Below are 144,179 nucleotides of genomic sequence, written 5' to 3' on the forward strand. Positions count from 1 at the left end.
AATATCCTCAGTCTTGCATGCCTTTTTTTCTTCCTTTTAGCCTTCCATTTCTTTTTCCATGCATCTTTTCCATTTAGCCTTTTAAAACATACTTTCAAACAGTTTTACTGTTTTTAATATTCTTGCTTTTATGGTTGTGACATTTTCTTGTTTTAAATTGCTGCATACCCTCTATATGATTCTTAGCAGGGGAGTTGATATAAACCTTGGTAAAAGATATAATTAAGAAACAGGTTTGGCAGCATATGGTAAACCAAAACACTCCTGACTCTCCCATCTGTGCCATTAGGAACCTGCACAGCAAATCTTCGGGACTGGAAACTTGATAATATTAAAGCAGAAGCAGGTGCTATGGGGGCTTTACAAAGCTCTTTGTGGCCTCCAGAGAAACTCCATTTGGAAAGAGGAAATCCAAGGCATCCCCATTCTTACATAGGAAATGGGCAATGCCTTCAGTAAATGTTTTTGTACAAAACAGATACTAACTCATTGTTCTTTCTTCACAGCTCCTAGAAAAACTTTTCAGTACATGTCCACTTGTTAAAAAAGTTTTTAGTTCTTTGCCCTTATTATGTGACAGCTGACCTGTGTTTTTGCTCTTCTCATACACATGTTACTACAGTGTGAGATATGGATAAGCAATGCATGCCAAATCCGTTTTTCCCTCCCTCTCTTCCTCTGTCTTGTAGTCATTAGAACCACCAATAGAGAAAGGTGTCTTCTGGTCTTCCTTTGTTTAATTTTTTATTGGGGTTGTATCTTGCCCTATTAGCCAGGAAGGTTCCCTTCCATGCTTTCTGCAAAGTTAACAGGAAAAAAAGAACCGGTTTCACTATCAACAGAATATTCCAGCCATTGTACCGATTACTATTAAAACATTCATCTCTACCTCTCTTTCACTTAGGAGAGATGGTTGTGCAAAGCTGTCTTACCAACTGAGTTCTTGGAGTACTTTGGAACATTTTTCCTACCAACTTGGTCTTTGGAATGACTATCCATTCCCTGCTTTTCCTGGCCTGGACTTTTGCCTAAACCCAAGTTAAAGACATCTATCCGTGATACAAAACCCCAAAAGGGGAACAAGGACCACAGTACTCAAAAGCTGCTTGGGCAGAGTGCCCAATAAACATATGGCTATGAAGAGCACCTCAAAATGAGCCGCTCCCTACCCAAAACAGGAGAAAATCCCAACTGGAAAATGCAACTTTCAAAACATGGAGTGACGAAAAGAAGTGCTGTGCTGAATATTTCTTTCACATTATTTTCCTGACTCTTTTCCTTTCCTAACTTGATGGGAAAGGAAATGGCTTTCAGCAAGAATTTCAGAGCTGAAGAAAATTTCAGAGCTGAAGAAAATTTCAGAGCAATCTTTGTGGGTCGCATTCAGCACCCTTGTGCTTCCTTCCTTATGAGAGGGCTGCGGATCTTGCGTCAGTGTCCAATCTTTCGTTGTACATCAGGAAGCCAGGATCATCTCCAGCGTCTTGCACTTCCATTCAAGCCTGGATGAAACCTCCTTAGGCAATTCATCCCAGGGGGGTTTTTTCCAGGTAGGAGAGGCTACAGGACTAACGAGAGAGACGTAATGGAGAGAAAGAAGAACACACGGCGCTAGGGTTGGCATGAAACTCGCTGGAATTTGTTCCTCTAGCCCTGGAGGGCTTCCTCTCATCTCAGCCTGGTCTCGGGGAGTTTGCTGAGCCTTGAGGAGGCCTGTGAACCCTCGCAGAATGAAGGCTGTGCAACCCAGAGCCTCCGTGCGTGGCAGGTGCATCGGCACGAGCAAAGCCACACACGGCCCCCTGTGGGGGACCAGCCAGAGTTTCCTCCACACCACACTGCTGCTGTCGGCAGCCTGGCAGAGCCAGTCTGGCTGGATCGGGATGCATTAGGAGACTTGTCCTTCTGCATCCGGCTTTCAGAAGCATCAGCGCTTGGCAGCCCACCGAGCAGCTGCTTTTGGAGCTGATGAGAGCTTGATTCTGCAGGCCAATATGGCATGCGAGGAGGCAGGCTAGCCTCTCTCCATATAAACCTTCCTGTCCACTTAGATCTTCCCCCGAAGTCCTTCAAATACTCCTCCCCCCCCCCCGCAGGGCTAGGAGGTGGGCATTTTCCATAGTGGCACCCAATCTCTGGAATTTGCACCCCGGGGACATACAACTGGTGTCAACTTTACTCTTTTAGACACCGAGAAAAAAAAAAAAGCTTGTTTTTTTGTTCCAACAAGTTTTTGCTCAATTTAAATTGCATGATGTTTTTATTTATTTAATTTTGGTTGTTAATTTATCTGGTTGTATTTAGTCCTGCTGTGCATGGTTTTATATAATTTCTATTATGAGTTTTTTGCCACAATTTACTAATGTTATTGATTTTATCTGTTTTCTTGATTGTATTGATTTGTTGGTTTCAGCATTTGTAAGCTGTGTGGAGAACTCGGGTTATGGGGTGGCACAGAAGTAGAATGAGATGATGATGAGGAGGAGGAGGAGGAGGAGGATGGATGATGATGACGATGGAGGAGGAGGTTTGGTTTTAGGTGGACTTAGGGCAGAGAGACAGTGGGCTGGAGTCTGGAGAACAGCGGGGGAAATTCTGTAGATTTCACCTCCCCAACGGGATTCCTCACTCCCTCCCCACCGTGCGCTGGCTGCGCCTTCTGCCCCAGGCCCAGGGTGGCCCCGTGCAGAGCACATCACAGCCGTCTCACGGTGAGGTTCGGCGTCTCCTCCTGCTTCACCCTGACCGGCCCGTGGTCCTCCGGAGAGATCACTTCCTCGGGCAGCCCGTGTGTGTGCCACCTGCCCATCTGCATCGCTCCGTCAGCTTTGGGGCCCCGGAGATGCATTTCCGCTTGGCCGAGTCCCCAGGACAGACGGAAGCAGGCCGGGCGTGCAAAGGGGCCGCCGAGCAGCCCTTCGGAGCGAGGCGACTGTGTGCATTGTCTGGGGCGCACTGGCAGCCAACCCTAGGAGAGTTCTGACATACAACTGCTGCTTATCAACTCCATTCCGGCTCGTAAAACCCTGGAGCAGAGTTTCCTGAAATTTACTGACTTGTTCTTCACACCCTCGGAATATATCCCTTAAAACCGTTGGAATGAGTGCTGATGTCAGCAGGCAGGGCCTCTGGCTGCTAATGAGACGCCAGTCAGAGGAGAAATCCGCGAGTGACACAGACAAGCAGGGCCAGGGGACCTTGTGCGGTGCCGGCACCATCGCTGTGGGGATGCGGACACTGGCAGGCATGTGCTAGGGTACCCTTGGCATTAGCACACCCCAGCCAGAGCATCTCTTCCGGCACCGAACCAGCCACTCCTGAGTCTTTCCCACCTTGAAGATTCTCTGCCTGCTCTGTTGACCCTCCCCGGAGTTCTATAAGTCCACATTTTGGGAAAAGCAGCATGTCCCACTGGTTAATGTGAACTGGAAGGCTCACGCCGTGAGTGCGAGAATGCTTTGGCTCGCTTTGAAGCAGCTTGAGATAGATGCAAACAGTTGCAGGTTGCAGCACCGAGGACTAGGGCTAATAAGTTTTGCTTCCTTTTCCCTGGCCTATAACCTGACCCCAGCTTTGTCCAGAATTTATGCTGATTGCAGGATCGGAGTTTTCTGGCCTTAATCCAACTGGAGGAGCAGCTGCTATCACTCAAAACTGCACACGGTCTTACACGCTTATGCACATGGAACGAAACTTTGTGATTTTGTCTCTTGACCTAAAGATAAGTGTGCACAGCTGAACTCAACGTAGGCTCTTACCTGTACGGTCAGCAGAATCACATGATGCAGCCCTTTTTGGGCTGTATAGCTTCAGACTTCACAAATTTAAAAGCTGCACTGTGTGTGTGTGTGTAAACTCTCCAGACAGAAAGCCAACCCAAAGGAAGAATTCTAGCCTAGCCTTTCCTTGACATACTGACTTTCATGTGCAGGGGTTTGCCTTCCCTCCACAAAGAGCAGCGCTCAAACAAGAGATTCCCCCACCTGCAATCGAGGTGGTACAGCAAGAGCTGAACCGCATGATTCCCCTGAACACAGTGTGGCCCGTGATCGCTGAATATCTTGCAGCTCCGTCCAAGGTAGCTTTGGACTTTGGGGTCTTCCTGGAGTCACAACGGTTAATGAAGGCGAATGCACAGACAACTCTGGACTGGGGACTGGGCTGTTCTTTTCTTCTGGAGGGGGGTGCTCTCCCTCTGAAGGAGCCTGGGGTGTGGGTGCTCCTGGAGACTGTGGTGGCTTGGGACACCTCCTACCTGCCTCGGCTGGCGTGACAACTGCGCCCATTCCTGGATAGGTACAACCACAGTTCGACCACTGCAGTGGGCTCTTTATAGGGCTGTCGGAGCAAGATGTTCCCTCCCCAGCAGGACAGGCTCTCCGGCACTTCTTGTAAGGGTCTTTATTCTACACAGAAGTTGCTACGCATAAACAAGTCTCTGAGAACACACAAAACGAGGTGTTGAGCCCTCTCTGCCCCCTTTACCCAAAGCTTTGCTTATGAGCCCTTCAGGGCCTGTTTCCGGGCGGAGGGGCACTCTGGAACTGGGTGGGCCTGCGATCTGCACTCTGAGCCCCCAGCTGGGCTACCCTGTGGCTGTGACAATGGGCCTTTGGGCCCACCTCCTTGGGAGGCTGGAGTTCTCCCTCTGAGAGGCTGCCCATCTCCAAATCCGCCCCCTCAGGGTCTTCTTCTGCTTTCCCACTGGGGGCAGGACCGGGCCCCGTGGCTTTCCTTGAAAGCATCTCATCTTGAGCAGGCACAGACGGGCACTGAGAAACTGCAGGTGGAGGCAGCAATTCTGTGATCGGAGTTTGGGCTCCCGGGCCTGTCTAGGTCAGCCAACTCCCCATCATCCTCAGACTCGGGGCTAGCAGTCCCACCAAAACAGGGAGCTTCTATGCGTGCCTGGAAATCTTGCCAGGACGAGCGCACTCGGCAAGGGCTGCTCTTCTGCCTGGCGGAGAAGCTGCAGCGAGAGCAAAATGCAGCCGTTCGGATTTCAGTGGAGCACTGAGTGCCTGGATATTATCCAGGCGTTCAGGAAGTGCACTGGCTGCCTATTAGCTGCTGAGCCCCATTGAAGGCTTTGCTGCTGACATTCAGAGCCCCAAGCGAGCCAGGGCCAAGATACCTCGGTCCCCGGTCAGCCCCTGAGGACTTAAGAGGAGGCTGAACTGGTCATTCCACAACCAAAAGTGCATTCTCGGGTAATCGAAGTCTCATATCTGTGTAACTGGAGAGGAATGTGGGCTCTTTTCCCCTGCTAAACTATGAGAAAGTGAAAAGAAATATTTGGTGCTTAAACCTACCTTTCCAAAATGTTGCGGTTCTCGGATCTGCTGCCCCTGGTAACTCCCAAGCCTTACCTGGTGCACCTTCCTAGTCTACTCTGTTTGAACCATCCATCTTTGCCTTGAAATAATGTCAAGAGCCTTTGGAAGCCAAAGTTTGGGACTGTAAAGCAACCCCAACCTCAGAGAGCTCAGCACCAGACTGCCTGAGGATGATGCGGCTGGTGCACTCAGAGTTGCTTGGCAAAAGCTGTTCCTTTTCCACTTTCTGAATGAGCCTAGCATCTTTTCTGCGCAAAGGCAACAGACAACACGGGGACCCCTTTGGAAGCTGCATCTGACCGTGTGTTTGCGGCTGAGAGGGGCCCTTTGCAGCAGTTCAGCACCAGCAGGAAGCATCGCAACAAGCCATGCTTCTGGAGGCCCTGTTGGAATTTGACCTCGTATTGGACAGCAAATCAACCCGAAACACACTTGCCTTCCAATATAAATTGGCACCATTACCACAAAAGGGTCAATGGAAAGTATCAACACTGTGCAAAATATAATGGATACCAAACAGCTTCTGGCTACAGAACGCAAATGTCAAAATGTGCTTAGCTAGTTGGTCCCAAAAGAAGAGCTTGCTTGCTTGCTTGTGTGTTTGTTTGCTAAAGGACTTCCAGAGCACCTGAAAGGTCACAATAGGCCTTACAGGGTACAGTACAAATTTCCAAATCAAGCATGATTTTCAAAAAGCATTTGCATCTCTTAAAAATGAGCAGAACAAATTAGTCCTAAGCAGAGCATTTGTTAATTCAGTGTCACTTGAAAACTCTCTCTCACTTTCCCTCTTGCCATTTTTAACAAATAAACACATGCCTTCCGAGAGAGGCAACAAACATATGCAATAAAATTTAGAAAGTGTGGGACCTTGGGTTTTTCAGAAAGCCCTTTAGGCCCAAGAAAAAAATCACTTTTGTGTCATAATAAGCACATTATGAATATCAGTGCAACTCATCTCTTTATCCTTTATCTGCTTCCCTTATTTCTCTTTCCTTCTTGATGTCTGTGCTCCGATTATGCTCTTTCCTTCTCAGATCTGCTTCACTTTCAGTCCTGTTTTCCCCCTGTTTATGGAACTTGCTTCCCCCCCTGCCAAAAAATAAACTAAAATTAAAAAAAAAATCACATGTCTCTTCCCGCAAGTGTTTAAAGACCTTTGCTGACACCATTCTTCTTCAGTGCCTTCAGTTTCTGATCTGCATGTGCTTTGCTCTTTTCCTCTTTCCTAATGGTTGCCTTAAAAGAGAAAGCGGGGAAGGGAAGAGGCGGGCCGCTGCTAAGGCACTCTCTTTCTAATTATTGTACAGCACCTTCTGTCTGAGGCACAATCATCGTCATCGTCATGACTTCATTTCCCAGAGAAATTTGTTCTTGTTTCTCCTATCTTTGCAAAAATGTAATGAAATGGAAAGTCCGTATTCCCTCTCGCCCACTGCTGGAATTTTGTTTTTACATTATAAGCCACTCTGAGGCTTCTGGGATAAGGCAGGATAAGAATCTGAATAAAATAAAGGAGGAGGCAGACGTGGAGTTAAAAAAAACAAACCAAACCAAATCAAAAGGAATTATGGTTTCTTCTTTCAAGACCTGCATTCTCCTGCTTCTTGACAGACAGACATTTTGGCAAATTGAATTTGAGGCCTTGCTCTATCCTTCAGGTGGTTGGGTGAGGGCGTTGTGGGGGGGGGGCGGGGTACTCACTTAAAAAGCAATAGAGCACTGTCTGTGTGTGTTTATTCATAAATATGTTCATTCATGAAAGCTTGCTTGCTTGCTTTTAACATAGACATTTTAAAATGCCCAGCAAATGGCTTTGGGGATTGGTGTGCAGATAAAGGTGTGAAGGAACTTGTAAGCCATCCAGAGATGACAGTGATGGACGGCCTATAAATTTCCTAAATAAATAAATACCTGCATGACATCACAGGGCACCAGCCAGTTACATCGCATGACATCAGCCAACGGGTGCTCAGCGGGGGCGTATCTTTCTTGTTCAAATCCTGCCCTGCCCAGCTGCTTTTAGCACTCCCCTCAGATGGAGCTGCACCACATGGAGGTGCCCAGAGTTCGTGCGCGTGGGTGACCTCATGTGCGTGCTGGCATTAAAGGCTTCGGCTGCAGCCAACTGGAAGCCCTGAGGACTCCGGCCAGGGCCAGCTTCACCGTCCATGGACCACTTCCAGGATGCCAACAATCCAGCAGGGGCTGCTCCCCGCTCTTCCTCCCCCTCCCCCTCTTACATTTATATCTCCCTTTTTCTTCTTGTGTGGAACCCAGGATAGCTTACACGGTTCTCCTCCACTCCATTTTATCCTCATACCAACAACCCTGCAAGGTAGGTTAGGCTGAGAGCGAGGGGCCTGCACGGCCAAGTGGGGACTAGAACCTGGGTCACCTGGCTGGGATGTTGAGGAACCTGTTTCAGACGGTAGGGATCCATTGGGTTTCCTAGGCTTGGCTCCCTGGACTCCTGAATGCTTTTTCACAGCCAAGGATCCATGGACAGCTTTTCTACGTCATGCGCAGCAGCCTTCAATTGCACTGCACATGACGTGGAAGCGGGTCGCCTGTGCATCTTTGCCATGCACGTTTGAGGGCTTCCTCTCAGCTCGGCTCACTTTCTAAGGCAGGGCTGAGCAGGGGAGGGGTGGATTCTGCGGAGCCCTGAGCAACCCTCTCTCCCAGGCCCCCAGCCCAGCGCTTGGGCCCCTGCCCTGTTTCCACCTGCCCTGTTTGATGGCAGCACCCCCACTAAAGGGAACCCCAGGCTTACCCTCTGGGCACCTCTGCGTGCATCTCTCGCATGGCTCCTGTGATAAGATAACCTGGCAGCATTGCGAGATGATACGGGTGCAGCTGAGGGCAGGCCCAGGTGACCACTGAGCTGAATGTTGATGGAGTCACCTGCAGCACTGAGATTTTGTCTGGGCCCTGCTTGCCAGTGACCCCTGATTCCAGGAAGGTTGTGAGAGAGAATCCATTCCACAGAGTGAATGAACTTGGAAGATGGATTTGTTTGGAGTTTGTTGACAGCTTTGCAAAAACCTCACAGCCCTTCAGTGAGAGAAGACACCCAGCCATTCAGAGCCGTAGCCAAGAATACAGTATCCGAGGAAGAACGGGTGGAAAGAATCACCCAGCCCAGAGTGTTGCCAATGTCATCAAAGAGCAAATGATTTAGGGAGTGTCTTTCTTGAAGCTGCGCTGTGTGACATTCTGGGATCTCCAGAAAGCCAGCCTTTGCCAGAGGGGGTCGGGGGACAGATTGGTTCTCCATGACCTCATGAAAAGCTTTATGGTCCTGAAAGAACTCTCTGAGGATTGGGTTGGATGGCTGTGTTTTAGCTATGATATCCATTAAAAAAAATATTTTTAAGGCACTATAAAAGAATTCAGTGACATCATGCCCTAGTTCTTCAGAAGGCCCAGAAAGCATAGCCAAGGTTCTCAGACCAAGCTGTTCCAGGGAGATAGGACGGCGCAAAGAGGCAAGCTATTCAAAAAGAAGCTATTTCTTTACTTTGAGTTCCATATCTCAAATAAGTCTTCTCGTCCAATTAGTCCCTCTGAAATGTAAGCAGTAAAGCACGTATGTCTGACCATTTTGGGGTGGGGGTGGATGATAAGGGTGGTTTATAAAAACAGGCATTTCGTGGAAAGTCTTTTTGTGGTTTGAAGACTGGAGGCCAAATGATGGTGCTTCTTCAGGTTACATAGGCTGGATGGATTTGTAAGAGAGATTTTGCAGTTAATTCTGCTTTTGCTCAAAACTTCTCTGATATGCATTTTTTTAAAGGGAAGGTTCATTGAGTAGCCCATTGGAGGCTATTTTAGTGTTCCAAGAAGACAGGAAAAGACAATACATTTTGACTTCAGCTGAACCAGTAATGATTGTTGGATGATGTTTCTTTCATATTTGGAAATCACACCCCTTTCTGATGATACACATAACTGTTTTTATGAGGATCATGTGACATAATAACCATAATATCATACTATTTTGAGGATGAAGATAGGGAAGAAATTTGTCTGGTTCTCATTTTAATTCTAACTTATCTCATTTCACACTTTCAGAACAATGCATGGACCAAAGCTTACTTATCCTTCAAAGTTCAGACTTTTTATAATTTTGCAATGGAGCATGGAGCTCTACAATTAAAAATGTGCATATATCAATGCATATATTAGGAGAAGGTACAAATAAATATGAATGCATTCATGAATGCAGCATTAAAATGCATTAGATTAGAAAAATTGTTTGCAAAATATGTATATGATGCAAAATTGCCTTTAAAAGTATGCACTAGGAAAAATACACACAAAACCACATATGGATTTGCATACAGTTAAAATTTTAGAATGAACTGCACTTAATATTGGAAGAATGGGAAGCTGTGAGAAACGGGCATATTTGTCCATTCCTCCTTAAGGATCACCTACTCTCACATCAGCTTGCTCAGGCATTAAAATTGATCCCAAAGGCTGTACTGTGAATTCTTCCACCCGCAGAAGTAAGTTGGGCAGTAACCAGAGACAGGTTCTTTCCTGTTGTGGCATCCTATATCTGGAATTTCCAACCTGGCACATTTTGCTTGGTACCATTTTTGCTTTCTTTTCAAAGCAACACACACACACACTGAGACAGAGGAAGACACAGGTGCCTCATGCATTGCCGTGCAAATGGCATCCTTCTTCCATGCACCTTGGTTTGCGCTGCATCTGCTGCAGAAAAAGGTTCCAGGTTGGGCAGTGGAGTTCCGTGAGCATTTCTCTTGGCTAAGCAAAATTCTAAGGCAGGTCTGAGCATGACAGGAAGTCTGCAAACCGAAGAGGGATGGATTCCACAGAGCTTTGTCACAACCCTGTTTGATCCTTCTGTAAACTCCCCTGAGAGGCACATAATTACCACCAAAAATAGAATGCTCTGCTGGACCATTGAAAATCCACCTCATGCAGGTTTTCCCCCTAGCAGCTGCTCTGGAGAAGGCCTCTAGCTGAGATTGTTCAGATTTCCTCTTGATTTGATTGGAGTCATAGGCCATCTTTCAACCTCCAAAATGTCCCTTTCTAATTTCCTTTAGGCAGAAGGTAAAGATGGATTTTGTCCAGTGTACCTTCAGTGTTTACTAATTATGCCACTGCCTTTGCTTTTAGTATTTATCCAAACTTCTATTGAGCTTTTGAAGACTTACTGATGTTCTAAAGTTTATCTGTCATCATGTTTATTTTAAAGGTATGTTTTCTGGTAAGTAGGGATAGCTGTCAGGAGATGGAACGGAACACCAAATATGAGATGGATGAACTCCATAAAGAAATCCTTCGCTTCTAACTCAATGGAGCTGTCATGGACCTTTTGTAGGTCTTTCGTTCACACAGTTGACATAGGTGGACTTGATGGCACGTAACAACATGAATAATGGACTCTGTCAGCTTTGCGTTCTCCCCTCTTCATTTAAACATCTCAAGTTCTTTCCTCACTGGTTATGAAGAAATTTGTGAAATTTGGTAAGGATTTTTAACAAACCCAACTGCGTGACCCTTCCAAACTGGTCACGTTTGATAGGTCTAGCTGCTTTCCTGGGGAGGAATCTGTGGGACCTGCCTGGCATGCAATAAAAGGAGACCCTTGGAGAAAAGATGGCAATGCTGCATTGCACTCATAGCAGAATACCCAAGGTTTCCAAGTCAGACTTAAAAACGAAGCACTCAAAGTTCACGGTCAAATCTGTCCATTTCCGCTTTTCTCACACTTGGTTTTTTTTTTTTTTAACATCTCAAGTTCTTTCTTTCTTGCTTATGGGAATTTTGCAAGTGTGAGCATGTTGCTTTTCAACACTGAAGCAAACGAAATTCTGCCCCTTCTCAAATTGTAAGCTGGTCTGGTTTTGACAGTAGACAGTGGCATATAATTTAGTATTGTTAATAACAGCTTGCTTGCTTTTGGAAATCTCTCCTTGCTGAAGCACGATGGGATGGGACTTTGGTGCCAGCTAAAAAGTCATCCAAAGAGTTACCCAGGCTGATTTCAGTGCAGAGCTTACTCAATGTTTTTGTTTTGTCTTCGTATTTTGTTGCAATGGTTCTTTTAATAAATGTCTTACGCTGCCTTGGGATCTGCTAATAAAGGCGGCAGGTGAATATTTTAAATAAGTAAATCCCAGAGCAATTATGTTCTATTTAACTAGGACGGGTAATAGCAAGGATCACTAGATCAACAGAAGACACCTTGGAGAACTTTTCCCTCCAAGTGAGGTCTGGATCTTAAAAGATTAGCAACTTTGATGCCCTGCAAGAGGCCAAGGAAAGCCACACAATATCAGATCTAAGGGTCCATGTAATCCAGTGAACTGTCTCCATGCATGGTGTCAATTATTTTGGCAATATTCTCCTTCTGCACATGGTCTGGGTTTCATTTTTTTAATTGTAAGCCTGCTAACCAAGGATCCATTGAAATGGGCTTTAGTCCAGAAAAGTTTAGGCCTTTGTTAATCCTTAAGCTGCTGTGAGAAGTTTTGCTGTTTTCAGGGCTCCAAAGGTTAAGACCTGCACTTTGAATCTAGAACCTATTAAGCACAGTAACTTCTTGTTCAGGCCAGCCTTCACCGACATTATGTGATGGATTACAACTCCCATCATCAACCAGTTAGTATGGTCCTTTCCCAACTCAGGGCTGGAGTACAACTCCCATCTTTGACCATAGTAACTGGTTGGTGATGGGAGTTGTAGTCCAGCCCTGAGTTGGCAAAGGCTGGGGTGGGCGTTCTAGCAGATCTCTGGCTGGTTCAACCCAACTCCCTGCAGTTCCTGAACACTTTTAGATACAGGAGTCTAGAGGGAGGCAAGATTGGGAGACTCATCAAAGCCATATTAAGCAAGAGAACTGTAGAGTTCCAATTAATGCAATCCTCTCTCGGCCAGTCCCAGTCATAGGGGAGTGAGCTTCATCGAGCGTTTTAATCAACTCAGAAGGCAATTTGTTCAGCCCTCTGTTTATAACCTTGACAAATGGGCAGGTTATTTTTAAGCTCTGCCTGCCGAACTGGCGCTCGCTCCTGTAAACACGATTCCCCGGCTGCATCTAAGGGAGCTGCCACGCATCATGTGAGGTGAGCATTCTTCATACCGAACCGGGTAGCCAGTCACTCGGAAACCCACGAGCCAGGAAGGCCGTAGCGAACGTTGGAACAAGGTTATGCCTTCTCTTCCCAGGCAAGGCTCTGTGTGTGCATGTGTGTGTCTGGGAACAAAGGCTTCTTATCCACGCTGAAGCTTAATCCTGGGTATTTGACAAACCAAGAGAGAAAAGACACGTCTTATTTGATCGCAGCCTTTTGCCTGGGATTCATCAGTCCAGAATCTCATTCTTGAGAGCGAGCAAGGATCGGGATACCTGTTGTATCCGGTGACGAGTGCTGGATCACAGGCCCCTGCACTAGTCTAGCTGACAATGAAGCGCTTTAAAGTACCACGCATGGACCTGCTGCCCCCCAACTGGGCACAGAGCTATGCAAGTAATTGAATCATGTGGTGCAGCTCTTGCTGGACTGTGAGTGGGCCATTGCGAGACAGTGCAGGGAAAACTTATGTCAGGAGGAGGCTGGGCACCTGGGCCTTTTCACTTTGCTGTGACACAGGACTGGGACAAGGGTGGACTAGATGGATCAAATGATGATCAGGACATGTGGCCTGGGATGGTAGGACATCTCCCTGGTCTCTAAGGTTTGCAGCTTTGGGAGGTTACTGGATTCAGCACTGTGCTGTTGCGTTTGGCCTCGGGCTCAGCAAGGGCTTGGCCATTTAGGGGGCTTGTTCCCCCAGGGTGCAAGGCAGCAATGTGTGAGAAATCTGCATTGGGGTGGGAATGCTGGCTTCCCACAGCTTGGCTGCCTGGACTCTGTCCCACTTTCTGGCAGCCCTGAGTCCAACTTGGTGCCAAGCGTGCCAAACCCTTGTGCAGGTATCTGCCAGGAACTGAGGTGGTGTGAATGCTGCATGAGTGGCATCCTTCTTCCACACACAGGACTTGGACGGCTTGTTTGTCCTGCACATGCTGCAGGGGAAGGTTGTTGGATTGCGCAACAGGCGTTCCGTGATCATTTGTGGATTTAATCTCAGTTTGCTTCTTAAGCCAGGGCCAACCATGAGAAAGATGTCTGATGGATGGAAGAGAGACAGGTTCCATGGCATCATCACAAAATAATTGTAAAGTTCCACTATGGGTCGGAGGTTTCCCAAGGTTTTGGGAAAGTCAAGTTAGTCAGGGAGGCAGGCAAGGATGGGAGCACCACGGAGAGCTCCAAGTTTTTAACAGCCTCCCGTGGGGCTGGCATGCGAGTTTCCTCACAGCTAGCATCCTCCGACTCTACGGTCATAATGTTAGGGATGTGGAAGAATCTGTGTTGAGGCTGGGAACCCATCCGTTCTCCTGAGCTGGGCTCCTCAGACTTCATTCCACTTCGTCATAGCCATGAGGGTCCATGCAGCTCTCATCAGGAATAGAGCCCTGGGTGACCACGGAGCAAGTGGCATCCCTGGTCCGCATCACATGCAGCAGCCTTTGTTCGTGATATACCTGCTGTGGAAGAAGGTTGCCTTGTATGAGCACCCATTGAATCCCTCTCTGTTTTGCTTGCTCTCTAAGTGAGGGCTGAGCACAGGAGTAAGTTTGGAACTCTAAAGGGATGGGTTTCTCAAAGCTTTATTGTTGTTTAGTCGCAAAGTCATGCCCACCCCATCACAACCCCATGGACAACATTCCTCCAGGGTCTCCTGTCCTCCACCGTCCCTCGGAGTCCACCCAAGCCCACACCCACTGCCCCAGTGGCTCCATCCAGCCACCTCATCCTCTGCCGTCCCCTTCTTCTTTTGCCGTCAATTGTTCCCAGCATCAGGGTCTTCTCCATCAGAGCTTTGAGGCATCCTGAAATAATCATGGCATTCTCTGGATGCATGGGGGCAGGCCATCTTCCTGAGGAATTTGATCCCGGCATGGTGGAAACCTCACAATGCCGTTCTGCAATCAAGTCCTTCCCCTTTGAGCGCATGGTGGGACTACTCTCAATCAAAGCCACATGCTTATGCTAGAGTAAAGAGCAAGCTAACCCCCAGCTATGTGGCTCATGTAACATGCAGTTCGGCTCTCAGGATGGCAGATGCGTTGTGACTGCTTCATAATCTGTGCAATAGAAAATTGTGAAGAAGATGGAACCGAGCTGTCTCATGGAGTGTGACTGGAAGGTTGACTTTGCTCTGTCCCTAGCAGGAAGAGGAGGAAGAAGAGGAAGAGGAGAAGGGAGAGTTGGAAATGTGTGGGAAGGTTCCATTTCTGATATAAATCTTCAACAGTCAAGTGTGCTTTTCCATGTTGCACTGCAGATCTGATAAGGTTTTAGCTTTTGTTAGCTGGAATCTCCTTAACCAAGTGAAAAGGGGGCTGAACCTGAGCAATACGGCTGGAAAGGAGTGACCTGGAAACCTGAGAGGAGGCCAGCTGTCTTCTAAAGTGCTTTCCATCAACCGGGTCCCAGGGTAATGTTTGCTTTGGCCCACTGCTGCTCTGGGCTGCAAGAACAGCTGCTCAGATTTGCTGATGATATCACAATTAGCGGCAAATTGTTTAATACTTTCCCAGAGAGGAACGTTCATCCAGCCCTTTGTGAAGGGAAGGCCCTTTCCCAACCGCCCACACCCCATCCAGGCCAATTAACAAAGCTCAGACGGAGCCATCTCTGTCCCCGAGATCTTCGGGTTGGTAATTTATGATGGCTCTTTTACTGCTACCCTCCCAAACAGCACTGCAGCAGCGAGGTTTGCGGCTTCCTGAGAGATGGTTAGGTCTGATTCAGTGACTGCTAGATGATCCAGAGGTAATTCCCAGGTTCCCACAGAAGACAGTTCATTTGCTTCATATGGTTTGGGAAGTCAAGGCAGTTACCTAATTCCTCCTGGAACACAACCATGCTCAAGGCCGTCCTTTCGTAATGTGCAGATGCACTGCAGCAACAGACTTTGGATCACTCTCTTCACTGGACGCTCCTGCCTGTATGATCTCCGCAACACCTTTTGTTTCCTGATTGTGGGCCAGATGACAGGATCACTGGGCAGGCATCGCTCCTACATCCAAGCTGGAATCAATCCTAGGGAAACAGGAAGAAAATGAAGAAAGAAAGAAAGAAATTTTTAGTCATCTACTGAACACGCAGAATCCAGTTGACGGAGTTTTGGAGCATGTTAACACTTTCTGTGCATATTCTTATGCTAGGCTGTTTGATGGACTCTGCCCATGGTCACACAGCTGGCATGTTCTAAAAGAAGGGTGAAGAACTATTGTCAGATGTGTCTGTGCGGGGGGCTAAATTGCCGTACAATTTGCCTTTCCATGTGATGAGAGATGCAGGTCTTCCATGCCTGCGACAGCTCAGCACAGAGGAAGAAACTAACTGGATTCACATGACATGATAACCCATACTCAGGAGTCAAGTACAGGTTGTCACTGAGCCATGGGCTGAGTGGCTTCTGGTGTACTCTGAATCTGGCAATGTTGTTGGGCTGTGAACTGTGGGCTGATTGTAGGTAACAAACCATGCTTTGTTATCATGGCTGAATTCAGACAACATGATAACCCATGTTTTAAGAACAACCCATGGTTCAACAACAACCCACACTCAGCCCATACTCAGCTGTTGTGGGTGGGCTATAGAATCATAGAACCACAGAATAGTAGAGTTGGAAGGGGCTGAGAGGGCCTTTGGGATCAACCTCCAGCTCAGTGCAGGACTCCCAGTTAAACCATTCCTCTCAGATGGCTGTCCAGTTGCATCCTGGATGCCTCTAGTGTGGGAGGTCAGGGTTTGCATCGCTGTACTGCTCGAACTTCCTGGTGTTCAGCCAGAATCTGACTTCCTGTCACTTGAGCCCCTCATTCCATGTCTGTACTCTGGGATGATTGAGAAGAGATCCTGGCCTTTTCATGTTGTCTGAACCCAGTCATTGAGTTATTACTGGGAAGAGCACCTGTCGTCCCCCCACTCCAGCCCTCCAAGTTTCCTGCCACCTGCACCTTTGCTGCATTTTAATCTCTTGCATGTCTTTCCCCCCATAACAATGGGGATCTTTGGGTTGCTCCACTCAGTGGAGGAACCCAAAGAGATTCCATTGGTCTTATGCAGATTTGGCCTGTGGATTTGGGGGGGGGGGTCCACATCCCTAAACGAGAGTACAGATAAAAGGAAGGACCATGCATAGTTGCGTTATGGAATTCACCGCTATGGGAAGTGGCGACGGCCACCCATTTGGCTGGCTTTAAAAGGGGACTGGAAAAGTGCATGGAAGAGCAGGCTATCCCTGGCTACCAGCCTCGCTGGCCAGATGTGACCTCCGTTATCAGAGCCGGCTTGCCTGCGTACACCAGTCGCTGAGGAGCTTGGGCAAGCGGAGGCCCTGTGCCCATCCTGCTGGGGGGATCCTGTGGACAGTCGGTTTGCTGCTGTAGGAACTGAGGCTGGACTAGAGGAACCAACGGTCCATTCCACCATGACGTTTCGTACATTCTTATGGCCGCATAATCATGCCAATGTGTTTAGGAAGGACGACATAGCTCATAATGCAGTGCCACTGTGCGTGGTGTAAAGGCAAACACTGAACTGCGGTTCCCCAGGTGACCCACCATGCCCAAGAGAGACCACAATCAGAGGCAGCTGCACTGGTGCACCTCAGCGAGCCGTTTCCCACCTCTGCCAAGAGCAGGCCTTTGGCAAGGCAGGTGGGTTTTCACTGGCCATTCATCACTCTGAATTGCGGGTGGGAAGATTCATCACCCCTCCGGCTCCTGGGAGCACTGCAGCCAGGCTCAGGGGGGCAGGCACCACTGCAGGTAGCGTGTGTCGCGGAAGACACCTGTGCCTCTGCTAGTAAAAGTGTGTCAGTGCTGTCCCTCCACAAGTCCTACCAGCCCCGAAAATTCACCACCGGAGAGCGACGGTAAAATAGGCATGTGTGAGATTAATGTTTTAAGGAAGACCCAAGATTACAATTCCCAGGACAAATTATGTCCAGGAGTGAATTTTTAAGTGCAAAAACATCCTGGGCCTCTAATTGAAGTGGGCAAATAACAGCATTGAAGAAATGTCACTGGAAACGGAGATAAGACTGAATAGATGGATTTTCCATGAACTCGGAAAACTGAATTGCAAAAGGAATTCTTCCTACAAGTTTTATACATCCCTGGCCCCATCTAGAGATGTTTGATGCTAGCCCAGCCTTCTCCAGCTTGGTGAACACCTCCAGATGTTTTGGACTGCGGTTCCTAGCATTCTTGACCATCCGGCCCCAGGCTGATGGGAACTGAAGGCCAAAACATCTGGAGGGAATCAGGTGGTGCAGTCCCTGTTGTGCCTCGCAGTTCTGTTCCTGGACCGCAAAAGCAGTGAAGGGCTGGCTTCCAGAACTACGTTTGGGGGCTGCCCATTCATGAGAGAGGAATCCTGTGGGGCAGGGGAAAGGGACCCTTTTCAGCTGCAAGCAAAGCCAGTGTGGCCTAGTGGTTAGAGTACTGGATGGGGACTCAGAAGATCTGGGTTTTAGTCCCCACTAAGCCATGAAGCTCCCTGATGTCTGTGGGATGGTCAGGCACTCTCAGCCTAACCTACCTAGCAGGATTGTTGTGAAGGCAAAATGGGGAGGAAGAGGGAGACTATGTGTAGTCAGGTTAGAGTCAGGGCAGCGCAGGGCCACAAGGTTGGTGGCTGGTTTGCAGGGGATGCCGTATGAGGCGAGACTGAGGGAACTGGGCCTCTTCAGCCTGGAGAAGAGGAGACTCGGAGGGGATCTGTTGGTGACATACAGGTATGTGAGGGGGTGTCACACGGAGGTGGGTAGAGGCCTGTTCTCCCCTGCAGAGGAAGGCAGGAAGCGCTCCAACGGGGCAAAGCTCAGGGAGCCAAGGCTCCATTTGGATGCCAGGAAGCACTTCCTGACAGTCAGGACCCCGAGAGTGTGGAATGGGCTTCCCCGGGAGGTGGTTGAGGCCCCATCGGTGCAGGTGTTCAAGGATAGGCTGGACATGCACATGGTGGGCATGTCGTGAGCAGAGCCGGCTGGTGCTGGAAGTCAGACTAGATGGCCCGGGAGGCCCCTTCTGACTCGCTCTGTTTCTATGTTTCTAACATGGCACCTTGACAGTGCCAGATAAGGTTGGGACAAACCCTTTCGGAATCCACCCCTCCAGAATCTGCGGTCTTCCTCTTATGCTCAGCCCAGTCCTGCAAAGCAAGCGGAGCCACGGGGAAGTCTGCGAAGGTCCACAGACCCCCAGTTATGCAAACAGTAACTCTCCCCAGCCGCCACTCTCAGTGGCTGAATTTCTTCCGCATTTGCAAAGCAACGGCCCTGCTTGAAACACGTGGTGATCGATTCCCAGGGAATACCCCACCAATCCTAGGTGCTGTCTCCAGAAACTCAGAGCCGGGGTCAGACTAGATGGCCTGGGAGACCCCTTCTGACTCGCTCTGTTTCTAAGTTTCTATGAATTTCAGTGGCAACTCTGTGTGGGATCAACAAGATGTGCCATTTCCCCTAATCTGTATAGCTTAGTTCTTGATAATGTAGCCAATATGAGTATAGAAGCAGAATTTTGCGACCGCTGCCTTCTCCCACCCCACCCAGGAATTCATTGAGAAATTAAAGTATAATTAACAATGTAGGTTTCATGGATGGGATTCTTTCCACAGGCTACAATTTCCTACCCCTTTCATCAGGTAAACGGTTGCCCAGTCCTGATGAAACATGAATCAATCAGGGCTTCGGAAAGGTGACAGGGAACGGAGCTCTCTGTTCATAATCCAACTCCTCCTCTCCATTCTACCTTCACAACAGCCCTGCGAGGTAGACTAGGCTGAGATTCTGTGACTGGCTCCAAGTCACCCAGAGAGCTTCACAGCTGCTTGAGGACCAGAATCTGATCTAAGTCTGCAGCACACTGGCTCTCACGCTGTGCATGCAGTTCTTCTTTCCAGTAACGCAGATCCAGTCTCTCTTTGGCATATACTGGTGTTGTTGGTGTTCGCATCCCCTTGTCCCCTGCTTGTCTTTTGGTCCTCCAGTGGACACAGACTCAGCACCCCTGAGAGCTGCACAGTAAGGAAAAGGTGACCATGGTCTGCTCAGGGGACCATGCTGTAGCCAACAGGTTTGCCTGCAGAATTTCCCCCTTTGGTGCTAATTTGTAAGGGATGGTGTTCTTACATCTTTAAAATCCATAGCTTCTCCTCTGCCAGCACAGCTCTGCTGAAAATGCAGTCTGTCTGAGGTCATCTCAGAGAAACCGCCTTTTTGCAGCCCCTGCTCTGCAAAACAGAGAGGATACGTGCAGTTTTATCATGGGAATACTGAGAAAGTGAGATAAACTGTGGAACTCCTTGCCCTTGGAGAGCTAGAGCTAATTTACACATGGTGCAGTCGGGGACGTTTCCTGAACTGGACGGCAAGCAGGGGATTAAGGCTTTGCAAGCCCTTCCAAGTGTGGGTGTGTGGATTTCTCTGCACAGGGAGGGCTCCAGCCTAGGCCTCTTCTTTTTGATTTGTTGGTTGCATGTGCAGATACTTTTTCCCCAGAGGAAAAGCGCTGAATAGGATCCTCCACCTCTAATTTGAAGTGGGGAAGCCCGAAGAAAGCTGGACCACTTGATTCTGTGCGTGTACAGAGGGATTGCAGGCCAGACCTGAGCATCTTCTTGAAACCTTGCAAGACATGTGCTGGCTTTTGGAGATGAAGGTTGAGCTGGAGATGCGATTCTGTCATCTGTTAATAATTAAGCCAGTAATTCCTCGGCTGTGCTTCAGCCTGCTAAAGGCTTACTGCGTTGAGTTCTTGTAGTGGGGTAGCCCTTGAATTCAATAAATATAATCCACTACACTTGGTTCAGTGCATCCCTTGGGCTCCAAGACAGTTTTGAGGTGCCCCACAGGAGTGGAGGTTCCACCTGAGGCCAGAATCCTGACGTCTGGGTTGGAAACTGTTCATAACAGCTGAGCAAGCACGTGGGAGTAAATGCGGAATTGCGTTTTGCAACTTCCCAAGCACAACGTGAGACTGGTGGAGGCTGTGAAGAGATCCGGACTGCTGGGATTCTCCTTGAGGCCAGAGGCTCACACAAACTGTGGGAAGAGCCACACGAGAGCCCCTTCCTTGCGCAAGGGAGCACAGCCTTGGCACTGGGGCAAGGAAAGCAGCATAGTTTGCACCGTGTTAAACACGCGATCTTGTGTCACACACAAATGCGACTGTGGCAGTAAGGGGAATGGGAGGGGAGATCCTTGCAGGTAAATGGCTCCTTTTAAAGGGGGGTTCTCTTTAAATCTGTTAGCTGGCCACAAGCCCAGAGGAGTGGTCACTGAAAGGGGGAGATGACAGCTCCTTTTGCTCCCTCACCAAAAAAGAAAGAAAAAGAAACGGAGATGTGAAAGGGGAGAGGTGCGGGGGAGACTATAATGCGCTTCCTCTCGCTGCCCCATGCGTGAAGACAGCTAGGTGGAGTCCTCCTAGGATTGCAGACTTCCTCCGATGCTCGGCCCGTTTTTGCAAAGGGAGCAAGCTGTGAATCAGCCTACAAATGCAAGCAGAGCGAGGCAGTGGGGCGCTGCTTGGGCAGTGGGGCTCTGTTCACGACAAGACTCGTGGCGCTCCCGCTCAGGTTCTTCCACATCACCCCTTCCAACCTTTTCCGCCTTTGTGCAGTTACACTCAGAGGAGCAGGTGGCCGTCATCTCCTGGCAGGCGCCCCACCAAACCTGGTTGCCAGGAACTTAGACGGAGGGCCACTGCAGGACAGACCCGGGTCTGGGGAGCTGAGCGAGGGAGTCCGACAGATTCCTAGCCCCAGTTCAGATTCCTCCGCCTCCAGTCAGACTGAAACCCTGCTCCCCTTCACCCAGATTCAAGCAAATGCAGCCTTTGCCCCCTGCTGACCTGTCCACAGGTAAGCTCCCTTGAAGTCAGTGTGTTTGACTTCTGAGAAAGGCTGTTAAAGAGAGTGCAATTTACTTCAGAGCACAAATGAGTTTCAGTTGGTTTTTCCCTGAGACACAAGGAGAAAGGAAACAATTTGGGAAGGCTTGAAAAGTTGCTGCAAACTTTATCTTTTCAAAGAACAAAGGAAGGGAAGAGGGAAGCAGCCCTGCATCGACTCTCCAGTTCACCGAGCAAATTGAAGAGGAAGTGAGGGAGGTGGAGAGCAGGAGCCTTCTGATTGATTCTCGCGTAGCTCTGCTCCCGTTGAAACTTCTCCTCTCCCCATTCAGAACAGTACCGCAAGTTTAGCACACATGGGAAGATACTCCATGAGAAAACGACAATGCATTAAGGAGTGGTGCTGGAACTGGTACGAAGCATTCTGGAGTGTAAAGGCAGAAATAGCATGAGAAAGATGCTTTGATCGTCTGGTGACACACCCATCGGTCAGCCGTCGCATTGCCAGGAGAAATGCCGAGCATAGATTCACCCGCATGTCCGGAGTCACGATTTCTGCCTCAGCTTTGTGCATTTCAGCTCAAAACGATGGCAGTGCAAAGTGGCAAAACTCAAGTTCACTGAGGTTCCCTGAATTCCACCTCAAAGCTGGTTCCATACATGTCTGTATCAGCTCATGAGTTCTGTGTTTTCTTCTTTGCATGAAAGTTCATATTTTCAGGCCCAGCTTTTCAACAGTATATATTAATTTTGCAGATAGTCCTCCCTCTAATTAAAGCATGCCCGTGCACCATTAAGAAAGGGAATGCATTTTCATGTGCATATTTCAAATGTGCACGCACTGGATGCTTTTTCTTTGCTTTCCTTTTTCTTATTCTGCAAATTACATGCATCACAGGTTTGGAAATCCGCAGACTTCAGCCACGGATTATGTTCAGGTCTGCGTGTAGTTCCGGGAGGTGAAAACTGGGTCAACGCTGCTCAAAAATGTACTGTAAATTATTTCTCATATAGCCCAACTTGGTGCCTGGGGCCTTTAGGTGCGTGGGACTACAGCCCCCATCACCCCCACCAGGAGATGAGGGATGATAGGTACTGTCATCCAGACTCTCTGCTGGGTGCCAGGTCAGGCAAAACTGCTGTAAACAGTAGAAGCTTCTGCCGTCTCCATTCACTTGTGTGTGTGTGTGTGGGGGGGGTCAGTCTGTGGGGTGGACTGGAGAAGGGAGAGGTGTATACCATGGTCCACCGGCCTTTCAACGTTGCAACTTCCAGAATAACTCAATAACAAAGGCATTTATTTGCACACAAACTGCACACCACTGTGTGTGTGTGTGTGGGGGGGGGTTATTTTGCCGCTTCCCCATGGGCTTGCTGCTTCCCCATGGGCTTTTCCCCAGCGCAAATACGAACAGAATTGCTCTTATTTTTAGGGTTGGCCTTTATCCCCGGAGTTCCCGCTCCTTCCCCAACGCCACCTCTCCACCCGTCCCTCACCCACAGCAGCCACGTTGTCTTCTGTGTTTGCCTTGGCAAGGCACCAAGCCCAGGGCTCATAAGTTATGATTATGAAAGCCCAATCGCTTTGAGTTGGAGGGGTGACAGGAGGTAGGCCGGAGGTGGGGGGGGGGTGGAATGGGAAAGCTGGACATTCTCCAACTCGGCAGGGCTGTGCATTGCGCGACTTTGGATCCGTCTTCTGCCCATCTCCTTCGGGAGACTTTGCCTTTGGCTCCTTCTCAGCGGGTAATGCAAGGATCGGAATCAGATCCAGGGAAGAAGGAAATGTTCTCTGCGGAACTGACAGTTCATGACAGGAGCAGGATGCCTCAAAGCGCTTCCCAGATTCGCCAGGGGCTTCTGATGGAGACAGGATGCTGACGGCCAACAGAGTCCTCACTACTGGATTGACGCCCAAGTGGCTTTGAAGTTAATAGCTCTTGTCCAGATTCTGCATAGATGTTGATCGCGATAATGGCAATCGCATGCATCTTAACACTTCTATGACAAGAAGGACAATGCGATCCTTTTCATACTGGGAACAGCTGTACCGATGAATTCAGCCACTGCCGCTGGGTGAGTGCCTGCTTTTGGTGCATGTTTGATCGGAATTTACCAACCTTTACCAAGTTCTTCATATTGGGGAGAAATATAATTTGAGATTCTAAAAACATTGAGTGTGGGAGGTAGGAAGATAAAGAGATTTGCCCATCTCTGTGTCTGACAGTTCGGCCACCCAACTACTGCTTAAAGTCTTCTAACAAAGGACTGCATTTATGGGTTATTTAAAATATTTCTTGGCTGCCTTTCCGGGCAGAGGCCCTCCCCAGACAGCGTCCAACAATCAGATGCATAAAGCAGACAGAAGAGCAGCCCTGTGCCATCTGGACAATGTCAAGGGTGCCATAAGATTTTGGATTCCCAGGTTGTTGTCTGGAAGCCGTGCTCCAACCTCGGAGCTGGGGATTTGCTCTCTCCTTCACAGCCAATGTGCAAGAGCTGCAGTGTCGGCTCTTCCGAGGTTGGGAAATCGAACTTGGAGAGGGGAAAGGGGGCAGGGCAGGGAGACTGGGCTGGCAGGGGCTCTCCGGGTTAGGGATGTGTGAGGACTCTGCTTGCAGGTGGGAATACGTTGGATTCCCTGGGCTCGGTTCCTCAGACCTTGCCGCAGCCCCGAGTCCAGGTTCTTGGTGAGCATGTCCGACATTCACAGCGCCCTTGCCAGGATTAAGCCCCATGCACGGTGCAAGCAGCAGCCTGCTTCCGCTTGGGCCGCTGTCCCCGCCACCAGTTGTGGGCAGTGAAGAGGCTTGGTTGCTGGGAAGGGAGGCCAGCACGCCCGCTCACAGTGCCCCTCTTCTGCACAGTGCAGCCGCTGACAGGGAAGAAGGCCAGCTGTCCACCCCATGAGCCTCTGCAAACATCTTCAGCCTGTTTTTCAGACTGGGCCGAGCATGAGTGGAATTCCGCAGGTGCCCGTAGAGGGACGGATTCCGAACAGGTCAGTCCCAGCACTAATCCTGGTGGTGGTCCAGCCTCTTTACTTTCTCCATCACTTAGTGAAAATGCCGAGCAGGAGCTTTCAGGGATTCCAGAGCAGCTGCCTCCTCCTCCTCCTCTCCTCCTGCTTTGCACCAGGTGCTTGCTGGAAGCTGATGTGCACCGAGGGTGCAGTCAATAGCCGTGTGCTCTAAAAGTGATAAAAGAGAATAAACTAGTAGGACGTAGCAGAAACAGCAATAAAAACCACCAGCAGCAGCAAAAGCCAAAAACAAAATATGTTGTGGTGCGCCCACAACTGGAGTATTGTGCTCAGTTTTGGGCCCCTCATTATGGGAAGGATATAGCCGTGTTGGAGTCAGTGCAGTGTAGGGCCACAAGGTTGGTGGCCGGTTTGCAGGGGATGCCGTATGAGACCAGACTGAGGGAACTGGGTCTTTTCAGCCTGGAGAAGAGGAGACTCAGAGGGGATATGCTGGCGACATACAGGTATGTGAGGGGGTGTCACATGGAGATGGGTAGAGACCTGTTCTCCCCTGCAGAGGAAGGCAGGACACGCTCCAATGGAGCAAAGGTCAGGGAGCCACGGTTCCATTTGGATGCCAGGAAGCACTTCCTGACAATCAGGACCCCGAGGGTGTGGAATGGGCTTTCCCAGGAGCTCGTTGAGGCCCCATCGGTGCGGGTATTCAAGGATAGGCTGGACATCCACATGGTGGGCATGTCGTGAGCGGAGCCGGCTGGTGCCGGAGGTCAGACTAGACGGCCCGGGAGACCCCTTCTGACTCGCTCTGTTTCTATGTTTCTATGTCTTCAAGGCATTCATTTTGCAGGCATGTAAGGAAGACGGCAGGCCCCTGGCGGCAACTTATTCCAGGGGGGTGGAGCTGCCCTTTCCTGTGTGGTCACACACCTGACTCTTGTAAGAGGTGGGTAAGTGAAAATAAACTCTTTTGCTGATCTTTAAAGTGCAGGCGGACTGATGAAGTTGGTGAAAGCGGGCCTTCAAGTACTTGGGTACCAAATCCAGCACTTTCATTTGGGCTCAGAAGCATCCAGTAGCTGGTGCAGGGGTGCAATTTAGCCATTAGATATTCAATTCACCACTTGGCTGGCCATGTTTTGCAGGGGTTAAAGTTTCTGAACCATCTTCAAGAGCAGCCCCACGGACAGCAAATTGCAGTAGTCCAGCCTGGATGGACTACTTCCAGGGTATGGAAAACTGAGGCAAGTTATCACTTTTCAATGTTTAGTTACGTTTCATTGAAATCCCATTTAAATAAGTTACACAGAGAGCAGTTCTCTCCGAGGAATACTCAGAGGCCAAGAAGATTCCACATTTTTTTTCAATTATGTGAATATAACTGTAAAATAAAACATAAAATGAACAAATAAATAAAATGGCTCGCACTTGTTGGAAAAATCAAGAGGAGCTATTTGATCATTCTCGCTCCCACCTGACTATTTTCCTTCCTGCTGCATCAGTCTACAAATTTCCCATCAAGAAAAAGACCTCACTGTTCATGGAAATAGACAAAGCCCAACCAGTGGACTCACACAGGGGTTCAACATTTCTTTATTTCGACTTTTTGTATCCCGCCCTTTACAGTGTATCCGGGTATTGATAACATAAATAAATAAATAAGGCACAGCATCCCAGTAATATATAAAATCAACATTAAAAACAATACTAACTTTTCAAATGCTGGGAAAATAAAAAGGTTTTGGCCTGGTTCCAAAATGAAAAAAGCGTCAGTGCCAGGTACACCTCTCTCAGGATCCCATTCCTTGGCCAGGGTGCCACCACAGAGAAGGCCCTTCTCCGGGTGGCCACTCCTATGATCTCCTTCAAAGAGGAAGGACCTCTGCGCCAGAGTGCAGAGGCTGGGCAGGTATAGGTGGAAGAAGACACTCAAAGATAAGTCATCAAGGATAATTCGTTCTCCTGCATCCTTGCAATGGAAATGTTTGGATGTTCCGCTTGCTCCCTAAATGCAGAGACATGGCAGGGCTGCCAGGCCCCTGTGGGGCCTGACTGGAAAGAAGCATGTCCGGAGCAGTGACCTTTGTGCAGATGTGGCACCTCTGGGTTGGTGGCAGTGATGCTCCGGCGAATGAAGCCTCATCCCCTGGCAGAGGAGGACTGGCTGCAGATCCGGAGCATTTTATGCTGGGATTTCTCATGGCGCTGCCAGTTCTCCCACGCGGCAGCTCATTTGGGAACTTGTGGCTTCGACGAAAGCCTTTCCACCGCCCTGCTGATAGTGCAGAGTAACGTGGAGTGTTGCATTCTTCAGTGGGAGCTCCGTTCGCCTAGTAGGTGGATATTTTAATTTCCTCTTTTCAGCTCCAAACGTATCCAAAACTAATATCTTCACTAAAATGCAATAATAATGTCTCATATATAACTAATTTTCATTACTCATTAAATCATGACTAATGGAAAATTTGGGTGGTGGAAGGCGTGAGGTGCAACGGCCGTGTGAATGTCTGGATTGGGAAGCTGGTGCGTCAGTGCCTAATTTCTCAGTGCCAGACAATTCCTGGTCGAAGACATCCAACGTATGTTAAGGAGCTGGTGAGAAGGAGTGATTTGCCTCCAGATTCATTGCACTGATGCAGTAATTTGAGAAAAGACTGTTTTGCCAATTCCTTCTTGCAAAAGAAAAAAATCTTTCCTGCAAAAGAAACCAAATCCATTTCTTTGATTCATTTAGCTGAGTGATCTGCATGTTCACTTGGGTAAGTTCCATTTCTGAGTAGACCTGGATAAGATTGCACTGCTCATCTCTGGTTCTCGTTCACCTCAAAACACACAAATACACAGGGGGGTGAGAGAGAGGTGAATAAAAATATGGCACAAGGACGGCCTTTCACCTTTGGGTTTGCTTCTGAATAAATCATTTCTCCAAATTTTGCAAGATCCTTGCGGTGTGATGTTTGCAGTGTTGGGAGGAGGACGTAGGTCCTAGGAGATAGTCCCTGCTTGGCCAGAGACTCACTGGCTAACTTTCGGTCAGTCACTTTCAGCCTGTTCTATATCACAGGGCTGTTGTGAGGATAAAATAGAATGGAAGGCCAGGTAAGCTACCTTCAGTTCATTACTAGAGGGGAAAAGGCAAGGTGTAAATGCAATGCAATAATATTTCACCATGTCACTGGCAAATTGAGATCACTCATTTTGGAGTGAATAAAGTGGCCTGCAGATTAGCATTGTCATTTGGAGTCAGCCATGGAGATTATTAAAGCTACAGTGCTGATGAAATGGCACTGATGCATTACCGATCTGTCATCCTTCCTTTTTTAGTGTGTATTCCAGACTTTGCTCTGATCACTGTGCAGGAGAAATTTGGACCCTCTCTCCCTTCCTCCCTCCCTCCCTCCCTCTCTCCCTTCCTTCCTTCCTGTTCTGCTCCACAACTCACACATATGGATGCGACTGCATGACTTTGCAACAGGGCTCGTTCTGTTCCCACCCCTGCCTTGTGGCCTTCTCAGTGCCCAGGTCTGTGCATCCCTGGGCAGGAGAATCTGATAGATCCTGGGCAGCCTTCAAGAAATGCAGTGGAACATTTGGGATGAAAAAATGAACTTCTGCCAAATGGGAACCTCCCCTGGATCAAAGAGCCTCCTGGGACCAAAGGGGTGCAGTGCATTGAATGCAAAGCCTCTTGCTTGTACGCAGCCACCCTGCGCACAGTTACCTGGGAACAAGCCCTAACAAGTCCAGTGGCTCAGTTCATAACCCTCGGCATCTTGCGGTGGGAGGACTATGAGGTGATCCTCACCTGCCTGCTCCCCGCATCCTGCACCTCAGCCAGGCAGCCTGCGTTGGCCAGCTTGCCGCACACTTTGGATGGAGAGGGCAGCCAGTTGGAGTGCCGCCAGGATCTGCTGCATCCCGGCAGCGCTGGTCTCGCTTCCTCCCTGCCTCCTGGAGCACTTTGCTCCTTCCCCTAGGTTGGTGTGACAGCTTCAGAGAAACAGCCAGCGTGGATCTTTCTGTGCTGGGTGCAAGAAAGGACGGCGCATAGATCACGGAGGTCTTTTCTGGCCATGCAGCTGGGAATCTCGGCATGCTGTCTGCTTCCGGATGCTCTCCGGGGGCTAAAGGATCACTTTGCCCGTGGCATTTACCACGGCTGGAGGTGGAGGGAATGCTCCGTCATCAGTTTTTTGCAGCTATTTTTGGCTGGCTTTCTGGCATCCTTGTTCACCTCTTTAAGCATGTTGCTCCTTTCAGTTGCACCATCAAATCTGACTGGCTGTGTTGATGTTTCGTTGGGCCACCGCCCCATTCCTCATGTGCTTCCTGATGGTTTAGGATTGCCACTCAGCCAGGAAGGAGGGGAGGGGGCAGAGGCAATGGAAGGGGAGATGGTGCACAAGCACAGGTCCAGGGGAGCAAGCAGGACACACACACACACCCACACACCAGTTCTCTGCTTTTCAGAGAAACATTGCAGTGCCATCAAAAGCACTGCTTTTGCCCTAGAAATTGGCAGTGGAGAATATTCAGCCCCAGTTTTTTACTATTGGCTATAAAACTCCCCAGTGCAGCAATGCTTTGCATATTTCCCATTGGGATCATCCCAGCGGAGTCCCTGAGATCCCACATGGTGGGCATGTCGTGAGTGGAGCCGGCTGGAGCCGGGGGTCAGACTAGATGGCCCGGGAGACCCCTTCTGACTCGCTCTGTTTCTATGTTCTGTGTGGAAGATCAGGCTGAGTGAGTGGGGCAGCCCACGGCTTCTTGGCCCTCTTTGGTCTCCTGTGAAGATACTCTGGGAACGATCCAACACTCCACTGCAGCCAAAGGGATGTGCCTCCCTGCTCCTTGCCGCCCTGGAGGGACCTGCTGCAGAGGTGCTGACCCGGCACAAGACCATGGGAAGCGACAAGGGGGTGGTGCCAAAGGGAGTGTCTCGTGTTGGTGTGAAGGCTGCAATTTCTCTGTGCAGCTTTGCCCTTTGCGGCCCCTCCCCACCATTCTTCTGTTGCTCAGCTTCCCTCCCAGCATTTTGGAACCCTTCCTAGGTTGCTTTCCGTTTTTCGTCCCCATGCTACAGTGTGTGGTTCCCGGGACTGGCCAGGGTTTCCCTGCTCTCATCTCTTAGCACTTCCTCCCTCTCTCTGCATTTTATTAGATTCTTTTGAAAACCACACTCTTTAGAGGTTCTTTATTCTGGGGGTGGGGGATGTAACATTTCTGCATCCAGAAGAAAAATGTGGGAAGCTTAGAGAAGGGAGGGTCCAGTTTGGAAGGGTCCCTGCATGTGGGATCTTCTAATCAGAGAAGCTGTGAGACTCTATCCATGCAAAGCTTTTGCCAAGAGAAGGATACCTGCACACCAGGTGGGTGCTTCTAAAGTTTTGCAAGGCTGGAAAAAGTCTACCTAGTTTTTAGCACCTCCTCTCTGGGTCCATCCAAACTCATTTTTATTTATTTTATTTAGGAGACTTCTATACCACCCCATTCGCCGAAGCCTCTGGGTGGCTCACAACCATAAATAAACTTCAAGATAGAATAATATAAATTAACAATATAAATTAAGTCGCCCTGGCCAAAGAATAAAATGAATAAATAATATTAACAATTAAAATAACATTTGAATAAAAAGGTCTTCGCCTGGCGCCGAAAAACAAATAACGATGGCGCCAGGCGGACCTCTCTGGGGAGCGCATTCCATAGATTGGGATGCCCTCCTCCAAGCACCTACCCTCCTAATTTCCTTCACGGAGGGTTCCCGGAGAAGGGCCTCTCCCGCAGCTCTCAAGGGGCCTGGATGCAAGATCTTAAGCCTGGATGCAACACAGCAATCACTTTCCTCCTGTTGTTGCTATTATTGCTGTTGTTGCTGGAGAGCCAGTGTGGGGTAGTGGTTAAGAGCATGGGACTGGGACTCAGGCGATCTGGGTTCTAGTCCCCGCTCAGCCATGGAGCCAACTGGGTGGCTTTGGGCCAGTCACAGACTCTCAGCCCAAACTCACAGGTTGTTGTTGTGGGGATAAGATGGAGGAGGAGATGTAAGCTGCCTTGAGCCCTTTGTAGGAAAAAGGCAGGATATAAATTGAAAAATAAATAAAATAAATAAATAAATTATTTTTTATTAGAGTTATATCCCACTTTTTCCTTACAATGAGCCCAAAGCAGCTCACGTCATTCTCCTCCTGCTGCTCTCCATTGTAGCCCCAAAGTCACCCAGGTGGCTCCATGGCCAAGTGGCAACTGGAACCCCAATAGCCTGAGTCCTGGTCCCGCACTCTTAACCGCAACACCAACCAGCAATCCTACTACCTCACCAGCTCTGTCTCTGCCTCAGATAGCGAATGATGTTTCCTTGGGTACCTACAAGCGATTCATTTATTGACATGATCCTAATCCCCTAAATCCCTTTATCTTTCCCCATCCTCTCCACCATTCAAGCTACTTTCCAATATTTTGCCTGTTCCTGTAAGCTCTTCTTGCTCTGCTTCCCATCCTCAACCTTGCCTTTTGGGGTGGGGGGGTTGCATTTCTACACTTTTGAAAAGACAAGTAGCAGGAAGATTTAGCCTTGTCTGTAGTGATCTGGGCCTAGTCTAAGTCTTAGATGACAAGAGGACCGCAGGAAGCCCAGCAGCCCTCTCATTATTTGTGATGGCTGTTTCTTTGGAGAAAGTCATGGGCAGACCGGATCTGACCAAAGTGGGTGAAGTCCGAGGACCGGCCTGTGGATTTCATGTTGCCGCTGCTCCGTGGTGACAAATTGTCGGCGGCTTTTGGTGGCCCTGTGCATGAAACTCACCCAGAATGCCCTGTCCATGAGAGCCCTGCTCAGTTCTTCCAAGTTCAAGGCTGTGCCTTCCTTTGCTGAGTCCATCCATCTCAAGTTTGGTCCTCCTCCTTCCACCTCCAACTTTCCCTAGCATGACTGTCTTAGAAACATGGAACAGAGAAACAGAGAAAGCGTCAGAAGGGACCTGGTGTTCTCCAGATGTGTGGGACTGCCACCACCATCATTCCCTTTACAGCAATGGCCATGCTGGCTGGGGATGATAGAATTAGCTGTACAACCCATTGGAAAGGCACCAGGTTGGGGAGGATTCCTTAGAAAATAAACAGGATGTGACACTATGGAGTCCAAGACACCCAAGTGGACCATGCAATTGTTACCAGTCGCATGAGTGTGGACATCACATTATAATTCTCAAAGTCCGGGCTCAATTCAAGGTGCTGGTTATCACCTACACAGCCCTTAATGGCTTGGGACCTGGATACCTGAAGGAACGCCTTCTTTCGTATTTGCCCTCCTCCGGGAACCCGGGAATTAGGAGGCAAAGTACCCGGAGGAGGGCTTTCTCTGTGGAGCGCCCCACCTATGGAATGTGCTCCCCAGAGAGGTCCGCCTGGTGCTGTCACTATCTGTTTTTCGGCACCAGGCCAAGACCTTTTTATTTCAACAATATTTTAATAAGTTTCCTGGCTGGAGAAATGGGACTTGGCTTAGATTTAAAGATTTCTTTAAATTTTTATAAATCGATTTGAATATGATTATAGAATGTTAAAAAGATATGTTATAGGGGGCTGACCCAGTATGTCCGATGTATTTGATGACTGATCATTTTTTAGTTTTTTAGTTTAAAATCTTAATAAAAATGTGCAAAAATATTTTAATAAGTTTTAATATCATGACTTATATGTTTTTCTTGCAGCCAGTGTGGGTCGTTAATTTATCTATGTTATATTTTATTGTATTTTATCTATGTGAGCCATCCTGAGGCTTCCGTGACAGGACGGCATATAAATACTTTAAATAAATAAACAAATGTGCATGTGCATGAGAATGGCGTTTGACTATTCCATTGTGGGCCAGGGGATCCTCACTACTTGGTGTGTGTATCTTGTTTTCCTTTGTTTGCACATGTAACTTGCTGGGTGGCCGGAGAGCAGAGTTAGTCTACCTTTATGACGTACGAGAATGAAGCTCCTTCAGGTCTGGTGGGTGGAAACTTTGTCAGAGTGAAGGGAGAGGATAGGATGGAGGCTGAGGTCTGACAGGAGCAAATTTTCTCCTCTGAGGAGAGCCCTGCGCCTTTTGACCGGTCCTCACACAGGGGCAAAAGGTAATCATACAAGACATTCTGGTACACCTGTTAAAATTTGTACATTCTGACACACCCACTCAGATCCTATTTTCACCTTGTTTAAGGTGGCCAGCCTAAGAAACCTGGCATGTTCCCACCATCTTGCTGCCATTTTGCAGGGCACCTCTTACATGGATTGGTTCCTCGGCCAGTTTTCTGATTAGCTGGTAGTCTTATAAGACCTTCTGAGTCACAGAAGAATATGGCCCAAAAATTCTGCTCAGGAGCACTAAGAGTGGATACATCTACCATTTTTGCTGCCACCTCTTTCCAAGTTTTTAGATTTCAAGTTCTTTCCATCCCATATAGGAAGAAAATTCTGGATTTTGGTGAATGTTTATTTTAAAAATGAACAAAAATGAAATTTGGACCAAATGCATTTTGAAAAACTCAATTCCCCCAGGATTTTCCAAAACAAATGAAGGGAAAATTGCTTAAAATTGATTAAAACAATCTGTTTTTGGGGGTCAGTATCAGTTTTTCAGATTCTTACATCTCTTAAGGTGCACTCTTATAAGGGTGTTCATTCATATATGGCAATGCAATTCTAACAGCTTTGAGGTCATGTTTCCCCAACTCCAGTTGTGTTATTTCTTTGCATATTGCAAAATGTTATGTCCTTTTGCATTTGAACATGAAGTGCCAAATACCAAACAGTTTGATTACTTTTCTAACATTTGATTATGCATTTTGTGTGTGTAAATATGTGTATAACTTCACTAGGCATGAAAGCCTCCCTCTCTACCACCAGCAGGCTGGGACCAAATCCTCTTGCAAGGAGGGGCAGGTACCCAACATCAGCCAGGCTTCCTGGGCTAAGAAGAGACTTCTGGAGGTTCGAAATACATCTCACCCCAGTTCCTGTGGCTGCGGCAGCTTGGACCTTTGCCATTATCATTAGCCTTTGCAGATGGCATTTCCAGCCAACTCTCCATCCATCCATTTTGAATTAATTTTTCAATTATGATTTAGCAAGATGCTTTGCTAGAGTCCAAATGTGTAGCATCTGCTGCGATGCCCTTTCTGCCTTGGTGTTTCATTTCATTTCCTTATTCCAGAAAGAGATGCTGGTGGGGAGGGGGGGTGTTTTCTGGAGGGTTTGGGACTCTGACAAGTTGGCCCTGTTTCTGTCTTGCCCAAAGCCATCAGAACCAGGACTGACACAAACAGAAGAACCCGTGTAAGCAGGATTTTTTTGTATTGGATCCACATTTAGTAGCTTAGGCACCATTGAATCCAATAGGTACGGCTTAAACTTCATCCTATCAGTGTGTTTATTTGCAGCATTTATTTGCTGTCCTTGAAGAAAAAATTCTCAGGGAAGGGAATATGCAAATTGGCAAGATGTGAGCTCACCCAGATGGTCTGAATTCTATCCTGTAACTTATTCTGACTTCAGACCTTATCAAATAATGAGATTTGTTTTCTTTTTTCATGAAAATCTGTGCATATTTTCACGTGTATTTTCTTCCAAATGTACTGAAACAAAATACTTTACACAAGTGGCTCAAGCAACTCAGCATTCTTCTGAAATGTTCTGAAACAATGAGAAACGCAAGGAAGACGAAGGGGTGCTCACAGCAATGCAACGTTCAATCCTCAAATGCCTGGGAAATATAGAAAGGCAACTATGTAGGGGCCCGGTGGGCCTCCTGAGGGAGGGCATTCCATGGATGCGGAGCCACAACCAAGAAGACCATCTCCTGGGGCAAAGAGGCCATTCATGGCCTTTCCTGAACTGGCAGTTTCTTTCACGCCTGGCTTCAGGTCACCTCAGAGGCAACTGGCTGCCATGTCTGGAAACCTTATGCTGCTCTAGATGGGATACAGGATCATTTTACCATCCAGTGCCAACTATTAATTAATATTTTAATTAATATTAATTAATATTTACATACTAAGGACAGATGGATTTCCTCTCCATATCACTTCTCTGGGTGTTCATTCACAAATTTCTTCCATTCTGTTTCTTCCTCAGCTTGTAATAATACAACACAACACGAGTTCACAAGCATGTGCATTATTTTTAATGCATCTTTTCAGCACAATTTGTATTTTGAGGTAGTTTGTGCTAACATGCACATCTGAATGTCTTTTTTCCCATTCATTCACAAGTTTCTTCCATCCTGTTTCTACATAAGCTTGTAATAACACAGCACAACATGAGTTCACAAGCATGTGCATTATTTTTAATGCATCTTTTTAGCACAACTTATATTTTGAGGTATTTTGTGCTAATATGCACATCTGAATGTCTTTTTTCCCACAAAATTCTGCTGTTTAAAGCATTCTACTTTAACATGCACATTTTAATGCATTTTAACTTAACATGTGCATTTTGGTATGTATTTTGGTTCTTCTTTGACATATGATTTGTAGCAAACATTCATAAATGCCTCCAAAGTAGGGTGTTCGGATCCACACATTAGTCCAAGAACTAAAATTCAAGGAAGTTCTCTTAAAACACAGACTCTATGAAATCCTCATGCAGTCTTCACATATACATGTGGAATGCCTCTTGAAATTAATTCCTGCCACCACACTGTACATGGGGAGTGATAAAATCATCGGGACAAAATTTAAGAAAGAAGTTTAATTCCCTTCTTCACGACAGAAGAAGAGAAACAATACACAGAGCAGGTGTTAATTCCTGCAGTCTGGGTAATGACCAATTAAGCCTGAGGCTGTCCTGGGATGATGCTCTGCTGGAGTGTCCGGAACAGGTTTTTCAACCTTCTGTTTTTCAGAAGGGGGCAAAGCAAATGTATAATGCATGGACAGAAAAATCGCACATCAACGAGAGGAAATGGATGGAGGCAAAATCCCCACACTCCTTCCTTCTACCTGGCTGCCTCCATTAGGTGAGCTTTAAAAAGAAAACAAAGCCCAGGAGGGCAGCCAAAACTGTGAGGTCGTCGGAGTTCAGAGACAAGTTCAGAGACAACACCCTGGAAAAGACAGCTGGCAAAAGAAGCGATGGAGGTCTAGTCTGCCTATTATGCCACACAAGAGTCATTGAGTCCGATGGGAACCCTTGCCCTTCGTGGCAAAGCAAATGCCATGGCAGATAAAGAAAGGCTGCAAAGTCACTGCATTTTTCATTATTTTACCCATATCCCTTTATACTGTCTTGTCTCCACTGGTGTTGCTGGGCGGGGGGGGGGGGGGCACGAACCTTTCTCCCATGGCAGCTACAGGAGCTTTAATTCAGGGGTATGGAATGCTTCTGGCCTCAGCCGGTGCTTTATTCGCTTCCAGGTGACTTTATTAATTTATTAACTTATTTATTTAAAATTTGTATACCACTCACTCAGCCAACTGCTCTCTGAATGGTTTGCACTCAATAAAATCCAAACCTTAATACAATATATTCAAATAGAGTAACAGTCAATAAAACATTCCAGTAAAACAATCAGTAAAACTAAGCAGAATCATTTACAACATAATTAAACAAAACGATAAATACAGAATCTTAATAAAATGAATAAAAACAGGGGCCAGAACAAAAGTAAAATGAAGACCTGATGGTAGATATTGATAAAATATTGTTTAAACATTAAAATGCATGTACAGTGTCAGTGCCTAGACGTACTTCTCTGGGGAGCGAATTCCATAAATGAGGTGCCACTACCGAAAAGACCCTTCCCTGAGTAGCTGCACTTTCACAGCCTTTAAAGGCGGCTCCCGGAGAAGCACCTCTGGAGATGATTTTATGGTGTGGGTAGGTACATATGGGTGGAGATGTTCCTTCAGATAATGAGGCCCTAAGCTGTTTAGGGCTTTATATGTTATCTCTTCCACTTACCCCGAACGTCATTGGGAACCTCTGTTGTGGGTTTCCCACCTCTGCAGAAGCAGGTAATCCTGTTATCCGAATAACCCAGGATGTTGCACCTGTCCAGTGAAAGGGATGGGGAGGGACAGCTCTGCAGGGTGAATATCCCTGGAACCTCTTCAAAGGACGGAGTTGATGAATAAGGCCTGAGATGCTAAGGAGTCACTGGCAAAGCAATCAGTGCCGGAAAAGGCAGCCTGCTTCACACCGCAGGTATCCAATGGCGGCTGCGGACAAGGGCTGGACATTAAAGGAGCTAGTCAAGGTGAGTGAGGCTCAGCACCATGGGCAGCTCCTTAAAGTTCAGGCTGAGGCCTGGAGTGGATAAAGAGCCAAATCTCTCCCGCATTCTGCTGAAGCCATCAAGGCCTGACAGGCCAGGCTTCCTGCCTTAGAACGTCTTGTGGTGCCTGGCGAGGGAGAGAAATCTCATGAAATTGTTGCAGATTAATTGCAGCGAGTGGGGGGGGAGCAATTCTGCATCTTTCATGAGCCTTTGCATCTTTCATGAAGCAGTGGTGTATGATTAGCTTTTGTGTTGAAAACCGCCAGGAAGTGGCATGTCTGAGGGGAGCCATGGGTGACGGATCATGGGCTGGGTTAAGGTATGAGGTGTTTCTTTGACAGAATCCTGTTATCTTAGAGATTCATCCCCTAGGCCAGAGGAAGATGGCCCGATCCCCTTGGCCAGAAGAGGGCTCGCCTTCTTTCGCACCCCTCTAAAAGACTTGTTCTGTACAGTCACCAGGTTTCTTTATTCACTCTCTTTCAGTGATGAATTATGAACAGTTTGCTTTGCTAGAAAGTGTGTGTTTAATTAGACCTTTATTATACAAGCATTCTGAATTGCTTTTTGTAGGGAGAGGTGCAGAGAATAACAGCATCACTGACATTTTTTGGTTTGCTGTTTCCATGCACTGCTGGGTTACAAAAAGTTCCCTCCCAGGAATCCCCAGGATGTGTTAAATTACAGTCCCCTCATGGGTCAAGGCTATGGTTTTCCCAGTTGCAATGTATGGCTGTGAAAGCTGGGCCATAAGGAAGGCTGAGCGCCGAAGGATTGAGGCCTTTGAATTGTGGTGCTGGAGGAGACTCTGCGAGTCCCTTGGACCACAAGGTGATCAAACCGGTCAGTCCTAGAGGAGATCAACCCTGACTGCTCTTTAGAAGGCCAGATACTGAAGATGAAACTCACATACTTTGGTCACCTAATGAGAAGGAAGGACTCCCTGGTGAAGAGCCTGATGCTGGGAACAATAGACGGCAAAAGAAGAAGGGGATGGCAGAGGATGAGGTGGCTGGATGGAGTCACTGAGGCAGTTGGTGTGAGCTTGAGTGGACTCCGAGGATGGTGGAGGACAGGAAGGCCTGGAGGAGTGTTGTCCATGGGGTCACGATGGGTCGGACATGACTTTGCGACTAACAACAACAACAACTTGGGCAGGGATGATGGGAGTTCTAATCCAATGATCTTGCAGGGCACCAGGTTGAGGAAGGCTGCTGTAGTGCTCAGCGAAACACAATACAAGCAATGTGCAGATAGTTTCTTCCAGGGTAACAGTGTAGGGTAGTGGTTAGAGTGGGACTTGGGAGCTCTGAGTTCCAGTTCCCACTTGGCCATGAAGCTCACTGGATGACTCTGGGTGAGCCATTCAGTCTCAGATCGACCTATCTCCCAGGGTTGTTGTTAGAAAGTACGGAGAGGGGAAAAGCCTTGTAAACTGCCTTGAGTTCCTTGCGAAAGGAAAAGGGGAGGGTTTAATTGTGCTGTCATCGTAGCAAAAGGAAGGCAGAGTGAGCAGAGGCAGAATAGTTTCTATTTCTGAAGAGAATGGCTTGTTCGCTGACAGCCCAATCCATGCATCCCATTGATTCTGGTATTTCACGCTTCCTCCTGGCTGTCTGAAACGGCCACAGATGGTTAACTGGAACTGGAGTGGCTGCGAAGGTCATGAAAGACAGAAGACAGTCAGCTGAGGGTGGTGGGGCGGCGGGGGGGGGTGTGCATTTGGAACCGGCTTTCTTCTTCCTCTTCTCCTGCAGTGTGCTGGGTTGGGAGGCAGGTGTGACCTGCCCAGTGCACCAGGGGAAGGAGATGGCTTCCCTACCAGGCTTCCGTCCTGCTTTTCAGCTGCAGTCCTCAGCATGGGAGACGGCAATTCTACACTGCAGTGGATGCTCCCGTAACTTGCAGCTCCAAAGCAAAAGCAAATGACCAGCCCGCCTGGAACTGTGCATGCACCTGAGGCATCTCCCCGGGGCTGGAGGAGAGGGCAGGATTTTGCCTCGGCCCCTTCCCCCAAGAGGCCGAACAAAGGGCAGTGCTGGAGACTACCATGTGCCTCTAAGCCTGAGCCAGGTTTCTTTGACGCCTGCCACCCATTCACTGGTGATGCTCCCCTTCCAGTGAGCTTGGATCACAGCCTTCCACATTTGCTATTAATTTTGAAATCGATTGTCAGCTCCGACACTTGCACAGTCTCAGCTAGGGAGTATGGAGGCAATTTAGTCTTTGGGACCACATATGCAGCTTGTAAGGCTGGGGAAGAAGGCCCACAAACGCAGTGCGATCGCCTTCTAGATCAACCTCTCGAGGAGGGGGCTATTAGTCTGAAATGGTGCCCCATTCATCACTGTGGGACCTACTTCTGTGCGAGTGTGACGAATGCTGGCAAGGCATCCCAGTCAGCCCCTCTGTCAGGGAGACTGCCTTCTCCTCAGCTCTCTCCCCAGCTGCTCTTGCCCCTCAAGCCCTTCCCCATCAGGGCTCCCGGTTGCTTGCTTGGCAGGCCAAGTCATGGGCCCTACCATCTGCGGCTGTTTCATCTCACGCCCGTGCGAGAACGAGCAGCAGGAGAGCACGCCGGCTGCAAAGTGAAGAGGAGAAGCCGGTCCCCGGAGCTCTTGCCAGTGACCTGCTGCAGGGTGGACTCTTGGCCAGTGGCCAGCCCTGCCTACCCCTGGCCCTGCCCTTACCCGGAGAATTGGGCATTTGTTGCCGGAGGGAGCCATCGTGGCTTGCAAGGGCTCACTCGTAATTGTTTTCCTGCCTTCGCATTCTCCAACTCTGGTAAGCATCCAAGAGGATAAAGTTCTATCTGGGCCTGTAAAATCTGGCATTTGGCAGCCCTGCACAGAGTGGGACAGTGGAGCGCACTGTGCGCTGGTAACCTAAGCCGAATTCCACGGCATCTCTCCCCACACAGAACCGCTGTGCCTTGGGATGCCTCTGTCTCATACCCCTTTTAAACTCGCATCCAGGACAGCCATAAAAAGCACAATGGAGTTTATTTTGTCAAGGAAACAATAAAGATTTGAGTAGGGGAAAGTGCAAAGCAGAGAATCCAACCTGTTATGAGGAAATTATAGTGTAACGAGCAGTTCTAAACATATGTTGAACAAATATGTATCTCCATAAAAAAATCTCTTCTCCAGATGCCCAGTTCATTTGGAGAGGCAGTCTGTTCAGGGGAACAGGCAGGCCAGAAGTTTACCAGGCCAAAGCAAGCATTTTATATTTTCTTTCTGTGCAAGTAAACAATGATGCATATGAGATTAAAGGCGCAGCAATGCTTCCAGGCTCCAAAATGGCTCACCCTTGGCACACTGCCACAGAAGAGGCCAAAACGGGGCACACGTGCACATGATATTTGCATATGCAAATACCTATGCACAAGTGCAAATTTAGAAATAGCAAGTATAATTAAATTAAAATAGAAGACACCTGGCCAAAATGGGAAGGCAGTAACCAGGGGAGTCTGCCGCCCCGTTGCTGAAAGGTAAATTAACTCCCCATCCTTGCTCTCCTCCCTGAGGAGAGGATTTGGACTGGGCACTTGTTCAAATCGAAGGCATCTTCAAATAGAGGCTTGTCCTCTGTAAAGTAGGACACTTGGCCATCCACAGCCGTCCTCTAGACACAGCAGGATGTCCAGATGCTGTTGTAACAGTCACACAATACAAGCAAAAGCTCAGGGACAGATTTTAGGCTCAAACTTTTCTCTACTTTTCCAAAATGTAGTTTAATGAAGAACGGAGGCTGTTGGAGAGCCTGAACTGCAGAGTCAGGATGACAGTGTTAGAGTCTCTTAGGATTTACCCACAGACTCCATCAGACATTGTGAACCCACAGGTAGGTGGAGGAATGCATTAAAAAGCTGTTGCTTACAAAACATGCAGGAATGTCCCGATAGATGCTCCAAATGCAAACGTGAGCGCAAGCATGCTTCTGCCAGAAAGAGTTGCAAATTGCCAGACATGTGCTCACATTCATCTCATTGCCTATTCCCAGTTCAATTTGAGCAAATTACCTCCGTGGACTGAATCAGCTGTTAGTCCAAGGAAGAGAGCCGTTCAAAATTGGAAACATGGGCAAATTTGGCGAAACTTGTACAAATGTCTTGCGCAACAGCTGCTTGGTTCGTACAAGTTTCATGCAGAGTAAGCCAGGCGCGAAAGGAGAACCCCAGTCATCCTGGGCATTGCTCTTCCGAGCATCCCTCGCCTCAGCCCGTTTTCAAGAGGGGCTCCATGGCACAGAACACCTGGCACCTCTTGGCTGGACAGCCCCGCACCTGGGTTGAGCCAAGTGCCCTGCCTAGGCAAGGTGTGGCGGAAGGAGGTGCCCAGAAAGCAGGACAAGAGCAATTTTTAACAGCCAGAGATAAAGAGGAAAGGGATGAAGAAGGAAAGCTGTTACAGGGAAGTGTTAGCACAAAAGCAGGAGGAAGAAGGGATGAAAAAATGGCAGTTGGGGCGAAGTTTGATGTGAAAGAAACAAGGGAGAAGAAATGACAGGAGATCGGTATGAATATTTTATGGCAGCTGGAGGAAAACAGCGTACAGTGGAAAGTCTCCCTGCTTAACGTCCCTGGCCTTGCCAATTCTCCCTGGTGCAGGAAGGCAGAGAAATGGTAACCCCAGAGCCAAAGTCTGCACTGCACTTGTGAAGAACTCAACTGCAGAACTCCCTGCTACAAGGGGGAAATGGTGGTGCAGAATGTAGCTGCTTCCAGAGAGGGTTTCGTCAACGGGATAAAATTTTATCAGGAACGGCCAGCACTTTCGTGCCCCGCCACCGTCTTGCAACTGGCTCCAACCTTCCAGCACTGCCTGCGGACAGATGGGCTTCTGTCATTTTCAACTCCCACAGGAGGAGTAAACAATTTGAGGACCCCAGCCATATATCCATCTTCTCTTCATGTAAGCCTTTTAAGTGTCCGTCGCTGCTTCCCTGCCCCCTTAGATGCTTAACGGATGGATCTGACGGCCACAGTGCTGAATTAAGGGGGTCCTCTTCCCGTCCCCTTTCCCTCCACAGTGAGCTTATGTCTCCTTCTGTAGTCTGCTGCAACCCCCACGGCCCGTCAGCCTTATAAACGCGAGATGCAGACGCCCAGCTTCCATTCCCCGCTGGCAACTGGTCCTTCGGAGGACGGAGCTCCCACTCCGCTTGGAGACTCCGGGACGCCTGGCCTATAACTTCGCAGCGCGAAGGCCCATAAAGACCAGAAAAGCACTGGAAGCCGTGCCACAGCGATGGATGCGAGGAGGGGGTCGAAGGAAATAGGGTAACGGGAATCAGATTATAAGCTAAGTCAATAACATTACAAGAGTAAATGCCTGTCGGGTATTGTCCTCGGGGGCCATTTCAACCCATGAAAGCTACAATTAATTTTACAAAGTAAATCACTTGGCTTTGGAACTTCCCTCTGGGTAAACTCTGTAACCATGTGCGGTAAAAGAAAGCAAAAACACGCACAGAGTATTATTTTCTAATTTAAAACCAATTGCGTCTTTGGGGTTTGAGCGGCATTGAGATCAGAGACGTTCTGCCCAGGCTGGGGGGGGGGGGGGGGGGGGAGGGAGTGCACGGGAAAAATAAGGGGGCATGGGAAGTGGTAACGGGCAGGGGGTGGGGAGATATTTTGAAGCCGAGGTAGCCGAAATTAACCTTGGAAAGCATTCAAATGAGGCTCTGTAATAAGAGAACCACTTCTCCGGGCAAATTTGTTAGGATTAGGTCTAACCGAGCTGTTGAAGAGAATTCAGGGTGGCTCGCGGCCAAGGCAAAATGAAGCTCCTGGCTTTGACTGATGCAGGGAAGTTTCGGCTAATGGCTTTGGTTCAAGCTCTGATAGGAAAAAAATCCAGGAACAAAGACACTAATTCTTCCCAAAGCCCCCCAAATCTCAGTTTATACATTTCTGTTTATGTTCATTCATAATGGATACACACAGCTGCTCTTATCATTCATATTCAAATTCCATATGCATTTTTATTATTTATTACCTCGTCTTCAAACACACTCGAGGGAAGGAGGAGGGAAGAGAGGAAGGGACAGGAAAAAAAGAAAAAGAAAGGAAAGGAAAGACAGGAAGCAAGCAAGCAAGCAAGCAAGCAAGCACGACGGGAAATTCTTTTCCAAGAAGGAACCTTGGGAAATCAGCCTCATTTCCTGGAATGGTGTGGCTGCCGCCGCCCCGCATGTGCTCCCACTTCATCCCAGCAGCGTCGGCTCACCTGTGCAGGGAACTGTGCCACGTGCCATGGCAGGGCCGGTGGCCTCCTGTTGCTACCCACCTGGGCAGGAGACTGCGGCCACCCCTGGGACCTTGGGCGGGTGGGCAGCTAGCGGGGCAGTGGAGGTGAACCCTGTGCTCGGGACGGCGGAGCCAAAGGCAAAAGCAAAGACGCTCTCGGGTGGGTGGAGCCAGAGCCACGGGGTGGTGCCAAGGCACACGGCGCTGGCCCAAGAGCAACGAATGCGCCATGTTGCAGCTTGAAGCTCCTCCGGACAATCCCAAGGGAGCGCTGCACAAAAGCTGGGAAGCCACGCAGCAGTGGGTGTTTGAGGGCGAGGGGGTTACGCCAGGGGAGGCGGCCATCTAGAGAACACCACAGGGCTAAACTTAGCCCCACATCTGAGGTTCCCATGCTGGCTCAGCTTTACTTCGGGCTTGTCAGGAAGGCCAGCTAGGTGTGGCAAGGCAGCCACGCTGTTCGTGGACGGAGCAGGCAAGACTGGGCCTCGTGCAGACAGAGGCAGCATGGACTGTGACTCCCAGAATCTGTGGGCATTGGCCATGCTGGTGAGGCTGATGGGACCTGTAATCCAAAACAAGGGACTGGGTTGCCCATCCTGGTATAGCATTTTTTTTTCACCAAGAGGCATACAGGTGAGAGGACTGATTCCTGCCCACTGCCCCTCATCCAAGAAGAGGGTCGACCCACTTCTGTTGCTCCTGTTATAGTGTTGGGCTGAGAGAAAAGTGCCCCGAAGGGTTGTGTACAGGCGGGGAGAGGGGGAAAGAGGCAGCTCCTGACCTGCCACACACCTGTTGTAAAAGCGTTCTCCACCATGCCAATGGGCCGGGCACACGAGGCTGTTCCCATCCCTTTTAGTTAGCCCTGCAACGTAAGGATGGACATCTGAGTGCAGAAATGGAGCACCGTGTCAAATTTTCTTTGGTGGGCTTTGCGGAGCCCCTTTCAGGGGCCTGTGGCTAGGAGGGGTCGAGTCCATCTTGCTGGCCCTTCAGCAGCCCTGCCCGGTGCAGGATCTGCCCGCTCTTGAAATGCATTGCTGGTGAAAGAATCTCCCTTTTGGATTGGTGCTCAGGTGGGCGCAGATGCTCACCATGCCTGCAACTTGAGAAAGGCTCTGCTTAGGATGCGCTTCAAGGGAACCATGGGTGGACTGTGGATGAAGGTGAAATGCCACACAGATGGCTGGCTCAGGATGGGGCTGCCTTCTCAGAGGGATGGGAGAACCTTTCTGCACTCCCCTTGGATCCCCTCAGCAATGACCCAAGTGCTTGAAGAAGGAATGAAGCAAGCCAACACCCAAGCATTCTTTCAGCCAGTCTAAGCACTTGGAAAAATGCTCCCCACCGCAGGTAAACATCCCCTCCCCCAAAGCCCTCCCCGAAGGTCCCCATCTCCCACAACATACTCGCTCCCTTCCTTCCAGCCAGAGGAGGCAGCAAGAATGGAAGAACAGCAGGGGTGGCGAGCCGGAGAAGATAAAAAGAGAGAGCTCTTTCAGCCCAAGGCCCCAAGTCCAGTTTTGCAGAAGCTCTCTGGACCTGCATTCAGCAGTGACTGGGGGCAACATGCCCCAAATCCTGGCATATTTTAGCGGAAAGCGACTCCTGCCAGTCATGGAGAAACATGTCAGTCTCTTAGAATGGGGGGGGGGGGTGGCACCAAACCCAGTAAAGCATCAAAGGATCGGTGTTTAGGGCAAAGAGGGTGGGGCCATATGGGGAACAATGCCAGGGAGCAAGTTCTGGCTCAGACGTTGGCTGCAATGGGACCCCTGCGGTGCTGGCACCCCAGATTCGCCAAGGGGTCCCCACCCTGCCATTCTTACTTGCGCAAACTCTGAAACAGGATCTTTGGAGGAGTCAGAACAGATCGGGGCTCCAGCAGCAACTCAGGAGGAGCGAGCAGAAGGGAGGCGCAGCTCTCGGGGCTCAGGTGTCGACGCAGAGGAGCTTGAGCAGTGGGGGGAGCCCAAACTCTGGATCCCGTGCTGGGGCAATCCCAGCTCCGCGATTCCTCCCTTCCCCTCTGCCTTTTTAAGCACTTACGTGCTGCATTAAGCCATAAAGCAATGACAGGCATGACAGATGAGAGCAGTTTGCAAGTCGAGGAGAGGACTGCAGGCCCCCGCCAGGAGGGCAGCTCTCTGCTGATCGGCCAGAGGAGGTCTGGAATATCTCCGCTGCTCCTCGGGCACAAGGACTGGCAAAGAGACAATGGCGCATCGCCTTACAGGGCCTCCGCTCGGCAAATGGTCTTCCCTGGGTGAGGCCCACGCGATTGAATAACCCTGAACTCTCCGTGAGGCTCACAAAGGGAAGCGCGTTTGGGGAGGAGCGCGCGGCGTCTGGACGGAGGACGGCGGCAGAGACCAAGCCGGCCGGTTCCCAAGGTCTCCAGTGACGCTTGGCAGGCGCCACCTTCTTCAGCTGGGCAGGGGACAAGGCCTGCGCTGGCAGCCTTCAGCCACGTCGCTGCGAGAGATGCCCAGCGCGGCTCGGCCTCGTGCGAGGTCTCCGGTTTCCACCGCGGAGCCCGGTTTGCCTTGCTCCCTTTCCCCAGTGTGAAATCGTGTTGTCTGAATAGGAAAAGTGCACGTTGGGTGCCCAGGTTTTAATGCATGCTTTTCTCCACCCCTGCCTAAAACATAAAACTTTTTCCCCCCCAGAAAGCACACTTTTTAAAAATCGAACCCTGTTTGCAAACACGATTGCAAGCTCAGGGAGCGGATATGCAGGCTTGGCCCGAAAAATGCTCTCGCATTCGTGCTCAGCACGTTTGGGGGTTTAACCAACTGAAATGAACGCTCGCACTCCCTACTTGCCGCTGCTGCTACTTCTGCTGCACGCTTAACTTACTACTCTTCTTATTTCCACTGGGAGCAGTTACTAGCAGCGTGCTACCACCGCTCTTTAACAGTCTATTATTGCTGAGAAGTGCGATATCAAACCGCTGGAACGTCAAAGCTGCAAGGAGCAGCAGCCGCCCCCAGGCCACGTTCCAAGGCTGCGTTTCTTAACCTGATCCAGAACCTGGACTCTTTACCTGCATGCCCTTCTGGAATTAAAGCGGCTCAAATTCTCTGCTTTAGGATGCGATTCTGTGGCCTCCCACAATTGTCCAGAAGCCGTTAGATTCTTTGGAGTTCCAGGATCCTTTGATCACACTCACGTCTGGCATGGAGGAAACATTTCAGGTGCCCTTTGCAAGGGTGCAACAGTGATTCAGAGGGGGGAGCAGGGGTGCCAGGTGTGTGGAGAACGCTGGGACTGAGGACTTAACACCAATTCATAGCAATTCCCCTTCCTCTCCCTGGTGCTTTCTCTAGATCAGTGATTCTCAACCTGGGGCATACTTCTTGCGGGCTGAGAATCCATCAGATCCCCTGAGCTCGGCTGCCCGGACACCGTTCTGCTTCGTCGCAGTCGTGAGCCCATGTCCCTGATGAGCGGGGCTGGCGGTCACACGGCGCTCACCAGGAATTGAGCCCCGTGCAAACTCGGCACAAAGGGCATCCCAGGCTTCATTGGTGCTGCACGTGATGTGGAGGAAGGTTGGCGGTGTCGTCTGTGGGCCAGGCACTCTTTGCTGACTTTCCAAGGCCCTGAATCTTTTGATTCGGAAGAAGGCAGAGAAGAGGAGGTGATGAGGAGGCAGAAGGAGCAAAGAGTGGCAGAAGTCTTTGAAGCGCCATCCAGGTCTCTGCCACAGTTTCTCAGGCTGACCACGAGCTCAGGCCTGCTTTGGAAGAGAAGGGAGCCCAGGTGCCCGCTCTCGCCCCAACCCCGGCTGAGACATCGGGAGAGATGAGCTACCCAGTTGGAGGGCTTGCGTAGGTGGTCTTGGCTGGCTTTCCACCAGCGGGAGTCACAGCATGGCTAAAGCGAAGGGACTTGGGAGACATGCCTGTTTGGGTTCATCTCTCTTCACATGAGCAGAGGTTGTTCATTCAGTTTTCTAGCAGTCTCTTTGCATTGGTAGCTGTGATGTGTCAATAAAGCATTGGTTGGCGCTTCGCCAAGCATTGATTGGCGCTTTGGAGCCCAAAGGCAAGGAGGGGAGGTTTGGCTCAGGCAGCTGGTTGCACAACCTTTGTTCCACGAGCGTTTGTTGACTTCCTCTTGCCTTGGCTCGCCGATGGGCGCGAGAGGAACGGATTCCACAGAGGTTCCTCACAACCCTCGTGTGAAGGTGCCAGTCCTGTCAGAGCAGAGCGGGAAAATGCATGAGCAGAGCTCTGAAAACAAGCTTCTCTCTCTCTCTCCCAGCAAAGTTCCCATCACCGTTCACGCCAGATGGCTCTTTGACCCTCTCTATAGATCCTAATCACTGTTTCTGTTTGCAAAATCTCTTGCTGGCACCACATGTCTATGCAACAACAGCTGCTAGTGGGCACGTCAGAGAAATCTGCAAGGGATTCTAATATGTTCGGCTTTCTATCAATCCACCCTGAGGATTTCACAGTGGAGCTGCTTTTCCCAAGTCGTGCAGATGCCGCAGACTTCCAGACTGGTCTTCACCTGGAGTGGGGGGACTTTGGAATAATTTGCATTAGCACTAGAGCACACTACTCAAGTGTGCATTACTTCGGTTGGAATGCCATTCCAGGAAAAGGCAACCCTTTTCCATCAGTGAGCTGATGACAGAATAAAAGATGCCAACGGAAGTATCGTGGGAGCAGAGTTAACTAAATCTGTACACTTCTAGCTTGTCAACACTTTGGGTAAAATCAAACATATGGCCCACTTAGAGTAGACCCATCGAAAGGAATCGGGCTTCCATTAGTCATGCATAGCTTAAATTGCATTCAGTTTAATAGGTCTACCTTAAATAGGATTGGACTTTAGCCATTGACTTTGCTGTAAGGGAGGGTTGGACAACTAAACCTCACACACACACACACACACACACACACACCACAGTGCTTTTGTCTGCAACTTCCATCATCTCTGAACACTGGCCATGCTGTCTGAGATTTTGGGAGCTGCAGTCCAAAACACCAGTGGGCAACTGTTGCTTCTTTCGCTGCGGCTCCTAAGATATTAGTTTGTGGGATATATTTGCTGTCCCTGCACCTCTCACAGCAGAGCTATTGAAAAGTTTCCCTTCGTATTTGTTAGCTTAAAGGGATCTTCTTGCAAGTTTCAGAACTGTTGCCCATCCTGAGGAACAAATGGGGAGCTGCTCTCCCATCTCTTTGCAGGAACCTTTAAATATTTGAACACCGTTGTCATGTCATCCTTCTGGTGTCACCCTTCCTGCTCTTTTCCCTTGGCTAAACAATTCCTAGTTCCTCCAAACTTTCTGTCATAGTCACACACACAAAAGCCTTTTATCATCACATTGCTATCCATGCATTCAGTTCCATTTTGTCAACATATTTTTTAATAGGTGGTCTCCTGGCTCGGTGCCCCAGGCTTCATTTTTTATTTACGAAAACACTCCTTTGCAATCTTAGTCTGTCACCAGAAACATTTCGACAGAGGGAGGGCACAGTGACAACAAAATACTCAATGGGGAGCAGCTTCATATAGAAAAGAGGTTTGTGCAGAACATCCGTGTTTGCATCAATAATGCATTGGCTGCTGATTGTCAGAACGGAAAGTATTGCGAGAAATAATGGGAGACTTCACACATGTGTGTGTGAGTGCAGAGTGATCCCAAACTGTGTCAAGTGGTTGCAAGAGCCATGAACACACTGCATGAATGTAGGGAATATTATTATTATTATTATTAGAACATTTCTATGCCGCCCCTTGCCGAAGCCTCGGGGCGGCTTACAACACAATAAAATGCAATACAATATAAAAATAACAATATAAAATTAAAATTAATAATATAAAATAAATAAAGACCGGACCTGGAAGTTCAAGTCATAGCAGGCACTGGTGGTACATGCAATTCAAGAAGGTCAGCTCAGGTGCATGCTGATTCCATGCGCTGGGTCTGGGCACTTCTGGAACGGCTTCCAAGCCCCTCTTAAGAACTCTTTGTCCAGCCCAGGGGGCCAAGGAGCGCCAGGGCCTGCCTGCCATTTTGATTTCCCACAATGAATGGCAGCACATGTATTCAGAAGCCAATGTGCCTGATGCTCCACAAACTGGGGGGCGGGAGGGGGATTCTCCAATGTCGGCATATCCCTAGTGACCACATGCTTTTGGAACTAAATTATTGTCGGGAGCTGGTTTTAGCACTCCCCCACAAAACTGGGGAGGGCCCTCCTCATTTGAGATCTTGAATTAACCTGACCTCATGCCCCCTTCTCCCTCCCTCCCTCCCTCCCTCCCACACACACACACACACACACACACACACACACACACAATTCCCTTCCCCATCTTTCCTACAGGATATGTGGAAGCTCGCTTCCTCTGGGCCAGAGAGAAATGGGGTCCGGATAAGTGAGCGAGTCAGTAGGTGGCATGAGTGGCGAACCCCCTTCTCCCTCCCCCCACAATAAGCCCTGGGCTTGGCAAATGTCCAACTATAACAATCTTCATTCTTTAAAACAGCAGACAAGCGAAAAATTCTTCACCAAACGATTAGGGTTTTTTAATCATTATCCGAGATAATGCTCATTAAAATCAACACCATCAACTCTATTGTGGTTGTTGTTCTTTTATAATCTTTTTCCCCTTAGTAAGAATATCTTCCCATCACACTTAGAAACTTGCAGTTCACAGTATCTTTCTTCATAAACTCACATCGCAAAGAAACAATAGAGAAATACATTAAAGCGGCAAGCGAGCGTCAGATTGCACATTTGCATCTTTTAGCATTTCCAGCCACATCTTAGGGGGACTGTCCTTTCAAATTAATCTTTTCTCATTAGGCAGTGCTTATAAATTGGGCCATCTCTGCTTAAGATGATCAGTAATAGCATTGTAATGTTTCTGGGTCCACAGAGGCCTCCACACACAGCAGTTGTGCCTTGCACACCACAACTGCTCTGCAGAATCTTTTCGACACACCAGAACCTCCCAAGGCAGCGAGAGGCCAAACCAGCTGCAACTAGTCTGCATTGCACCACCAGAGGCAGGAGGTCTTCCCGGGACCACCCCTCGCATTTCTCTTCTGACAACCACTCTGAAAAATACAGACCTCTAAAAGCAAGAAGGCAATAAACTAGATTGGCTACTAAGAGCGAGGAAGAAAAATAAGAGATGGATGGACTCCATAAAGGAAGTCAAAATCATGGGGAGGACAATTTCGAGGATGCTCAAAGGTCACCATCAGTCTGAGATGGGTTGAAGGCACAGAACGATCACAAACTAGCAAGGAATTGATGTCCCATTTTACAGGATGAGTGTCCATCTGAAAAGGGTCTCACTGCATTTAACCTAAACACCACTTACCCCTCTGAAAACACTAATTCCACACAGGTGCTGCACGGGAGCTACATGGAGCAATGTGGGAAAGCTGTCTTGGTCCCTCCAGCCCAGTTTTGTCGACACAGACTGCAGCTCTCCGGGGTTTCTGCAGTTTTTCCAACCCCAACTGGAGAAGCTGTGATTGAACTTTGGCCACTGAGCGACTGTTCCAGATGGAAACGATCAGTTGGCACCCAGGAACATGAAAAGCTACCTTATACTCCCTAGTTCCGCATTGTCCGCCTAGCTCAGTATTGCCTTTATTGACCTTCCTCAACCTGGCAGCCTGCAAAGGTCTTGAACTACAGCTCTGCGCATCCCTGAAGATTCAGCATATTGGCCAGGGCTGATGGGAGCTGAAGTCCAAAGCAACACGAGTGAAGGTTGGTCTACACCAGGGGCCCACAACCTTTTTAGACCCATGGACACATATGGGCATTAGACAGGTTGCTGTGGGCACTGCCCAAAATGCCTAATCCTGGATCAAAGCTTCAGCATCTACCTGCCACCTCTGTGGCTCTTAAGCCATGTGGATCTCAGACCAAATACTCTTATTTTCTCTGCAACATTTTGAAACAGGGATTATCCAGTTGAGCTCTTTACTCTGTTATTGGGCTTCGCAGTACAGCTCATCCGTCATTCCTGCTTCTTTCAGTGGGGAGGTTTTTACACAGATGATTTTGTACTGGAATAGTCTTTAACTTTCCCTGATTTACACATGCTTTGAAATTATTAACCTACTTCATGGAAATTAATATATGGTGAGTATAAATGCATCTTCTATGCTCTTTCAGCAGCTAAAAGACTGACATATCAGCACTGGAAGGAGCAATTACCTCCTCTAATGGCATGGACCAATGGCCCTACAATTAGGGGTGTGTGAAGAGTCTGTTTGGGGGGTGTTAATCTGTCAGGTTCCCTGGGCTCAGCAACCCAGACGCCACTGCAAGCAGGAGCTCCGTTTCCCCCTTTGCATTTCCAAAACAGGAGGCTCTTCTTTGACAAAAGTTCTTTGTTGTCCAAAGTGCAACCAACCAAGAAAGAGTCTCTGAGCATACACAAAGCACTTTGTTGAACCCAATCTAGCTACTGTGCCAGAGAGCCCTCCTTTTGAGTAGCCCCGAGAACTCTTCCTCTGGGAGAGTCCTTTCGGAGGTGGGCACCCCTCCTGTCTATCCGCTGAGAAGTTGGATGGCCTTCTCTCCTGATGCCACTTCATGGGGTCAAGAGTGGTACCAGGTCGGCTGGCTGCAGGGGTTCTCCCACACCCTCTCCCTGCTACTATAAATCCCGATTATTTGCAGTGCCCCACCCCCCCGCATGCCTGGGGAGGCTGCCCGTGAGATAAGCCCCTCCCTCCACTTCTTCCATTTCGGCACCTGGGGATGCTGGTTCCCAAGGTCCCTCCTCATCCGACAAGTCTGAATCCACCTGACCTTGGAACACTCGCCAGGAATAACCACCCCTTTCATTCCCAACACATCCACTTGGCTGCAGCCCTGGGCCCGAGTCCCCGGCAAGCAGCCCAGCCCCACGCGACTCTGTGCAAGGGGTGCCCCTCTCCCACGTCACACGTGGCAGCCTTTGCTTGCATTGCACGCGATGTGGAAGGAGGGTTCTAGTTGCACGGCCTTTGCTCTGCAAGCGCCTGCAGGCTTCCTCTCTGCTCAGCTTGCTTTCTAAGACATGGCCAAGCATGAGAGTTAGTCCATGAACAGCAGAGGGATGGATTTTGTGCCACTGCATTACCACTCTGCTTTGGATGCCTTCAGCATTTGAATGGGTGACTTGCAGATGCCCCCTTCAAATGGATACTTATGTAGAAATGTGGCCTATCTTGGTTGGAACCTGTGGATCATTGCTAAAAGGTTCTATCTCATTTGCATGCATTTCTATGGATATTTTCAAATGCATGGCTTTCTCTGTGGTGGGGCCCAATCTATGGAATGCGCTCCCCAGAGAGGTCCGCCTGGCGCCAAAAAACAAATAACGATGGCCAGGCGGACCTTTTTATTTAAGCGTCATTTTAATTGTTAATATTATTTGCTTATTTTATCTGGCCAGGGCGACTTATTTTATATTGTTATTTCTTGTATTTTAATTTTATGTTGTGAGCCGCCCTGAGGCTTCGGCGAATGGGGCGGCATAGAAATGTTTTAATAAATAAAAATAAAATAAATAAATATTAAAAAGGTGGATGGGAGTGTTTACTTGGGGACTTCTGGTCTACACTCACTGGCTGCTGCTCTCCAAGCTTTTGGGGAAGAGATTGTTCCCAGTCCTGCCTGGCCGCTTCTGCATGTAAGGCCTGATATACCAATGAGTTCTACCCCATGACTTCATTTTGCTGGCCTTTCTCATCCTTGAGCAATTTCGCGACTATTTTAATGCACACCTTTTTTTAAAGCATTTGATTCATGTTCCTTCATTCCAACATTCATGTAGTACTTCAAAACAAGCAGTGGAGAAGGAAGAAGATTGATGGGGCAAGCAGCATTTGATTCACGGGAATGCTTAACTGGCTTTTCAAGCCAGGAAGAAGCTGGTCTTACAACACATCTCCAAGTACCTATTGTGACTCCTTCTTCTGGGTTGTGGTTGTCTGCCTTCACTCCCAGGTATCAGTGTTCTGGGAGCTGCAGCCCATCCTGGCTCTCCAGTGATGCACATGAGTCCTATTCACACATTGTGTTGCTTAGGTGAACACTTACAAAGCCATGTGTGAAAGAGTCCTAGCCTTCTTTGTTAGAGTCAGTGCAGCGTGGGGCCACAAGGTTGGTGGCCAGTTTGCAGGGGATGCCGCATGAGGCGAGACTGAGGGAACTGGGTCTTTTCAGCCTGGAGAAGAGGAGACCCAGAGGGGGTCTGTTGGTGACATACGGGTACATGAAGGGGTGTCACACGGAGATGGGTAGAGGCCTGTTCTCCCCTGCAGAGGAGGGCAGGATGTGCTCCAACGGAGCAAAGCTCAGGGAGCCAAGGTTGCATTTGGATGCCAGGAAGCACTTCCTGACAGTCAGGACCCCGAGGGTGTGGAATGGGCTTCCACGAGAGGTCGTTGAGGCCCCATCGGTGCAGGTGTTCAAAGAGAGGCTAGACATGCACATGGGAAGCATGTCGTGAGCGGAGCTGGCTGGAGCTGGGTCAGACTAGATGGGCCAGGAGGCCCCTTCTGACTCGCTCTGTTTCTGTTTCTTTACACTGCTGAATTCTTCTGTGTGACTTTGGCTACACTTCCTTCAGCATCTGCTCAACTGGTGGATCCCCTGCCTTTGCTGCTTTTTTTGGGAGGGGGCTCAAAAGGAAACAACATGTGCATTCAGAGTAAAAGCAACACCATCGCTCGGAATCAGCTTACTTCCCTCGTCACTGAGCCAAACCAGGTTTGGCTTTGCTGTGATGCCAGTTTAGTGCAGAAAAAGAGTGATGTTTGTCTGGAAAGGGGTGGGAAGCAGCTGCCCATCAGAATGGCAAACGGGTACTCCCTTCAGAGGGAAGGAATGTCTTAGGGAAATGTTGCTTCCGCTCTGCATCAGTGCTGTTTGTTCATCTTCTAGCTGAATCAGAGTGCCTGACGTAGCTGGGCCTGAATCTGTGCTAGGCAATCACAGGGAGGAATCTGAGAGGCACATCAAGCGAGTTGGCCAGTGCTCAAGCACTAGAGTTTCCGGCCAATATGGGATCAGTCCAAGGCAGTGCTGGTCAAGATACAGCCATGGTCAAAGGGCAATATTACCTAGCAAGTCGGTGGTTCCTGGGAGCGGGATTTGAGGCCAAACCATGGGAGAGTAGTTGAGCAGAAATGCAGTCCAAAACACAGTCAGGCGGGACTCCAGGCTTCAGTTGCATGGACTAGAAGCTACCGGCGAAAGGTCCGTAGCATAGCAACTGGAAGAAGGCCAGAGCACAGACACAGAGCACTGGCGTGGAAAATAAGCCACTGTTCTAGCAAAGGCCAACCTGAAACTGAGGATTTAAATAGGAAGAGCAACCCACCCCCTGCGTGCCTTACCAGTCCTCCAGCAAAAGTCTTACTCATGAGGAGGGCCTTGCTCATGAGGAATCTGGTTACACGTCTCAAAGAGCATGCTGCACCTCTGCGTGTCAGCCCCCGCCTCCACTCCCCAGCGATGTCCTCCGCAGCGGAGTGGGCACTCCGTTCCCTCCTCTGTCACCCCAAGTGAGTGGCGTCCTGCCAGGTTCTCCTCAGAAAGCTTCTCGGGGTCTGGTGCTGTAGAAGGGCCCGGTGCATTTTCTCCCCTCATGCCAGAGGTAGCTGTGATCCCACTAACAGCCGATACTCCGCAGGAAGCATTTGATCTGCCACGTTGGACTCTTTGCCCAGGCTCCTCCTGGCTGCTCCCAGGGCCAGACAGAACGCAGGAGAACTTGAGGAGTTTGGGATGTGCACACCGTTCCATAAAGGATAACAGAAGGTGCATGTCCGCCAGTTCTCCCACAACATGCTCTTCCAAACGCCTTGATCCTGTCCCCACACTGGCCCTCTGCATGGATTTGGCCCATGTGTGGACTCCATACCTGAAGAGGTGGAACAGGGATTGCTGCAACAACTCAGCCCATTCGTCCATTGCCTTCTCATGGCCCTCCATGTATGCAGGGCATCTATATGTCTGTTGTGGAGAGCGATTGCTCAGTGGAACCTCTGAGAGCACTGATTTCCCAGGGCTTTCCACCTCACAGATCCTCGGATCGAGGCATCTCACTGCTTCGCACAGCCGCCCTCTACAAGTGGAAGGCGAGGCGAAGGGGACAGAGCTGCTGCCCTCGTGCCGGCTTCCCCTCCGCACGCGCAGAGCCCATGTGCACACTTTGAACACCTGCACGGGGCTCCAGTCCTCAGCGGAAAGGCAGCCAAAGCCTCGTGCCAGTGAAGTCTCCACAATTCCTTAACAGGCCTTTTGCAAAAGGCCCCGGGGAGAGGAGCCACTGCCTGGACGGGGATGCACGTCCTTGCATGACGGGGCTTCTGCTGAGCACTGTGCTCCGAGGGCTTGACGGACGGTTGCCCTTCCTCCCCCGAAGGCCCTTGCGTGGCCATCCCCTTGGATGCTCCAGTTCTTGACTCCTTTTGTGGCTTGACAAATATCTGACGCAAGTGGGAGAGGTTTCTGTTTAAATCTCCCATCCGTTGCTCTGGGCACGCCTGAGGTAATTAGAAACAGACCTGATCATAAATACGGTGAAAATACTAGCAGTAATAATAATAAATTAGACCTACCCATTCATCACTGACAGTAGATACCTGTTCCCATTCTGTCTCAACTCCTCAGACAGTTCCGGGGAAGAAAGAGAAGCAAATTCGGCCAGGATCCCGAGCGGAGCCATGCCGGCCTGCACGGAAAAGACTTTTCTCCAGCTCCACCGGCAGAGCTCTTTGCTCATGCTCACATACAAACAAATCATGTCACAGTGGAATCCGGGCTCACAGGGATGGAGTCCCAGGACATTTTTATGAAAAGGGATCATGACAGCATGGCCTGGGGTCAAGTGTGGACCAGGCTCAGCCAGCTGAAGGAGTTCCATGGAAGGGGGCCCACGAGATAAGCCCTCCTGCTTCTCCATTTCTGTGCCTGAGAATTCCAGTTCCCAGGGCCTCTCTTCATCTGAAGAGTCCAAATCTGCTTGACCTTGGAACCCAAGCCAAGAATAATTTCCCCTTTAGTTCCCAACACCTCTATCATCTAGAACTCGTCTCTCCTCTGAGCTGAATAGTTACCACAGAGGAGTTGCTCCGGTCTGCTGACCACAGTGGATCATCAGGGGGAAGGGTGACCCGGAGTGGTGGCATCGCCATGTCTCTTGTGATGTCAAGTGAAGCCCTCTGAGATACAGCATGGAGTTTGCTTCCACTTGCAAACTCTGCAGCCTCAGAGGACCCCAGCCCAGTCCAAGCCCCACTCCACAGAGAGTCTTCTTTGAGGGGAGGACTCAATGCATTGCTGGCTCTCGGTTTCTATGCTTGACATCACCATTCATCAGCTTTTTCGGAAAAAGGAGGAGAAAGGGATCCCTGCAACCGCTGAGCTTCCCATGAAGGACGTCTTTCCTTTATTCCACCATATCATCAAGGACGCCTTGCAATTTTCTTTGGAACTACTGAATGACCTTTTTCCTTTTGGGGTTGGTTTTCTTGGAGATTCCCATTTCTGGTCCGCCGTGGTGGTTGCCCATCTGGTAACATTCACACTGGAATGCTTCTGCCTGAGCCAGGTTTCTCCATGTGGACTCCAGAGTTTTTGCACTTCAACTCCCATAAGCCCCAGCCAGCATGGCCAGCGGTCAGGATAGCTGCAATCCAAAACATCTGGAGAGCACCATGATGGAAGGCTGGCCTAGGCAGCTTGGTACCTTCAGGCCAGGGAATAGGCTGCCTATTGGATCCTCTTGGACAGGAAGGACAGCCCCAGAGCTTCCTGTCCCAGTTGAGACTCGCTTGGGCAGTAGAATCATAGAGTTGGAAGGGGCCAGAAGGCCATCAGGCCCAATCCCCTGCTCAGTGCAGGTCTCCCAGTTAAACCATCTTTCTCAGATGACTGTCCAGATGCTTCCTGAATGTCTCTAGTGAGGGAGAGCCCCCAGCCTCCCCAGGTTACAGTCATTCCCATTATTTTTCAGCTGCACCACATTGTTGGCTCATATTCAGCTTGTGATCTGCAACAACCACAAGATCCTTCTCATTTGCAGTATTGTTGAACCATGTGTTCCCCATCTTGTAGCCATGCATTTGGTTTCCTGTTTCTAAGAGGAGGCCTTTGTTCCTATTTAATTTCATTCTGTTGTTCTCTGTCCAGCATTCTAACCTATCAATACCACCCTGTGACTTATCTCTTGCTATTCCACCCTGGTTTGTGTCACCTGCAAATGTAATTACCTTTCCTTCTACTTCCTGGTATACCTGGACACTGGCGTGTTCTCATAGAAACATAGAACACAGAAACAAAGTGAGTCAGAAGGGGTCTCCTGGGCCATCTAGTCTGACCCCCGGTTTCAGCCAGCTCTGCTCATGTAATTCCCAGCATGTGGTTGTCCGATCTTTCCTTGAACACCCTCATTGATCTGGCCTCAACCACCTCCCTTGGAAGCCCATTCCATATCCTAGGGGTCCTAACCACCAGGAAGTACTTGCTGACATCCAGCCTGAAGGCTGGTTCCTAGAGCTTTGCCCCATTGGAATGTGTCCTGCCCTCCATTGCAGGGAAGAACAGGTCCTGGCCTTCTTCCACACGACCTCCTTAGAAGTCACTGAAAGATCCTTTCAGAGTCTCCTCTTCTCCAGGCTGAAAAGACCCAGTTCCCTCAATCTCTCCTTATATGTCATCCCTCCAACCTGGCTACCATTCTTCTGAGCATGTGCTGAACCAATTCTAACCTAGCCATGTCTCTCCTATAATGTGGAGCCCAGAAGTGGCCGCAGTACTCCAGGTGTGGACACACCAGAGTCATGTAGAGTAGTGTCAACACCTCCTTAGATCTGGAAACCACTGCTCTGGCTATACATCCAAGGGTGGCATTTGCCTTCTTAACCACTGTGCCACACTGCTGGCTCATGTGCTTGAATTCTTTGGACCTGGCTTTTGGCTTGCTCCTCGGTCCTGTCTTGTTCCTCTCCTGACTACTGGCATGTCCATAACTCCTGGTTACTGGCGCCTGGAGCTCCACAGTCTGCCATCCATAGCCAGCCCTGACACAGAAAAAGGGGGTCAGGGGGGCCTGTGGTGCTGGACATTCCATCTCAGCTTCGACCTTGCATCTCTTCCCTGCCAGCCAAGACCAAGAGCGGCTTTCTACATGCCTACCAGACACTTGGTCTCTCCCTTGTGGATGTGCAGTGACAACCTGCCCGAAGATCTTCCGAGGAGGGTCTTCTCTGGCCCAGTTTGCCAGGGGAAATGCGTGGAAGGGCCCAGCAGAGTGGCGCCCTGTCTCTAGAAGGCTCTCCCCATTCAAGCTTGGCTGATGCCAAGATCGCCAGGTTGAAACATCCTTATTTATTTATTTATCTATTTATTTGGGGAACTTCTATGCCGCCCCATTCGCCGAAGCCTCGGGGTGGCTCACAAACCCTCGGGGCGGCTCACAAACTCGCCCAGACGCTTATTTGCCCAGACGCTCTATGCATGGCTGCTGCTTTGAATTTAGTCTGCTCCGAGTGTGTGTGTGGGTTTTTGGGGGAGTTACTTAAGTCTGCTTTTCTTATATTTATGTTTTTATTGTGCTATAATTGTGTCATATTTTTGGTTCTTGGTATCTTGGGATGAAGGGTGGGTTAAAAATACTTTTCATAAATAACCCCATTGCTTTTCTGTGTTTCCAAAGGGAAGCAGCTGGAGTCCATCACAGTGGTGGATACTTTTCCTTCACCTTCCCAGAAACAAAATTAAGAGAATTTGCTGAAGCGACTGAAAAGACCAGGAGCCCCACCTCTAAGTGGGACTTTGCTCTTTCTGCCTTGAGTGACTCAGGTTGGAAAAAATGGGGCAACCACATTCTGTTCTTTAGTCTATGTTTACATACCAGTTCAAATGGAATTCTCCTCCAGACTCCTGCTGCGCATTCCTACGGCGGCTCCATATGTTCGGAATATTCTTTAATCACCAACAAATGTCAGCGACATGTCACCCAGAGAAAGTTTCCAACCAAAGTGGAAAAGATCACTTTGGGCAGAGAGAAAGGATGAACATTATCCAACTAAAGGGATATCGTAGGATTGGCATTTAGACTACGGCCCTTCAGCACCTTGGTCTCTTTCGTTTGTCTTCTGTGCATGTTTGAAGATACCCAGATCTAGGGGCGTATGATCAGCAGAACCTGAAGTTCCATCTCAAAGCTTGTTCTGACTTGAGTCCATGCCAGATTGAGACTTGGTGCGAATTTTCGTGCACATGTTTCTAAAGTACACATTTTAATGTGAATTTTGCACGTGGACATAGGTTACCAAATGCAATAGTTTGGATCTGGTAATCACTTTGCAAGACCAGCAGCAGATTGCAAGTTTGTGACCACTCCAGAGGATGAAAATGGGGTAAATACTGATCAAAAAATGTATTGGAATAAATGCCTCATTTATTTACCTCGAATCTAGGACTGCCCGCTCCCGAATCCTGCCACAGTCCTACACATTTGCTCTATTCCTTGGTTCCTGAATTCTGTGCTTTGCATGACTCCTTTCCTTACATTCCTTCCACTCTTGACACTGGAGTTTTTCCTGTTGGTTGGGTTTGGTTTACCTATCATACTACAATGTTTGCATACAGAAATGTACAGAATTTAAGATTAGGAATACAGAAATATTGGTTTCTCTGTTTCTTGTTTCTCCAGTCTTAAGTTTGCATTATACAATTTTCACATCGATCTGAGATGATGATTAAACAGTTTAATAGTTTTCAGGAAATTTGTACTCGTTTTTCTGCATGTTTCTCCCAATCTATGCATTTTTCTCCAATATAATATATTTTTGCACATTATTTCCATAAATGAATTTTTGCACATTTCTCCAATATACAGATTTTCTATGCATTGTTTGATTAGAGAACAGCATCACAAAATTCAGAGCAATGCAAACTTTGAAGGGTAACTTACTTTGCATAATGTTTCATAAGTGTGACATTAGGCAGAATGACAAAGTAATTACATTTGTGCAAGACTGAATCCAGAAGGAAGAGAAGCACAGAGAATCTCACTCGGCTGGGTGATCAGTCTAAAAATATTAAATATGATATAAAATAAATATTGTTCTGTGAATGGAAATAGAAAAGTAGGTGGATTGGCTCTGAAAGAAGAGAGATGAGGAAATGACCAGGATGTGACACAGCGTGAGATCTTTGTCCAAGACATCATAAGGGAATTCATTCAAAGATTATTTATTTCTTCATTTAGGATTTGTACAGAGTGCTTTAGCTAACAGGATTCCCAAGTGGTCATCAATAAAAGACAACATTAAAATACACAATAACATTTTGGAACTGTGGCTGCCCATTAGGGAAGACTTGCTTAAACAAAAGTGTCGTTAGCAAGGGCTGAGAGCAGCATAACATTGGTCCCTGCCTAACAGTAACAAGCAAGGAGCACCCAGAGGGGGCCGGCACGCTGAAGGCCCTGCTGCAAGTGGATTCGAAACAGACTGCTAGTTCATGCGGAACTGCCAGGAGTGCTTTATCTGATGACTTCAGGCTTGTCAGAGTGCTGAAGGAGAGGAGACTCTCTTGCGTAATCAAGTCCCAAGTTCCTTCGGGGTTTATATTCTCAAGCCCAAATCTTAAACCCAGTCTGGCAACGTCTAGGCAGCCATGCAGTTCCCACAGCAGAAGAGTGACATAGTGAGAAGAGTTAGCCTCTGACAGCAGCCAAGCCGCTGCCTTCTGTGTGAGCTGCAGCCGGAAGGCCAACCCGTCCAGAACATGTTGGTGCCCCCCCCCCCCCTCTTGAGGGTCTTAGGCCTTGGACCGCTGGGGCAAAAGTAGCCCTGTCCAGGAGAGGCATTCCTATCCAAGTGGCAAGAAGGTCTGTCCAGTGAGGCTGCAGCTAGCACTGTGTGAAGAACTTGGCTCCGGGGTGGGAATCCGTCGGATCTTCTTGGTTTGGTTCCCTGGACTCTCCCTTGGGCTTCCCGGCCTCCCCCTTGCTCCAAGCCTTTGCAAGGGCGCCCCGGTTGGTCCCCGGGAATGGCGGCCGGTGCAGCCACCTGCAGCTCCCCCTTTTCACCTCCTGTAGCCTCCCCTGGCCAGAAAGGTTGCTGGCTGGACAACCGGGGGACCACGAGCATCCGCAGGCTTCTTGGCTCACTCTGCAGGACCGAGCAAAGCCTGAGAGGAGGTCCACGGATTCCGGAGGAGCAGGTTGCAGAAGGGTTTGTCCTGGCTTAGGAGGCCCCTGGAGCCTCGGCAAACACATTGCGTCATGGATGTGGCCACGGACAGAGGCAAAGACTCCCACATGCCACAGCCAGCGGAGGGAGGCAATTATCCCGACGGATGTGATTTGTGGGAAGGTGATAATCAGGAGCTTTTTCCCCCACCAAGATTTCTTTTTTTTAAAAAAATCCCAGTGGAAAAAATAGATATTCAGGATAAACGCCTAAGAAAACGAAATGCTTTCACCTTTGAAATTAGATGGTCCCAACTAATTCTTGGAGAAGCGATTATCAAGATGGGCGGTGCGGGTTGGCGGATCACAACAGGGGCCAAAAATATTTGTTTTATTTCTTTATGGTTACGTTTAGATTCCGTGTTTTCTCTTCTTGTAAGAAATTCAGGGTGGCTTGATTCTCCTCTTCTCCATTTGATCGTCTCAATAGCCCTTTGAGGCAGGTTAGGTAAGAGCCAGCTCAGTGTCTTTCATGGCCAAGTGGAGACTAGTCTCGGGTCTCCTGAGGCCTGAGCCTATACTCTAACCACTAGGAAACACGGTCTCTTATCCTTTTCAAAAAAAACCCTCTGCATAGAATCACAGGGTAGGACTATACCACCCACCTATTCTCTCTCTCTCTCTCTCTCTCTCTCTCTCTCTCTCTCTCTCTCTCTCTCGCAGTAACGATTGGGGTGGGAGACAGCTGGTTCACGGACGAGATGCCATCCGAGGAGGAGAGCCCATCCAGCCTCCATCTTCTCACCTCCCAATTCTGGCCTCCGCTGCCCCAGACTGGGAAGCCTCTTATCTCCGATCGGAGCAATGGAGGCACTTTCAAGGCCAAATTTAGGGCTGGCCCGACCATTAGGCAGAGTGAGGTGGTTGTCTCAGGCGGCAGGTGGTGGCAGGTGGCGGTGAGGGGCTGCTTTCATCCAGGGAACCACCTGGCCCTTCACCTCTGACAGCAAATCCCATGGGCCACCTCTGGATTAATTGCCCAGTTTTTTGTGGGGAGGGCATTTTTGAGGGGCAATTACTGCTGGGAAAGGAAGGCTACACAAAAACTTTAACTCCATTCTGAGTGAGGAAAACTGTCTCAGAAAGCACATTGCTGATTCCAAAAGGGGGCCAAATACAACATAGGTGTTTTAAATTATTATTTATTTCAGTGTTCCACAAAATTCCAACTTTCCCATTGGGAAAGCTGGAAAAAACTAAAATGCCTTCCAGAAAGAAAGAGAAAGAATTCCGTTTCCTCATTTTTTCTGTGTTCCCCCCATCAGACACTCACAACTCTAATTATTTTTGCCTCGGGGGAATGCCTGATTAAAATATTGTTAGCACAAGTCAGTAGAATTGGCAGCTTCACACATTGAATCACCTGTTTAACAATTTACAGGGCCCTTGCCAAGCAGCGGTTCCCATGACTCTTTGGGGGGAGCCGTGAGTGATGCAAAACCGATACAGGCTTGTGGTGCAGCTAGAAACGCCATTGTTTGGCGAGGAAAGCCAGGGACGCGTAGCTTATGTTTGCTTGACACTGCAGCCCTCCAGCACCCAGCTCTTGCTGATGGCGACCTCAAGGGGCAACCGTCTCCCAACAGGTCTCACAGCCATCAAGCAGGACTCCTCCCGACGTCCAGCTCTCCCAGGATCAGAGACAACATTTGAATGAATACTCACTGCAGATCTTGCTGAAGAATATCAGATGACCCCTGCGGGATCAGACCAAGGGGCCAGCTAGCCAGTTCTGTTCCCACAGTGGCCACCCAGCTGCCAATGGGATCCCTCTAGCAAGGCATGAATGCAACAGCACCCTCAAGACAGCAACCCTGTGAGGTAGGCTGGACTGTGAGACTATGACTGGCTCAAAGTCACCCACTCGGCTTCATGGTTGAGCAGGGACTCGAACCCGGATCCCCTGAGTCCTAGTCCTCCACTCTAAACCACCACACCGCAATGGCACACATAGGGAAATGCATGCATAAATGCATATATTGATATAAAAACATACAAAAGTGCATTGTTTTAGGAAGCTTGCCTGTGAAAATGCAAGCATTAGGAGAAACATACATCAAGATGAGAACCGGTTTTCACGTAGATGTTTAAACAAATCACAGACTAATGAGGAAACAGGATGGATGGAACTGAAGACTGGAAAAATTAAAGACCAGCATTGACAGATCTGTCCGTCTCTGTGAGCCCCGGGATCACAGTTGCTGAAAACAGCAGCAGCAATCACTTCTGTCTGGAAATGCCCTTCACTTTTGCCTTTTATTTTTTTGTAGATACGAAGCAAAACCCTCTTTGCAGAATCGGCAAATACTGAATGCCTTCCCTGAGTTGAGTTGCTTATGCCAGTGAGTACATCTCATGCTGGGACGTTGTGAGGGCAGAGAAAATGTGGACAAAGAACTGACGTTGCTGAGTGTAGGAGGCATTAGGAAAGAAAACGGGGCTTTGGCCAGGGAAAACCGCTGCTTCAGCGAAACGATTCTCCCTTATTCATCTCTCTCCAATTGTGGCACAGGAAACAATTTCTGTGCATCAAACAGAAAAGCACAGAACTGTTCAAGAAGCTTCTGGGAAGGCGTTAGGGAGGATTGCCTTGCCAGCAGAACCGTATGCCGGATGAAGGGAGGGTAACCCCGGGCACCGCTGTCAAGATCGGAGCTGCCCCTCCTAAAGAGTCTTGCTCGGCTCCCGGGAGGGGGCTGTTTACCTGCAACCTGGGCCATCTGTTCTGAGGACCATCATGTTGGTAAGCAGCGCTCATCCCAAAGCATTTGGGCGAGAGTTTTATCCATCTGTTTCTTTACTTTGGGACTGGAAATCTGGAGGAGGTGATGAAGACGTCTAGAAGGATTAAGGAACAAGGTGATGGTTGGTGGAATTCGTGATGCAGATGTTTATATCGGACATTTGATGATGGATCACCTTTGAATCGACCTCAGAACATGGAAATTCCACTCTAAAGGCAGGTTGCTGTCAACTGAATGAAGAAGAATCCCCAAGCATTTGATTTTCATTGTGCAGAACAAGTGAATGCCTCTCCATGCTGGCTGGGAATGAGAGAAATGACAATTCAACATTTCTGGAAGGTGTTTTATGGGACTAGCAGCTCAACGCATCAGGGGGATGCTGAGCTGGGGAAGGCTGGTGGAGAAGATCAATTAAAAAAGAAGAATGTCAATAATACTAAAAAAGAATATTTGAGGCCAAAATTCCCTGTAGAAAGTGGTAGCACATTCCAGGACACCTGGACAGGGTCCTAGAGAGTTCTAGTAATTTGGCACTATCTGTTCGTTTTACTTATTTATGTCATTTGAATCTTGCTTTCCTACTGGAAATAGTGCCCAGTGCAGCTACTAACAGTTAAATGCAGATAAATATTACATTATGAAAACAGCCATATCACTTAAAACACATCTGGTAAAATCACATTAAAAAGAAAATTGAAAGTTCAGCACTCACCAACGAAAAATGCAGTTTGGTCAACAGGAGAGCTTCACAGTCAAAAGGCTGCATGAATAAAAGCGCATTTGCCTACTGGGCAATAAAGGAGAAGCTGACCTGATCTCCTTTTCCAGGCATTCACAGGGTGACTCAGGCTCAGCTCCTGACCGTTTGCTTTTTTGCCTGTGATGGGCGAGATGCATGGGGAAGCCAACAGGCTGAGAATCCCCAGGACCGGAGCCTTCTCCTCTACTGCAAGGACACTGGAACCAGGTCTGTGCTCCTAAGCCCAGGAAGCATCGCAGCTGTGAAATGGGAGCCGATACGTCTTGGACTGTGTGCACACAGAAAGAGCTGCATTTGGACACTCTCTCCTGGCCAGGAGATATGGAGGGGTGTTGGCTGCAGGTCAGGTACCCAGGTGCATCCTCACTCCCCTCTGCAAAGGGGGCAAGTGGTCAATGATGAGCATATTTGCACCCCACCCAAAGTGGCTTCCTCTTCATCCTCCCCACCACAACCCTCAGAGGTGCTTGGGCTGAGAGTCAAGGTACAGGAGATTACTCCTAAGGTCAATATTGAGCAGGGTCTGAATGGGTAAGGTGGTGTTGTCCTGGGAGGACCCGACTGGAGTAACGAGGGAAATAAAATAATGCAACCAAGAGCCTCCCTGCATGCACTCCCCGAGGCCACCAAGTAGCAGAAGGCACATGTTCCTTTCAGACTGCAGTAGGTTCTTCCCTTCCCCAGGGACCCTCCACTCCTCATCCCTCACTGCAAGCAAGCATGGGCCAAAATCGGGCAGCCAGATTTTGGTTTTTCTTCAGTGGGCTGGTCTGCATGACATGGCAGTTCCCTGCAGGTTAGTTTTCCTGCAGGGACTGCTGAGTCATGCTGTACACACATGGGTAAAATTTTAGTATGGTGGCTGCCGGTGTTTGGCTTGCCTTGGGTTGCCATGTCATGTGAACCCAGGCAGCAGAGGTTGTTTGAAGACTGGCAAGTCCACGGCTAAGTGAAGATCTCTGGAGGCTTGTTGGATTCTAGTCATTCCCAGGTCTTTGAGGATCTTCAAGAGGAATGGACAGTTAAACTGTAGTGCAGGTGAAAAACAGGTGAACCGAAGTACCTACCAAGGGTTAAGTCACCCATGAGAATCGTTGCAATACGTTGAGCATCTGTGGGCCTGTATGGAGTCTGTGGGCACTCGGCAGAAGGGGTCCTTGATTATTAAGCTTGTTTTAGGGTTATTATCCTTAAACAGCTCCTGCCTCCTGGGTTGGCATGACACAGAAGGCCAAGCTCCCACAGGTGTCATGCAAGAATGGTACCTCTGCTTGCTCGGCTTGGTGCAAGAACCCCCATGGGTAAACGGACCCATTGCAGGCTCAGTATCGTGAGCACCAGTGACCCCATCCTGGTGCACAGCCAACTCTGCCTTTTAGCCTTTGTCTTCATACCTCCCTGAGCTCCTTGAAGCCTGCCAACATCATCCTTATTCCAAGCTCCTCCTCAGGTCAATGCCTTGCTCAGCGCATGACCTGATATTCAGGCTGCTGCTGGGTAAATTCTAAGAGCAGCTGGATCATTCGGTCTTTGGTCACATCCTTCGTGCACATGTGAATTCATCGGCCTGCTCCCTCCCATTTGGACACCCAAATGGTGTTTGTGTGTGGTGGGGCAACATGAAAACCAGCATTACCTTTGCCCAGCCTTCCACAAAATATCCACATTTGTTCTCAGTTTACCCTAAACCAAACCTTCACACAGAGTTGTGACAATCTTCCCTGGAATCCATCTCCCTTCTGTTTGTTGGACTTCTTCTTCCGCTTGGCCCTGGCTAAGGAAGCGAGTCCAGCTAAGAAGTCTGCACATGTTCATGGAAGCCTGGCTGTGCCACTGGAGACCTTCTTCTGCAGTACAGGCAGGGGCTGGGAGTCATTTGCGCAGAGAAGGGATGCCCCTTGCATGGCATCTGCATGGGCTTAATTTCTAGCTGGCAGCCATGCAAACACTCCATGTACTTGGTGCCCAGTTGGACTCACGGCTGCTAGGAAGCAGGCCAGATTCCAGGGAGCCACGCCAAGGGAATCTGATGGATTCCCACCCCAAAGCAGATTCCTCACACATCCCTAAGTTCACATTTGTACATGCCTTTTGGTGAGAGTGTATCACAAAATTCCGAGAAATGCAGACTCTGAGATGCAGTGGTGTTCTGAACCACAGTCAGTCCAGGAAATGCGACTCCAGTCGAGCCAGTCAAACGCCATCATTGACTCTCCCTTGTTGACTCACCTTTGGCTCTGCTCTGCTCTGGCCCCCAGACTGGCCAGATTTGCATCTCTGTCTCTAAGGTAGTTCGCTGCCAACTGCCCAGTGCTGCCAGTCATGCCCAAGGCTTTAGAAATAAGAGCAGCGGGGCATCCTGCCTGCATCACACACAGTACTTGTTTTCCCTTTATGGCACATGGGACTCTCTGCGTTTCACCTCTTCCCCTTCTTTGCGCAGTTTGAACTTTCAGAAGAGAGGGTGGTGGTTTTTTAAAACAGTCCCCTACCACGGTTCCTCAGGAAGAGAAGCTAACTGGAACCCAGAAAAGCTTGGCTTCAGTCACCGGCTTGGATTCCCAAGGTGTTTGGAGCTTTTCCTTTTTGTTGGCCCTTGCGACACTTATTAATTAATTAATTCCCATGTTTGCTTTCTGCCTCATTAAATCATGCTTATTAAACTCTTATCCCGAGGTGCAAAGAACTGCATTTAGCAAGTCTCTCTCTCTCTCTCTTTCTCTCACAAGGTACAGTGCAGATAATTACAAGCCTGTCTGACGAACCAGACTGACTGGTGCCCCCTCTCTTTGTCAAAATATTGGGCTGGAAACCCAACAGCCCGGAGAGAACAAGCAGGGGACATGGCAGAAGTGGTGCAGCAGGAGACGTGTCAGCTGCTCCTGGGCCGCTGCTGTGAATCCGGGCCCCGTTCCTGAGCTGTTAGCCCATTTGCAGTGCTGCCGAAGCAGCAGTGAGTAGACGACACGCTTAGCCTTTGCGCGGGGCAGCACGGCCGGTGGGTGGTGGGTTGAGCCGAACGGCTGCATTCATCACTGCCTAATGGAGCTAATTCACATGGCTCAGATCCAGACCTCCAATGGTGCGCTTCAGGGTGTTTGCTGCTCAGAATGAGGCAATGCGATTCGAAAAGACATCACAAGAGCTGAGCCTTGGTCCCAGTACTACAGTACCCGTGGCAGCAATCTCCTCGGGGCAAATTGCCCATCTTTTTGCATGCTTCCTCTCCACCTTGGATTGCCCACCACAGATCTAGAAACATAGAAGCATAGAAACAGAGTGAGTCAGAAGGGGTCCCCGGGCCATCTAGTCTGACCCCCGGCTCCAGCGGGCTCTGCTCACGACAAGCCTACCATGTGCATGTCCAGACTATCCTTGAACGCCCTCACATATGGGGCCTCAACGACCTCTTGTGGAAGCCCATTCCACGCTCTCGGGGTCCTGACTGTCAGGAAGTGCTTCCTGGCATCCAAATGGAACCTTGGCTCCTGAGCTTGGCTCCGTTGGAGTGCATCCTGCCCTCCTCTGCAGGGGAGAACAGGCCTCTACCCACCTCCAATATGGGCTTCAAGTGGGGAAACGCAGCACATCGAACCATCGCTCTGAGCCTGGTTGCATCCTAAGCAGGAAGGCTTCACCCTGGTGGCATCTGCTTTTGCTGACGTTCCATGCCGTCAAGTCCTTTCTGACGTATGGAGACCCTATGAATGGAAGGCCTCTGAAATATCCTACCAATGACATCCCTGCTAAACTGACGTTCTAAATTCAAGGCTGTGGCTCCCTTTAAGGAATTGACCCAGCTCACAGCTGGCCTTCCTCCTCCTCTTCTCCTTTCAACTTTCCCTGGCATGATTGTCTGCTCCAGTCGTGAATCAGTGGATCAGCAGATGGGGGATCAGCGAACGGGATACGTGAAGGGGAATGCGGCTCGGCGCAGGATGGGCGCTAGTCCAACAGAGACAATGGCTTACTGCGGCCCGTGCGGCGAGCGCCAAGCCTTCTCTCAGCTTGCAGAGGCCTTTTCATCCAGGCAGCCTTTGCCCCGTGAAGCTATTTTGTTTGCTGCGCTGTGCTTTTAATAACAGGTGGGTGCTGTTTATCTCGTATTTCTTTTTTAACTGATGAGTTTTTAATGTGCTTTTAATGGAAATGTTTTTATTGATGTGGGCATCTTCGAATCATTGCCACGTCTTGCCTGTATTTCCTTACTGTGAGCCATCTTGTGTGTGCTTATACTGGACGCTGGGAGAGAAAATGAATTAATAGTCGTCATGATCATGGAGGAGAAGGCTGTTGTGGCTAGTAGCCTAGCTGGCTAGGTACTGCCTCCCTTACCAGAGGCAGAATGAATGCAAATACCAGTTGCTGAGGAGCTTGGGCAGAGGAGCTCTTGCACCCATCCTGCTGGAGGGATCCAGTGGGCAGCTGGTTGGCCGCCATGTGCACAGAATGCTGGACCGGATGGGCCTTTGGTCTGATTCTTATTTTCTTATATTAATATCTTTAATGATGATAATGATAACAACAGTAAATCCCCTCTAAGACTGACCAGTATAACTGCACAAACAGCAAATTAAAAGCAAGGCATTAATATTCAAATCTGACAAGTACAGCATATTAAGACTCAGAGATAAGCTCAAGGCCAGCCAGGGCTGACAATATCAGCAATTAATTATTATTAGTGCTTAACTCCTGGCAGTGTCCACAATTTATGTATTTGTCGACAGCAGTTTGACCCTGCTCCTCAGCCAGGAAGTCTTCCAGAATGGCTTGCATAAAATTAGTAGAGGAAAGCAGTCCTTCCCATGGGCTTACATGCCACCCTGGGGGAAAAGAGGGGGTGTTTGGGGGATCGATGAAGGGCATAAGAAGAGCCATGCTGGTTCAGAGAAAGGGCCCAGCATTCTGCTCCGACAGTGCCAGCCAGCTGCCCGTGGGAAATCCATACGTTGCCATGGAGTCCCCCTGTACACAGTTCCCCCAAAATCGCTAGACTGCTGTCGGGAGTGGCTCCTGTTCAGCAAGAACGTCCTTTGCTGGGAGAACTTCACTGGCTGCTCATTGGCTACCAGACCAGATTTAAGGTTTGGCACAAGTGTATAATGCCCCAAAGTACTTTGGGTGGGGCATGGTGGGCATGTCGTGAGCAGAGCCGGCTGGTGCCCGAGGTCAGACTAGATGGCCCGGGAGACCCCTTCTGACTCTCTCTGTTTCTCTGTTTCTATGTTACTTGGACCCGGTTACTGGAGAGCACCTCTTCCTTACAAACCAACCTGGGGGTGCCACGTGGACATGAGGTCTAACTGGAGACCACTGGAGAAAAGGCTTGAGTGAATGCTCCCTTTTGGTGGAACTTTGCCTCCAGAGGTCCAGCCGGACTGTGATGCTTCTGGTGCCTCCGCAAAACTCCCTTACTTCAGGAAGCCTTTGTTGATCGGCCAGCCATGCTTTCTATGGATATGCCATTTTTAGCATACCACCATTTTCTTTTATCTCTTCCATCATTTTATTGCTCACTGCTCTGCAGCGACCAGAGGAAACGTAGTACAATCTGTTCCTCCAGCACCCAGAGACTTCCTCTGGGGCATGATCATCCCAGCCCGGGAAAGTGAGCCAAGCTGAGAGGAAGCCTGCCAACTCTGGTGGAGCAAAGGTTGTGCCACCAGCCGCGTTCTTCCGTGTCAGTCCACAGCAGGAATGAGTGCTGCTCGTGGCATGGAAGGATCCACTCCTGGCAAGCCCCACGAGCGGCCTTCTTCCGCACCGTGTGCCCCACACGCACGTGGAGGGGGTGGGGCGCTGCTTGTGCAGCCCATGGGTCTCAGTCCCTGGCAAGTGCCTGCAAGCACTGGGAACTTGGTCTCGGGGCTGCTGCAAAGCGGACTGGAGTCTGGGAAGCCAAGGCCGGGGAATCGTATGGCTTCTGCCCCAGAAGGGTTTCCTCGCCTTCCCTTCTGCTCTGGAATTTATTTCGATGTGGAGCAATATATAAATGTTTGACATAAAAAAATTAAAAAATGGGGCTCCTACCCGTGATACGGTGGCACCCCAACTATGGAATACGTCCCCTAGAGAGGTTCACCCAGCACTGACATTATATTCTTTTTGGTGTCAGGTGAAACCCTTTCTATTTTCCCATCATTTTAATGTTTAATTGATTTTAACTGGGCTTTTATTATCTCAAATTGTTGGATGCTGTGGTGTTTTGTTTTATTCCATTGATTTTTTAGTGTAAGTCATCCTGGTGGTGGGCAGGTTAGAAAAGCTTTTAATGGATGGATGGATGGATGGATGGATAGATAGATAGATAGATACTGGAGGTGGCATAGAACCATCAGGACTAGAAGCCTGACCAGACTAGCCCTCTCCTCCATGAATCTGTTCCGTCTTTTAAAGCTCTCTGAATGGGTGGCCATCACTACATTATGGGGAAGTGAATTCCATGGTTTAATTCTCTGCCGAAGGCCCTCAGTGGAGCTGCTGAGGCAGCCCCACAAACCTCTGACCCTCCTCGTCTCCCTCTGCCAGGATGGCTGCTGTTGGAGACGGCTGGGATAGCAGGAGGACGTCCAGCCAGGCTGCCGACGAGCGCTGCACTCGTGTGGGAGGGTGTGTGAGCAGAACTCTCTCCCTGGTCTGGCTAATCCAGCACGCCAAGTTCTGAGCTGGAGGGATGGGGCCAGTGTGCCCACAGAGGTAGGGGGCAGGCCCAGTCCGCCGTGGCCCAATCAGCCACCCTCTCTAAGCCCTTGCACATTCAGGGAGAAGCTGAACGGGGCTTCTGCAAGCATGGAAAACGCTTCCCTTCCTCAAGGGTGCCAGAATAATAAAATGAATCCCACTGCAGTTTGGAGGTGGCTAACCCTGGAATCATGGCTGTGGACGGAGCCCAGCTATCTGTCAGCCATTTTCCTGGGTCAGAGAAAGGGTAAAATGAGACTGCACTTCCCAGGATCTGCTGCCCACACACGTCTGAGCTGACTTTGATGGAACTGGGCCGCCTTCTCTGAACTGGCCCCTCCCTGCTCCTCCTCTGCTTTACAAACAATTCCTGGTTTTACAAACTGTGGTACAGTTTCAGAACCATCCTGGCCATTGCAGCATTGCAGTCCTTCTAGTTTTAGATACCTTGCATTAAAGTTAAAGAGTTTGCCCATTCATTTAATTGGTTTTAACATCCTTGTAAATACCAAATAATAGTAGTTTATTATGGAAAGAGAATTCAATTGATCGGCCTTCCCTGACGAAGATTAAATAGGTTAATTTTAACCTTCTTTTGCAGCCAGCCCGCTCTTCTTAACCGTCGTTCAATTGCAGGAGTTTTATTGTTTTGTGGAACTCCCAGCTATTGATGTGTAGACAGTGTACTAATTACTTCAACTTCCTTCTTTACTTTGACCAGCCGAAATGAAATCAAATAAAATGGGCCAATGATGTTGGAGCTAAAACAAACATCCAGGGCAGCTTCAGTGCGGGAGGTGCTGGGATTTCCATCCTCAGATTTGTGGAAGGAGATTCTATTGGACTGTGTGAAGGCTACTTCACATAAGCTTCCACATAGAAGCTTCCATGTAGCCCGAAGTACCTGATCCGGTTTATAGTCTTGGAAGCTAAGCAGGGGCAGGCCTGGTTAACATTTGGATGGGAGATGTGAATCCTGCACTGAGCAGGGGCTGGACTAGATGGTCTTGCAGGCCTCTTCCAACTGTGTTGAATCTGAAGCAGCCATGCCTAAGAACCTTTTGCTGCCTTGGAGTGGCAAAGAGCACCAGGGCCGACACCAAGGGTTGGCATGTTTGGGCACCTGTCAAGGGCCTACACCCCAGCTGGGCCACTCCTTTACCGAGCAGCCAGGCTTGTTCTCCTACCTCCTACAGGGGTGGTGCAGAGCAGCCCCTGCTGGAGAGGCTGCCTGTCAAGCAAGTGAGTGACCACCGGGGAGGGAAAGAGGCTGAGGAGCGAGGGTGGCTGGGAACATTGGCAGGGAAACAGGAGACTCGCCAAGGGAGGCGAGCCATGGAGGGTGGCCTTGCCCAAGAAACCTGGAGCCAGCAAAGAGTGGCGCCATCTCCCCCGTCAGCCACCTAGGAGCTGCAAGGCATTTAAGAGATACCAATCTGTATCAAACTCACATGTGTTGATTAATATCTCTGCATGCAAATGCAGAAATAATTGCAAGGATTTATTTTAGCTTCCTAGGTGGCAAAGCCAGCCAATTCATTTCTCCTTCAAATAATATCAAATGAAATAAATTCTCCAATTAATCAGCCACTTGTCCTGGATCATCGGACACCAAGCTTAATTGCTGTGCATGGAGAGATGTTGTTCAGGTGTGTTTGTTGCAGTGTGTAGGCAGGGGAGAGTTAATTCTTTGCATTCCAGCTGCAATCCTTCTTGAAAATTGTTCCCTTTACAACTATGAACGTACAAAACAAGGCATCTTCCCCTCTGCCAAAAGATGCACAGGGCCCTGAGTAATAGGGCCCTAGTGGGTAGTTTTGGGGGCCTGGAGCTGTGGGTGAAGGTCTTGCACTGATCCTGCCACCCACGCCAGTCCCTCTGTCTTTTGCCTCAAGCCAGCCAAGTCCTTTTGGCACATGGAGCAGAAGATCTGCAAAAAAAGTCTAATCTCCTGTAGTAAAAAAATACCATAATGACAGATTAAGCATGAGAGAGGGAGCATTTGCTGCCTGAGGTAGCCGTCTCCCTCTCCCTCAAGATAGGGCCGGGCCTGGAGGAAAGCAACAGTCCCACCCCAGCTTCGCTCATCTCCAGGGTCTGGTATTCAGATGTAGGCTCGTTCGCTTTTCATCAAAGCACTTTTGATAGTGTTATTTATTTAATGGAATTCTGAATACACAAACTTCTACCCTGCTCCTCGGCACAAAGTCTCCCTGCCCGGCTTACATATTGTCAACCAAAACAAGCAAACAGCACCACCGGATTGCAGGCTTTGAACTGAAGACACGCAGCAAAGAAGGAAAGGAGGATGAGAAGGGGAGAGGAAAGCAAACACTCTCTGCCCTGGTTCCTCTGTTAAACCGTAGATCCTGTAAGGCCCAGCTCAAAAGACAGTCAGGCAGAACAGGGGAGAAATGGGGCTGGTCTCCCTCCAGGAGAGCTGAAGACCGAGCAGCGCCCCGCAGTCTCTCCATCAGCCGCAGCCCGAGCGTCTTCCTTTGCTGAACCTTTTCTGGAATTTCCCTGATCTTGGGGTGCTTGGAGATTTCACAACAGATTTGAATTAAGTCCTATGGTTATGAATGTGATCTGCAGATACCGCAGCAGATCAGCTTTGCTTGAGTTATGCAGATTCGGCAGACTTGCTGACTGCTTTTTCCAATTTTTGGGGGGAGTGTGTGCATGGTAGGCCAATGCACCTTTGCACATTGATGCATGTTTGTTCTAATCTGATTTGATTAAAAAAATCTGATGCTGGTATTAAGTAGATGACAGAGCAAAGGATGTCTGACAATCCTTGACAAGCTCTGTATATCCCACGCTGATTCACTTCTAAATCCATCTAGGTCTGAGGCCATTGCTGAATTCTATGGCAGCAAATTCCATAGTAAATGATGTATTCTCTAAAAACGGCTTCCTCTTTAATGTTCCCAAAGGAACTTCCATGCATCCATTTCACGGAGTGGCCCTACATTCTACCATTGTGCCAAAGAGGGAGAGAAGATGCCTCGACCTGCTTTCTTCAACCCTTCCTGATCATCCCAACCTCAGCCTTGCCCCCGCCTGCCTTAATCAGCTTTAAGACAAGCAAGCCAAAGTGCCTTTCCTCAGAGGGGAAGTGCGCCAATCCCATAATGATTTCATGCCCCTTGGTAATGTTACGTACCTGTCACAGGAGCTCATCCTTTCCATCCTTCCAGCAAGGGGTAGAGTGCAGAAGTTGCCAAATGACTGCAGCATGAATCCAAGGCTGAACAAAAATACCCCCCTTCCCATTTCACCTGCTTGAAGGTGTAGAAATGGCGATGTGGGCTTTTGCTGATTTTCGGGAGGTGACAGAGGGTAGAAACCAGGCAATATTGGGGTCTCAGCTAACCTAAGCCCAGGAGGTTTCCTCTTTGGAAGAGGAGGAGCTGTCTTCAGCATTCCTCTCACAGAGAATAAGCCACATCTGTGACGACAAAGAACCTCCATCTGCGACGACAAAGAACCTCCTTGGGCCTCCATCTGCGACGACAAAGAACCTCCTTGGGCCTCCATCTGAGATGACAAAGAACCTCCTTGGGCCTCCATCTGCGACGACAAAGAACCTCCTTGGGCCTCCATCTGAGATGACAAAGAACCTCCTTGGGCCTCCATCTGAGATGACGAAGAACATCTTCCTTCTCTATCCCAAGCTCAATCAGGGTTCTTGATTCTCCCCTCATGCCTCATAGTTCACCAGAGCACCAGCACTGACTGGTCAGCTTCCCTCTGACCAGTACCATGAAACAGGCCAGAGGGATGATTTGGGGGCCTTTCATCATTCCCAAATTTTAGGAGAATGTTGTCTAAGCTTTGATGTGGCCCAGGCTTACATGTGGCCTTCCCGTCCTGCCCTTGGGTAGAAATAATTCCAACAACAGTGGGAAAACAACCAGAGTTAGGTCTGTGCTTTCCCCAGCCCACTGATGCCCTCTTTGAGATGGGGTGACCAGAGCTGTCTGCAGTGTCCCAGTTGTGGCCATAGAACAGAGTCATATAATGGGATGGTAATTACAATGCACACCATGTGCAACTCATTCACCGTGGAATAAATGCCACTTCTTTAGGACTTGCAGTCCATGATGCCAATTCCAGGCTGTTGTCTCCAATCTTTATCTTCAGTACTTAGACAGTCCTTTGTTCCGATGCTTCTCTGCTCACAATATGTTTCTTTTTGAAGAGGAAATAATGGAAAAGCCAACAGACAGGTTCTTCTTTTACTACCTCTCTTCTCTTATGCTGCTTATGATTTTGAGATGTGCTAGAAAGTTCTAGCCACCTTAACAATTCAAAGTTGTAATGGAACTGGAGCTCGGGGGGGGGGGGGCAAAGCACAAAGACTTTTTAATTAGCAGAGACTTAATCAGTCGCCACCACCTCTCAAATGCCCATGTTCCCTCTGAGAGGAAAGGCAATGCCAAGGGGAGCTTCGGGTGGGGATGGGGAACAGAGTTTTCTAGCAGCAGAATATTGCTCTGAGCTAGCCTATCCCTATTGCAATTTGAAGTATTTGGGGGCAGCTTGTTGTCTCCAGTGGATAACCGCAGGCCTAAAACTTGACAAAGGACTTGCTCCCACTGGGGAAGAAAGCTGTTAGAACCGATATGCTGTCTTCACAATAAAACGCTTCTTCCTGAGACTCCTGGGAAATTTGGGGCTAGTTTCTTATCCCACATCCCTGCCTTTCCTTGCCCGTGCAATCTTCTTCCACCAAAGCAGGAGTGGAAGATACCTTCCACCCCTCCTTGCGTGCCTGCCTCCATGTCTGCCTCCCTTTCTCACTTTTGGGCCTCCCTGTCCCAACGGAGCAGTGCGTTTGTGTGTCCTTCTGGTCCACAAACATGAATACAAGGGAGCTTCTGTGTGGATGTGGATGTCTCCTGTACCCGTGTGCTGTTTGCTTTTGAAGAGGAAGCGTTAAAGAGGAGCTTGTGTTTGCATTAGTGTTCTCAGCCGTGGATTTTGCTGTATGCTGCATGCATTGATTTACCTGGCAGGAGACTTTCCTGTGCTCCCCGGGACTTTTAAGGCATGAAGATGTCTGCTCTTTGCATTAGAAAGTCGTATCATTGTCCTAAAATCTGCTAGAAACATTTTCACATGAGCACCGGCAGCCTCATAAAGAATAGCTGTGCATTGTGCACGTGAGAACGTAAGACAAGCCCCGCTGGATCAGAGCCAAGGCCCACCTGGTTTAACACTCCACGCAAACAGTGGCAAACCTGCTGCCCACTGGATCCCTCCAGCAAGGCAAGGGCATCCCACCCTTCCTCCACGGAGCACTGGCAGCATATATGGGTGTGCTCAGACCAAGCAACAACCCACATTTCAGCAACAGCCCAATGCAGGCTCAACCCTACACGTCCACCCAGATGATGTGTAGCTTGGCGCACACAAGCACACCAGGCAGAGATGCAAATGCAAACGATAGCTATGGATCCACACAGCTGCCTGCGTTTTTATCTCTCCTTGGGGGCATTGCTATGGGAATTTGCATGGGAGGACCTGCACTACTATAACAAAAATCCCTCTCCCCCCCGCGCCCACTCTGTCCAGATAGGAGCATATTACAACTGCTCTAGAGAGAGTTTACATTGCCAAGGCATTCCAGTACCCCTCACTCCCAAGGAAAAAGGGGCGAAAACGGATGCCCCAGATAGGGCAGGCACCCAAAGAAAAGGGGAAGCTTGGCCTCAGAGCTTCTGTTCATCTCAGGGAGCTTTGGATCTGCATGTTAATCAGAGGAAAGCAGTCGATGAAAAGCCGCAGAGAGCTACCGTAAGTCACTGGTTTGCACTGCGGGAGCATAAGCAAAACCAAACAAATATCCTTTGAAATCTTCAGTCTGGATCAATGATGAAGTCCAGGAGGTCCAGAGCAGGGGAAGGAGCAAGCTGAGAACACCACCTGAACATGCACATTTCAGGACCAGTTGGTTTGAAGAGTGATGCTGTGCGGAGGTATTAATCACACGATACTGAAAGACTTTGTGTCTTGCCAGCCGAAAATAAGATAAGACCAAGTGTATGTGATGTTCTGTCCCACTAGAGGTCTAGAGGATGCGACCAGGTCCAGCAAGGCGGCGACTCCTAGTTCAGTGGGGCTCCTTCGCCATTGCAGCAATGCTTTTGAGCTCTGTGGGAGCTGTCCAGGGTGCTGAATTCTACCCCCCCCCCCCCCAGAATAGGTTATCCACCGTGGAGCACTGCAAATGACTCCTGTAAAGCTTAGAATAAAGCTAGAGTGGCTAAGGAGCTCCACTGACATAAGAGTGAGCTCTCCCTCTCCCTCTATTATTATTATATTTCTACCCTATCCCCCCTCCCCAGCAAGGAACCTAAAGCAGCTTAACAAGGCTCCCCTTCATTTCCTTTTACCCTCGCCAGAACAACCCTGTGAGGTAGGCTGGGCTGAGTGTCTGTGACTGGGAATCTGGATATATGAGAAATTCACTTCAGTTCCCATTTGCTCAGAATTGGCCCAGTTTGCTATGGATGAAGTGGAATTCATATTGGTGGAATTCATATTGGTGCTGGGAAGCTGGGAAGTGGAATTCATATTGGTGCTGGGAATCTGCTGGATTCCCCAGCTGGGAATCTGTTGGACTCCAGTTTCCAGATGCCTAGATTTCACAAGCATCCATGGACTTCACCGCAGCTTGGCTTGCTTTCCAAGATTGGGCCCAGCACAAGAGGAAGTCCTGGAATGCTAGAAGGACTGATTCTGCTGAGTGTTCCCAGTCCTACAGTTTGAACTTTCTGGTCTAAAATAGACTCAGACACAATGTGCATTCAAAGCCCACAGATTTCCAAGCTCTAAGCATGATTTGCACAACAAATTCTTGAAACCAAGAAAAGTGCTCCAAGAATGTATGTATTTGAAAAATGTGCATTAAAATGTAGGCTTGAAAAATGTGCATTAAAACAAACAGGCTTTAATGAATGGGAAAAGAATAAGCAAATTTTGAACCTGAACATGAGTGATGTGTATATCTGGAAAAATATGTATGAAAATATGCCCAGATGTTGATGTGAAGCGGTGGGGAAGCCTGTCATTTGATACATGCTCAAGTTGGAATGAATTTCAAGGTGGAATCCAGAGAATTGTGCTGAGCTCAAATTTTGCAAGTTCATCAGTCCCAGCCGAAGAACATGAGCAAGAGGGCCCAGCCCTCTCCCTGCCCTGCTTGCAGGCTTCCCTTGGCCACTGCACGGAGAGACGGCTGGGCTTGAGGGACCCTTGGGCAGATCCTGCAGTGCTTCTCTGACATTCTTATTACAAGCAACGTTAGGTACAAGAGGGGATGCCATGCAGAGGTGAGCAGAGACCTCAGGGAGCCAAGATTCAAGGTGGATGCCAGGAAGCACTTCCTGACAGTCAGGACCCTGAGGGTACAGAATGGGCTTCCGTGGGAGGTGGCTGAGGCCCCATCGGTGCGGGTGTTCAAGGAGAGGCTGGACGTGCACATGGTGGGCATGTCGTGGGCGGAGCCAGCTGGGGCCAGGGGTCAGACTAGATGACCCGGGAGACCCCTTCTGACTCGCTCTGTTCCTATGTTTCTATTAAAAGGGTTTGGGGCAGCATGGGATGCTTGCTCAGAAAATGAGAGCCAGTGTGGTGCAGTGGTTAAGAGCCTGGGACTGGGACTCAGACGACCTGGGTTCTAGTCCCTGCTCAGCCATGGAGCCAACTGGGTGACTTTGGGCCAGTCACAGACTCTCAGCCCAACCTACCTCACAGGGTGGTTGTTGTGGGGATAAGATGGAGGAGGAGAATGATGTAAGCTGCCTTGAGCCCTTGGTAGGAAAAAGGCAGGATATAAACCCAAAAAACCCCCAAAATCTGGATGACCAAGTCCTTTTGACCGTGCCCTTATGTGCTTCACACCCTCCATCCACCCCATCTGTGGCTTTGGCGGCGATACAGCAGGAACCACCAACAACACAAAGCAGAGGTCAGGCTTCCCTAGCCCCGCACCCCAGTTTCCAACACTGCGCAGCTTTCTCTCCACGGCAGCCTTCGCCAACCTGGTGTCCTCCAGGTATGTTGGCATAAAACCCCATTGTCCTTTCCAACCAATGTAGCTGGGGATTAGGGGAGCTGTAGTTCAATTCATCTAGAGGGTATCTGGTTGTGGAAAACTCATCCATGCCACCTGCCACGTTCATGCAATGCCCCTTCCTCCAGCCAGCAGGACAGAGAAAGAAAGCAATCTCACACCAGCGCTGAAAATCCCCCTTCCTCAACAGCATGAGGAAACCCATGCTCTGGAGCTTTGGCAAATGTCCTACATGCAGTCACCTTGCTCAGCTGCTTCTGAGCTGGACGTCATTTTCATAACAGCTGCTCACAAAGGAAGGAGAGAGCAGTGCCTGCTTTTCTTCTCCTTCTTGGAAACCTCCGATTGCAAAAGCTGCTCTCTAAAACAAACAAAAATTCCCCAGCCCCTGCACCTCTTTAGCTGAAGCATGTAAGTTTCACCAGATCCCTCTTGCAAACTGCCAAGAACATCAGAGCCACACGATCATTTCCAGGGGGAATCTGCTTCAGATAACCCATTCAAGATTCCGACGGAGCCCCAGTGTCAAATCATACGATGGGCGAGTGGATGACTGGAAGTCTTTCTCGTTTTTCAGCTCCTTCCTGCTTTTAAACTGATGACTGGGAGTGGGTCTAATTGCCCGCCCCCATGAACTTCCACCTCTAAGTCAGTCCGCAGTTTGAATATATATATAAATAAGGAAATTTTGCAAATTGTGCTAGAACTGCATATCAACTGGCTTTTGATTTCCATCATGCATCATTTGTGCAGATTCTGGGTTTTTTATGTGTGAACTGCAACCTACCTTGGCAACAGGTGTCCAGAAGTTGGCTCAATTCACACGACATTAGGTCAGCGCCAGTGCAGGCTAACAAGCCAGAAGTGTGCGTGTGTATGTGTGTGTGTGTGGGGGGGGGGGGTGAAATTGTGAGAATCCTATGGATTTTCACCTCCCTGCCTCATCCCTCACACATCTCTAAGTCAGCCGTCACCTAATGCATTGGCAGCTGTACATCTCCAGGGGGTGGTGCTCACCTGTACCTTGAATGATGGTCAGTGGCACGGTCCCAGATGTGGGGTTGTTGAGTTTCCATCTCCGTCTATTAGGAGGGGTCAGGCAGAGCAGGGGGCACGGTGGGGCCGGGATGCCAGCATTCCTGCTCATAAAACTGGGCTGGGGCTCTACTGCTGCTCTACACGATGGGCCATGGAGTCTGCAGCACTTGGCCCATGCCAACTCTTTTGCTCGTCCAAATTACACCACTACCCCACATCATCCACGAACACGACTGCCACCATTTCTATAGGGCATTTGCCGTGTCCTTATAGCCTGCGTCACAGTTTGTGGTAGAACTTGGTGCTTCACTGGCCCGTATCACAGGGGACCAGGGCGGTATGGACCACCCGCCTTTGCAGAGCGATGCCTCCACATGGCCTCAACCAGAGAGGGACACAGGCAAGGTCATCAGGCTGGAGTTCCTTCGTTTGCATGAGAGCTTTCAATCAGATAATCGGAGGTGGTATGAAAGGGTGTTGCTTGGGCCACTTGGAGAAGCCTACAGGGTTATCCCGCTTGCTAGGCTGAGAAGATTCTTTGCTGACCTTCCCCTGCAGCCAACACTCCCCTGGGCTTCCTCATTCTTTAGCGGCCATTTTCCCTATACATCATCCACTCATCCCCGGGAAAAAAGAGACCACACCATCCTTAGAAAGCCAGAAACACATCTATCTTTTCTCTCTTTCCATCCCGGTCTTTCTTCCACTGACTGCTAGCTGAGCTGCAGTGGAAATGAAGCAATAATTAGCCAGATCCGGGAAATCCACAAGTGCTTAAAATGAGTTTGAATTTCTATGAATCCAACCCGGGGATTCCACAATGGACCAACTTGTTCTGAGTTGAATGAATTCCACAGACTTGCAGAGCTGTTTTTCATAGGTTGTGCAATAATTAATTAATTAATACTCATCCAAGCAAGTGTGCATTATTAGTGCAGGGAGAAAAACTTCCGGTAAAAATGTTTGATGCTGTCATGGAGGGAGCAAACAGCACCTGACAATCCATGAAGCACAGAAGGAATAGATGGAACTAAATCTTTACATTCCTATCTGAGCTGCTTCTAAATCTGTTCAGGTCTCTGGTTGTTGCCTTGTTGCAGAGCAACAAATTCCCAAGTTAATTATGTATCGCAAAAACAAGGCAAAGCAAAGCAAAGTGCTTCCTTCTTTCTTTTCTGGAAGGAACTCCTGCAAATCAATTATAGTGGATGACCCCACATCCCAGTGATGTGACTTGTTTCATACCATTCTTGATCATGTAAATCGCAGCCATGCCCCACCCTCCTTAATCACTTTTCAGACAAATGGACAACGACAACAAGTGCCATTCCTCAGAGGAAAATGATCCACCCCCTTAATGGTTTTATGTCCCATGGTAATATCAAGACCATGCCATGGGAGCTGCCGCTTTGCAACTTCTGAGCGAGGGATGGATCATGCCATTTACAGACTGGCTGCCGTGTGGACTCCGGAACTGACAGCTGAGCAGAAATGCCCCCTCCCATTCCATTCCTCTGGCCTGTTTATCGGCGGAGAGAAGAACGCTCGGTAATAATGCTCCGAAAGTGCTCTGCTGCTTGAGTGTGGGCCAGCAAGCTCTGCATTTCTGGTCTGGCGTGAGGGCAGCTCTGTCAGCTAACTACAGCTGTGACTGATAGTTTGGCCCCTGACTTGAGATTTTCAAGGGCTTTCTGTATATTTCTCCTGGCGTCACAGGAGAATATAATTTAACCCTCTGTGGCATGTCACGGATCGTTTCTGTAGCACGTAAAAGTCAGATGTGAGGTGGCATCAGGAGGTGGCCAGACATTCCCAGAGACATTTTCCAAGATGCAAAGACACATGCCACCCCCATGAATTCCATCATGGGGGGGGGGGTGACTTTACACCAAACAAGATGCTACACATCATCTGCCTCTCCCACCCAGAAAAGAGAGTGGGGACTTGCCTAAAATTTGCACGTGCCATTTTATATAGGGAGATGCAATGCCAAAAATTATTCGTAGAATTGCAATAAGAAGGCAATGCAGCTCAGCGGCATGGAGAAGGCAGGGCCCTGGTGACCCGCTTGGAGAACGGGACCATCCACTTGCATGGCGCCACGGCAGCTTCCCAGAGCTAGGATGGAGCACGTCTTAAATAGCCAGTTAAGATGCACTCCGTTCCACGTCTGGAAAATGGCTCTGCCTTCATGCAAGTTTGGCAGGGGAAGGAAAACAAACAAAGGGTCTTGGGACTCCTTAAAGACATATAGACCGGTGGCATTATAGACTAAACATTATGGAGATGATAACTTTTTAATGGTATCTCCCAGTTTTTCTTTTGTGGGAAGCTAACATTCCTTCCTCCACCACCCATGCACAAAGGCTGTGTGTGCCTGGCTCTGCACCCCCCACCAGCTCGGCTAGGCCGTGCATGCGAAAATAGGCCCTTGTTATAGAGGTGACATAAAACTCCTGTGCCCTTTAGTTGAAAGAAGAGATTCCAGTACCAGCTTGCCTTGCTCACTGCTGGCCACCAAGAGCGGTTCACCAGAGACATTCAAAGAGAAACTGGACACATCTGAGTGGGGAGGTGTGACGTGGTGTCCTGCAACAGCAGGGGGTTGGACCCAATGGCCTTCATGGCCTCTTCCGACTCTACTATTCTATGATTCTATGCAATGGGTAGAAAGTGGTGGTCCCCAACCCCCAGCTTCCCATCAGGAATTCTTCAGGCCTCTTCTTTGTACATCTTCAGGAAATCTTCCTTTGGCCTTCCCATCATATCTGGGCCATTGGCTTTATTGATACATCCTGGTTTTATTTATGTCATTGTTAACCTCTCTTTGTATGGTTTTGTGTGTGTGTTTTTATCTTGTATACAAGGGGTTCCGCCCTTACAGGAAGCTTAAAAGTCAAATCTAAATCATTGGAAATAAAAGTTGAAAGCCAGAAAAGAAGGCTTCTGGACTTCCCATCACTGAGAGGTGGGGTGTATGGAATGGTATGCAGATATGGAAATGAAGGCAAGAGATTGTGACTTGTCTGCTTCGCCCCGTTTAATGAGGTCATAGACCAGAGGTGGAGCTTCTCTTAGAACCAGTTCTGACGGTGCTTAAGAGAGACACCGGCCAGTTGGGATGGGCAACTGAGCCATGTTCAAGGTTGGCAAGATTCTTCAAACATCGGCTTGTTTCTCTTCTCGTCTTGGTTTGCGCTTGTGTTTGCAATTTCTGTTCAGCTTACCCGAACAAGGAAACTGCGCAAAATGAACAGCTATTGAATGCAAAAGTCATGCGAAAAATCCTGCAAATCTGCATTAAGTTTCCCAATAGACAAAAGCACGGGTGATCAAAAAGCTGTGCTTTTTGCAGATGTTGTGCATTTTTCTAAATCTGGGAAAGTTGTGCATTTTTCAAGTATGCATTTTCAATATGATGCGAATTTGAGAACGCGTGAACTTTTTTTGAGAAAATGGGATCCTGTTCATTTTTGGGGTTGTGAATGGGGCTTTTTTCCCCCAAAAGATTTGCAAACTGAAATGAAATGGTCAGACAACACTATGGATTCATGGCAAATGCAACACTGTGAGACCATTTTCATATATCCTTAGTGATTTCTCCTGCCTTGTTGTATTCCTCTTGGATCACCTTTGCCATCCCATTACACGCAGCTTCACTTGCTTTTTCTCTTCGTGCAAGTTTCCTGCAGAATCATTTATTGTCTGAATATTGTCATTGACAACATTCAGACAATAAATTGTGGTTTCTTCTGATAGGAAAGAGCCCAACCCCTCCCCAGTCGCATGCACTTCCTGCCCACTTTTTTTCCAGCATAGCTGTGAGGAAGTGATTGAAAACTTTTCACTATTATTTTGCATTACTTGAAGTTTGTCTGAACTGAACAAACAGAGGTTAAACATAGTTCATTTGAAACAAGCCAGCTTCAACCATGGTTTATTAAGTTGGCTTGTTTCATTAGCCATGGTTACAATTAACCACAGTTTAGGGTTTGGACAACATACTGAAATGCAGTTAATTAAAAAATGGAAATGAAAGCTTTCAAGTCATGCTGGAGGAAAGCAGTGGAAGAAAGATATTAGCATGGTGGAAAGCTAGGCTCATTCTCAACATGACAACAATGTTCCAAACATGGCATTGTATCTTTAAAAACAGTTCCATGAGCTAATGAAGGCATCCGACTTAGAAGTGTGAAAGCAGAGCTGCCAAATGTTGATTATAAATTTGGGGGGGAATCTCCTCAAATCTCTGGAATTCATGTCAGTTCCACAGTGTCTGCAGCTATTTTAGGAAATAGTTTCAGCTGGCAACCAATTTTTATGGATTGAGGACACAGAACAGAGAAACCCGTGGAGATGAATAGGAGAAATTGCAGGAGCAAACTGGTGCTTCACAGACAAGGGAAAAGAAAGCCAAGGATCAAAGGGATGAATCATGGAGGAAGTTTAGCGAGAGGAGAAAAGAGGGATCACGCTGCATGTACAAAGCAGTCCGTCATGTGGGGAGGTCCCCCCACCTGCCTTGCCTATCACTCAGCACTTCAAAGAGAGCTTGAAAGATAGCATCACCCAGGCAAGATGGAGTTTTGAGCCTCAGCTCAGACAAGGCACAGAGATGGCCACAGATTAGTGAATCTAATATATGAGCTCCGGAGGTTTAAATTAACTAATCACAGCTGATGAGACCCGTTGGCTGCAGGGATCTGGGGTGATTGATAGAGGAAGATTAAGCAGCCTAATTGTGTGGGCTCATTGTGGTAATGTTTTGGGAAATGGACAGGAGTGGGCATTCACAGGGGGTCTCTGCTTAGCGAAAAGGCTCTTCAGCCAGCCACTGTCACATCCTGGTTGCGAATGCAGGGCTGGGGCTCGGGTTCGAGGAAGCTATGGAGCTCACTGAGCCAGTCAGAGACTCTCAGACCAACCTACCTTGCAGGATGGTTGTTGTGAGGATAAGATGGAGAGCAGGAGGAGAATTATCTAAACTGCCTTGAGTTCCTTGAAAAGAAAAAGGTGAGCTACAAATATATTTTTAAAAAAACTGCATAGCATAGAATAATATTAGCTGGATTAAGATCAGAGGAAGAAGGAGTGAAAATTGGTGGAAGGTACATCAATAATTTAAAATATGAAGATAATACCACATTACTGGCAGGAAGAAGCAATTAATTGAAATTGCTCATGATGAAAGAGATAAAAGAAAGTCCAAAGGCAGGATGTGCAGAAGAAAGTGCAAAAGTAGCTGGGCGTTAAGAAAACAAAAATCATGACTACAGAAGAATTATGTAACTTTAATGACAACAATTAAAAAGTTGAAATTGTGAAAGATTTGGCATACCATTCCTCAATCATCATTTCAAAGGGATAAATGGAAGGAAGTTGAAGAAGGCTGAGACTTGGAAAAGTAGAAAATGATGAAACCAGAAAAGCGAAGAAATCGGAAAGATCATCAAGTTTAGGGTGTTTCACTGGAAACCAAGGCCAAGCGCATCCACACTGTTTGCATCCCAGATCACCATGTGCATGTATGAAAGCTGGGCAGCGAAGAGAGTCAACACGAAGCAAAGAGAAACATGGTGCAGGAGGGGAGCTTTGCCAATGCCCTGGACTGACAGAAAGACAAGCAAGTTGCTGTTAGATCAACTCGAGCCAGAATTAGCCCTGGAAGCAGAAGTGATGGCATGGAACCTCGCGTGCTTTGGGCACATCATGAGAAGGCCAGGCTTCACCAGGGCAGGAATCAAGGTAGAGAAAGGCAAAGGCAGAAGGAGGAGGGGAGGACCAACTCTGAGAAGGATGCACTCTGTAAAGGAAGCCACCGCCTGGAGTTTGCAAGTGCTGAGCTGGGCAGTTGAGGACAGCACATTTTGGAGGACGCTCATGCATAAGTAGGAGACGACTCGATGGCAACGGCATTCATCTTACACAGCAGGAAGGCGCAAAGGCAGATCGGCCTACCTTCAGGGACACAAGTTCATCCTGCAGAGGGAAGGGCCCTCCTTTCCACAGCCAGTTCTTTCCAAGGTTTAAGCCCGCTTGGTGGCTTCCCACCAGCTCTCCTGTCCTTTCTTGTCCTGTTCCCTATCCCGAAAAGCTGCCTGCGTTTGCTGCCTGCCAGGCAGGCCTGATGCATTCGGGGTCCTTTCTTCACTGAGAAAAGGCTGAATGCCTCTTCATTACTGTGACCGTTTTATTGAGGCTGCAAATTATGAGGCAGCATTGTGAAGGACTTTAAATGTCTCTTGTCTTTGAGATGCTTTTCCTATTAGCGGATAATTTTTATTGTTCTCAGACAATGGCCTGTTGTCCTTAGGATGTAAATAAATCCCGAGGACACCCTGTGCATCGCCCGTTCCTGCTCTGGTGTCCTCCCTTTGTAAGCGCAGCGTTGTGTCTTGGGCCTTGTCCCTGAGACAAAGGGGACCCAGACAGACTTCGGCGCTCTTGCATAATGCCTGCGTGCTCTTACTGTGTCTTCTCCCAACTCCCCAGAGGAATTGGGGTTCTCCCCCATCAGTCTGGTGGGTCCAGGTCTGATGAGAAGATGGAAGATGGTGGCCCAGGGGAGATGAGCTGTTTCTTGCCAGTTTGGCAAGGTCAGGATTAGGCTCAGACTGTGAAGAGGGTGGGTCAGGGTTGGTAGCAGCCCTGAGGAGTTTATCAAAGGAGAAAGCATGCGCGTGGACTGGAGATCTTGGACACCCAGGTTCTGGTCTCCACTCAGCCATGAAGCTCCCTGGGTGACTTTGGGTCAGCCACAGCCTCTCAGCCTAACCTACCTCACAGGGGTGTTGTTGTGAGGATATAAATGGAAAGGAGAACTTTCAGAGCCTGCTCATCAGGTGCCTTGCTTCGTAGCGAGTGTGATGCCGATCCATTGAGCTGCAGGAGAGAAAGCGGGCTCGGCCAGGAAGTGGAAGTGGGAAGTTTGCTGGGCCTGTTCGCACAGTGGGGATGCTCGAAGCAGTGGCCCGTCTTCTCTGTCGGTGGGCCACCAGGGCTCTTGCGTGATCTCAGCAGGTGGCCAGCACCTTGTGTTATCATGTCCCCCTGCCGAGGTCTTGACGTCCTGGAGCCATGAGATCAGAGCTCCCTGCCCCCGCCTCTGCGCAGCCTCCCACCACCCGGCCATTGCTGCCCCCAGACCAGAGAGCCTCTGCGTGGCTTGAAAAGAAAGTGGCCATTTGGTGGGAGGATTCCGTGGCAGGCCAAGTCCTTTTGCTTTGGATGGAGAGAGCCTGCAATGGATGCGGCCCGCAGCCACTCCTCCCGTTGGGCACCTGGATGCGTTTGCTGCATTGCGTACAGAAACAACCAAGAGGCACGAGTTAGGTGGCACATGCAGCTGACCAGCCATCTCCAACCTGGCACCCTCCAGCATCTGCCTCTTGGTAAGGTTGGAAGAGAAGTTTATCCAGTTCACCTGTTCCACATGTACACCTGATCCAAATCTCAGTGATCCCTTGAAATTCTCTGGAGTTTGGGACAACGTTCTCCAATCAAAGCCTGCAAACAAACAGATGTGCCTTAGGTGAAGGAGCATGCAACAATCCAGGCATTAATGTTTAAAAAGTTCAAAGTACCTTGTATCAGGAAAATTATATTGGGGAAACATATTAGAAAAATTACTTGCAAAAATGTATGCAAACATGGGCAAAGTGCATCCAAACATGCGTGTATTCAGAGGAATCCACACAAAAATGTAAAAATAAGAAAAGACATCAAAGTGTAGGGCAAACCAACCAAACCAAAACAGATTTTTTCCCCCAAAGCAGCATTTTTTCTCTGCATGGTTCAAATGTATGCATGTGGTCTCACGTATTTCATCTTTTGTTCGTGAATCCAGTCAAATCTTGGAAATGTGAGAACTTGTGGCAATGTGGCAGATTGCGTCTGAATGCGCATTTGATCCAAACGGTGTGAACTGCGTAAATCCTAATCAAAGATGAAGTGAAACAAATTTCTCATGTACCGCATTTATTGCTGTCTGGCAGAGACCTGAGTTCCCAGGCATGACTCTCCTCCGCACATCTCGTTTCTGCCCTTGGGAAACTAGGAGCTCCCTGGGCCGAGACCGCTGCCTCGCCTTGCTTCCAGCTCCACAGGCTGCATGTCTAACCTCGAGCGGGTCCCCAGCTTCGCTGAGCATTTGTGCCTGGCTTTGTGGGAGGAGGCCTTTATTCCAGTCCAAAGAGAGAATGCACTTGTGGGTTCCCACTTCGGGAAGTAGCCAGCAGGTTTCTTTAAGGGGCTTCAAAGGGAAGGCAGAGACATTGGGAAACCCGTTGGGCCGAGAACAAAGCTCCATTGAGTGATGACCAGCAGTTGTTGTCTCCGTCCCTTGAAGTGCGTCAGGCATTTGATTCCCTCGTGCACAGAAAGACGGCGAGGGCCCCCCGTCTGCAGACCGTCACAAGCTGCTTTTCTCACAGAGGGTCCCTCCCTCTGCCCTCACTCTGCCTTCCCAAAGGGAAGGAAACAAGAACCCGCCGCTTCGGCTGCTCCGACCTGGCACGGAGTCACAGGTTTCTTCCGCACCTGGCTTCTCTCAATGCTCTGGAGAGGTTGGCGCTTGGACGGGGGCCAGTTTGGATGGGCCGAGAGAAGCAGTGTAATTCCACCCTTCCCTACATGGCTGGGAATGTTCCAAACCACGAGGAATAGCAGCCTCTTGACCAAGGTCAGACAAGGCGGAGGCTCCGGAACATTGGGCCTTTCACGGAAACCCGTGCCCGACATCCAGGCACCCTCTCCCCTTTCATCCACTCAGCGCCAGCCTGGGGAGGCCTTTGGGGTCAAGCTTGTTCCAGCCATTCCCAGTGCATTACCTGCTGCACCATGGCCTGGTGCTGTGCTTGAGTAATGCGATTTTCAGCAGGGATTGAGAGCATGGACTGTAAAAATAATGCAGCCGGAGTCACCATGAAACCAGCTGTTTTCATGTTTAAGTGGAAACCTAATTTTGTAACAAGCTGGCGGTCAGGGAGGACAGGGAAGGGATGGAGGGAGCGAGGGAGGCGTGGAGAGGCAGGGCAGCTCTGCTTCCAGTAACTCCAGGATGCTTACCAAGGGCAGCATTTCATTTCCATAGAATCATAGAACGGTGAGCTGGAAGGGGCCTAGAAGGCCATTGAGCCAACCCCCTGCTGAAGGTTAAACCATCCCTCTCAGATGGCTGTCCAGCTTCCTCTTGAATGCCTCCAGTGTGGGAGAGCCCACCCCCTCCCTGCTCGTACAGTCAGGAAGTTTTCCCCGATGTCCGGCCAGAATCAGGCATCCTGTAACCTGAGCCTGTTATTCCGAGTCTTGCCCCTTGGGATGATCGAGAGGAGACTCTGGCCTTCCGCTGTGCGACAACCTTTCAAGTACTTGCAGAGTGCTGTCTATCTCCCCTCAGCCTTCTCTTCTCCAGGCTAAACATGCCCAGTTCCTTCACTCTCCTCACAGGGCTTTGCTTCCGGTCCTCGAATCACCTTTGTTGCCCTCCTCTGAACCCTGCATCTTTCCTGAAGTGTGATGCCCAGAACTGGACACAGGCCACAGGATGGGGCCTAACTCGTGCCAAGTGGTGGGGAACCAGTACGTCACACGATCTGGAGGCTTTTTAACAAGCACATGATTAAGTCCCAAACAAATTGCAGCCCCTGCTAATTCACCGGGCTGGCTCCTAGCCATGGCGGAACTACAGATTCTGTCCAGTCTGTTCTGTCTGTTGCGGTTTGCCAGACATCTCTTCATTCCATAGGCCATTCATGGTTGGAATTGGATTTTCTGTGCAGAAATTTCATGGGTTTGCAAATGGACACTCATGGAAATGTGCATTAGTACTGCACAAGTGAACATTAGCACAAGTGTGCATTAGTGCAAGTGTGCATTTGCAAATGAACATCATTGTGCAAATCCTACCAAAAGTTTAAAACCCCACGTGACACAGAAAAAGCTGCAGAATTTGAAGCTCAGATGCACAGAAATCTAAAGCTTCTTTGAATCCTTTGCAGATGACACCAACTCCTCCAGGAGCCAAATACCGTCAGTTCAAACCTCAGTAACTTTCACAGCCATTGCTGAGCAGGCTGGACCAGTCACCGAAGACAGAAGATGCTTGACCGAGGCTGATTTTGGCTCCATATTTTGTTGTTATGCCATGGTAAGTTAAACGGAACCTCCATGCTTGGCAACCCTCGGGGCCATCTGCAAACCTGAGATCAGGGAGCCAAGCCCAGGGAATCCAACAAATTTCCATCCCCAGACAGTTTCTTTATACATCCCCACACGCCACTTCCAATGCCCTTTAAACATGGAATTCCTTGTTTACTATTCTACAGTTTGATGGCCACAATGCAAAAGGGAGAGGGAGGGAAGAGGAGAGAATACGCATAAGCGGATGAGGTGTTGACTGTGTGAAAGTATTCTGGGGGAGTCCAAATGGCTGTGGGTCTCACTCAGGCCCCTGTTCTTAGAAGTGGGGGGTTGATAAAACATTAGAAGTGGAGAACTGTTTGCATGCTTAATGAAGAATGTGAGGATGGAGACAAGTCTTTCATCCCCTTGGAAATGCCAGAAGTCTCCTATTAAGAAAAGGTCATATTTCAGTGCTAGAACAAATGCTTAGCGTACCTTCTAGCTTCAGTTCCCCTGCATCTCCAGGCAAGCCTGGAAAAGATCCCTCTGAAACCTTGGAGATCCTCGGCAAATTGTTCTGTCAGTGGCAGTTTGCTGTGATTCCAAACTGAAATTTCTAAGCAGAGGGACAGTATATTTCTGGATGCAGAACCCTAAGGATAAAGAGCAACGATAAACAATATCCACGCCCAGCTTGGGTTCTGTTGCTCCAGCTGGTGGAAGCTGCAAGGAAGCAGATCTTCACACCCAGGAGGGTGTGAACTCTCCCTTCAAGGGAGGCATTTAAGCAGAGCATTGCACTAGGAACACTGTTCGAACATTTGCAAACCATGCCCCTAATAAAATACATTTAAAAATGCTGTTTCTTTTGAATGCATGATTTGGCTGGAGAACCCCAATGAACATTCAGAGTGCTAATTTTGCAGGTTCACCAAATTTCTGCACAGTGATTTGAAAATGAGTAAATTCACATTCTGACTCTAAAATCCTACCATCCCTGGAAGCATCTGGCTTGTTGCCTTTGGAGACAGAATGTTTGGACAAGACTGGACATGGTGCCTAATCCAGCAAGACAATGCTGGGATTCTCCGCAGCGCTGCTGTAACAGCCTCCTTAAGACTGCTGGGGTCACTTGGGATTTATAACAACCCCTTGGGGTTTGGTGATGTCGCATTAACAGTTACTCCTCTGGCTCTCAAACACTTAACTGTACCCACAGGGGATGGCTCAGTCCTTGCAGCAGCGGGCTGCTCTCTCCCTGCTTAAGTCTCGGATCCCCCTTTATTTATACTGAATTCTCATTTGCTGCTGCTCCCTCTTTGGCAAACCCAATGAAAGTTTTCTCATGTTGTCCAAGGAGAACATAGTTAGACTTATGCTCCCTGCAGCCCCCTCAGCTTGTGCTTTGATGGACCTGATGGCCACCTGCCATTCATTTCTCAGGTGACTTCCTATTTATTCTCTGCGGTGGCGCCCAATCTATGGAATGTGCTCCCCAGAGAGGTCCGCCTGGCGCCGTCGTTATTTGTTTTTCGGCGCCAGGCGAAGACCTTTTTATTTAAATGTCATTTTAATTGTTAACAATATTTACTTATTCATCTGGCCAGGGCGACTTCTTTTCTTTTCTTTTATAACTTTTCTTTTATAACTTCTTTTATATTGTTTATATTGTTTATTTATTGTTTATTTTATTTTATTAATTTTAATTTTATATTGTTATTTTGTATTGTATTGTATTTTATTGTGTTGTAAGCCGCCCTGAGGCTTCGGCAAGGGGCGGCGTAGAAATGTTCTAATAATAATAATAATAATAATAATAATAATAATAATAATATTGAGTCTGAAGTAGGAAAGTCTGTGCCCCCCCACAAGAAAAAGGAAGAAAAAGAGGAAGACAATCAGAGTGCCATATAGTAACAGCAAATTCATTACCCAAGTGAAGCTCTGTGCATGGGCAACATGGCACCATCTTTGCAAGTGAGTGAAGGATCAGCAGGCTGGGGAATCCAGAGTGTGTGTCTTAATGCTGGGAGGGAGGATCCCAGAAGCAGCCCAGCCAGGGTCAGGTGTGTTTCGTGGGCACAGAATGGTGGCAGGCTGCTGTGGGGGGATGAAAAGGGAATGGAGCACCCTAGAGACGGGCTTGGATGGTTGGCTGGCTGGCTGGCTGGCTGGAACCCCGAAGAGATGTGCTCCTTGCTTCAGCATGTAAGTGGCTGGAGCTGTTCAAGAGGAGTGAACAGACGGACTGGCCACTGTCTCCATCTCCACCCCTCATTTGCACAGAGAAGTGGAGGAGGTGCGTCATGGACTTTCCCACCCTAAACTGGAACACTCCTGGGTGCTCGTAATGGTGCTCAGCTCATGGGAAGTTTTGTTGGCTGATCCCAGCTCCCTATTCCAGTAACACATTGCTAAGGTTCCTTTGTTCTTGACCCCTTGACACAGCCAACTAGAGGGGCTGCGTGCAGCTAGGAGGCTCGCCCATCTCCAGAAGGGCTTTCCCAGTGGGGTGGGGTCCAAGGTTGCTCAAAAGAAGGGACATCGTTTCTCATTTGGTGTCAACAAACCACTCTGTGCATGCTCAGAGACTCTCACTGGAAGTACATTGGAGAATCAAGAGCTTTGCCAAAGAACGGTCTGTTGTTTTGGAAGAGACAGGGGAAACCTAGCTCCCAACACTAATGCAGGACCACCAAGTATCAGAACCATCCTTTCTTCCATAGATTTTCAGACAGTCCGAGCAGCTGATCCAGGAGTTGCTGCACAAGAAGATCCAGTGTTTGAGGGTAGACATGCTTATCTTGTGTTTTGTTTTAAGGAACACGTTACGGTCAGAAGGGCAGTGAAGGAGAGGCTTTTGCAGAAGAAACAAAGACACAGAGAAAAGCCTTTAGCAATGGATGCGTGATCTCTGACTGTGTGTGTTTAGGGAAGGGGGTGCCTTGGCTGGTGTGAGAATGGCAGTGTTCCAAATGCACAAGTGTGTCTCTCTCTTCAGCCATGCTCTTTTGTGAGCAGACTCGTGAAAGGGGCCAGAAGCAGGATGGAGCTGGGTGACTGACTCTGCCTACAAAGAATTCTTGAGGACCTGGAGGGCAAAGGAAGAGAACTGTCCCAGAGGGAGGCAGGTGTTCACCCTCATCCCATGATCAGCCGCTCCTCTGTTTTGGTGCTGCCTTCCAGAGAATGGCTTGCTAGAAGCTGACAAGCTCTTTTTATTGAAGGGATACAGCCATTCTGGAAACTGCACCACTTTGATCAGAAAAAAGGGGGATTAGCATGGAAAGGCACCTGCCGAAGAGTGGAAAAGGTGGCAGTGCCGGCTTTCTGAACGCAAGCAAGGCTCTAGATCCCACTTGCTTGGATAGTTGCCTTGTACACAGACATGGAATCTCATGTCTCAGTTTGTGGGCTGATGGGGCCAGAAATATTGTCCTGGGGAATAATCCTGGGGTTCCTTGAAGGCTGTTGAGAGGCGTTCTGCAAGAAGATCCACAACGGTGGACAAGCTTCCCTGAATGATCGCTTTCCTATCATCCCCAGCCTCCTCCTGCCACTTGCAGCTGCAGAGAACTGTTGGAGTTATTCTATGCCAATTTATCAGTCGACTTGAGGCAATGCTGACCTACCACAGGCCTGGCTGATTCTCTGTAGGAATTAAGAGAGGGCCAGAAATTCTCAGGACAGAGAATTTCAGTGGAATGGAGGGGAGGGGAGACTTTTGTGAGTAAATGGGATGGGGAGGCAAAGCTGATTGGGACCGTCCCTGGTTCCTCCCAGCTATCTAGCTATCCACCATAGTTTGTGAAAGAGAGCCTAGGATGACAGCACAATAGGGCCTGCTGTTATTCCAGGGATTGTATGGAAAGCTAAACTAGCATCCATGACCCGGGAGGAGCTGAGAAGAGCACTTAGGTTTTATGGACCCAACAATATACACTGGAAATAGAAGAATTTCCCCTCTTCTGTGATTTGCAAACTGGATTATGAATTTGGGTGGTGGGGCAAGGAAGGCATTTTGACCTAGTACCAGTGGGAACTGGATGCGGGCTGGATAACAGTCTCAGAACCCGTCGGCAGTATGCTAGACACAGATAAGTCGATGCAGAAAGGTTCAGCTTGCTCTTGAGTGCATCCATCCCCAGAACTGCCTGATACCCTGCAGCCACCTGGCTGTCCACACTTCCGGATCTGAGAATAGCCCCGTGGGAAGAGTTATGACATCTTACCCTGGGTTTTAATTGGTGTGCAGGAAGCCAGCGCAGCTGCAAAAGGGATGACCATACAATGAAAGGCAAAATGCTCACACAGCCCCTTGGCCACCTTAGTGTCGTTGTTGTGTGCCATCAAATCGTCTCCAACTTATAGTGACCCTATGAATGAAAGGCCTCCAAAGTGTTCTATGTCCTACACAATCTTCAAAGTTCTAGGCTGCAGCTTCCTTGACGGAGTCCATCTCATTGTTGGTCCTCCTTTTCCCCTTCTGTGTTCAACTTTCCCCAGCATAATTGTCTTCTCTGGGGAGTCTTGCCTTCTCATGGTATGTCCAAAGAAAACAGCCACAGTTTTGTCAGTTCCGCTTCTAAGGAAATCTGTGACTTGATTTTGTTTAGGACTAACTTGTCACCTCCCCGTCAGTCTAAGACATTCACAAAGTTCCCCTCCAGCATCATGTCAAGCCACTGGGCAACTAGCATACATACATCCAAGACCTCCCACCCACAATTATTCCATCCGTATTTTCTTCTTTGCTGCTGGTGACGCGGCATCCAAATCCAATGAATGAATGCAAATAGTTGAAAAGAGCAGGCAAGACACTTTGACACACCATGGCCTGAAACAGATCTTCTGGGTTCAAGGCCTCTGGATAGACATATTTTCTCTGGTCAAGCAGGCGTCGGAAAGCACCGTGCTAAGTTGATCTAGGATTTGTTTCATGAAGTGCAAAAATGGTTTCTTCACTGCCTTGTGGCAGACACTTTTACAGGGTCTCTACGAGGGAAAAACCCTGGAGCTGTACAGTAGTTTTGAAAGTCTATTGATTTCCCAGCAAATTGACTGGAAGTTGCTGGCAGGCATCCAGACAGATGCTGCGAGTCTTTCGCACAGTGCCAGTTCCTGCAGAAGCGAACAGCACGCCCCTGCAGCTTTCCCGGGGCTTCGTCTAGCGAGCCCATGCAGCAATCCAGCCTTCAGTCTCTTCTGCAGGCCATGGGCCAGCAGCCCAAACCCTTCCCTCAGGCCCACACCTGAGAAGATAAAATATGCCCAAGGGTGCAGGTCACCCAGCATGAATCGCCACAGGGGCCAGAGTCATCTAGACATTGGAAGGGATATCCTTTGTTAATAATTATGCAAACATACATTGGAAAGGCCATCTTCCTTTGCAAAGCGTGACCATGTGGTTTGTTTTCTGTACAATCTCCCGCCTTGAAGGCAATATTCTTAGATTGGCTGTGATCAAGACAGAGGTAATATCTGCTCCTCAGCAGAAGGGAGATCAAAATGTATCCTGCTCGATTCATTCCCCCGCTAGAGCTCCGATGGCAAATTATTTAATAAAGAGAAAGCCAAAATAAATCTGAGTTAGAAAACCGGAGACATGACATCACAGCTATTAGCTCAATGTAATGTAACTGCATACCAAATCACATTGCTTATGTTCAGCACCAATGTCTTAAAAACATTTGGTCTATGTAGGCTTTTCATGCAGTTGTTTATTTAATCCTCCTCTTTTCTTTTTTCCTTTATTTGATTTATACCCCCCCCCTCCAAAAAAAAAAAAAAAAATGGCATGCAGGTCAGCTTCTTAGGCTCATGTGAAGAGAAGCGCCAAACCATGCAGCCAGGGCTTCTTTGAAAATGGAAACGATTAAGGTCTATTGATTAACACAGAGTTACAGCACAGACAGAACTGGTACCAAAATAGGCATTCCAGGATCTTCCAGATCCTTCCACACCCAGTTAACGTTTAGCAATGCAATGCATTATGTCACCCCATGTGGGGTTTCTCTGCGAGTGGGAGAGGTTTTGGGGAGGGGGAAAGGCTTTTAATGCCAAGATGCCATGTCCCATAATTTGAATTCCTGGGTGATCTGGGAGAGAGAGGACAAGCACCATTGTTTATTTTATGGTTTTTTCCCTTAATTTATTTATACCCCACCTTTCTATCAAAAAATGTGGGCATTCAAAGTGACTTACAAAATCAATTTAAAATAGACTAAGGTCCCATCCTATGTGGATGCCCAGAACCCCCCAAACTCAGAAGATTACATACTTCCAGTGGAGGGAAGGAGTACAGAGCTCAGTATTGCCTCTGCCAAGCATTTAGATGGTCGATTTCAGCTGTGGCAACCTTTTCCCCCTTCCTCAGGAGGAAGAGAGGCCGAAGCCCTGCCTGGACTGCCTAGCTGCATCACTCCTTCCCTCCCCACCCCTGGAAAACCCACCCTAGTGCCCCCCTCCCCGTCTGCTCCAAGGATGGCCCTCTGTCTTTGGAACCATAACCAGGCAAGAGCAAAGGTGGGGCCCGCTGAAAGTGGCATCCCTCTGCTGAACTTGGAGGGCTTTTCTTTAATTATTTAAAGTTTTTCTATGCCGTCCCATTACTAAAAAAAAGAACAAAAACCACAACAATGCACATCACACTGCATCTAAAAATAGTGATTAAAAACAAGGATAAAACTAATAAATTGTTAAAATACCGGGAAAATAAAAAGGTCTTCACCTGACGCCAAAAAGAATAGAGCGACATTGCCAGGTGAGCCTCCCTGGGGAGCCATTCCACAGTCAGGTGCCACCGCTGGAAAGGCCCTTCTCCGAGTAACTACCCTCCCGATCTCCTTCAAAGAGAGAAGGGCCTCTGCTTCCGATCTCAAGCGGCAGGCCAGCACATAGGGAAGAAGGCGCTCCTTCAGGTATCCAGGACCCAAGCCTTGTAGGGCCACATAGGTTATTACCAACACCAAGGTCTTGGTTTTCCAAGTCTCAGGGGGACTCTGGGTGGCCTGGCAGCAGCTTCTGGCCCTAGGATCTGAGCCTGCAAACAACAAAGCAGAAAGCAATAAAAACAGCACGACTACAGAACGAAAACAGCAGCCAAGGCACAGGCCCACTTACAGGCGGAGGGCCTGCTTGAAGGAAGCACTCTGTGTGTGCTGTTCAAAGGATTGCAGGGAAGGAACAAACCTGGCCTGCCTTGGGGGCAGCGCCACAGCCTGGGAGCAGCCCCTGAAAACCCCCTCCGAGGGTGGCAGTCCTGAAAGCGGGATCCCAGGAAGGTGCCAGGCCCAGGCAGGCTGGTATGGGGAAGGCGGTCCTTCAAGCAGCCTGGGACCAAGCTGCATGGGGCTTTATAGGTCATAAACGTGAATCCTGCCTGGGAAGAGACTGGTAGCCAGTGAAGAGGCTTCAACCAAGGAGTCACATGTTCCCCGTAAGCAGCCCTGGTTAATAGTCTGGCCACCGCATTCTGGGCTGGCTGCTGTTTTTGAGCAGTGTTCAAAGGCGGCCCCATGCAGCGGGCACTTGAGCGGCCCAAACGGGTCATCATTAAGACATGTGTGACTGTAGCAGATCTAGGCTTGGGGTGGGATGTGTGAGGAATCCCGTTGGGGACATGCGCCCGTTGGGTTTCCTGGGCTTTGCAGCTGGGTGCTCTCCAGGGATCAAACCCATGCAAAGCACAAGCAGTGCCCCTCTTGCACTCCAAGCACAGCCACTGAAGGAGGCTGGTCATGGGAGGCTCACCAGGAAAGGACCCTCGCCCCAAGAGCCAGGGGTCTGCAGGCACCCACAGACTTCCCTTCGGCTCTGCTTTCTTTGGAAGGCTGGGCTGAGCACAGGAGGAAGCCCTTCAAGCCTTGGAGGGATGGATCCTGACTGGGTTCATTCCAACCCTAGTATGGGATCAGTTGCCTCACTGCTCCACCTGTGCAAATGCGCGTCTCGTCACTGCCAAGTACTGGCATCCAAACTCTACACTGAATCTAAGAGCACCCCCAAACTGTACACTGAATCTCCATGGGGAGTGCAACCCCCCCCCCCCGATGCAAGTTAAATCCCTCTTCCATGATTTGCCTCTCAAATGACCTGGATATCCATCTTGCTTGGATTAAGCTTCATCTAGTTCATTACTAACATCAGGTCCTGATTTAGCAGCAGAACAGAAGAGCTTCCTTGGATTTGATGGAAAGGAAATTTAGGGTTGGGTGTCATTAGCATAATGGTGGCACTGAACCACCGGAGGCTGGACAATCACCCCCAGCATGTGTACGGATAACATGGAGACCTGGGGGCACCACCGTCCAGTGGCCATGGCACAAACCAGGGATCTCCCAGCAGCACCTTCGAAGATCCCCCCACCAAGAAGGACCAGAGTTCTCTGCAATCCCATCTCAATGTGCCAGAAGGACTCCATGACGGATGCTTGGTGCTTACTTCTTCTTCTTCTTCAGCATCTTCAACATCATCAACATTGCCCAGCTGCTAGGTCAGGAAGGAACTTTCTCCTGATGTTCAACTGCAATCTGACCTTTTATACTTAACGCTGTTATTTGTCTTGCCTAGTCTTGGATGATGAAGAATAGGGTGAGGACCCATTGATCACAGCCCTTAGGTACATGAAAACGGCTATCGAATCACCCCTCTGTCTTCTCTTCTCAAGCCTAAACGTACCCGGTTCCTTCAGTCCTTCCTCACAGGATCTAGTTTTCAGTTCTTAATCATCCTTTCCTGCCGCCTCCCCCTGAACGTGTTCCAATTGATCTGAACCATTCTTAAACAGTGCTGCTCAAGCTACTGCCACTGATCCCCTCCCCCTCCCCACCCATTTCTGGCAAAATTAGAACATAAAAGGAAAATTGTAAGAAAGAAGCATGCATCAAAGGCTCAGATATGCTAGATAATTGCAGAAGTAAAAGCCAAGCACAAGGGCAGCTTCTCGAATTAATTAATTCTTTCCATACAGCAAAATGCAGGGGCTCCCCTCCTACCACCAGCAGAATCAATGGAGGCTAGGATGATGTGCAGATCAGTAAAACCCAAGCTTGGTGAAGTTTTCCCAATTCCGTCTGGAAGCTTGTTTGATTCCGGTCTGCATCACACCGAGTGTATTTTCCCAAAAGCACAAATTGATTGTGCACAGCTTTGAACTGCACGCGTTCTGCTCCCATGGATCGAAGCTGATGTGTGTGCATGTTTCAAAACTACGCACGCCTTCCATGCGCATTTTCTCAATGTGCACGTGCTGTTGAATGCATTCTGAGGGTCCACAAATCACGCTGCAGGCTCAGAGAAGGACAAACGCAGCCGTAGATTGCACCCACGTCTGTGTTTGGTCTGGAGAGTGTGTAATGTGTAAATCTGGATAAAAACAAACTGAAGTCCATTTCTTCTATATCCTAAATGGAACAAGAGGAAAAGAAGCCACGATAATAAATGCATCCAAAGGGCAAAAGGCACGGGGTCTAATGTCTGTGTGATTGAATGCATTAAAAACTTAATGTGAGTTCGAAGGCACCCTTAATCTCATTCAATAAACTAACTTGTCAGATGCATGCGGGTTTCAAATAATCAAAATGATCCTCTAACCAGAGACAGACACAGGAAGGCTGTCTCTTTTACGCAGTTGCTGGTTGGGAGTACACCCAGGCCATTAAGTTCGGCAAAAAGGTAGCATTTGCAAGAGGCCAAGATTAATTCTCAGCACAAGCCTTGCTTGTCTGATCCGGAACATGGGGAGGCACACATGGCAGCCCCCTTGCTGAAGGAGCAGGTCTCGGTCTGCGTGGTGCTCGGAAGAGAGACTGCCGCAGAATCTCTTGCAGTCACTTTGGGTTCCTGGATGGAGGAAGGCTGGAATATAGATGCAATACTAAACATATTTATTTCGTAAAATATTTCTGTACCACCTATCATGTAAAACTGATCTGGGTGCTGTACAAGGACTCATAATATAACAATCCAAATGAACGTATAACTAAGCAAATTTAACCAAGGACTATTGCCTGTTTGCTTGTGATACCTATATCATGCTAAACATGATAAAATCCTAGGCAGTTCACATATAAATATTCAAATCATATTGGAAATACAATATTGAAAACAATTCCAATTCCGTTAGAATACATACAATGAGATTTTGTATGAAAGGCAGACTCTCGGCCAAATTCACATGCATGAAAGAGTGGTCATTCAGGGAAGCTTGTTCACCATACAAACCAAACCAAACCTTCCCAAAAAGAGTCATCAGCTCCCCTGGCCACTTCCCTGCTTACTTCTATTTCCAGAAATAGGTTGAAAAGCATTGGTGCTAATACAGAGCCCTGCTGGATTCTACTGGTGGCATTCCTCTACTGGGAGAAATTTTCATTTATTCCCACTCTCTATCTTCTGTTCTTTAACCAGTTAGTGACCCATAAAAGAACACCTCTCACACTTTTATTCCATGACTGCAGTTTGCTCAGGAACTTTTGGTGAACAACTTTGACAAAGGCCTATTTATTTATTCAAAGTGTTTATATGCTGCTCTACAGTAGACGCCTTTTTGCACCACCATCATGGAGGTGTTTCTCACCCCAAGCTCACTTTATTTTTGTAATTTCCATAGAAGGAGAGCTACAGCCCTGGACATTATCAAAGACACAGTAGCAAACAACACCCCTAAATTTCAGCCACCTGCCTTTTCCAATTTTCTTTCTATAACCCAGCCATGCCTGAGGAAAAGGGGGTGCCCCTCAAATCTGCGTGACTCTTATGCTTTTTTATTTATTATTATTATTATTATTATAACATTTCTATGCCGCCCCTTGCCAAAACCTCGGGGCGGCTTACAACATGATAAAATACATTGAAATACAATAGTACATAATAAATTACCATTAAATATAAAAGTACAAAAAATACATTGATTTACAAATACAAAATTAAAATTATCAGTATAAAATAAAAATATAGGAGGAGAAAGAGAAGGAAGAAGAAGTTGCCCAGGCCAGATCATATGTTTTAACAATTGAAATGATGTAAACATATTAGTCTTTTCAAGTGGAAAACTGCAGTCCAAGGAGACAATGCAGAATGATGCTAATGGTACATTGACGAAGGACGGATTCAGCCTGAAGTGGTCATGGCGGGGCAACCATGGACCTTCCGGGGTCTGGATAGCAACCCCCAGAATTCCTGACCACTGGCCATGTTGATGGGCATTGTAACCCCCAGCATCTGGAAGGCACGGGATTGCTTGCCCTGTGGCAGCCAATCGTCTGACTCACTACAAAGCACCTTCCTGTTTTCCAAGCAACACGCTGCGTTCAGCAAAAATATGCAGCAAGCACCAGGGAGAGTTTCCAGTCCACGCTTTGCACTGTTCAACTTCTCGCCTGAAACCCTTGACTAAGCTACTTTGCTTCTTCATTTCTTCCAGGTCACCCAGATAAGAAGCTCAACACACATAGATGGCATCCAATATTTTCCAGTTTAGAGTTTCAAAAGGCACTGGTGATTTCAAACATTAATATTTTCCTAGAAAACTATTTGATGGTTTGTTTTCCCTCCATCCTATCTATAGCAGTTGTTTCTTCTTACTAATAGCTCGCCTTCACATTTCTCTGGCTTTCCCTTCTTCAGCTCTCTTGGATTCATCTCATTGTTTATTCCCCTCCCACCGCAGAATTAATTATGCAGTGAAAAGAATGACATCACAACGCCACGTTTGGCTATATGACATCACTGGGAAGGAGATCGAGCATGAAGGTAAGTGATGGTAATTAGCTGTGCTCCAGGGAGGGGAAACTGCCAAAATGAGCCTAAAAAGAATAATTTTGGCTCATCCCACTGAAGGATTTTGCCAGTTGTACACAGCACGGACTAGCCAAGTGTCTGGCAGCCCTGACAGTTTGTTCAACACAGACTCCCTCTGTCGGGAGCCTAAGACAACAGCTGCGAACGTAAGGTAAGGACCCAGCGGAACAGCGCACGCTCTGCATGCCGAAGCTTGCAAGGTCAATTCCCAACACCTCCAGTTGTAGCAAGAAAAATTCCTCGCTAGAATTCTAGAGGGAGCCACTGCCAGTCAGAGTTGACAAACTGGGCTGGATGAGACGGCTTCCATAGCCCTCACAACGCTTGCCAGCAAAAGTCGACCAGGGATAAAAAAGGAATCGCTCTTTCTTTAACACAGCAAAACATAAAAATGGAACGGTGCATGGGGCTTGTATCTCCAACAGCGAGAACCTGGGGGTAGCCCTTGATGTATTTCCTTCAACTTTATGAGGAAACACAATCCATAAGTCTCCCTTCTGGTTTGGCTCATCACCTCACGTCCCTGTCCGGTCATAACCCACCGGCTGCTCCCTGTACGCAGCACCGATCTGCCTGGGACCACATCAGATCCCGACCACCAGGACATGGCTGGCTTTTCCCATCATTATAAGCCACAAGCAAGGATGCTCTGGGCCTCAGAGAGAAGCCGAGAGCGTTGCCATATCTCATACCGACGGCATGTAGCCCGCTGCTGACTCGCCTGCAGGAAACATATGTCACCACTTAAACAGATCATGAAAGCTTCAATCGCTTCCTTATGCCTGGCCAGTCTCTTTCTGGCAGACAGCTTCACATGCCTCCATCGCTTTTTGCGAAGAGGTGGGGGATGAGTCCTGGGGAAGATTTGCCCAGTGAAAGAAAGGGAGCCATGCGCACGGAGAGGCACACTCTCTATGCGAATCCAGCTGGCACTGGCATCGGGACAAGACTGGCTCTCTGGATTTCACCTTTTCCTCCCTTCTGCTTGCTCTCTCCCCCTCCTTGCAAGCTGGCCTTGAGAAGAGGTGAGCAATGAAACAGCATCTAGAAAGAAAAGCAGGCTGCTGTCAGCACCTCATTAGCTCCCTGGCTTCCCCAGCATTGGGTCCCATAATCTCTGCTCCCCCTCAACACATCCTGTCCACACTTTCATTCCAGAGATATCAAGGATGGAGAAATGTCCAGCAGGTCCCACCCAGCCAGGTCCCAAAAGTCAAAGGCAGAGTGCTCCCTGCTGCGGCAAGAAGCAAAGCCTTCACCGCAGTGCTTTTGCCATGCAGAAAAACGCTCTCATGGGGTCTTTTGATGGCAGGCCTCCTGCGGAAAGCCAAGCGAGCAGCAGTCCTAATGGCGATGCACGCAAAGAGTTATTTTTACTGAATGAAAAGACGGACAAATCCACATCCTTCTGTTTCGTGTTCCTTTCACGCGGTACAGTGATCATCTGTTCAGTCCTGTGCTGCAACGATTTGCTTTCATACGTATTTAAATGCATGTTCAATTTGAATTACAATAGTATTTATAGGCATGCTTTTAAAAGTATTTACTCTCAATGTACACATTTTAAATGTAGTTTAGGTGGTGAGCGGAACCAAGATCTCGGTTGGATTATTCAGGAAAAGTACACAAGGCACTGAATGATGTAATCCTGATCCACACGTGAGTCTGGGAGTTGTCCTGCTGTTTATATGAGCTTGCGTTGTGATGCACCCAGACGGACTATCCAAGTGTCCCTTCTGAACGATTAGCAAGCTTGGAATGGCTTCGTACAGAGCAGGAGTGTTCACTGTTAGGCGTGCTGTCCTGCAAGGACAGTCTCTGCGGCACTCCCTGTATAGACCTGCCAAGCTGCCACTGGTCGGTCAGCCAGCATTCTGGAGTTCGCCCAAACCCTTCACCATTTCTTTTCCTCTGAATGTCGTGAGTGAAGCGCATGAGCTTCCCTTTGATGGCTCTCCAGTTGTGGGGAAGCATCCCTGAGGATGGAAGTACAGGTGGTGGTGAAAGGTTTGGCAAGTGCGGCAGATCCTGCAGCAGATAAAGCTGGAGGCTCCTCTCTCTCTTCCGTAAACACTTAGCTTTGCAATCAGCGAGATGTGCGCTGCCGGTGTGTGACACACGGTCTCTTCAGTCAGCAGCAGCTCTTCCTCTGCTGGACCCCTTCTCTGGCCCTCTGGTTTTAGGGAGTAATGTGAGACAATTGCCACAAAATGTAGGTCTACTTGTATATTTCGGTGAACTAAAGTAAAGTAATTCTGGCATTCTTATGTTCTTTTACGGTAAGTATTCAGGCTTGGCTTTTTCCATGGGACAGAAAAGGGTTCTATGCTGTTTCAGTAGTACATAAACCAGGATATATTTATGCTATATCAGATCATGTAGCTACTTGCAAAGATGTTCTCAGGTGTTTGTATTTACAAGGGGATAATCTTTATTTCCTGGAACTGATTACCCAACGTTTTGCCTTTTGAGGATTTTGATGTATTTACTTCAAGATACTAGTTTGCATTTTGAAAGGCTGGTGGCATTATGCATGCAAATTAATGACAGCATATGGAAATGAACTCACCATGTAGTGCATGGCCAGTCACTTAGCACAGTACAAAGGTTGGGGTTAATTCTGAAGAAATTTTGATAACCAGAGTTGAGAGAAATCTATACAATTTCCATTTTAAAATGAACCTACCAGATTTATACGTTTAAAGCAAGATGCAAACCGAAACCAAGCTAAGTTATCCTTTGAAATTCATGCTTCTCTGGATTTTTAAATGGAACTCTCAAATTAAAAAGAAATGTATATTAGGGAAATGTGTGCACCAAAATGCATATATTAGCAATAATGTTCTATCAGGAAATTGTCCTGCAAAATTGGGGATATTAGACAAAAATGCATTAGATATGAATATCTGCAAAGAATTGTGAACAAAAGCGGGTGTGAGTTTTCTTGCCAGCTTTTGGAAATGTTATCCAAGTTCAGGATGAGCTGAAGAAAAACAGAAAAAAAATGACAGATTCATCCTTTCCTATTGACAACTTTCTGCAAAATAGTTTCTCCCCCTCCTCCTCCATCATCAATCAAATAAACAAATAGCCTTTTGAGACAGAACTATTTTAGCACATGTGAATGCAGCATGAAGCAGGAAAAAATAGACCCTTTGATGATGAGAAATACGGGTTGGGTTGGAAGTGGGTTAGGAGGGCTTGTGATGTGACCAATGTATCCTTTTCATCCTGGAATTGCTGGAGGATATATTTACACCGGACAGCTAGATGGGCACAAGATCTTTCTCAGTGGGATGAAACAATAAAGTTCCACCCATCAGCTTTCCCTGTTAGAAGTATGAGTGCTAGACACTGTAATAGACTGCTGGACAGGTTGCACAGACAAGATGAGGTTATGAGAGAGGAACAGAAAAAAAATCTTTAAGAAGACTGATATTCACAGAAGTGCAGGCCTGCAAACCTCTTTAAGACTGAGAATATTGTGCCATAAAACATGCATAGTATTGCAACATAAAAAAGAAAAAAATAGAGGGATAAAAGTGCATTAAAAATAGTCTGCAAAATGCTCCCTTTCTCCTGGCTACAAAATGCTTGCCCACATAAGAACATCTTGGACCATTCTCAGAAGTTATCCACTTTCAGGTTTGGCCAGGGAAGGCCTGAAAGCTAAACACAGAGCCCATCAGCCACTGCTGCTTGGAACCCACCACGGGGATAGCTGCCTGTACAGGAATTTGCCTGAGTCGTCTTGGGCAGAAATATTTAGGCAGACGCTGGATGGCCATGAGTCAGGGTCACCGGAGTTGCAGGCCGTGCTGAGGAGGCCAGTGTAGAAGAGTCCCAACCCAGGTCCCTTCCCGTTGTCCCTTCCAGACGTCAACAGGTACCCTGGGATGCATTCAGCTTTGTGGATTCTAACGTGACAGGCCCAGGGCAAACGGGACCGGAGTTCCAGACCTCGGAAGAAAACTCTGAGAAAGGTGTGTATGGCTCAGTTCATACACTCTTTCTGTGGGGGAGATCTGCATATGTAGATTTATGTGTGAAGGCCCAGCTCATCTGTGATAAGTTCTCTTGAACAGAGGTTGGAGGAGGAGCTTGTACACTGCAGGCCCCTGGGTGGAACGCCCACCTCACAGGAGGCACCCCATATCTCTGTGAGCATGAGCAAGTCCACTTACTCATTTCCCCCTGCTCAACCTTTGAGAGTGTATGAATTAGTTCTGCAAATTAGGTCTGGAGAGCTAATACTTCAAACGACTAGCCAGACGGTCATGACAGTTGGTTCAACCCAGGCAAACTCAACTGGGAACTGAAAGGAAGGGCGATGAGCATAAGATAAAGGCCATCAGTCAATGGCACACCATATTCCTGTATTCCTAATTGAGGTTGCCTAGAAAAGTTAATCAGGGATGAAACTGGAGCAATTCTCTTTTTTAGAAAAAAGGAGCTGAGTACTGGGCCTTTATCTCCTACAGGTGGGGCTTGAGGGTAGCCTGCGATGTGTCCCCTAAACTATTTGAGGAAGCACAATCCATGCATTCTCCTTTTCCTTGGACTCATCACCTCATGTCCCCGTCCAGTTGTAACCCACTGGCTGCTCCCTGTGTATCGCTGTATTGCACCAATCGGTCTGCAACCGTTTGAGATCCGGAACACCAAGACACAGGTGGCTTTCCCATCTTTTTAAGCCACAAGCAAGGATGTTCTGGGCCTCTACGAGGAACCACGATATATCACAGCCTCTTCCCACATTGTACTCATTCACTCAAGTACATCTGAGTATTAAATGTGTAGTCAGGTGGAAAAGGTTGGGATTTGTGTGTGTGGGTGTGTGGCAGGGGAAGGCGAAAAGCACAAGATGAGTGAAAGCTGTGGGTGTTCTATCTTGCTGGTTATGGCTTAGATCTGGAGTAGGTCTGTGCGAATGGAAAGTCCCATTCATGGAAGGGCTTCCCTCTGCAGCTTCTGGAGCTTGCCTCTGCCCTACCGTGCTTGGAAACTACCAGTTGGAACAGAATTTCAGTCACTGAATCTAGAAAAAGTCTTCCCTTCCTTGAACACAAGGCTTTGCGAGTCGAACTCCACCCATGGGATTTCCAGCCCCAGTGACGGCCTGCTCATAGGCTGATCGCATCCTGGGTGGTGTGGAGAGTCATGAATGGCTGACAACAAGCTGGAAGAAATTTTCAAGGGGGAAATTGTAGCTAGTGGGTTGGGGAGGGCTTTTTAAGAGCCCAACGTTAAAAGCCTGCTTGCTCACCCACATTTTTGTGAATACAGGTCAAGCAGTCAGTTTTGTGCAGAACATAAAAAAGCAATGCTGGATCAGGCCAAAACTTTTAGGGTTTATTGGATTCCGGAGCCTTAATATCAGTTGCATGTCAGAACTTGGTAAAATACTTGCTGGGACAGGTTGGCAACTTAAACTTAAGCTATGTGTTTTAAACTTACCATAATTTCTCAGTAATTTTGGGGGGAGACCCATAAACCATCCTGCCAGTTTTGAAACTGGCTTTGTCACTCTGTCTTTAAGAGCTTTTTGTTTAGCAATAACGAGAGGAGATTATATTTATCTCCAGAACCTGAACGCCTCCAATAGCAGATTTTGGCGTATGCCAAGCAAGGCGCAACCACAGACCGGGTCGCCATTTTTCTGTGTAGCTGGCAGCTGTGCTCAGGAGGGTGTGGGTTGTGGGTCCCCCATAAATGGCTGCCTGCAGCAACTCCTTCTGGCTTCCAGAGATGAAAAGACAAACATATCGTCCTAAAATGTTGTGCTTATCTTGCACTCAATTCAGAGCACAAGTTGGCAGCCCTTCAGCACATTCGGGAGGCTCCAGAAGTGCCCAAACCAGTTCTGTGATGGAGAGACAAGCGTTCTCTCTTCCCCGGTTTAACCTGTGCTTTGCTCATCAATACCGCTGAGCTCAGCACTCTCTGTTTTGCAACGGACGTGCTGCCCAAAGGAGTGTTATCTTTTGCTGACTATTCTGCTGTTTGCTCAGCTCCTTCTTGGTTTCTCTCTGGGGTGGCTGGTCCATCCGCATTATGCTGCTGCTCCTGAAATTCTGATGACATCCTTGGTCATCAGAATTCCTTGGTGCTTTCCTAAAACATGGTGCAATCACGCAATACTCTTCCATAGATACTTTGGGTTGTGCAATGAGAGAGAAAGGATCTCTCCTGAGCTAGAGATTTTGAGTTGTCAGTAGGGCTGTTAACCAATATGAAATATCCAATCTGTGCTGGGTTTGTTTTCCTTTCGACAGTGAGTAAATTATCAGTGCTTGGGCTTGGGGGGCGGATGCGTGGTTCAAGCTGCAATTCCATAACTGAAAGTTAGCAATATCATTTCACTTAGGACTTATCTAAAGTGGGCGAAAGCAATTTATTTTAGTCCCCAAATGAGACTGTCTCAGGAACCAAAACATCCAGGAAAGCAGTGGGGGAGGTGTTAAAACAGTTAGCCAAGCAATGCATTCAATGAAACATTTTGCCCATTTCTTCACCTAACATCTCCAAAATATCTGAAATAACTCTCTATTTTTCCACCCCCGAACAGGGCAGCAAAACAAAGACAGATTCCAGCACCGCAGTGGGCTTTTCTACACAATGCAAGTATCGTATGCTTGCCATTTCTATGCACAATTGTCTACAGGCTCTTCAGAAGACATCATGACCCTCCAATTTCAGTTCTAACCAATACTTTTGTCAAGATATTTTAAAGCAAGGAAAATGTGGTGTTTCAGTCGAAAGCAAAAGCAAGCATGATTCCCCCCCGGATATTTGGACTTGTCTGCATCATAGTGCCACCTAGAGGCTATGTTGCCAAAGAAAATAAATCATGCCCCAGAAAGTATTAGGCTCTGAATTCTGTGAAGAAACCAGCGGGAGATGCAGTCAATTAACAGCCTTGAGTAGAAAAGCTCCTACACATGTGCAAAAGGTTGCTCTTAGACCAAAACAGTATCACTATTATTATTACATCTATATCCCACCTTCCTTCCTATTGCAAGGAACCCAATGTGGCTTACAAGGTTCTTCTCCTCCTCCATCTTTTCCCCACAACAACAACCCTGTGAAGTAGGTAAGGCTGAGAGTCTGTGACTGGTCCAAAGTCACCCTATTGGCTCCATGGCCGAGTGGGGACTCCAACCCAGATCTCCTGAGTCCCAGTTTAATGCTGTAACCGCTATACCACACTGGCTCTCCAAACTCAGCATTTCCCAAATGATAAATTGAAGATCCCATACACAAGTCCCTCTTGAGCAAAAAGAGGCATATTTGGGGTGAGAATAATGAGTTGTTCAGGTCTTTTGGCTGAGCCAACAAATTACAGAGTTGACAACTTCTCAACTTAGAACGATGACCTATGCAGCAATGTACACACCCTTGAAGTCTTTTATGGCTTTATAACCCACTCTTTTCTGATGCAAGAATTAAGAGTATATTCAATTCTGATTCTGGCTAAAAGCTGCACCAATCAACTAGGGGACACCCTAGTTTAGAAGAATCTATTCTCTCTATCAGAGAATTTTCCTGGAAGATCTAAGAAAGGTTGTTGGCCCCAAATGCTCATTGTCTTTGTTAAAGTTGCATGACTGCCTTTGCAGACAGAAAGTTTCGCTTTGCAGACTGAAATGTAAAAAGGATTCCCGCTTCCCAGCCTCTATTCTGGTGAATGATCTCAGCTCCATGTTTATGATCCCAAATGTGTGAAAACCTTTCATGCCTTCCCCACACTGCCAGCTGACTTCCTTGATGTCCCTTCCTCTTCTTTTTTAGTATGGTGCTTGGGTTCCCGAAATTTACAAACAGTTAAAAGTATTTTATGCTCCTCTGTGAAATCTCACACATTTGAGGCCATTTAGGGCTTGAATTATGCTTTTAAAACATTGTCCAATTTGTAAGCATCGTAAAAAAATCTGAAATAAGTTATCTGGGAAATAACTGCAGGAAAATTACAGTTCTGGTTTCCCACTGAGGAGGCTGTGACCTGAGCGGTTTCAGTTCAATAGCACGGTTTGTGACTAATGCCAGCAGACCGATGTAGACCTGCAGGGCCTTCCTGGGAGTGAATGCCAGTCATCCGACGGGCTGTCACCTGGAGCAGCCTTGGAAAAGATGTGTGGTTGGCTGACTTATCACCGTTGCTTTAACGAGCACGAGAGAGGGGATGGGAGAACAGAGGGAGGGGAGGAAAAGAGCCGACCTTTGCAGTGCTCCGTCAGGGCGCTGACCCAGCATTTGCCTGCGTACCAACACATTCCTCAAACCAATTTAAGATCCGAAACGGATGAGCAAATGAAACTAGGGATTTAACGACGTGCAGCAAAATCACGATTCCTCTGACTCACTGCTCTCCGCAGGAATTACGACATCATGCTTAATTTGCAGAGCGCAATTACAATTCTTATGTCGCCTATCCTCATAACTCTACAAGTTAGGCCATTAATATGCCCAATTGAACAGGCAGAGAGCTAAGTTTATATGGGTCAACTCCCTCCAAAACCAATAATCATAACATCAAGAGACTAACTTGCAATCGTGAAGGAGTTCATCACTGCACTAAGAACTTTGTAATTGTTTTAAATTAATGTATTATTCCATCGTGGAACTGGAGACTCAGACCTGCAGTTAGGCCCGAGTGGCATCAGAAGCCAAGGCCACGATCCAGGGCAGGTGGTGATCGAATCTGAAAGAGGCATCCATGAGCCCAAAGGGATGCATGTCAAGGAAAGCAGGCCAAGTCCAGCAACTGTCCAGCTTCTAACGATGGCAGCAGGTGTAAGTCCGGGTGGGACAAGATGCAGCTGCTCTCGGCTCATACTTTGGAGCCGAGTTTAGGACCGTACATATGACGAGGGAACCCATGACCTACAGAGGTGGTGGGCTCTCCCACACTGCAAGCCTTTGAGATGCAACTGGACGGCCATCGGGCAGTGTTGCTTTCACTGGAGTCCTGCACTGAGCAGCGCATGGACCCGATGGCCCTCTCGCCCCTTCCGCCTCTACGATTCTGTGCTCCTTGGGCCTGCGCACAGGGACCCATTCCCTCCCTGCCCTTGCAGTGGCTCCCTGGGGCCAGCTGCTATGAGAAGAGGGGCCGGCTTCTGCACGGGATGAGTCACCCCAACGGTCTGTGGCAGCCTGCAGTCTGTGCAGGCTTTCCCGGTGGAACACCGTCCTCCCATTCCTAGGCACCTCACTGGGCGCTTCCACGGAGATGTTTCTCTTAATGCAGCTCGCTGTGCTGAAACAAGAGCCACCGGTGGGCAAAGTGCCGCCTGCCCGTTATTAGCAGCTGTCGGGATCAGTGCTGGGCATTTAACCTAAACTGACGTTCTTGCAACTGAAGCCTCTTGCTCTAACTTGAGCCCCTTTTCTGATTATCGGTGACAAGAGAAAACAATCATTCTCCATTTTCTCTGTGACATCCTCTTGAATATTTCATGGCTCTCGTGGTGTCGCTTCTTCTTCCTTCCTCTCGGCAAAGCAAACGCAGATTCTTCAGTGCCCCCTTGCATGTCGTGTCTGCTGTTGAAAGCGGTTGTGATTTTGGTGGCCTTTCTTTGCAAAGTGTTCTTCATCGGGGAGTTCTCAAACGTATTTCATTGCGGGACTCTGTAAGCAGAAAAAACTTAGTTTTGGAGTTAATTCTTGCCCGAGATGATAGTCGGTATCTTTTGGCCTTTTTGGTGACAAAAATAATTGCTTTCTGCGGGCTAAACATGAGTCAGCCGTGTGATGCGGTGGTCAAGAGGGTGAACGCCACCCTTGGTTGCATAGCCAGCAGCATGACTTCTAGATCGAGAGAGGTGTTACTACCACTCTACACGACTCTGGTGTGCCTGCAACTGGAGTATTGTGCTCAGTTTTGGGCCTCTCATTACAGGAAGAATATAGCCAGGTTGGAGTCAGTGCAGCGTAGGGCCACAAGGTTGGAGGCCGGTTTGCAGGGGATGCCGTATGAGGCGAGACTGAGCGAACTGGGTCTTTTCAGCCTGGAGAAGAGGGGACTCGGAGGGGATATGTTGGCGACATACAGGTATGTGAGGGGGTGTCACATGGAGGTGGGTAGAGACCTGTTCTCCCCTGCAGAGGAAGGCAGGAAGTGCTCCAACGGAGCCAAGCTCAGGGAACCCAGGTTCCATTAGGATGCCAGGAAGCACTTCCTGACAGGACCCCGAGGGTGTGGAATGGGCTTCCACGAGAGGTCGTTGAGGCCCCATCGGTGTGGGTGTTCAAGGATAGGCTGGACGTCCACGTGGTGGGCATGTCATGAGTGGAGCCGGCTGGTGCCGGAGGTCAGACTAGATGGCCCGGGAGGTCCCTTCTGACTCGCTCTGTTTCTATGTTTCTGTTTCCATATGATGCGCCCCCAGTGGTGAATTAAGAGCTATACCGATATACACCACCAGCCAGCACAGAATGGTTATGACCATTCGGCATGAAACTTAATCTATGGCATAATATAAATAATGAGGTTATTATTCATGGAAGCCAATAGTTAAGTTCTCACTCCCATGCAACAAGACCAGAATGCCCACTTGCATTACAAATTCCTCTCCTCCATTACTCCTAAAGAAAAGTTGCAAACCCTCACAGATTCCTGGTGGGAAAATTCATCTGAGGAGATCTGCATGTTACCTGTGAGAATGCCCAATGCAGAGGTGTGTTGCCAGCCAAGGCTGTTGATGCTGAACTTCTTCGCACACAGCCAATCCAAACAGCAGGAAGGAACTTCTTAAAATGCCAGTCTGCATGTGTTGTCTGTGTAGCATTTTCACAGCTGCAAACACACATCCTGTTTAAACGGTCACAAGCTATCCCAGCATTTAGCCTTACCCCCTACTGCATAGCTCTCTCTGATGTGGAAGACATTTAACCCTTTGCAGAAGCAACAACAGTTGCAGACTAACATAGAAGACATCCATGCTAATCTCCTTTGACCCTTTGCCCAGAAACCAACCGCAGAACATGGTGGAACTGAATATTCTCACTCCGCACCCCTATTTTCACTTTGTACAATGGATCCAAGAGGGTCGGGGGAGAATTTGTGGCACCCTGTCTTTTTTGAGGTAAAGGCAATCAGTTATGAGCACCTTATGCACAGACCCCAGTTCCTAGAACCAGAACAGAGCCTGCCCAAGGTGAGCTTGAGCTAGCCTAGATGGTATCTTCGAAAAGCAAATCATGGAAGAAAAGCTTTGAAATGTGATCCTTGTTATGCACAACAGAGAGGATGTGAAGTGGCTGGTGTGAAAGAACAGCTCAATGCATTTATCTGATTTCTGATCTCAAGTCTGTCCCTCCAGCCGCACTGAGTGGAAGCAACTTCCAACTACTCCAGCGACTCTTGACTTGGACTCTTTCCAGGTTCCCACTGCCTTCCTTGCATCTTGTCCCAAGTCTTGATTGCTCTGTGCATCGTGGCCCTCTGCTTCTCTGGAAACTCCTAGCAGATTTGACTCCAGGTCTTCAAAGGAAAAGGACGGCCAGGCCTGGCATTTCCAGAGAGGCTGTGCAAGCTCAGCTGAGGGCAGTGCCCTCCAGCAGGGATCCGAGGAAAGGTTCGAAGCTCCTAACCAGTGCTACAGGCACCGGTTCTGTGTATACTGCTGAAGGAAGGTGTAAGCAAACAACACAGTTAGCAGGCTTCAATTAGGATCTTGGCAGGGAATCAGAAAGTCAAGTTCTGTTATGCTGCCAGGTCATCAATGGAGCCATCAAGCCATGCCTGCGAGGCGCCAAATCTATCAACTGTACCATATGGTTGCCATCTACCGAGAGCCATTTCCTGCCTCAGTAGAGCAGCCAGGGCTCCCTTCCCACCCCGCCCCAGTCTCCAGTTGCAATCTCCGTCGCTCCGCCGAACGCTTGGTGTTGCTGCCTGGCCACTTGAACAAAACCGAGAACAAGCCCCAAGACCTGGCATGGCAGGTAAGCAGCACAGAGCAAGCGACTCCTTCCCCAAAGCCTGCGTGGTGACGAATGGAATGTGCTGAACGCAGCCCAGACCTTGTCACGAAATGCCACAGTGCTGTAGGTCCTGAAAACATACCAAGTATGAAGGACTTCCTTGCTGGATCGGGCGAGAAGTCCATCGGGCTCAGCATCCTGTTTCCAGCAGAGGTCAGCTAAATGACACGGGAAAGCTCCCAGGCAAGATGAGGAGACCCCCTCCCCCATCCTCCAATGTTGCTTGTGCGGCCCCAGAGTTCAGAAGTGTGCCACCTTTGCAGTGGAGTGTCCATTCAGTGGCCATGGCTAGTTGTCGGTGCCTTTATTGTCTATGCTTTTGCCTACTGTTTCTTTTCAGCCTCGCTAAATTGTGCCCCTCCTCAGCTCTCACCGTGCTGCGCAAAGCCAGCTTTGCAGTGGTATCAGGAGGACAAAAATGAATGGGGCTCTCTATTCTCTGTCCAAAAAGTCAAAGCTGACTCATGCAAGCAGTTCAGATTCCGAACCTGGAAAAGGCAAGTCCTAAATCAACAAGAAATAATGGAAATGTGCACATATTTCAAAAATCCATTCTGCAAGTCATGACTAGGAGCAAAGAGCGATGCCCGCTCCTGCAGCTCCACTCTCTGACAGCTAGAAATTCTGTGTAAGCTCCTCTCTGGCTTCTAAGATTTCCCCAGGGCTTCCCTACATTTTCAAGTATTCATTCATTCTGGTGGGGTCCTAGGGACTAGGAACTTGCAGTTCTTTGAGAAGACCAAAATTGAGATTATCAGACTATGAGGCTTTGTGCTTGGTATCACGTTCATGCTTATTTATTTAATGTTTTTAATTGACCGTTCTTTTGTGGACACTCTCAGAATGCCGTGCAGTGATTAAAACAGCATAAAATAAAACATATGCATAATGATCATAAGAAAATTTTAAACATAACAAACCACCATAAACCAAGTAAGTAATAATAATAGTAACAACAACACAATGACAACCGATCCACAGCAACCAACCCATCATATAATAAAAACCCGTGTAAAATCTAATATTGAAAACTGTTTAGCCTTTCCTTGAAGGCTCAATGAAAGCCTAATATTCAACCATTAAAATGATAGGTAAATAAAAAGATTTTAACCTGGCGTCAAAATGTATAAAAGGTTGACGCCAAGCACCCCTCCCTACGGAGTTGATCCCACCGTTGGGGTGCCACTGCCAAGAAGGCCTTTGCCGTGTAGTCACCTTCCTTATTTCTCTTAAAGGGGGTTCCCAGAGAAGGACCTCCATAGATGGCTTTAGGGTCCCTGTAGATGCATGTGGGAGGAGGCGTCCTTTTAGATATCAAGGCCCTAAGCCATTTAGGGCATTATATGTCATTGTAAGCACCTTAAATCAATGCAATTCATAAAGAACAGGGCTTGTGTATTTGTATTGGCCCATCCATGACATCAGAAGAGCTTCCCTATTTTGTTCCAAATGTTTGCAAGGGCCGGCTTGCTTAGAGAGCCCTTGAGCTCATAAATGTAGAATATAAGTTTAATAATAAACAAACATCAAACAGGGAACATTACAGTAGCCCAAAGTGAGGATACCAGAGCATGGATTACCATTTCTAGGTCCTGCTCATCTAGAATTACGGAATACGTGCAATCATGAGAATTGCAGTTCTCCCCAGCTGGCTGGGTTCACACAATATGACAAGCAACTATGCATGGTTACCATGGTTTGTGGCTTTTTACCACGATCTATCTGCCAGGCAATCAAGTGGTTTCTACCATATCATGGTTTCCATCCTCCCTGCTCAGTCCTCGCACTGCTGGCAAGTATCCCAGCAGTCAGTGTGCCTACAATTCAACCCCAAAAGGAATCATTCCCTGCCTGTGTCATTGGCCCAGACACAGAGTCTGGATGGCTGCAGCAGCTGCTTGACAGAGGTCTCTGTGGGAATGGCACAGAGAAGCCATGATTTTGGATTCGTGAGAAGCGATAACAGTGCAGATAAGCCATAGAACAACCCATTGTTTCAAATCATGGTTTCTAAAGGCCAGGCTTACCACAGCGAAATACCATGACTGAGTTCAGACAACACCACAGACTAACAATGGAAAAAAAACCCCATGGCTTGTTGTGCTGTCTGAACCCAGTAGCCAAGTTTATACACCTTACCAAGGACTTCATTTCACTTTCTTCTGCTATCTCCAATTTTGAAGATGCACATTTTAATCCAACTAATTCTCTATATGCATTTTTAGCAAATAAGGACGCTTCATGATAGAAGTTTCCTGTGGCAAATTTGAAGCATGGGGGAGGCAAGCTGCCATGCTCAGACTTGCATCTTAGAATCACAGAATAGCTGCATCCCAAGATTTCCTAGTGCAGAAGGTTTACCAGCAGGTAAAAGAGCACAACACGATTCCTGTACCTGAAAGAGCTCTAGGAGAGAGAATTTCTCCTGGTCCAACTTTTCCCTCAGTCCATAGCGATTCCCCAGAGAAAATGCGTGGAAACAGCGGTCCTTTAGCACAAGCTACCTATAGAGCGGGATGCATGAGGGACCCATTTGGGGGTGAAATCCGTCAGTTTCCCTGGGCTCAGCTCCCCCGCACGACTGGTAGCCGTGTCTCTTTTCTATGCCACGTGGCAGTAGCCATTTGGCCCGCTGGTCCTGGGGGCTCACCGGGAACGGAGCCCGTGTAACACTGGCCGCGTCACTCTTCTGCGTGACTTGTGGCCGCCGCATGGGTGGCTGCCCCGGACACAGGAGAAGGTCGCCGGTGGCGCAGCCTTCACTCTGCAAGCGTCCTGGCCTTCCTCCTCGCTTGGCTTGCCCTGCAAGACCAGGCCAAACAGAAGAGGAAGTCTACAAATGCTAGAGAGACAGACCCTGCTTGGATCCGTCCCACACCTCTTCAGAGGGCATCCTGGGAGTCATTAAATATGTCTATCTACTGCCCGGCATTAAGGGAATGTGCACAGACGGGGGAGGCAGACTGGATAGCTTGGGGAGGGGAGTGGGAACGATCCTGCCTCCTTCATAATTAATTTGGACTTGTGCTGAGCCAGGACAAGGCTCCTATGTTCTCCTCTCCCTCCCCTTTACAAGCTGCCTCCTTCAGGCTCACCCCGCAGCAATGACTACTAGCAACCTTGCCAGCAGGCTGCAGCAGAGGAGGGGGAAGCATAAGACCTGTTGATTCCCCCTCCTCTTCCCTCCGCATCGCCTTTTCCTTTTGTGTCATCTCCCCCACTCGCCCCCGAATGCAAGCTTGCAGGCAGGGATTGTTTTGTTTTTATGAACTGAATGTAAGCTGCTGCAGTAGGCTTTTTGGCACTTTGCCACGATGACTAAAAGCCGTTGGCAGACTGGACAGACGGATTGTATGCCCTATCAAAGCTACAGGTGACGCTTCATAAAGAGACACTTCAGCTTGCATTCTGGAGAGCAGATTCTGCAAGAGAACTCCATTTTCCCTAGGAGCTGAGCATGCACCACCCTTAGGCTCGTCTTCGCAAGCCCGAACTTTCCTGGGGTTCCGAGTGCTTAGCGTTGTCCCCTATTTGGTCACTTAAATGGCTCTTTGTGCCTAGTCAGACTTGGAAAAATGTTGACCCACATTATATTTGCATTGGCACCACCTATAAGAGTGTCATGCCAACAAATGAATAGAAGTGGATTTTAGAAAATTAATGGTTGTGGAAATAATGTTTCGTGACTGCCTGTAGGCCTGGCTAGAGAAATATCTTTCTTTCCCAATCTAGGGTGCAGCATAAATACCAGGGCCTCATCTAAGGCCTACATAGGTAAACCTTTAAAATTTCCTTATAATGAATTTCGGTCTGTCTGGCTTAGCTCAGCCTCATCTGTCTCACAGCAGCTTGTGGAAGGGACCTGCTGACCCGGGGAACTACAGTCCTTTGCTAAAAAGGGCCGGGGGACTGAAAAGCATGTTTGCAGAGCATGTGCTCCAGCACTAAACAAAATGTTGGCTCGCTTCTAGAGGAGACCCTTCCACAGCTTCATCTCCCTAGGAAGTTTAGGTCAACGTAAAGAGCAGAACGTTCTCTGAAGCAGTGCCACAGCTTTGGAACACGCTCCATACGGAAACAAGCCAGGCTGCAGCGCTTCGAAACTTTAAGAGGCAAACTAAAGGAACATTTTGTTTTGCCAGGTTTATAAAGACTGATTATTTGCTGGGTTCCGCTTTTATTATTATTTTGTGTTAACTCTTGCTGTAGCTTTTGGATCGTGGTTTTTAGGCAGCTGGCTTTTAGGCAGGAAAATTGTATCGTCCTGCAGTGCAAGATCTGGGGAGGGGTGTCCGAATTTGGCAAAATGGCACCCCGTGCTTACGCTGGGGTCTGTCGGCTCACTTCATGGAGAAAGACCCAATGTTGCTACGAGCGAGAGGGTGACACAACTGCCTCAGGAAGCAGATATTGGAAGTATGCCAGCAGCTCCCCATCATTCCCCAGAGTCCTCTCAGTGAGCCTGCCCTGTTCTCCCCAAACTGCCCATCCCATTGGCTTCTGCGCGCGGGAAAGGCAAGGGCCGCCATCTTGTCCTTTGCCTTGGGCAGCAAAGTATCTCGGGCTGGCCCAGAGTGGAGAAGTTGTTCTGTACATACAGTGAGATGTACGGAGAAAGCCCTCTTTTTCCAACTGTGAAAGGACCCTCCTGCCCCCATTTGTGCGCTGGATGTCACGGTACAGGCTCGTTGCTTCAGAACAGGCCGTAGCCTCAAGGAGATGCGGAATAAAACATGTTCGTATCCCCATTCCCTCGCCCCATCAAAAGGTGTCTTTTGACAGCCTGCCTTTGCACCAACAGGCTCCAACCCCTTCTCATAGATGGAGATGCAATTTGAGCGAAGAAGCTTTCCTGGTGACGTTGAGGAGCCTGTCAAAGAACTAACAAACAAGTTTCCCTCTCCCAGGATGCTTAAGGCAGAGAATGAGCTTCTCTCGTTTCCTGCAGCTGGTTATGCTCACCGAGAGCCGAACGGAGGGTGTCTTTTCTTGTTCTCATTAGCCTCCCCATATTGTTCAGCTTGGCCCTGTTCCCCACCAGGGACGCTTCTGAAAGATTTGCCCCAGGAGGCTTCCTTTTCCCTATTCTAGGCAGTTTAGCATTCTCTCCATCTTCAGGAGAGGAAAGGGGGGAAAAAAACAACATTTCATTTCTTCATTTCACAAGCTGTCACAAGTTCTTAAAGTTAAATGTCTTCACAAGCACCCTCTATTCTGTGAAATTATTCTTTCTGTTTAAAGATTCATTGATACTGCAGCTTCAGGGGAGAGTGGGGGCGAGGGGGGAATTCAGTCTCATTCCTTTGGTCAGAAATTACCACAAGGCGCAAGATCAGGTCCGATAAAAATACACACTGACTTTGGCCCTTGGGTCACTTCATCAGTTCTCTGCAGCATCGGCCCAAGTGAGCATAAATCCTAGAGCATTGAATAAGGAGTGCAAATGTTTTAATGCAGAGCGGTGGGCATAAATTCTGCAAGACTTTACAAAAGCAGCAGAAATACAGCCCTGCTTTTCAAAGGGGCGTAAAACGCACACAACACTGGAAATGATTCATGTGGGTGCTGTCGTGTTAAATCATACTGCATGGAATAAAGTAGGCACCAAGCGGATCGGGAGTGCCTCATCCAGGCTCTGAGTCTCTTTGTTGGGGTGAAGCTCCCCACTGCCCTCTGGGCACATATTAATGAGAGGTTTCTTTGCCTTCCTGTTAATTAGCAGAGCAGAGTGGCCCGGCCAGGAGCAGGGTCCAGCAAAGGCAAGGTTGGACGCATGCCAAATCCCAGGCCTTTGGGGGGGCCACTCATAAGTGCCCCCACAAGTAGCTCCTCCTGTTCAGATAGTCCGTGTGTCCCCCTGCCTCGTGCTTTGACCCAGGCAATGGTGTTGAGGGATGGAGCAGGAGATGACATGGCCTCCTTGCTTGTGGCCCCCTGCCTGTCCAGCAAACAACCGGGAGCCATGGTGCAGAAGAAGAGGAGGAGCATGAGCTGCTGGGGACAATGCCAGGGGAAGCCAGACTCTCAGAGGGGGCTGCCACTGAGGGGGCTTTGCTTGAGGGCCCTGAAAACCCAGAGCTGGTCCTAGGCCTGGTCAAGAGCTTAACGCAAGAACATAACAAAGGTGCTGCAACTCTTCCGGGGCCGCTTATTCCCCCCCCCCCCCCCCGCATTGCACTGAAGGAGAGGTCCACTTGCAGCATGAAGGGGAGACGCGCTGAACGGCAGGGGAGGTTGGCATTCCTCATCCCCTGCAGGTTTTATTTTGAGTTTTATGGGACCTGGAGGGAGGGCAGACACATTAGGCAAGTGAGACCAGACTTTCCTTGCTGCCAATGACTCATGCATGGATTGGCCACGTGCCCTGCTTTACGGAGGACTGTCCTCTGTTTAAAGGCACACTGCACTCCAGGCTAGCCCACTTCAGCTCCCCCAGAAAGGAGCTGGACTTCAACTCCCACCTTTCCTCACCACGAGCCATTCTGGCTGGGGTTGGTGGAGGGGACCAGGCTGGGGAAGGCTGCTCTGTCTGAAGGGCTGCCTGGTCCAGGCCCCAAAGAATCAAGGAGCGGAGAGCAAGAAACCCTGAGGCTACCCATCCAAAGTTATCACATCCACAGGTAGCAGCACATGGATGGCAGGCCCATGAGGCCCATGGTCGCTCGGTCACAGCCTTCCACAATACGATGAGATGTATTGTTATATGTCCCAATTCAAGTGCCATCATTAGTTCTAAATTTGGGGCTACACAGATTTTAAACAGGGGAAAGAAGCAGCTGTGAAGAGACAGCAAGCGCAACATGAAAAAGATAAGTAAGAGCAGTTCATAGGATTTTTCACTCATAACCCAATTCCCCCTTCACTCCTAAAACTTTTATGGGCAGAAAATGCAGCGCAGCCTTCCAGATAAAAGATGCTAGCAAAAGCCATTGCGCGAACCCGGGTCACTAACTTATCTGGCCTGGGACAAAGATTCTGCCATATGTCCAAAAGACAGTGCTCAATAAGATCCCGAGGGAAAGCTCAGCGCTTTCACAGCTCATCCCAAAGATCTTTTAAGGTATCAGGCATCCTTAAAGCAACAATAAACTTTCTATGAATTGGGGAACAGCTGCAGCACTTCATTTTAAGCCAGTATTTACTACTTCTGCCACTGGATTCCACCTGAAGCAACACTTGAAGCAACCTGGGGGCTGGTTTGTTTTCCTCGGGGCAGAAAGCGAAAAAAATGGAAGACGTTCAAGTTCTGGTTTGACTTCTCTCTTGGTTTAGAGTAAAGGGAAGTGCAGTTGTAAAACTCAGCTGAGGAAATGTTATCAACTTGTCACCTCACAGCATGGCATGCCGGGAAGCGGGTTGACTTGGCAACGCAGCTAGTCAAGCAAACTTGACACGTGAAAGATACCAGGCCCAGGCCTTGAAATCCGGACAAAACAGTCCATGGAGACGGCTTTGGGGAATTCTCCCTTACAACCTGGGGAGGCACATAACTGCAAAGCCAAATGAAATACCACAAGCCAATCCAGGGTAAACACTCAGGCCTTTCAGAACTGCTCACAAAGAGCAGATGGAGTGGGTTTGGAATGGGGGGGGGGGGGAGAGAGAGAGAGAAAGGGAGGGAGAGAATTCTGCGGAAGGGATGCTGAGCAGGGAAAATATGTAAACATGTCCGAGCAATGCAAAATGGGAGGAGGCAGGGGAAGAGAAGGGGGCGCCTCCGCCTCTCCAAGCTTCATGGAGGAGGCGGTACAGGGTCCTTTCTCTCCTCAGACCAGCACCCGCTGAGTGTGGCAATGCAGCACATGCCTCCAAAACTACAGCCCCAAATTTGCAGACATTCGCTGGCCTGGTTTCCATAACGCTGTCATCCTCAGCCTTGAGAACTTGGCACAGAGGCAAACTCAGCAGGGGGACGGGTGGTGGGGAGAAGTGTCTTGTTTCGGAAATTGGCCGAGGCAGCTCTTATTCCATTTGCAGCCTTGGGCCAACTGGGACGAGCTTCACTCCTCTAGGTTTACCCTATAACAGCCCAGGTTCACCCCACGGTAGAGTTTGAAAGAGCGGTCCCAGATTGGGACCACTCTCCCAAGCCCATAAGCTAGGGATGCACAACACTGCTGCTGGTGCTGCCAAAATGTGTAATTAGATGATTCACTGGGCAAAATGTGTCTGTTCAATTTTTGCTATGAAGTTAAAAGTTTGTTGTTAACTTCGGAATTGATTGCATGCTTTGGAGCAGGCAACATAAAATATTACACAAGGGGTTGTGGAGAAATCCATCTTGGAGCTGGGAATCCCTCTGTTTTCCTGGGCTCCGCTCTCTGAAGTCCAAGTTCCTGGTGTGCATGTCCAACACTCGTGTGGTCTTCACTAGGAATCGAGCCTCATGCACTGCACAAGCAGCGTCCCTCTTCTTCATGAAAGAAGATTGCCGGTTGCACAACCTTCATTCTGTGAGCATTCACAGACCTCCTCTCAGCTCGGCACACTTCCAAGACTTTTCCATGAGAGGAATGTCCATGAACTAAGAAGGATGCATTCCATGGGATTTTGTGCCTTCCCTAGCCATACAGATCCAGGCACTCTCAGAGAAAGAAGGATGTTGGGGTCACTTCCACTTTTGAGTCATTTCTGGTCTATTAAAAAAGAAGAGATGTTAAAACTGGGTTGTTATATTTGCATTGTTAACATTTACCCAATGATTCCTTTTGGCCCGAAAAGGTACAGTACAATAACATGCAATAAATGTTCTTCTTCATTTAGCGAGTGCTTTTCTTGCTTATTTTTCTGTGCAAATTCACCGACTTGTGGGGAAAGAAGAGCTTTCTGTTTACACTAAGCGTTTATGCTAAGTGTAACAAGACCATTCTAATTATCTTGTCTCAAAGCTGAATGGTGGTAATTCTTGGCTGGCTGCAACACATCGAAGCGCGAGGCCTGCTGGGAATGTGAGGCCCTGCACAGATCACCTTCTCTAGATTTGCAGGCATCCTACAACTTCAATCCCCTAATGCTGAGTTGAGGTCGTCTCATTGGCATATGGTGCTGCTGTCGGTCTGCCTCTGAGGACAAGGAGACCTCCCAGGTCCTTCTTCATGCAACCTGTAGGAGGTTGGTAGTTGGTGATCCACAATTTCCCACTAGTGATAATCAGCCGTGGCTAGTAGACTTCCCATCACATCATCGTGAAGGCAGGCACACGAAACAACCAATCAGAAAAGGGGCACGTTACCTGGTGGGACACGATGTCTTATTGTACTATACAAAGCCATCCAAGAAACACCTTAAATTATACATGTGGAAACACTCCTCTAGCTGGGACATGGTTCCGAATTAAAAGCAAGCGCTTGTCTGAGATGGCATGGGTGAATCTGTTACATTTTGAGTACCTTATGAAGTCACTAGTCACTAGATCCAGTGTGGTGGCGGTGTAGTGCTGACGATGTTGGACTGGGACTCAGGAGACCCAGGTTCTAGACCCCGCTCGGCCATGAAGCTCACCAGACGACTTTGGGCCAGTCGTAGCCACTCAATCTAACCTGTTTCACAGGGTTGTTGCGAAGATAAAAGGGAGACAAAGAGGAAAGGTATGCCATCGTTGTCTACGTGGAGGAAAGGCAAGATGTAAGATATTCTTCTTCTGAGCAGACCCCTGGCTCAGGCTAGAGATCCAGGGCAGGTTCCAGTCTTGGAGCACTGGTCAGCACCCAAGGACGTAAGGAATGGTCTTATGTTCTGCTTGCTCTAACATTCACATCCAGCTTGAAGCCTCTGAGGAGCAGCAGAAGACAATCGTCTCTTGAACCACTGCTGACAAAAAACTGGTGTAACGTGAACAGGTGAGGTGCATTCACATGGAAGGGTCCCAGCAATAACTATCAGAAGGTGCTGTGCAGCTATTTCATCCTTTCCCTTTTAACGGCTTTTCCTCCAAAAGACAAGAGGTGGCAGGAATGGGAGGAAAACATGCGAAGGGGGTGAGTGAAAGGAGACATCATGCAGACTCCAACTGAACCAAGCAAGATGGTGGCATGGAAAATGCCTCCACTGGAAGCAGCTGCAGCCTCTGTATGGCTACTATTTAGTAGCCATCGAGAGCACTTACTCCCCTACCACAATGGCTGGGTTCAGACCACACAATTTGGTTTTTAGAAACCAACCTAAGAAACAATGGCTCGCTCCATGGTTTTTCTGTACCACTGGCTGTACCAGCTTGTTGTGTAATCTGAATCCCGGATCATAGTCCTGGTATGCAAATACCACAACGTATGAAGACAAAATGTGAAGACCGGTAAGAAAGGAGCAGGCAACACGGGCAGGGAACAATGCACCTTGGGGTAAAATTTCAGGTGTGGTGGCTGATAGGATACATGCAAACGACAAGCGGACTGAGCCAGGAGGATGGAAAGTACTTGATCATCTGTTAGGTAGATCATTCTAAAAACAAACAAACCACACACACACATACGCGCGCGCGCACACACACCATGATAACCATACATGGGTTGCTTGCCAGTTGTGTGAGCTAAGCCAGTATCTTAATTTTATAAACCTCCATCATAACCCTCCTTAAAACCCAGTGATTACTTTCTTTGCACTTAATATGCATATTTAAAATAAATCCAATAACACCTCTGGCTGGCGGTAAGAGGGGATTTCCTCCCTACGCAAATAAGAGCTTCAGAGGATAATTGTGTCATCCAGGCTGCAAGGTACAGTAAGAGATGAAAGGGTTAACATTTCTTTCCTTCTATGCTTCACTTCTGATCATTGGCAGCTCCCTGCCACGTTACAATTTGCACTGTTTACACTGTGCATGTTAAATGGAAAAGCGCATTTACCGTTCGATGCTGTACATGCTCAACCCTGAGCAGACAGTCGCATGAACGACACTGTAAATGCCACATCTGCTTTGGCCCATATACATGGTGCAAGGCTCATGCTGTCCCTCTCTTCAGAGAGGGGAAAAAGGAGGAACCCGAGAACTACAAACCAGTCAGTCTGACATCAGAGCCTGGGAAAATTCTGGAGCAGATTATAAAGCAGTCAGTCGGCAAACACCTTGAAAATAATGCAGTGATTACTAGAAGCCAACATGGATTTGTCACAAACAAATCTTTCCAGACTAATCTGATCTCGTTTTTTGATAGGGTAACCTCCCTGGTTGGCTATGGGAATGCTGTGTACACAATATATCTCGACTCCAGCAAAGCTTTTGACAACGTGCCCCATGACATCCTGATCAGAAAACCAGCTCTGAGTGGGCTGGATGGATCAACTGCCAGGTGGATCACAGGATAACGAGAGGTGCTGCATTTCTATTTAAATTGGCATATTTTGCAGTTCTCATCCATGCAAATCAATTAGCAGCTCCCAATGCTTTGTAATCAGCGCCTTCCTTTGTTTTCCTTTTTAGCACTGCATGTCTGCCTTTTTAGCAGCCACCCAAAAGGAGTCCCCAGTCCAAGCCCTATAGGGAATCGGCCCTCGCTCAGCGGTGGAGGATGTGCCTTGCATGCACAATGTCCCAGCTCTGATCCCAGCATCTCCAGGCGCTACGGGGAGACTTCCTGGAGAGCGGTTGGCAGTCAGTGCAGAGCACGGGGCCGGAGGCATCGATGGCCTGGCTCAACCTGAGGCCACTGGCTGGCATTCCTTGGAGCCCAGCCAGGCCTTCCTCAGGCGGGGAACATGCCAGCAAGCAAGCAAAGCCTTGGGCAGCCACACAAGTGGCGCTGGGGGAGGCGGGGACAGCAGACTGTCCCCTACCAAACCCACCCGTGCTCTGTAGCTGTCTTTGGGAATCTTTAGGCAGATAGCTCAGGAAACACGCTGACATCTCTGATTAATCTGCTGATTAGCCACATCCGCAGTCTATATCCCGGGCATGTCAGGACTGGACAGAGGAGAAATTCTGTTTGCACTGAGAAGCAGACCCTTCCGTGAAATATCTAGGGTGAAAGAAGGGATAGCCTGGACTTCGGGGTAACTAAGAGAATTCAAAGGAGACATTGTTTGCATAGGGTTTCCATAAAAACTAGCTGGGCTTACTGGACAGTCCATAGTTCAGGGCATGCCCAAAGCAAATGTTTACAAAGGAAAGAATGTGTGTATTGTTTAGCTATACTGCTCTACAAAGGAGCACACACACACACGCTCATGCACACACAAACCAGGGGAAGAACTCTCAAAATGGCACCAAAGAGGCCGAAGCCCATTCCAGCTGTTCAAAGCAGGCTATTGTGCAACCCGAAGCACAGTTGCGATGCTGTAAATCCCACTAAACACGGCGAGGCTGACTTCTGAATCAACACAGGCTGGATTGTGTTACAGGAGTAACACTATAAAAAGAGAAAAGCTGCTTATCGGTGAGCAGAATCTGGCAGCCTTGTATGCCTTTTGCTGGGCCCAGCGCTTGCAAGCTGTGTGAAATTCCAGGGCTTTTTGGGGGGAAATGAGCCACCTGATCCATTTGCTGTGCACAGGGCCTTGAATGCATGGGAAAAAGCACCCGCCAAGAGCTGGATGGCGGTGCACACCTTGAGGAAAAGACTTTGTTCCACACAGGATACGTGCAGGAGGTTTCCACAGCCTGCATTCTTCGGTTGTGTCATGCCACAGCTGACATGCGACACATCAGGTTGCAAAAAGCACATCTACAGAGGGATCTGGTAGAATTCCTTCAGGCTGGGATGTACCAAGCTCAACATTCTGGGTGGAAAATCCTAAATTGGTGGTCATCGCTGCACCTCGTGACAATGAATTCCTCTCCTTAGCTACAGGCATTGTTCTGGATCTCCCCCGAGTCTCCTTGTATTATCCCTCCGTGCGGTTTTCCTCTCCTGTTTTTGTGCTCCTCAAAATGTTCTTTGCTTCAGAATGAAACATTACTAGTCCGGAGAATTTCCCAGAAAAGGCATCCACTCTCCGAGCTCGAAAAACTTTTATAAAGAGTAGAAATCAGAAAGCATTTGTTCTTTTCATTCAGACTCAGTGTTCTGGGTGGAGGACTGCCCGCGTGGGTACTCTTGCCTTCAAAACAGTTCATGCACAAAGAGAATTTCTGTGTCAAGGAACATGGATCCAGCCTGACATTTTCCTTAATATCCTAAGATCTTGTTTGCAGTGAATGTCTGTCTGTCTGTCTGTCTGTCTGTCTGTCTATGAAACCCTCTCCCCTGTACCCTGGAGTGACACAGTCCAGGAATTATTCATCCTTTACCACCTGAGGCAAGGTGGCAGATTCTGTGCGTGCAGGTGATTTGTTTGTTTGTTTGTTTCATTTATCTTACCCACATCCAGATTTTGGACTGTCCCCCATGGAACTCAAGGCTGCTTGCATGGTCCTATCTTTATTTCTCTTCACAACCATGTGGTGAAGGAAGGCTGGGCTGAAATTTGGGTGGGTCGGCCAAGATCACACTCTGAGCTTTGCAGCCGAGAAGGGGATTTGGACCCAGGTGTCAGTAGCCTCCCAGTAGAACATCCCAGTACTCTGTGGACTGAGCAGCACGATTGCATGCCGCGTTCTTGGGCCGATGCCTCATTCGGAGGGAGACGGTTCTTGCCATGTCCCAGTTTGCATTGCTCAAGATGTATGCCTGCCTTGGGACCGTCACGGGGCGGCGTCTGCAGTGGCCTCATCCCAGGGATAGGACTGGCTGCAGGCGTTAAGAAGGCCGAGAGTCTTGTGTGCGAAGAGAGAATTGTTGCCGTCAGAGACACACTTTGGAAAGTGTGAGTAAAGGCTCCTGAAGGGCCCGCTTCGGGTTTTATATTGGACATTTGACTTCTTCAACAGCTAGTTTTTCTACAACTAAATGCAATGTTTATTTCCAACAAGTGGCTGCAGGAGGGGCCCAGGGAGGGAGGGAAGGAAGGAAGGAAGAAAAGGAAGGACACTTATTGAATAATTGTGCAACCTTCAAGAAAAGTCATAAATTACCCAGCTCTATCTGTCACTATAATTTCCAGGCAAAGTCCTAATGAATCTTTCTGAACAATAGTGTAAGGACAGGTTGGGAAATGTATTGGACCATATAAGCACTTGGGTAAGCAAAGGAGATTCATTAATAATAACTGAAAGTCATCTAGAACCAAAACTGTGCCAACGTAGAGGGGCTGGCTGGACTTCTGAACATGGTTAAAAAGACAATGGCCTCATTTTACTTAATAACTACTAGGCAAGTTCTCCTGAGGGAAAACTGGCATCAAAGAAAAAGTGGGAAGGGCATGGATCCTAAAATCAGTAGTACAGGAAAAGAAGGTCCAGGGTGTTAGTGCTAAGCAGAGCTCAGGGATGTGAGCATTTCACAAAACCCCGTGAAAAGGAAACCCATTTTGATGATCTTTGCAAAACAGACCCGAAAGTGTGTGCACTGCGTCCAAAACCACAGATAGTCCCTTAGCTCTTTATTGTCAAATCACGTTACAGCTTTCAAGCTAATTGGAAGACTAGTCTCTGTGCAGAGTTAGTTGAACCCCAGACCCCAGGGACCCCAGCTCCGACAAGCCCTCCTTTTCAGCAATGCTGGGCTCCACCCCTCTGGGTGGGTCCTTCCGTAGGAGGGCAAGCCTCTGAGATCCACGCAGGCAGTCTAACTGGGTAGATTTTGTACACCGGTGTTGCATCATGGGGTCAGGCGCTGGACAGGACACGGGCTCATCGTCCACCTCTCCTTTGCCCTCCCCTCTCTTTAAGCCCTGACTGTCCCATGGTCTGTCTGAGAATCAGGGGCAACAGCCTTGAGGCAGCTCCACCCTGCCCACCTGGATTCCCACACCCATCCGTCTTCACCATCCCCTCCTGAAAAGATGGTACATCCCATACCAAGACTATCTCACCCATTCCCTGCACCGATCCGTCGAGCCCTCGTTGCCACTAAGCCGGTGAGGAGTGCAAAGCAGGGGAGGCGGAGATGTTCTTCACCTCCCATGCCTCATGCTTGGCATTTCAGCCAGAGAGCCATTGAGCTGAGGCGTGTCGTCCAGAGCGGGGAAGGAGATGGCCAAACCACCATGATTCCGCATATCCTGGCAGTCCCAGCTCCCCCCTCCCTCCCCCTCCCTCCCCCTCCCCCCCAGCCCTGTTCACTCCTTCTCTGTGGTCACTTTCCCAGCCTCGGGGCAGTAGCCCGTATGCATGTTTCCACACCAGCTGTGATGGGGCAGATTGGAGCACCCCAGAGCTGGGAATCCAAATTATTCTGCGGCCCCCTCGACACAGTCTCCACCTTCTTTGTCTTTTTTGGTAATGCATCTCCCCTATTTTGACAATGCATAGGTGACCATCCGAGAAGTGGATTGGTTGGACACTTGCCAGGGATCCAAAATGGGCCCAATGCTACAGTTACTCTACTTTAACCAGAGTTGGGGATGTTGAAGAAAACTGCATTAGATTCAAATGTGCTTTGATTTCTATGAATCTGACCTGCTTTTTTCAAGGTGTGTGCATTCCATGGACTGGAGACCAGGTTTTTTACTTTTGGGGGGATTTACATAAATTTGCATTTGTGTTAATAAAAGTAGTGCATGTGAAAATTAGAATTAATATGAATTAGTACAAATGGAGGTAAATTCTTGTACTTCCCTAATTTCACCCGTGAGCATATAATATAATGGAAAGATCCTGGCCATCCATGAAAAAAAGGTGGAATGGATTTAACAAAATCTACCCATCCTTAACCAGAGCACACAACATCAGACAGCCTAAGAGAACTGCATTTTAAGTTTTCATGACTTCCTCTTCTTCTTTATGCATTGGCAACATTTATACAGGCATATCCCATTTTACTGAGCTTTGCTTTATTGCACTTCACAAATATTGTGCTTTTTACAAATAGGTTTGTGGCAACCCTGCATTGAACAAGTGCCATTTTTCAACAGCATTTGCTCACTAGTGTCTCTGTGTCACATTTCGGTAATTCTTGCAATATTTCAAATGTTTTCATCATTATATTTGCTATGGTGATTAGTGATAGTGAGCTTTGATGTTACTATTGTAATTGTTTTGGAACGCCACAAACCACACCCATATAAAATGGCAAATGTAATCGATAAATGTTGTGTATGTCCACCCATCTCTCTCCCTCTTCTTGGGCCTCCCTATTCCCTGAGATACAACGATATTGAAATTAGGCCAATTAATAACCCTACAATGGTCTCTAAGTGATCAAGTTAAAGAATTGTGTATCTCTCACTTTAAATCAAAAGCTAGAAATGATTAAGCTTAGTGAGGAAGGCATGTCAAAAGCCAAGACAGGCCAACAACTGGGCCTCTTGCACCAATCAGCCAAGTTGTGAACTTTTATATGCACTGGGAAAATTTGTGTGACTCGCTTTATTGCAATATTCGCTTTATTGTGGTGCCCTGGAACCAAACCCATAATATCTCCTGCATATAATTCCACATCTAAACAAATTCCAACAGGGCAAACAATAAAAAGTTCAAAGAAAACACGGTATTAAAACAAAATGCCATTAAAATTGCAGTGCCTGGACAGCCAAAGGCGGCTTCCTGAAATAAAGATGTGTCTAGGAAGCTCCAAAACTACTCCGTGTTGCAGCCTGCCTGACCTCCAGAGGCAGGGAGTTCCTTCGATCTAGAGCCGCCACACTGAAAGGTCTTCTCCAGGGAGCCACCAGCTGGGTCACAGGTCCTTCTGCAACCACTGGAAGCTTTCCATCGGGTCGCTTCAAGGACCAGGCAGGCTGCTAAGGGAGAAGGTGGTCTCTTGGGAAAGCCCCTGAGGTTCTCAGTGCTCCGGGAGCCCCTACCCAAGCCACAGGGCCGGTCCCTCACTGTCAGCTATAGCGCATGAACTGTCTGGCTGGGCAGATGGTGCCTACCTTCCCTAACCTTCCTCTCCACTGGCAAGTGCTTTGGCCAAGACAGAGGGACACACAATGTAGAAGGAGAGCCGGTGTGGAGTCGTGGTTAAGAGCACAGGACTGGGACTCAGGAGATCTGGGTTCGAGTCCCTGTTCAGCCATGGAGCCAACTGGGTGACTTTGGGCCAGTCACAGACGCTCAGCCCAACCTACCTCACAGGGTTGTTGTTGTGGGGATAAGATGGAGGAGGAGAATGATGTAAGCTGCCTTGAGCCTTTGTAGGAAAAAGGCAGGATATAAATTGAAAAATAAATATTCTTTTTTTTTTTCACAAGGAGTGGCTTCTCCATTGGGCTGGCCCATCAAGGCAGAGGGGTTTGGAGGGGGAGGGAAGGCAGCTGGAGAAGTCTGCAGGAGCTTGTATCCTGGCACCTTCAGTCTTCTCCCCTCCCTGTCCACTGGAATAACCCCTTTTAGCCCCTCTCAGATCACTTTCCCAACCTTGGAGAGCATCTGGTTTGGTTCTTTTGCACCAGCAGAGAGGGGAGAAGGGGTGGACAGAGCTTCAGTTCTCAGCTTTATGGTCAAAGTCTAGGAATCTAGGAATCCAAACTATCCTGTGGCCCCTCAGCAGCTCTTAGGGGCCCGAGGGCTGCTCCCTCCATCAGCTTATGGAATTTGCTGCATCAGATGCAGTTAAAGTCCTTTGCTTGGAACTGGTTTAAGCCTTTGACCTGTGCCCTCCCTCTCCGAATTAGGGTTCCTTGCTGCTAGATCACAAAACAGGTGGGAAACCAGGTTCTTCAGGTTTTATGCTTTTCTTGTTCATCACTTCCTGAAAAAGACTACTGTTTTCCCGCAGGTAACAACATTATCTTTCTTTTCTATGTATGCATAGACCGATAGCTTCAGAATTTCCACTTCTAGGGCAGCTCATAACAATAACAGCAATTTAAAGCAAACAAACCATGATGACAACTTTGAATCATAGTTAAATAAGCAGGAGTGTAAAAACGTAAAAGCATAGAAGCAGGAGATTAAAGTCATTTTTTAAATTTTGTTTTTTCAAAGAAGCAGGTAAATACAGAGGTGCAAGACGAGATGCCAGATTGCCAGGAGAGCCTCTCCTAGGTAAGGGTGGAAAATCTGCCAGTTTCACTTTCTCCCATACTTGATTTTTTCAAAAATCTTGAATTATTTCCATCCCTAATACGAAGAACTTGGCAAATTTTGGCAAGTTCTTTTCCAACAATGAATTGAAATGACTCCTGATGAAAGTGAAAGAAAAAACTGCAAAAACGGGACTACAGCTGAACATTAAGAAAACAAAAATCATGCCAGCAGAAGAATTACACAACTTTAATGTTAACACTGAAGAAATGAAATTGTGAAAGCATTTACATACCTCAGCTCAGTCATCAGTCCAAATGGAGACAGCAGCCAAGAAATTAGAAGCCTGAGACTTGGAAGGGCAGCAATGAAGGAACTAGAAACACTTATCAAGGAAATTTCACTGGAGATCAAGACACTCTTCAGGATGTGTGAGGATGCCATTCGTTTCCCTGCGCTCCGCTCCACAGATTCCACATCTGCTTTGCAGAGGCCCTGAGCCTGCGTTTTTGGCAAGCACACCCTGCATTTCCAGGGGTTCACCAGACATTGAGGCGAATGCACCTGCTTGCAGCACCCCTCTTCCACACCTAGCTCTGTTGTGGCCATTGCCACCAGGGGAAGAAGGATATCAGTCACTGGCATCGGCACCTGGGACACCCACTCACAACACCTCCTCCACATCCTGAGGTCATTCCAGGTCCATCTAGCCCACCACTCCGGAGACAGGGTGGCCAAGCAGCTGCCCACGGGGTCCCTCAAGCAGGATGGGTGCAAGACACCCGACCGCCCAAGCTCCTCAGCCACGGGTGCCACTTCCTTTGCCATTTGGATACCCATCTTCCCTGCCTGGAGAGATCTCTGTGGCGCTCCTTTTGGTTCTGACCTCTCTAAATGGTTTGGTGCCATCAGCAAACTTGACCACTCCACCACTAACTCCTAATTCCAGGTCATTGATGAAGAGGTTGAAAAGCATTGGCCCTAATCCTCAAGCCCATGGGAACCCACTGGTTCCTCCTCTTCACTGAGAGAAATTACCATTTATTCCCACTCCGCTTTCTGTTCTTTCACCAAATGAGGACTCTGTGATTTTATAATTGCTGAAGGACAAGCGAGCAGGAAAATGCTTGGTGTAGTAAATAAGAGATAAAATATGATATTATTGTTGATTATGTGTGTGTGGGGAATGCAACTGAATGATGCAGTCTGGCTTTATGCCCAGCCAGACATGTTAGAATGAGACTACTTCTATTTAAATCTGTACAACTGTACTCCAGATTTGTGTTCGTTTGTGTGAGTTGGTGTCCACTAGTCCATGATCATGGGGAAACAGTACATGTCACAAACATTTACAAATCCTGAAGGTCTGACTTATGCCAACCAGATAAAGGATTTATTTGAAAAATGCATACATCATTCATTATTATCCTGTTTTAAATAAAATTGCTCAGGCATCCAATCAGAGGACAGAAATGAGAACACGGGACATTTATGGCAAATCATAAGCTGTGACTATAATGACTAGATTAGTGAACCTTGTGAAAAAGCCATTGGATGGAATTCATTTGCATATTTGTATTGGCATTAGCATGAGTATCATTTCTGTTAAACCAGAACCCTTGGGGGCTTGCTCCAGTAGCAGCCAAGTGGGTTTTGATGGGATGGTTTCAGAGACCCAGGACCGGAGGATTAAAAAGGCCTGCAGTGGGGTGGGAAAGAGGAGAAAGGAGAAAGGGAAACAGATATGTACAGAGTTTACTGAAAGCTACAGGGGGAAAGATAAGACAATTAAGGGGGAGGATGAGTTAGTATGAATAAAAAGGTTACAGGGAATACAAGGGCTTTTTATGGATACCAAGGGGAAAGAGAGGCTGCACAGAAAGCAGTGTATTAACAAACAAGCTCTGGTCTGGAGTGGATGAATAGCTCTAAAATGGCTGTTACTGAATTGCTTTTTTAAAAAATTGCTCCTTCGGAAGATAACTGAAGAGAAGAGGCAGCGGACAATTAGGAAGTAATGAAGGCCGTCTAAATACACTTACTGATAAAAAGCACGTAAGGGAATGCTTGGCAAAGCAAACATATACAAATCAGTGGCTAGTCTAGGCAGGACGCGACCGGAATTATTAAAGGGACTGACTTGGAGAGCCAAGGCTTCTCCTTCCTCCTCCTCCTCCTCCTCCTCCTTTTTGTCATCATCGCTCTCCTTCTCTTTTCTTGCCTCAAGCAATCTGTGCTTCTGGAGAGAGCCGGTCATAATTTTGTAGGTGGTAATGGGCCTCAGTCAAAATGTTGGCCCGTGGATAAACGTCCTGGGAAATTTACCTGCCTTTGTGAGCAGCCTTGTTATCTGGAGTTCAGTTCCAGACAGGAAGTTTTGAAGAAAAATGCAGCAGAGGAGGAAGTGGGACAGGGACTCATCCATGTTGAACAAATACCTTTGGAGAGGAAAACAAATGCTGGAGGGATTGCCATCAACCCCACTATGTTCTCACTGGGAATGGTGGTCCCGGAGGAGCGTTCTGGGTGCGGGAGAGAAGAGGGACCTGAGGGTTCCTTTCAGGTGGCTGGCCCCTTGAGACATCCTCAGCATGAGGAAAAAGATCAGTGCACAAGTTGTGTGTGCGAACTGGTATGTTTAGAGAAATAATGAGTATGATTTGGAAGATTGGAAAGAATGATGATTCTTTAGTAGAAATGCAATGTAGAGATGTGTGAGCAACTCACGCAGGCCCATCTGTTGGATTCCCCGGGCTCAGCTCCCTGGACTTCTGCCTGCTTTCTCATGGCACTGAGTCGGACTTGGCACTCAGCTCAGGTGAGCAGTTGTACGGGTGCCCACCAGGAATCGAGCCTCTGGAAACACCGTGCAAGCGGTGTCCCTCTCCCGTGCATCGGACTTGTGGCTTTGCTCACGCTGCACATGCTGTGGAAGGAGTCTGCCGTGAGTGTGCAGCCGGGGCTTGGCATGTGTTTGCGCACTTTCCTTTGGCTTTGCTCGCTCCCTAAGTGAAAGCCTAGCCTGAGAATGAGGTCCAGTGAGTGCAAGAGGGCCGGATTCCGACGGGATCATCACAGCCCTCATTCCACCACAGTATGGAAGCCAGAGACCGGGTGACCTTGTGCTTGCTCAACCTGCAGTCCAGGTGCCACGAACTGAGGGGCAACCCCAAGTCGTCTGCTGCTTTCCCTCTCTAGAGTCCTCTGTCTTTCAAACCGGACTTGCACCGGACACCCCTGCAAGTCAGGATGCATGAGAAATTTGTTTCAGGACTTGTCCATTTTGCAATTTCAGGCTTGGAATTGAATGTAGTCGGCAGTTGAAGTCTGCACAGTGACGCATGACCTCCCATAAGATCCGTTCAACAGCATCCGTTTCATGCCCATGTTTGAAGAATGGGCATGAAAAATGCACCCAAGGACACTTTTCATCAATGGAAAAAGAATGCATACATGTGTGCAACTGATGCATACATCGGAGAGAACATGCATGAAAATATGCATTGTCAAGCAGGCCCGTGGCTACTTTACTGCCATGCGCTGACATTACATTGGCCCTGAGAGCCCCAGGAAGGCAGATCTGGAAGGCGCTGGATGCCTCTAGCCTCTCTCCCAGAGCCTGGCACTTGTCCATGGAGAATCATCCTCTGAACTTTCCTTTGGAGTTTCCCCTTCTTTCCTTTCTTCTCTAAAAGAAAGAATATTATGAGAGTGAGTTGCTTCAGCTGCCATTCTTTGAGCACTTCCCTTCCCTCTCCGGGCATTTCCAATCTCATGAACCCATGCCCCTACCACAAGACATAAATTTTGAATCCTACTATTATAGAATCATGTAATCACACAACCCTGGCATTTCTTAAGCTGCACCTGCACATTTTTAAAGCTCACTAACATATGTTTGGATAATGTGGTACATTTCCCCCTATTATATCTTTAGCCAAGAGTATAAATCCCTTCTTTGCTTTTCAAACCGGTGCAGGATCATTTATTTGGGAGTAGAAGAATAAAAACTTAGCATGCAGCAGGGAAGGAAGAGTCCTCAGCGATCCATATGCATACCTGGTGGAAGGGATGCGACACGCCATGTCCCTGGTTACAGCGGGAGACAGTGATGTGAATGGAGTTGATTGGCATATGAGGCTTGGTGCTAGTGAGCCACTGGGTCTGAGAATATAAAAAGCTCCCTTCTGAATCAGGCCAAAAAGAAACCATCCAGGTTGTTGCCAGTTTCAAACCATAATTAGCCATACTCCCAGAAACATCAAGAAGAAAGCATGGATGCCGTTCCTAAGGAGGTCGCTCTTGATGCCTTTTAAACATCCTCTCAGCATCCTGACGTTGGAAAGCCAACATGCCTGAGTGAGGTTAGTCAAGGAAAGGCGTGAGTGGTGCAACATGTTCTGCTTGAGCCACCAGCCGCTCTCTTCTTACAGTGTTTTCCAGGAGTACTTTACCTTCACTTTACACAGAGGTGTAAGGACTCTGCCTTTTTGCAAGCACCTCTCCCCATCATAATCGTTGCCTTGTGGTGACAAAGTGGCCATTGGGCTAATAACAGCCCTCCCAAATGATGAAGCACCGTGTAAAAGCTCTGCTCCTTGGTACTCTAGGTTGGAGGCCATCTGTCCAGGATTTGCACACAAGATGCCAGTAGTATCTGGCGTATGAGCCAAGTTCCGGATTCCCAGTCCAAGCTCGCACAAGGTACTCAGAGCAAGAGAGTTTGGGAACCTGGACCTTCTTCTGTTTGCTTTCTTCTGAACTGCATGCAGGGACGTGAGGGAGGCCATCTTGATCTGAGGTTTACTCCATCCCAGTTTGTTTCTGCCTCTGGAATCCCAGCCAACAACCCACATGCCTTCTCTGCCTCTCAAGGGGAAAGCAGCTCAGAAACATAGAAACAGAAACAGAGTGAGTCAGAAGGGGCCTCCTGGGCCATGTAGTCTGACCCCCAGCTCCAGCCGGCTCCGCTCATGACATGCCCGCTTTGCTTTGAGTGTCATGTATGTAGGGTTTCAAGGAGCCTGGAAGATTTTCCCTACCTGCAGTTCTGCGTTACTGCTTTTCTCTGCAAGGGAACTGAAACAACCCAGAACTTGCTTTCTTATAGGCAGATTGAAGCACTCATCCATAATTCAGGAAGAAGGGCATCCTAGCCTGGTATCCAAGCCACCCTGCAAGTTTGTGGATCATCACAAACTCCTAAGAGAGAAAGTCCTCATATCCCTTCCTCTCTGGCAAAAGTAAATATCTATATTCCAATCTCTGTCTCTTTAATCATCCTGATTTCACTCTACCAAGTATCTCTTTGACCCCTTGATTTAGACATATACCAAGTAATTTATATCTCAAGTTTTTCTCATTTCCGCTAGACCTCTCATGCATTTTTCCAGACATCCAGCACTCTCCTGTTTCCTTATTTGACATTAGTATCTCTTGCATCCATCTTTCTCTTTCTCTCCCATCCTGTGGATCTAATCAAATAAATTGCTGGTCCATGTTACAATCTGTTTGTAAAACCATACCTATTTGTACTACTGGTTATATATATGTATGCATGTATATCTTTTAATATAAAAACAACAATAAGAACATATTTTTTATCTAAGCCTTGGCCTCTGGCCTATTGCATAGTTCCACCCAGGTATAAATAGAGAAGACAACCTCTCCACGGTGTGCCATGGCTGTAAGCTGAGATCCCGGAAGCATGTCAGGGGGGTACTGATGGGTATTCTCCTTCACATTTGATTTCAGGGATGCATTAACATCTGCCATTGTTTGATCCCAGTATCTGGCATTCAGAAGTAGATGGCCTTTGAGCGCTGGAGCTCCATTTAGCTGCCATTTATTTATGTACTTACTTAATCCAGGTCTTAGCTGCCTTTCGAGACCCCAGGCAAAGATCTGCTAACAGACCCCTGCATTTGAATAGTCACCCATGCTTGTGATCTTCACACTGAATTTAATACAATCTGCTACTTCTGTTCATGGAAACAGTTATGATGTAGGGGTGGAAATGTGGGACTCTCCAGGACTTGTTTGATTGCAATCCCCATCATCCCCTACCACTGGCTGTGTGGCTAGGGGTGATGGTGGTTTGAGTCTAATGGTATCTGGAGGCCCATGTGTACCTCAGCCATGATCCAGGGGCGGAAGTCAACGCTGAACTTTGTGCTTCGTTAAAGCAGTGCAGAGGCATCCTGGATGGCATCGGGCAGAATTCTTGCTCTGCCCCTCTTCCAGGACCGGCATTTCCAAGCGTTTCCTCGCTAGTGCACAGGTAAGGCTGTCCCCACCTGATGACACCACGGGGCTCTTCTCCTGGACTAGAAGTTAAATCTGGTGCATCTGCGTGGCGTGGATTTTCAGGCATCTTTCATTCTATCATCCACTCATCACACAGCTGGATTTTTCGAACTGGAATGTCCTTCCGTTTGTGCTACCTTGCATGAGCAGTAAGGCACAGTCATGCTAAACCTTGGCTTGCAAGCCCATGGAATCCGTATGACCAAGAAAAAGCCAGTGCAAATCCAATCCATGTGAAGCCAAGCTCATTTAAATCCATTGCAGAATTCCCCAGAATCCCTATGGATATTTGCCTTCCCTTTCCGGGGAAATGAAAATGGCAGACCTATGACATGAGTCAGTGAACCACCAACCTGCTGGGGATCTGCCGGCGCCATCCCTGGAGGGGTCTACTTAGGGACAGCCCTAAACCAAATGGTGCCCCAGTTGAAGAGAATCTTAGAGGGCCACCCTCATCTCTCTCATTTTAAATCCCTTCTTTTTATTGCACCTGCAACTTACTGCTTCAATTCAGTATCCTGGTCTGCACGTATAATTTATCCCATTCATTGGTTTGTTGTTTAGTCGCAAAGTCATGCACGACCCATCATGACCCCATGGACAACATTCCTCCAGGCAATCCTGTCCTCCACCATCCCTCGGAGTCTGAACGCAAGGATCTAGTCCTCATCATCCATGTGCATGCATGCACACACACACTATTCACTGAATGATTTCCAGACACACACCCCCACCCCCCCAAAAGTACAATCCCGAATTGGCAATGCAAGTCCATATTGCCCGCTACACTATCCAAGCAAATCTAAACTATGTGTGCAATGTTTTTTTCAGAGGCTGTGTACATGGTTCATGATGGGTGTTTCTCAATGGCAAGGGATATTCCCCTCCAGGCTTGGACCCAGACAGCTGCCTCTGTTGCCTTCCTGGAAATCTAGCCCTGCATCCACAGTAGCATAGGAAGAGTCGAGCACTGTGAATATGACATTATCTTCCATTAATAGCAGTAGACTTGTGGCACTCATGGCATGGCCAGTAGGTGAACCCTTCCAAGAAATTAAGTGAATGGCTCCATCTACATCTAGAGTGAAGCAGAAACGTCCTATATTCAGATTAAGATATTAAGGTTCTCACTGATGCGAAGGCTCCAACACAGAAAATTCTCATGGGTATTTAATTAAGTAAATGGCCAGGACCAAAGTTCATGGAGCTGGAGGAACCCATCTGACCTCCTAGAAAAGAGAGCTAATCTGCAATTTCAGTCGCTTGTAATTTAGAGATTTGAATGCCTTCTCTGATTTTATTTTATTTTATTTTGTGAGCTCCACAAGTGAAATTCTCCTGACAATTTAATTAAGAAAAATGGCCAGAGAAAACAGCCAAGTGGCCAAACTGGATGACTGAACAAAACGTGTTTTGAAATACAATTTCGGCTTGGTTTGATATTATCACGTCACATGATGTCATACTTCAATTTGCGAGGAAACGAATTGAGGCAAGAGAGACAAAACAAAAGCAAAGAGAAGTTCCCTGAGGGAGGGGGCAAGGAGGGACATGAATCCCCAAATGGTCAACGCTTTCCAAAGAGAAATGTGATTATTTTACTTCTTATTGCTTCAACCTAGAGCTAAACAGCTCAGAGTTCGAAGGTTACACTGGTGGTGCATTTCTCCCTTGCCAAGTGACCAACCTTTTGCTCAGCGAAAGGGAGAGAAAGATCATAAAAGAAGAGTGATTTGGAAAATTAATAGCTTGTAAATTAGATTCTGACGGCTTGGAGGGAAAAAACACAATGACCTGAGATTGTGCAATGGAATCTTGCAGCGTGAAGAGCCCTCTACAGACTGCAGAATTGTAAAGAAGAAAAAAAAGATATGTTCAGAGGAACCCACACAAATCCAATGTAATTGCTGTTTTGTGTAGTATGTATCACAGTCTCTCCAGAGGAAAGAAATGGGCAGATTAAAGATTGCTTGATTTCAGAAAAAGAATTTATATCAGCATCTTTCAAAGCCTTACTTTGGAAAGTTAATTGGCTTGGCTGTGACATTGTCACCCCAGCTGAATTGAGGATGGAATGGAAACGGCAAAATATTCATAATGAGATAGGGGAGCGGGGGAGGTGACCCCCCCAGTGACTTATCTGGGGACCGCTATCAGGTCCAATTTTATGCAAAGGACACATTAACGATTAAAGAAGGGGATAAATGGTGCATTGGCTTCATTTGTAGTGAAAGCTCCGTGGGGGAACCTGTCACCAGTGTTGCTTGCACTGAGCTTCGTGCAAAGGAGAGCAGCACAAGCGCGGTTAAAGCTGGAGGCATGGAGGACCCCAGTCCCGAAATGCCTTTCGAGGATCAGCCTCTCCTTGGATAACAGCCTGCATCCTCTCTGACTATTGAGCTGTTTACATGTTCGAAGGCTGACTCACTGAGCAGCTTTGGATGTCATTCAGAATCGAGGGAGGAGAAGCATATGAGATTTGCTTTTCACAGTAAACACTCAAACTGCAAACTCAGACATCTTCATTCACTTACCCTCATCTGGAATACTTTCTCCCCCCCACCCCATGTGTGCAAACCCTCTCATTGTACTTCCTTTGACCCACTGGAAGTGTCCCAGCACAGCTTCTGAGCTGCATCTGCAGTACTAGGTGAAAACTCAACAGAGTTATAAAGGCAAGGGACCCAAAGATACCAGTCATGTAATTTCTATCTATATTTAATGCCCTAAATCTCATCAGCTTTTCAGGCTTGGAATACCTTGGCTGGAAACTCTTCCTAACTGTTGCCATTATTAAGACATTCAGTGGCATGAAATCACATAAATGCTTTTGGTGGACAGGAATAGGGAGTGAGAGCTGAGAATATTTGGCATGTTACGCATGTTGGATCAGCAAGGTAGGGTTGCCTACAATAAAATTATGCAACAAAGGGTTAACACTTAAAGAAAGAATAGGTTCTGCTGTTGTCTGTTGGCTCGGATGCATACACACCTTCTGTGTTTGGAGATCTTTTTACAACATACCCCCTTGCCCAAGATGTACTGCAAAAAAGAGCATTTCTGAATCAATTCTTACTACGATCACAAGAAAAGCAGTCTCCAGCCTTTGGAATGCCCAGTGCTGCTCCCTTCTAGCTTCTCAACATCTCAGACTGCAGGGCTGTTAGTCTCCTGTAAGGGCATCTTGGATGAAAACGGCCACAGGGCAGAAAAGCAAAGGGTGACGTGGGTGCCCACCACTCAGCCCATTCGTTCCAAGCTGCAAGACATGCACTGGGGGTCCCCAGGCCTTTCAGTTCCCTGAGGAGCTTTGGGTGTTTGCTAGCACCGTGAGTGCTCTCACAACAGGGCTGCCTTGGGGAGCTTGGCCGGTCACAGAACAAACCCCCACTTGCCTCTCTCTGGCCCTCTCCAGTCCGCTGGCTCATCAGGAAGAAGGAAGGCAGGAAGGCAGGGACGTTCGGCAGCTAGGATAACATCCTGGAGCTTCTTCCTGCTCGGGTTCCACCATGGCCACTGCCCAGGGTGTCTTGTGGGATGACAGCTGCCCTGCATTGCGATCACTCAATTTATCGGGGCAGGACAAATGTCCCGTCGGACCCGTGGGCAGGCCAGCTCTCGCAGCCCCAGGAGCTTCAAAGCTTTCCACAGCTTGCCTTAGAAAGGCACGTGGAGTTCTTCGTTCAAGGGCCTCTCCTGCCTCTTGGGAAAGTGCAAACAGATTTGTTTAGCACACAAGGAAACCACCTCCGATTAAACAATAAACAGGGAAGAGAAAAATGAAAAATAAAAGCAGCTTGCCCAGCAGAGAGGGTGTTATTTGGGAGAGATGTCAGATCTCTCACTCCCAAGGCGCCTCTGTTTCTTGTCGGCCTGATAGAAGCTGACACAGTGTGAACCTTGCCGAGCAAACCCAAATTATTTTAATTTCTAAATCCAAACAGTCCCCATTATATCATTTCCCTTGTGTGGAGTGGAAGGGGGCCAGGTAATCCTTTCCCTTCATTTCTTTTCTATTGGGATCAGCATCTCTGAATACAGCAGAGGAAAAAGAAAATAAAAGGGGGCCATAACTTTGGCAAGTCCAGGAAACCCATCTAGGATTAACATGCAAAGTGCTGTGGGATTACAACCCAACCAAATACTTGTAGGGCACATCAGATTTGAAGCAAATTCGGTCAGTCACATCACGGAGCAAATCTGAAATGCTTTTGTAAGATTGGCAAACAGGCTGTTCACGATTTGCTGAAGAGTTAGGTCATGTTATTTGCTTTGACAATTTGTTGGATTCTAGCTGCTGACTGAGAAACTATGCAAGCGCAGCTCACAAAGGGAAAGGTAAGTCTCCTTCATGAATATGCATCGTTGCTAAAATTCAAACGTATTGCAATTGGGCGTGTTGAAACAGAACAAGAAAGTCTGCATGTCTGCATAGTTTGCATGGATTTGCAGCATTTGTGCTGAGAACGGAACCTGAAACTTCTTGGCACTAACACTGCATCAAAACTTGGTTTTCATCACTTGGTTCATTTTTGTTGCTTATGAAAATCAACTTCGATCTTTTGACCCTCCTCCATTCCCCAAACTGCAGCCGCTTTCGAAAGCATGGCCTTTAAATTTTCCAGACCCAAAACACATCTTTAACCCCAAAATGTTACATGACCTGTTACATGATCTGAAATACGTCCGTCCGTCTGTCCTTCCTTCCTTTCTCTCTCTCAACCTCTTATGCTATTTTTGCTAGGTCTGAGCACAACTTTTTGCTGTGTTCCAAGTTGGCCTTCATGACCATCAAAAAGTGCAGGCCATTTTGGACTGTTGTTATGAACATGTTGTGTTTTTCCATGTGGGATCTTTCCCCCTCTTCGTTGCTATCGCTATTCTTGGCGTTGTTTGTCCTCAGTGCTGGTTCATCAGATTGACTGTCACGGCCATATGGTTGCATTGATGATGCCCATAAGCAAAATAACTAGGAACTTGCCACCTGTTGAAGAAAATGGAAGAGTGGAAAAACACAAGGGCGAGAGCACGAAAGGAAGAAAATGGAGCCAGGAAGAAGCAGTTGAAGGACTAAAGGGGCTCTGGAAAGCATCCAAGTCACATAAATGTTCAGTGAAGTGATTGTGTATGTTGCAGGGAAAACTTTAATGGGAAATGTCAGAATCGGAGAATATTCTGTGCATCGCAGTGTTAATTCTCTCTACTCTTTCCTTCTATCCTTTTTTCTTGGTCTTTTCTTCTGTTTCCCCCTCCCTATACCTCTCTTTCTCTTCTTCCTTCCCTTAACTTCTCCTGCTCTCTCCACACTATTCTTGTGGGCTGGCCTGACCCAGCTATGCTAAGTCATATTGCGACACAGCCATGGGTCACAGCCAACCAGCCGAAGGTCTCCTCTTTGCGTTTATGTTATGCTGCTATTATGTGATGATGTAACCATATGGCACTAAATGTGATTGGCTGGCTAATTGTTTCCATGTCCAGTAAACTCTTTTTCAAAATATGGCAATTCTTCTAATGCCTTCCTTTTCATGATTCTGTTTTACCAAGACAGAAAATTATTGGAACCCACAACAGTTAGGAGGTATGCACAGAATAAAATAGAATACACACTCTCCTTCCTTCCTTCCTTCCTTCCTTCCTTCCTTCCTT

The sequence above is a fragment of the Varanus komodoensis genome, unplaced genomic scaffold, assembly GCF_004798865.1.
Source record: "Varanus komodoensis strain SLA01 unplaced genomic scaffold, ASM479886v1 scaffold28, whole genome shotgun sequence".
Lineage (NCBI taxonomy): Eukaryota > Metazoa > Chordata > Lepidosauria > Squamata > Varanidae > Varanus > Varanus komodoensis.